At 50.2% G+C, this 143,746-nt stretch overlaps 3 protein-coding genes across 8 annotated transcripts in view; 2 read left to right on the forward strand and 1 right to left on the reverse strand.

Annotated features, from left to right (window-relative positions):
• The window catches only part of MSN (moesin), a 53,622-nt gene extending 31,740 nt beyond the window's left edge, over window positions 1-21,882 (forward strand). For 3 of the 4 annotated variants that reach the window (XM_075573557.1, XM_075573556.1, XM_075573558.1), the window contains exons 2-13: window positions 2,455-2,538; window positions 5,650-5,745; window positions 8,313-8,587; window positions 9,089-9,172; window positions 10,011-10,157; window positions 11,823-11,919; window positions 13,013-13,176; window positions 17,651-17,781; window positions 18,069-18,229; window positions 18,413-18,505; window positions 19,530-19,763; window positions 19,906-21,882. In XM_075573557.1, the coding sequence (XP_075429672.1) occupies window positions 2,455-2,538; window positions 5,650-5,745; window positions 8,313-8,587; window positions 9,089-9,172; window positions 10,011-10,157; window positions 11,823-11,919; window positions 13,013-13,176; window positions 17,651-17,781; window positions 18,069-18,229; window positions 18,413-18,505; window positions 19,530-19,763; window positions 19,906-20,070 (1,731 nt within the window). In that variant the 3' untranslated portion in view covers window positions 20,071-21,882. Of the gene's footprint in view, window positions 1-2,454; window positions 2,539-5,649; window positions 5,746-8,312; window positions 8,588-9,088; window positions 9,173-9,734; window positions 9,821-10,010; window positions 10,158-11,822; window positions 11,920-13,012; window positions 13,177-17,650; window positions 17,782-18,068; window positions 18,230-18,412; window positions 18,506-19,529; window positions 19,764-19,905 lie in introns of those variants that run through there. The other variant, XM_075573559.1, reaches the window with a different exon arrangement.
• Window positions 21,883-32,747: 10,865 nt separating this feature from the next.
• LOC142467629 (adrenodoxin-like) lies at window positions 32,748-41,920 on the forward strand. The gene is made up of 4 exons (XM_075573560.1): window positions 32,748-32,983; window positions 37,765-37,892; window positions 38,793-38,922; window positions 40,569-41,920. The coding sequence occupies exons 1-4, from the start codon at window positions 32,826-32,828 to the stop codon at window positions 40,687-40,689; spliced, it is 537 nt and encodes a 178-aa protein (XP_075429675.1). The 5' UTR covers window positions 32,748-32,825; the 3' UTR covers window positions 40,690-41,920.
• A 23,577-nt stretch (window positions 41,921-65,497) lies between these two features.
• Window positions 65,498-117,275, reverse strand: LOC142467630 (rho GTPase-activating protein 20-like). 3 transcript variants are annotated; one of them, XM_075573561.1, is made up of 15 exons: window positions 116,766-117,275; window positions 94,812-94,894; window positions 87,065-87,235; window positions 85,791-85,940; window positions 84,198-84,239; window positions 83,734-83,818; window positions 80,642-80,719; window positions 78,569-78,635; window positions 76,968-77,156; window positions 75,360-75,529; window positions 74,100-74,261; window positions 71,871-71,980; window positions 70,858-71,047; window positions 70,161-70,278; window positions 65,498-69,897 (listed from the first exon to the last, which is right to left on the reverse strand). In XM_075573561.1, exons 1-15 carry the CDS (start codon window positions 116,841-116,843, stop codon window positions 68,192-68,194), a joined length of 3,399 nt encoding a protein of 1,132 aa, XP_075429676.1. In that variant the 5' UTR covers window positions 116,844-117,275; the 3' UTR covers window positions 65,498-68,191. The 3 variants fall into 3 exon arrangements, with proteins under 3 accessions (XP_075429676.1, XP_075429678.1, XP_075429677.1); XM_075573563.1 differs by lacking the exon at window positions 94,812-94,894 and having other exon boundaries at window positions 116,766-117,273; XM_075573562.1 differs by lacking the exons at window positions 94,812-94,894; window positions 116,766-117,275 and adding an exon at window positions 90,032-90,163.
• Between the last annotated feature and the right edge of the window lie 26,471 nt (window positions 117,276-143,746).

Below are 143,746 nucleotides of genomic sequence, written 5' to 3' on the forward strand. Positions count from 1 at the left end.
CCGGTAAAGGATTGGGCGGCCTGTTCATTTTGTATTGATGCCTAATACAGACTTTTTTGCCTATACTGATCTGAGTGCAGTCTTCCTTTACCGGACGTGAGAATGGTAATGTTGTTATATATATATCTCTATATCTCCTACGGGACCTCCCCCTTTTTTGGGGAGGTTAAAGGGGAGATCTGGTATAGGCATAATTGATTTACCAGTTGCACCGTCTTGTTAACAAAATTAGCACTGATGAATGCGCTTTGGTAAATACTTATTCGGAGCATTACTGAGTCTTGCTTTTTGTGGGTATTGCCAGCAATACTGAATTATGCCATTCACTGCCTATCTCTGACAAACGTAACAATTTGTCTGAGTGTTTATTGAGAGGAATTTTTGGTGTAACGCTTCACTATCATTTGATTGACTTTTTAATTACTGTTACACTCACAATTGGTAATATATGTGTTAAGTATATACTATTAAAAGTTATATTTGACACTACTAGTGGTGTGAATTTCTCTGGGCACTCTGCCTTGTGTGTGCACCATTTTACTCATTCACTTTCACTTCAGTTTGCAGCCACTTATTATTATCTTTAATATTCATTTATTAGTAAGGTTTCTAGTTGATCACTTCCTATCACCACTCCTTTTTCTTCCATTTTAAAATTTATTTATTTATTTATAAAATATTTTACCAGGAAGTAATACATTGAGAGTTACCTCTCGTTTTCAAGTATGTCCTGGGCACAGAGTAAAACAAATAATACATGGTTACAAATACAGTTACATAAATGAACAGGGTATACATTATATACAAGACATTGCATGCACAGTTAAAGAAAATGTATATTATGAGCGTATGAAACAGTTACAGACCAGATTAAAGTGTGAGACAGCCTTAGATTTGAAAGAACTTAAGCTGGTGGTGGATATGAGAGTCTCTGGTAGGTTGTTCCAGTTTTGGGGTGCACGGAAGGAGAAGGAGGAACGTCCGGATACTTTGTTGAGCCTTGGGACCATGAATAGTCTTTTGGAGTCTGATCTCAGGTGATAGGTGCTGCATGTGGTAGGGGTGAGGAGCTTGTTCAGGTAGCTGGGTAGCTTGCCCAGAAAGTATTTGAGGGTGAGACAGGAAAGGTGAACTTTGCGCCTAGACTCGAGTGATGACCAATCTAGTTCTTTGAGCATATCACAGTGATGTGTGTTGTAGTTGCATTGGCGAACAAAACGACAAATTGAATTGTAGAGGGTGTCAAGTTTGCTAAGGTGGGTTTGAGGAGCCGAGCCATATACTATGTCTCCATAGTCAATAATTGGCATTAGCATCTGCTGTGCAATACGCTTTCTGACCAGGAGACTTAGGGAGGATTTGTTCCTGTAAAGTACCCCTAGTTTGGCATAGGTCTTGGTTGTCAGGGTATCAATGTGCATCCCGAATGTTAAATGACCTCAAACTTGCAGGAAACCCTTTTAGGGGTGCCTGGGGAACCCTTTTAGGGGTGCCTGGGGAACCCTTTTAGGGGTGCCTGGGGAACCCTTTTAGGGGTGCCTGGGGAACCCCTGGTTGAAAAGCAGTGATGTAGAAACAAACTTTATTGGTGCTGTAGTTTGTGATCCCTTCAGAACAGGTTATTACTGGCCAATGATGACCAGGCTGGAAGAGCTGAAGGCCCGAGCCCAGTAACGCCTGGTTCAGAGGGAATTATTACTATTTTATGGCTAAATGTCGTTTTTTTCCCCCATAAATAATGTATAGTTATATTGATTTTTTTTTAAAATAAACCTGATTTCACCTTTTCTTGTGCTCTTACTGTACTTTTAAAAATAAAGATAAATTGTGAATACACTATTCTCAGTCGCTCACACACCCCGCTATATATATATATACACCCCTCACACACCCCGCTATATATACACACATCCCACACTCGGACCACCCTCACACTCGCTCATACACACCGCACACTCCAGCCCTACACACACTCTCTGCAGGGTGGGGGAGGAGTCAGTGACTGACTGGTGCCTCATCCAATCTGCTTCCCTGTCTGAGAGCTGCTCTCCCTCACTGTGACAAGTGGAAGCTGATTGGCTGGAAATAAAAACGTGGCAGGGTGCCAAATATTCTGGCCCATAACTGAATGGTTAAAAACCCAGGTATTATCCAATCAGAGATCAGGGATTTCAATAATGCCCAAAATGTCTACCATTCTGTAAATATACACGATTACCTTGTATCTTTCACTCGTAGACTTCAGGGATACAAATCAAGTTACTAATCGGACACATCCCTCTGGGGAAGGTGGCGTGGGGGGCAGGAACGGCGCCAATAAAGCCGTGTTCTGTGTGCAGTAGAAATGGCTGCCCATTATCACGTCACGTTATGGTGGAGGACTTCGCCCTGATGGCGGGAGTTGCCGTTGGCAGTGTTCTGTGTGCTAACGTGGCCCCTTTTCTTCTGCTTCAGATCAGCGTACGCGTGACCACGATGGATGCTGAGCTGGAGTTCGCTATCCAGCCCAACACCACGGGGAAACAGCTCTTCGACCAGGTGAGAGCTGGGATCCGGGGGGGGGGCTGCCTGCAGCAAACGGGGGTCACGTGAGCCTGGAATTCACCACGGGGCTCCCCGCCTAGATGATTTGAAAGGTCTGGCCCCACGTGGAGCATTGCGAGCTAATGGAAGGGATGCGTTATGGGTGCTGCGTCGTGCTGAATCGTGCTGAATCGTGCTGAATCGTGCAGCATGTGAATGGAAGCATTCATATTTGACGTTCTTTTCTATCTTGCTTTTTCTTGCCCCGTGAGACTGTAATCGGTTGCCTTTGCCAGGAGGTCTCGCTAGGAATAAAGCAACGCATCTGTACGATATGTTTCTACATTCGATATTCATGATTGCATGGTTTTAACTTCCATCCCCCATGAAAATTAATCTGTTGCAATGTATAATGATGCAGAGTATCTCTAGCCACTAACTTCCTTTTTTACATTTGTTTTAATGGCTTTAGGGTAGGCCACGTTTTCCTGGCCTCTCCACGCCTGGATGTTTTTTTTGCACATTGTCACAATGCCTGGGTTACTCTGTACCCCTTCTTCTGCTACCCCCCCTCCCCATACTTATACATTGTGTCTCTCAAACAAACCTGTTCCCATACATGTGACCCGTGTGCATACAGACTGACCAGCGTTACAGAGGCTCTTCCAGCAATGGAGGGGTTAAAATCCAATGTTTGACTGCAGAAGATAACTATGCCAACCCGTGCGGGGTAACCTCGGATCCCCCCATGAGATACGTTGGTTTCGGGGTTAGGATAGGCTGTGCTATCCCGAGCTGCTCTGCGCTCCCTTGTGTTGGAGTTAATGTGTGAGTACATATCCAGGCCAAACAGGAGCAGATGAGCAGAGCTGGGAGCCTTGGGCCTCACTAAGGAATGCAGCCTCGCTTCCACAGCTGTAATCCTGCAGGCTGCAGCCCTCAGAGGGAGAGAGGCAGAGCCCCTTACAGGGGCAGGCCGTGAAGGGACTGGGCGTTGGCTGCTGGCAGAGAGGATGAAGAATGGGACTTATTAACTGTTCTCTAAAGTAAATGTGTATCCAGACTGCCAAATCCCCCCAGTGCTGCTTGGCTAGTCTCTGGGTGTGGTGCTTTCAGGCTTTCTACATGTATTCATTTGGGGAGTTTAACATCTTCACTGCCAGAGAGGTCTGCATTGCATGTTACACTGCTAGCATGTTTTCTTGGCATGTTTGCTGCATTGCATGTTACACTGTTTAGCATGTTTTCTTGGCATGTTTGCTGCATTGCATGTTACACTGTTTAGCATGTTTTCTTGGCATGTTTGCTGCATTGCATGTTACACTGTTTAGCATGTTTTCTTGGCATGTTTGCTGCATTGCATGTTACACTGTTTAGCATGTTTTCTTGGCATGTTTGCTGCATTGCCGCCGCCTCTGGCAGCAAAGAGATTCAGTCAAAATTATGCGGAAACGGTTTTCTATGAGAGTTTCTGCTTCGGTAACTCTCAAACTGAAAGCGGGGGAAGATTGCGATCCACAGGCGCGCTGTATTGACACAGAGTTACTGAAACGCCATCTGTAAAGGGAACGGCATATTCCGCTAACCAAGCAGATCAATGGGTGATTTCCTGATAACCTGCGAGTGTGCGGTTATTGTGCTGCGTATTGTATCACGTTCCGTGAATACTGTATCCATAACGCGGAGAGCCGGATAAGGGGAACGCATTCTGTCCCAACACTGTGCAAACAAGATACAGGATCTGTAAACGAGATGGCAGGAGGTGTGGAGAAGTGTTAAGGTGTTGGTGTGTATGTTCGATACAAGCCTCTGGTACTTGCATTCACTGCATGACCTTGAGAAATGACCTTCGCCTTCAGGCGTTCTCCCCAGAGGAATTTCGCTCCTGTGTCTTGCTGCTGCATGTAGCAGGAACGTGTCGGAGGGACAGTCACAAGTGGGAAGGAGCAAGGGGTTAGGTTGGGGGTCAGTGACCTAAACGGGAGAATGAGTTGGCAAAAGTATGAAGGATAAAGACGATAAGGACCGTCAAAGAACAAAGATAAGACCGTGACAGCAAAGGGACGTGTGTGGGCAGCATGAGGAACAGTAGTGCTGTAGGGGTTAATAAACTTCTAGTGACGTCATGGTGTAATGGTGAGCAGCTGCTATCGGCTCTCACCGGCAGGCTTTTCCCGTGACCGCTCTTTTGGCCGTCCCTCTTCCCATATGGATACTGCTGCTCTGATAGAGCGCCGCTCTGTGTGCCGCGGGCCCCGGCTTCCGCTGTTTGTGCAGTGACAGCCAGCGCTGATATCGGCCGCAATCTCCGCCGCGCCTGTAACTTTCCGGTGGCGATACGGTTTGCAGCCCTGCATTGCGTGGTATCGCATGCAGTGTACTCACCTCCTGCCACTTACAATAGGTGTGCTGCACTGTATAGTGGCACCGAGCCTCTCTGCACCTCCTGCTCCTCCCTAGGGAAATGACGTTTGTTTTCCATACTTGGCTTATTTTACTTAGTTATTACATATAGTCACACAACTCTTCCGTTGTTTATACGTCATTACAAAATAATCCACGCGGTGATGTCACGTGACACGTGCTTATTTAAGGCTTGGCGTTACAGCCTAATCATGCAGGAACCTTGCGCCAACCATTTGTCATCCTTTGGCAGATTCTTTAACGCTGCGCTTATAGTGCCGGCGATGTCAGGCTACGGTCGCTGGAAAAATCAAAACTTCCAGCGATCACGACCATGCTGTCGCGCCACGCTACTGTAAGCGCACGCGACGGCGACAGCGACAATGCATTTGTTTTGACGCGACATCGCTGTCGCCGGCACTATAAGCGCAGCCTAAGGAGTCACCTTTTTATGGACCCATATGAGATTTCTTCATCGATTAAAATGACAGTTTGCAGGTGCGTATTTTTATTTATTAAAGCCATGTGCACTATCATTTAGTGTAGGAAGAACTTGTCTGTTCTATTAAGATGCACCACAATCTACACTTCTGCTCGGTCACTAGATTTTCTAACCGTGTCTTCGTGGTATAAAAGGTACCGTCCCTCTTAACCCGGTCTCTGTTCTAGGACCCCCCCTGGGAGGTGCCGGTTATAACGTGCCTCTGCTTCTCCCCCCTACAGGTTGTGAAAACCATCGGCCTTCGGGAAGTCTGGTTCTTTGGGCTGCAGTACCAGGACACCAAAGGCTTCTCCACGTGGCTGAAACTCAACAAAAAGGTGCTTCTTCTTAGCGCCACTTTCTCCGGGATTGTTAGCTGGGGATTTGCTAGATCAGGGGGGCTCAACTCCAGTCCCCAAGCCCCCCCCCCCCCCCCCCCCCAACGGGCCAGGTTTTCAGGCTATCCCTGCTGGATCACAGTGTTCTTAATACGACCGGAAGTAGTTTCAGAGTCTCACCGGCTCTGGGTCCCTTCTCGTGCACGCGACGTCTCCCGGCACGCTGCACGTGACGCCTCCCGGCACGCTGCACGCGACGCCTCCCGGCGCGCTGCACGCGACGTCTCCCGGCACGCTGCACGCGACGTCTCCCGGCACGCTGCACGCGACGTCTCCCGGCACGCTGCACGCGACGCCTCCCGGCACGCTGCACGCGACGTCTCCCGGCACGCTGCACGCGACGTCTCCCGGCACGCTGCACGCGACGTCTCCCGGCACGCTGCCCGCGACGCCTCCCGGCACGCTGCCCGCGACGCCTCCCGGCACGCTGCACGCGACGTCTCCCGGCACGCTGCACGCGACGCCTCCCGGCACGCTGCACGCGACGCCTCCCGGCACGCTGCACGCGACGCCTCCCGGCACGCTGCACGCGACGCCTCCCGGCACGCTGCACGCGACGCCTCCCGGCGCGCTGCACGCGACGTCTCCCGGCGCGCTGCACGCGACGTCTCCCGGCGCGCTGCACGCGACGTCTCCCGGCACGCTGCACGCGACGTCTCCCGGCACGCTGCACGCGACGTCTCCCGGCACGCTGCACGCGACGTCTCCCGGCACGCTGCACGCGACGCCTACCGGCACGCTGCACGCGACGCCTCCCGGCACGCTGCACGCGACGCCTCCCGGCACGCTGCACGCGACGCCTCCCGGCACGCTGCACGCGACGCCTCCCGGCGCGCTGCACGTGACGCCTCCCGGCGCGCTGCACGCGACGTCTCCCGGCGCGCTGCACGCGACGTCTCCCGGCGCGCTGCACGCGACGTCTCCCGGCACGCTGCACGCGACGTCTCCCGGCACGCTGCACGCGACGCCTCCCGGCACGCTGCACAGAACTGCTTTTCGGCTGGTTATGGCAGTGAAAAAAATGAAATGGCTTTTCATAGTTTTCAGGGCATACTAATAATCGGGGCTCGACAAACGTGGCCAAAACCCACTCTAAAAAAAAAAAAAATCACTCACCCCCGCCCCCCCATCACACCTGCCGCGGGGTCTGGTTGCGGGGTCCTGACAGCATTTCTCGGCCTTCAGCTGTCTTGTCGCCTTTAAAATAATGTTTTTCTCCTGCAGCACTATTCAAAATGGCCACGTGGTGTCACGCGACGCTGCGTTGCCATGACAATGGGACGCAGTGACATCACGCGGCGCTGCGTAACGTCACGATGTCACGCAGCATTCCATTGCCATGGCAATGCAGCGTCGTATGATGTCGCGCGGCCATTTTGAATAGTGCTGCAGGAGAAGAATATGATTTTAAAGATCAAGACGGAGAAGACCGGGAGACGCGGCCACGATGCAGTCGCCCCCGGGTGCCGCATTTGTCGAGCCCCTCTAATAATAATCCTCCAAACATTGGGCGCTGCCGGGATGTAGCATTGTCCTTAATAAAATTCCATTCGCCTCCTTTTTCTAAGTAAACCCCTTATTTCTTCTTGGCGTATAGAGAGACGCATTGTTTAGCGCAGCTCATAATGTGAATATTTACCCCTACATCACAAAGTGTAAGCCTGGTGAGAATATACCACACGCGCCCCAAACTGAACAAATGGGATTTACCTGAACTTGACCCAAAGGACAAAAGCATACAAGGAACGAGAGAACAGAAAATCATACTTTAAATGATAAGGAATCAACTTATCGCACTAAATGAAGGTTGGGTCAGAAGGTGGATCTCACCGACCTCATAGGGAAGCCCTTCCCATCTGTACCAATCCCTTGTTAATATATTGGTATATATATATATATATATATATATATATATATATATATATATATATATTATAATATAATATATATATATATATATATATATTATAATATACACCCTCTTTCCCTCGCTAGAGATATTTCCTTCCATCTCGCAATATACTCTGTTTTCCGAGTCTTGCTGATGATCCTGTTACTTACAATATATGCTCCATTCACCTACACCGAGATCCTGACCCAATTCTTCCTCCCACGCTTTAGTAAAACGTGGTTTTCTTGGACTTCTCCCACCTCGCTGAGCTGTATATATGGCTGATAGATTGTGGCTGGTTGAAGAAATACGGATGCAGGTGGCGTAGCTTCCCATCACGGCCATATACTTTATTGTTGGCTTGAGAAAAAGATGTCTAATTTGATTTATAATGCCATTTATACTTCTCTTTAAAATAATCGAAATCTCTCATTCTGTCCATAAATAAATAAAATATCCAATAACCTGCCCCCCCCCGCCCCCCCACTCCTTTTCCAGGTAGATTCACTGCTTTCTGCGATGCGCTCTTGTGATGTATACGCCCGGTCCCATATGGAGGTGGTGTGAGTGTGATGTAGGTGATATTAATGCCGGACCGCCTGTGTTTGTTGTCCAGGTGACTGCGCAGGATGTGCGGAAGGAGAGCCCGCTGCTCTTCAAATTCCGCGCCAAGTTCTACCCCGAGGACGTGTCCGAGGAGCTGATCCAGGACATCACCCAGCGGCTCTTCTTCCTGCAGGTGAAGGAGGGGATCCTAAATGACGACATCTACTGCCCCCCGGAGACGGCGGTGCTGCTGGCCTCCTATGCCGTGCAGGCTAAGTACGGAGATTTCAACAAGGACATGCAGAAGCCAGGGTACCTGGCAGGAGACAAGCTGCTCCCACAGAGGTGAGCGCCCCCGGGCGTATAGCACAAGAGCCATAGTCTTCTGCCCTAAAATACCTTCCAGCGCTGGAAGACATTACTACCCATTGGCTTCAGTGGTGTTTTATGACAAGATAGCTTAATACAGGGGAGGCCAACTGCAGTCCCCAAGGGTAACCAATAGGTCAGGGTTTCAGGATATCCCTGCTTCAGCACAGGTGGTTCAATCAGTGTCTGTCTTTGATTGAGCCACCTGTGCTGAAGCAGGGATATCCTGAAACCCTGACCTGTTGGTTGCCCTTGAGGGCTGGCGTTGTCCACCACTGGTTTAGTAAATCTGTCCCACAGTCGCATACCATCCTGCGACGGGTAGTTTTAGTTGTCTGGTCACGTACATGACATTTATCCGCCAACTTGCATTATTTGCGTTCATTCACCCACTTCTCTGGGGGCTGCCCCCATGGCGGGGTTAGTGGGGGTACGGGGTGAGGGGTTTCACAGCTGAATCTCTCCTTTCGGTTTTAGGGTTCTGGAGCAGCACAAACTCACCAAGGACCAGTGGGAGGACAGGATCCAGGTCTGGCACGAGGAACACCGCGGGATGCTCAGGTAGCTTGGGGTCTAAACCTTGTGCTGGGTACCCGAGACGGTGTGTGGCGCGTCGGTGTGTGGCGCGTCGGTGTGTGGCGCGTCGGTGTGTGGCGCGTCGGTGTGTGGCGCGTCGGTGTGTGGCGCGTCGGTGTGTGGCGCGTCGGTGTGTGGCGCGTCGGTGCATGTTTTAAGGCTTTCATTACCTTGCTTTTACCTATTTAAATATATTGTCATGGGTCCAATTTGGTCCAAACACCAATTATATTTACACACTTAAAATATAGCTTGGCGCGTTGCGCTGCAGTTCTCTTTGGCGTTGAAGGGGTTAATCTCCTCCAGTGGATGATATGCTGTCTGATACAGACATAGAAGGAATAGTTTGCAGCTTATCTGGATGGAAAATCTGTCTGCAGCTAAAGCAGTTTGACCAGAGATAAGCAAGCAGCTGCCACAAATTAGCATCACCCGCCCACTCGGTATACAAGCGCCCAATCATTGGTCGGGAGGCGGAGTGTGCCGCAGGTGATCCTGGGTTAGTGTGAAGTTTTGGGATTAACCCCTTGCGTGATCTTCGTAGCGTGACGTCTGCGCTTGGTTTCCTCTGCGTGTGACGCGTCACCCGTGACGTCACGGGACGTGAGGCGGGGCTTTAGCCCGAACCCAGAGGTATCCCCCTGCCTGGTAGAGTGGCGCCTGCGCGTAGCTTCCCTGCTCTGAGGCGCGTCACCCGTGTCGTCACGGGACCTGTCGCAGGGGCGGGGCCTAACGCAGATCCTCACGTGCGAAGGATTGTGTCCTGAATTCAGGGCTCCAGGGGGATTTGGGGTAATGTTTTCCGTTTCTTCTGTCTGCGCAGAGAAGATTCTATTCTGGAATACCTGAAAATCGCCCAGGACCTGGAGATGTACGGGGTTAACTACTTCAGTATTAAGAACAAGAAGGGCTCTGAGCTCTGGCTGGGGGTGGACGCGCTCGGACTGAATATCTATGAACAGAATGACAGGTAACGTTCCTCTGAGCATCAATCCATTCGTACAGTTAGAGGCCGACCGGCTAACTCCGGGATGCAGGTACTTGCTAATCGGAGACGGGTACTACTCTAGCTAGTACTCCATAAAGGGCACAGGTTAACCCATTCACTTCCAGCGGAGCCCGCGGCTCACTGAATCTGTACGCCATATGCCCACATATAGGGGTGAGTCTGTCGGCTGTACAACCGTCTCCCGGGGTATTAAAGTGAGAAATGGCAGGTTAGATCTGTCGCTAGTGAAACGGGCAGTTAGCGCAGTAACAAAAGGTGCGACTTTGGTTTCCGGCGGAATATGGGTTTTCGATCACCATGAAATGTTGGATCTTCTGCAAAATCTAACGGCTGTATTGCTGCCCTGAGGTGTGATTGGATGTGTATTCGATTGTTGGGTATGGGGGGGAAGGGTTAATTCCCTCCAATGTTTAATTATGGTTTTTGCGCTGAAATCTGCAGCCCAAGCTGCCGTGCTTTTTGTTTTTTTTTCACCTTTAATATGCGCATCAATACAATCCACACAATAAGTAATTAGCCAAGTTGCCGATCGATCCGTTCTCCTGTGATCGATCAGCGAAGGTTTGGCTCGGGGGTTCACTAAATGGCTGTCAGTGCAGCAGAAGAGGACCAAAGATGCAAAGTCCTGTGGGGAAGATCATGTGACCAGGCAGTCACTAGATACAATTGGTGCACTGCTAGAGAGAGGGCAGGGCTCAAAAAGGGGTTGTCAGAGCCTGTTTCAGAAGTGGATGTGACTTTGTAAATGGTTGCTATAGGAACAAAAAATGCTTGTTACATAATACATTAAAATGTAATTTAGAGTTGTTTAAAATAAAAATGCTACAAGTATTTTCTCATAGTACAGAACTGATTTATTTAAAAACAAACCACACATGTAGGAAATTGCCGGGTCTGCCGCTTTAAGCCCACATTGTAATATTCCTGGGCACACAAGTAGATGTACTAACGTGTTTTGTACACTAGAGGGCACTGCTGTGCTGTGGTCTTGTCGCAGTCGGAAGAATCACCCTGTCTGTAGCCGCTAGCGTTTCTGCGGTTTTGCCACTTTCTGCTTTAGCCGAACCCAGAGTCACGATTCACGATGTGCAAAACGGCAGCAAAAACTGCACTTTTAACTCTTGCTAAAAATAAATGATGAAATCCCCTTTCACAGCATTTTTTGGGCATTCCGAATTCCTTTTCCCCCTCTTGCTCCCTTTCCCCCTCTCGGGGAAACATTGCGGGATTATAAGACTCGCTCTCCTCTAGTAATGTTTAATTGTGATCACAATACACGTTATTTCATTAGTTGTGCGCATTCTATAACAAACATTAACGCTGATGGTAAGGACCGCTTACTGCCTGTCTCTCTCCGTGAGGGTCACGTTAAACACGGAATAAACCCCCTCCCATTGGCCTTGGATCTGTCCTCCAATCTGTTTAGCGTCCACTTTACAGTTTGACTTCATCAGTCCTACTAGGCAGTTCCTTGTATCTACTACTTATTCGGTTCTATGTATTTCGGTCGAAGAATATTGTTTCCCGTAAGTAACCTTTTTGATGATCTTGAGGTTTCCGAGTGTTTATTTCATGCGCCCTAATTACCTGGTCTCTAACCTCTCCGCTCTGTCTCTCGCTTTTAAGATTGACGCCAAAGATCGGATTCCCATGGAGCGAGATCAGGAATATTTCATTCAACGATAAGAAGTTTGTCATCAAACCCATTGACAAGAAGGCGCCAGTGAGTACTGTACATGCCACGTTATACATTGAAGCCCACGGAACGCGCGCCACGAGACGGCATTTACATAAAGCATTATCTGTGCAGAAGACTTTTTGCTCTGGCAAACGGTATCCACACTACGTGGTAACACCGAGACATGGTCTCGTGACCCATTGGTGACAGGACACATGGTGCCAACATCTTTGAACACCGTGACAATGACACACACACACACACACATATATACACGCACGCACACACGCACACACATTTATACACACGCACACATGCACACACACATATATATATACACACACACACACACATATATATACACACACACATATATACACACGCACACACACACATATATATACACACGCACACATGCACACACACATATATATATACACACGCACACACACATATATATACACGCACACATGCACACACATATATACACACGCACACACACACATATATATATATACACACGCACACATGCACACACACACACATATATATATATATATACACACGCACACATGCATATATATAGACACACGCACGCACACACATATATATACACACGCACACACACGGAATCCGTACATATCTCTCTCCATTCAACTGCAAAGTTAGAAAAGTCTTTCAGGAAAATGTGAGTCCAGAACGCCCGCGACTGCGCCTTCACACCCGCGACTGCGCCTTCACACCCGCGACTGCGCCTTCACACCTGCGCCTGCATGCCTTCACACCCGCGCCTGCGTGCCTTCACACCCGCGTCTGCGCGCCTTCACACCTGCGCCTTCACGCCTGCGCCTTCACGCCTGCGCCTTCACGCTCGCGACTGCACCTTCACGCCCACGACTGCGCCTTCACATGCGCGCCTTCACACCTGCGCCTTTGCGCCTTCACCTTTGCGCCTTCACACCCGCGCCTTTGCGCCTTCACCTTTGCGCCTTCACACCCGCGCCTTTGCGCCTTCACCTTTGCGCCTTCACACCCGCGCCTGCGCCTTCACACGCGCGACTGCGCCTTCACACCCGCGCCTGCGCCTTCACACGCGCGACTGCCCGTCCTTAGTGTGTGTGTGTTCCCTGTCCCTCAGGACTTTGTGTTCTACGCTCCGCGGTTACGGATTAACAAGCGGATCCTGGCGCTCTGCATGGGGAATCATGAGCTGTACATGCGCCGCAGGAAGCCGGACACCATCGAGGTGCAGCAGATGAAGGCGCAGGCACGAGAGGAGAAGCACCAGAAGCAGATGGAGAGGTGAGAAGAAGACCTCTGTGGCTCTCGCACCTGCATGTATCCCCACGTGACACGGTCTCCTTACTATCCTGCATCTTAAAGCCCCGTCCCACTTAGCCACGTCCCACGTAGCCCCGTGCCACTTAGCCACGTCCCACTTAGCCCCGTCCCACTTAGCCCCGTCCCACTTAGCCCCGTCCCACTTAGCCCCGTCCCACTTAGCCACGCGTATTGGGTTTGCCCAGAAAGCGCTCGGCCTGGCTGTGTTTGTGAGGATTTACAGTGTACGGAAGCTGAAGTCACTGTGCCTGTTACAGTGTACGGAAGCTGAAGTCACTGTGCCTGTTACAGTGTACGGAAGCTGAAGTCACTGCGCCTGTTACAGTGTACGGAAGCTGAAGTCACTGCGCCTGTTACAGTGTACGGAAGCTGAAGTCACTGTGCCTGTTACAGTGTACGGAAGCTGAAGTCACTGCGCCTGTTACAGTGTACGGAAGCTGAAGTCACTGTGCCTGTTACAGTGTACGGAAGCTGAAGTCACTGCGCCTGTTACAGTGTACGGAAGCTGAAGTCACTGCGCCTGTTACAGTGTACGGAAGCTGAAGTCACTGCGCCTGTTACAGTGTACGGAAGCTGAAGTCACTGCGCCTGTTACAGTGTACGGAAGCTGAAGTCACTGTGCCTGTTACAGTGTACGGAAGCTGAAGTCACTGCGCCTGTTACAGTGTACGGAAGCTGAAGTCACTGCGCCTGTTACAGTGTACGGAAGCTGAAGTCACTGCGCCTGTTACAGTGTACGGAAGCTGAAGTCACTGCGCCTGTTACAGTGTACGGAAGCTGAAGTCACTGCGCCTGTTACAGTGTACGGAAGCTGAAGTCACTACGCCTGTTACAGTGTACGGAAGCTGAAGTCACTGCGCCTGTTACAGTGTACGGAAGCTGAAGTCACTGCGCCTGTTACAGTGTACGGAAGCTGAAGTCACTGTGCCTGTTACAGTGTACGGAAGCTGAAGTCACTGCGCCTGTTACAGTGTACGGAAGCTGAAGTCACTGCGCCTGTTACAGTGTACGGAAGCTGAAGTCACTGCGCCTGTTACAGTGTACGGAAGCTGAAGTCACTGCGCCTGTTACAGTGTACGGAAGCTGAAGTCACTGCGCCTGTTACAGTGTACGGAAGCTGAAGTCACTGCGCCTGTTACAGTGTACGGAAGCTGAAGTCACTGCGCCTGTTACAGTGTACGGAAGCTGAAGTCACTGCGCCTGTTACAGTGTACGGAAGCTGAAGTCACTGTGCCTGTTACAGTGTACGGAAGCTGAAGTCACTGTGCCTGTTACAGTGTACGGAAGCTGAAGTCACTGCGCCTGTTACAGTGTACGGAAGCTGAAGTCACTGCGCCTGTTACAGTGTACGGAAGCTGAAGTCACTGCGCCTGTTACAGTGATTTTAAGTAGCGTGGAACTAGAAGGAATGACTGAGGAACAAAAGCACCTGGCATGGGGTTTCTATGCATGTTGTACGTGATCATACATGTTTACTTGAGATCATGCGTACAAAACTATGGAAATGTGTCTGTCTGTCTGTGTGTCTGTCTGTGTGTCTGTCTGTCTGTCTGTGTGTGTCTGTCTGTCTGTGTGTGTCTGTCTGTCTGTGTGTGTCTGTGTGTGTCTGTCTGTGTGTCATGTCTGTCTGTGTCTGTGTGTGTCTGTGTGTGTGTATGTCTGTGTGTATGTGTCTCTGTCTGTGTGTGTCTGTGTGTGTCTGTGTCTCTGTGTGTGTCTGTGTCTGTGTCTCTGTCTCTGTGTGTGTCTCTGTCTCTGTGTGTGTCTGTGTCTCTGTCTGTGTGTGTCTGTCTGTGTCTCTGTCTCTGTCTGTGTGTGTCTTGTCTGTGTCTCTGTCTCTGTCTGTGTGTGTCTGTCTGTGTCTCTGTCTCTGTCTGTGTGTGTCTGTCTGTGTCTCTGTCTCTGTCTGTGTGTGTCTTGTCTGTTTGTCTGTCTGTCTGTCTCATGTATTGGTCATAAACATACATATTGAAGAGGGAAATCCGATACCTATGTATACTAGGGAACCCAGTGAGTAAGATTAATCATAGTGACAATGAAATAAAATGACGCCCTTTTCCACACAACCCTCAAAGCAGAAACTGTCTTGGGAGTCTCTCCAAATGTTCCCTTCCCTGCGGGGGAGCGGGGGATCAGACGCAGAGCGCCGCGCAGAGTGAGTGCCGCGCAGAGTGAGTGCTGCACGGCTAGAGATGGCACGGATATGATGCACCATCCAGTGGTTCTACTCACGTTTTAATAATAAGCCTATCACAATCTGTAGTACAGATGTGCCGCCATCTTTAGCATTGCAGCACGATTCTGTGCTGGGTTCTGCCCCCCTCACTGCGATCCCTCGCTCCCCTGTGCTGGGTGCTGCCCCCCTCACTGCGATCCCTCGCTCCCCCTGCTGAGTTCTGCCCCCCTCACTGCGATCCCTCGCTCCCATGTGCTGGGTTCTGCCCCCCTCACTGCGATCCCTCGCTCCCCTGTGCTGGGTTCTGCCCCCCTCACTGCGATCCCTCGCTCCCCTGTGCTGGGTTCTGCCCCCCTCACTGCGATCCCTCGCTCCCCTGTGCTGGGTTCTGCCCCCCTCACTGCGATCCCTCGCTCCCCTGTGCTGGGTTCTGCCCCCCTCACTGCGATCCCTCGCTCCCCTGTGCTGGGTTCTGCCCCCCTCACTGCGATCCCTCGCTCCCCTGTGCTGGGTTCTGCCCCCCTCACTGCGATCCCTCGCTCCCCTGTGCTGGGTGCTGCCCCCCTCACTGCGATCCCTCGCTCCCCCTGCTGAGTTCTGCCCCCCTCACTGCGATCCCTCGCTCCCCTGTGCTGGGTTCTGCCCCCCTCACTGCGATCCCTCGCTCCCATGTGCTGGGTTCTGCCCCCCTCACTGCGATCCCTCGCTCCCATGTGCTGGGTTCTGCCCCCCTCACTGCGATCCCTCGCTCCCCTGTGCTGGGTTCTGCCCCCCTCACTGCGATCCCTCGCTCCCCTGTGCTGGGTTCTGCCCCCCTCACTGCGATCCCTCGCACCCCTGTGCTGGGTTCTGCCCCCTCACTGCGATCCCTCGCTCCCCGGTGCTGCCCCCCTCACTGCGACCCCTCGCTCCCCTGTGCTGGGTTCTGCCCCCCTCACTGCGACCCCTCGCTCCCCTGTGCTGGGTTCTGCCCCCCTCACTGCGATCCCTCCCTCCCCTGTGCTGGGTTCTGCCCCCCTCACTGCGATCCCTCGCTCCCCTGTGCTGGGTTCTGCCCCCCTCACTGCGATCCCTCGCTCCCCTGTGCTGGGTTCTGCCCCCCTCACTGCGACCCCTCGCTCCCCTGTGCTGGGAAACAGTGGCGCAGCGAGACATGCGCAGGCCCCCGGGCAAAAAAAGGTCAGGGCCCCATTAATATTAATTCTGACTGCAATTTATTTCTCCCTCCCCATCCTTTCTCCCCCTCCTCCTCTTCATCATCTCTCCCCCTCATCTCTCCCCCTCCATCATTCTCTCTCCCCCTCATCAAACCTCTTTCCCCCTTCCCAGTTTCTCTCTCCTCTCCCCCGAGCATGTATATCTCCACCCCCCAGCATTTCTCTCTCCCCCCCACCCCCCACCATGTCTTTCTCTTCTTACACTGCTCATCTCTTTGTTTTCTCCCTCTCATGATCTGTATCTCTTTTCTCCCCATTATACCTGTCTCCGTTTTCTACTCCTCGTGTCTCTCTCTCTTCTCCCCCTCATCTCTCTCTTCTTCCCCTCATGCCTCTCTCTTCTCCCCCTCATCTCTCTCTTCTCCCCCCCATGTCTTTCTTTTCCCTCTTTTGTATTGCTCTCATTTTCTTTGTCTCTTCCTTCCTGTATCCCTTCATGTCTGCTTTTGCCCCTGTGATTTAACCCCTTCCCAGCCTGTCTCAGGCTACAGCCCCGCCCCCTGACCGATGCCCCGCCCCTTCCCCTCCCTCTCACCTTTCCCAGCCTGTCTCTCAGGCTGCAGCCCCGCCCCCTGACCGATGCCCCGCCCCTTCCCCTCCCTCTCACCTTTCCCAGCCTGTCTCTCAGGCTGCAGCCCCGCCCCCTGACCGATGCCCCGCCTCTTCCCCTCCCTCTCACCTTTCCCAGCCTGTCTCTCAGGCTGCAGCCCCGCCCCTGACCGATGCCCCGCCCACCTATGGAGGCTGCAGAGGAAGTGATTTCTCCGCTGTCCTTCCTACTGTATCTCAGGGCCCCGCAATGTGCTGCTGGCAAGGAGGGGGGGAGGGGGGTGTGGAGTAGGGGAGAGAGCGGGCCCCCGGGAAGATAACAACATGCAATGGTAATTGTTACATAATATCCCAACATATTAAAGGCTTTATATCGTGCTCAGTGGCCATACGGTTGGAGTATTAATCTCTTGGCACTGCTTATAGCTGTGCTTTTGGGGATGGCAGCCCCCATGGGCAGGGTAACGTATTGTGCCTCACCTCTGCCCCTCAGGGCCCTGCTGGAGAACGAGAAGAAGAAGCGGGAACTGGCGGAGAAGGAGAAGGAGAAGATTGAGCAGGAGAAGGAGGAGCTGATGGACAGGCTGCGGCAGATTGAAGAGACGACCAAGAAAGCACAGGAAGGTAATAAGAGGAAGGTTCCCAAGGTCACAAGACCAAGGGGCTTCAAACCTGGCTCGCCCACGTCCAAATCAAAGGCACTCACATGATAAATTTAGGAGGAGGAGCCACTCAATGGTAATGCTGACGATGCCCCAGTGTGGTGGAGTTGGATGTTTGGAACTGGGTATGAAATCTGCGTTGTAATGTTAGGACTTGTGCTTCCATATACAAAGGGAACCAGCAACGAGAAGAAATGTATCGGTGACATGAACCACCCTGTCCATTCTCCCTCCCCCCCCCCCCCACAGAGCTGGAGGAGCAGACTCGGAAGGCCCTGGAGCTGGAGGATGAGCGGAGACGGGCTCAGGAGGAGGCAGAGAAGCTGGCCAAGGAGCGCTTGGCAGCTGAGGAGGCCAAAGAAGCTCTGCTGAAGCAGTCCCAGGACCAGATGAAGAACCAGGAGCACTTGGTGAGTGTCCATGTCCACTGGAATCATCACTAACTGCCTGCAAGGGTTATGATGAGCAGACAGGTGGGGTCCTATACCCAGGCAGATAATGGGGGACCTTTCTACCACAGTTCTCCTTACTGACTTGGAAGCCTGTTCCCCAGAGGGGGCTAACCTGGCATGTTTTGGTTTTCCCCTCCCCAGGCTTCGGAGCTGGCAGAGCTGACGTCTGCTATTGGCCAGCTGGAAATTGCCCGGCAGAAGAAGGAAAGTGAAGCATTTGAGTGGCAGGAAAAGGTAAGGGCGACACCAAGGCGTAGTACCATTTATAACTATATACAAATATATTCGGTGACAGTACAAGGAGCTTTCAAAAGAACTATTCATCCCACGGGCAGTACAAAGGACTCGGGGGCATCCCTTAAGGTTGGAGATTTCACCAGCAACAAAGGAAAGGGTTCTTTACAGTAAGGGCAGTTACTATGTGGGATTCATTACCCATGGAGACTGTGATGGCAGATACAATAGATTTGTTCAAAAAAAGGTTGGGCCTCTTTTTAGAAAGGAAAGGTATGCAGAGATATAACAAATAAGTAAACATGGGAAGGATGTTGATCCAGGGAGTAATCTGATTGCCAATTCTTGGAGGCAGGAAGGAATTTATTTTTCCCCTTATGAGATATCATTGGATCATATAACAGTGGGGTTTTTTGTTTGCCTTCCTCTGGATCAATAAGTAAGTATAGATATAGGATAAAGTATCTTATCTAAATTTAGTATAGGTTGAACTTGCTGGACGCACGTCTTCAACCTCCTCTACCATGTAACCATGTCAAATAACATCGACTTTTCCTTGCATGAGAAGAAATTAGTAGAAAGGTGTCGGGACGAGCTGACCTACTGAGGGTGAAAGGCGTAAGGCTCGGTAAAAAGTGAAGATGTACTTACAGGGTGATGGGTTAATGAAACTGCATCCCAGCAAAGGGGGTGGCGGTGTATACAGGAAAGGAATTCAATAATGCTTGGGATAGACACACACACATTTATCTTTGGTCCCAAATACTGAGTGCGATATTACAGCATTTTAGCGAAATGGGCCATTATCTGCTAAAAATGTTCATGATACTAAAAATGGCAACATTTTCTGCTATAAAATAAAGCTGGGTAGTTAAAGTACAGTACTTAATACCACAAGGAAGAGATCTTAAGAACATCAGGAGTTGGTGGCAGGAGTGGGATATGGTTAGTGAAGGACGCAGGGGAGTAACATGTTTGCATTGGATTGGGAATGGGATAAGTAAGCGCTTTGCATTGTCTGCAGGCTCAGACGGTGCAGGCTGACCTTGAGAAGACCAAGGAGGAGCTGAAGCTGGTGATGACCACTCCACATGTGCAGGAGCCCATGCAGTCTGAGAACGAACAAGACGATGAACAGGACGAGAACAACGCAGAGGCCAGTGCCGAACTGCTAGCGGACGCCAACATCAAGGACCGGAGCGAGGAAGATCGCACCACGGAAGCGGAGAAAAACGAGCGGGTCCAGAAACACCTGCAGGTAACGAGGGATAATGTCTTGTAGACCAACACGCTGACACATCATACACCGTGGCGTGTGGGCTACAAGTTGTGAGAACATAGCAGCAAATAGTACAAGCTGTGCGGCCATCCTCCTCATCCTCATTCTTCTCTCCTCCCAGATTTTAAGCTCTGAGCTGGCGAATGCCAGAGACGATACCAAGAAGACCGCAAACGATCTCCTTCACGCCGAGAACGTGCGCGCCGGGAGAGACAAGTACAAGACGCTCCGTCAGATCCGTCAGGGAAACACCAAGCAGCGTATAGATGAATTTGAATCCATGTAACACCCCTGTATCCCACCCACTTGTGTTCATTCCACACACCCATGTCCTGACGCTCAGGCGGGAACGACCACTGGGACGGGTCTGGATTTGATGCCGTACAATCATAAACCCTTATTCATTATGCCGTGAAGCGGTCTCCCTCGAGCGCAGAAAGATTTAACGCTTTGTCGGTTTGACTGGCTGAAATCTTCCGGAGTTGAGGGTGTGACCTCTTCACCGCATATTGAAAGTGGGGTCACAATGAGAAACTTCTTCACATCTCTCCAGCAGTTAAAGGGTTTACGCCAGGTGTCCCTAAACATTTCCTTCCAGCTGGGGCACATATTTTGTTTTAGGAGGGGGTGAGACCCCCTACATTTAAAAGCATCTGCATTATTCTTAATTTATCCCCAAAATCCAGCTTGTTTTAGAGTGTTCCGTCAGAATATTCTGAGACCAGCACTGCGTAAACGCCGCCTGCTTTTGGAATTGCGATTGGAAGGTTTTCTCCTGTGTCCGTTCCATTGTTTTATCCGTTCAGCAGAGTAATGGCAGCGGATATACTGGAATAATATCCGGCGTTCACAAGTTTCGCGGGCTGCCTCACCGCGTTTCAGAAGGTCAGCGTTTCCTTCGGTATTTATACCACGCCTGTTCTCACTTTAACATTCGTAAGGAGAAAAAAAAAAAAGAAATGTCTTTAATGTTGCAGGAATTTTCTGTAATTGGCCAAGAAAGTTCTGTAGACACTGCGCCTTTCTGAGGGCGAGGAGATGATGTCATAAGTCTCTCAGTCTGAGAGGGAAAGTGAAAAATATGACTTGCATAGATTATTATTTGTTTTTGTATTATTACGGAAACGCTGTCATACTCTCTTGTAATCCATGAGAGCAAGAAACCCATTGGCTCCCGCTCCAAGCGGCTGTGTGCAGTCATTACACTCTTATACCGGGGGCTCAATGCCAGTCCTCAAAACCCCATCTCCCCCCCACCCCCCGCAACAGGTCAGGTTTTCAGGATATCCCTGCTTCAGCACAGGGGATATAGTCTTGGACTGAGCCACCTGTGCTGAAGCATGGATATCCTGAAAACCTGACCTGTTGGTGGCCCTTGTGGACGAGTTGAGTACTACTGCCTAAGACGCCTGTTTTGACTTGTCTGCTATTTTTAAATGCCAATTAATTTCTGACATTCCCTCATTGTAAGGTTATTTAGTAACTTGCCGACAGTTAACCCCTTCGCTGCTGGAGAGTTTGTGCGAGTTCTCCGCCTCGTGGTTATAGTTCCATCCTGTGTATCCCCCCTCCCCCCCCCCCCTCTTCTCTACCAGTATTATATATTCCTGTGCTATCTAATATTATGATTTCAATGTCTTTTTCTAGCTATGCACCATTTAGTAAATCGTGCAGAAGAAGCGGCGAGCCTTCTTCGGGAAAACACAAAAAAACAAAAAAACTGTATACTGTATTATAAAAAGAGGTTATTTTGCAACCGATGGAATGTTCCGAGAGCTTTCAGTATTAAAGTCAAGAGATTTCTAGTATTTTTTATTTGACAAATTAATTTTTTTTTTGTTAACTCCGTCATACCTGGCTGCTGGCTGAGTGTATCCCAGCCAGGAGTGTTAATGCTGTTATTGCTGTAAGTTATGTTGGCGATGTTAGCAGCAGATGGGGCAGCGCTGGGGTTTTATTTTAATAAAACCAGTGTAGGTTCCCTGTTTAAAGACCCGTTCTTGGTTTATTTTTTATTCCCCCCCCCCCCCTTCCCCTCCTTGTTCTAAACGGAACTCGTTCTGTTCTTTCAGTGCCAATAAAGTTTAGACAAATTGAATTTGGGACGCCTCCTCCTTTATTCCACCCCTCCTCCCCCCACCCCCACGCTCCCCAGGTTGGGAATTGGATCTCATTGTGCGCACCGGATCACTGTGATAAATACTCTGCAGTCATGTTTAAAGTCTTATTTTGAGTTGCGCTTCCATGGAACTTGCTGCTTTATATTCCCGGCGACCTTGGGCAAGTCACTTTATCTCCCTGTGCCTCAGGCACCAAAAACATGGATTGTAAGCTCTGCGGGGCAGGGACTGCGTCTGTAAGGAACCCTACGTGCTGCGTAATGCGCGCTATACTGTAACTGACACACTGAGTCCCATTGGGAGAATGCGCTATATGAAATAGATTTTCTTTTAATAAGAAACTTTAGCATTAGACAGCATCAGGAACAAGGGACGACACACTGAGATGGGAGGCTGAGCGCCGGGGTGGATGGGAGGCTGGGCGCCAGGGGGGATGGGACGCTGAGCGCCGGGGGAGATGGGAGGCTGTGCGCCGGGAGGATGGGAGGCTGAGCGCCGGGGGGGATGGGAGGCTGAGCGCCGGGGGGGATGGGAGGCTGTGCGCCGGGAGGATGGGAGGCTGTGCGCCGGGAGGCTGAGCGCCAGGAGGATGGGAGGCTGTGCGCCGGAAGGATGGGAGGCTGAGCGCCGGGAGGCTGAGCGCCAGGAGGATGGGAGGCTGTGCGCCGGGGGGGATGGGGAGGCTGTGCGCCGAGGGGGATGGGAGGCTGAGCGCCGGGGAGGATGGGAGGCTGAGCGCCGGGGGGGGATGGGGAGGCTGAGCGCCGGGGGGGATGGGGAGGCTGAGCGCCGGGGAGGATGGGAGGCTGAGCGCCGGGGAGGATGGGAGGCTGAGCGCCGGGGAGGATGGGGAGGCTGAGCGCCGGGGAGGATGGGAGGCTGAGCGCCGGGGAGGATGGGAGGCTGAGCGCCGGAAGGATGGGAGGCTGAGCGCCGGGGGGGATGGGGAGGCTGAGCGCCGGGGAGGATGGGAGGCTGAGCGCCGGGGAGGATGGGAGGCTGAGCGCCGGAAGGATGGGAGGCTGAGCGCCGGGGGGGATGGGAGGCTGTGCGCCGGGGGGGATGGGAGGCTGTGCGCCGGGAGGCTGAGCGCCAGGAGGATGGGAGGCTGAGCGCCAGGAGGATGGGAGGCTGTGCGCCGGGGGGGATGGGGAGGCTGTGCGCCGGAAGGATGGGAGGCTGAGCGCCGGGGGGGATGGGAGGCTGTGCGCCGGGAGGCTGAGCGCCGGGGAGGATGGGAGGCTGAGCGCCAGGAGGATGGGAGGCTGTGCGCCGGGGGGGATGGGGAGGCTGTGCGCCGGAAGGATGGGAGGCTGAGCGCCGGGGGGGATGGGAGGCTGTGCGCCGGGAGGCTGAGCGCCAGGAGGATGGGAGGCTGTGCGCCGGGGGGGATGGGGAGGCTGAGCGCCGAGGGGGATGGAAGGCTGAGCGCCGGGGGGGATGGGAGGCTGAGCGCCGGGGGGGATGGGAGGCTGAGCGCCGGGGAGGATGGGAGGCTGAGAGCCGGAGGGGATGGGAGGCTGAGCGCCGGGGAGGATGGGGGGCTGAGCGCCGGGGAGGATGGGGGGCTGAGCGCCGGGGAGGATGGGGGGCTGAGCGCCGGGGGGGGTGGGGTGGGAGGCAGAGCGCCGGGGGGGGTGGGGTGGGAGGCTGAGCGCCGGGGAGGATGGATGTGGTTTTTTTTGTTTTTGTTTTTTTTAAAGGGGTGTAGATGCAGGGAACAGCTCCCGCCGTGGTGGTAATGCAATAAAGAATATCAAGAGTGCTTTGAATAGACCACACAATAGTTTCTTCTGGCGGAAGTTTAGTATCTGAGGCTTTACAGCACCTTAGAAAGTGGCGACTTATCGGCTTTCCGTTTCTGCCTCGAGATTTCTAAGAATAAATATTTCCGCGGCTGTATTTACCTTCTGTGTCATTTTATTTATATGGGGAAGACTTTCACCGACGTGGAAAACGGGAGTAATTCTGGCTTTGTCTTCCAACCGAACCTGCAGCCGCTGGGATCTGTACCCCTCGAATCCCAGGTGTTCCTCAGCATAGTGCTAGCAAATCTCAGAACCCCTCCCACCTCCTTCTCCAGCACTCTGCTGTCCTCGCCTTGAATCTTCAGGGACGGAGCCCTCCATATCCTGTGTCTGGTAAGAGAAAGACACTCGCTCACTCACTCTCTCACACACACACTCACACTCACACACACACACACTCTCACACACATTCTCACACACTCACACACACATTCTCACACACACATTCTCACACACACACTCTCACACACACACTCTCTCACACACACTCTCTCTCACTCTCACACACACTCTCACACACACTCTCACACACACACTCACACACACACTCACACACACACACACACACACTCTCATACACTCTCTCACACACTCTCACACACTCTCTCTCACACACACACACACACACACACACACACACACACACACACACACACACACACACACACACACTCTCTCTCACACTCACACTCTCTCTCACTCTCACACTCTCTCTCACACACATACACACACAGACACACACACACACACACACACACACACACACACACACACACACACACACACTGTTCTCCATGGGAAGCCACTGCTTTTGAGAACCGTATCTGGAAGCTGTTCGTGGAAAAGTACAGCTCCTCATTCAATGCCTCCGCCAGCCAAACACAACAAACCAGGGTTATCCTGCTATTCGGGGAGGGGGGGGGGGGGGTCCGGGACCTCCTAACCATCAGATTAGACAGCTAAAGCGATAAACAATCTCCACCCAGTGACAGGGGCACCTCCAGCCCCCCCTGCAAAGTGCCACTATTTGTAGAGTGGACACAAACATCTGAATTTAAAGCTGCACTCATCCTCAAACTCCTACAGGCCCATATTTGCTAAGCGGTGGTTAGCTTTAGCACAGGTAGCCAACTACAGTCATCAAGGGCCACCAACAGGTCAGGTTTTAAGGCTCAGTGCTTCAGCACAGGTGGTTGTCATTGACGGAGTCTCAGACTCTGAGCCACTTGTGCTGAAGCAGGGATATCCTGAAAACCTGACCTGCTGGTGCCCCATGAGGCCTGGAGTTGGCGACTCCTGCTTTAGCTCATCCTTGTTCCAATGTATGTGATTAGGAGTTGTATGTGAGCACCGTTAGCGAACATGGCCCATTTTCTTCATCTCCAGCTTCTGAAGTTACCATGGTAACCTTTACACTGGGCTCTGGGGAGAGCTCCATTTTAACCTCAGACGCTCAATATTTAAAATGCTTTTATCTCCTGAACGAGGCCGCCACGTTCAAAAAGTCAAGAAGAAAGGGGGGGAAAATGCAAAATAAAAGATCAGTGCGGCTGGAGCTCAAATTTACTAATCTTTTATTTTAAAATTTTACTTTTGGATTCTCATCTTTAAAAAGTGCATATCCTGAGAACCTATATATATATATTTTTTAAATTCTGTTTTTGAGAAGTAAGTCCATAGAGACTCCAACCGTGCGGAGACGTGCTGAGGCTGAGGGAAAGCAGGTGCTTTCCCTGGCCGTAGTTCGCGCGCCGTCGGGGGGGGCAGGCCAGTGACGTCACTGAGCTGGTTCGCCCTCATGCGAACCGCTCCCGTGACCGGCCCTGCGCTCCCGTGAGCGCCAAAACGAAAAAAAATTTAAATGCCAAACCTCCGCACGCCTGCGGAAGTGTGCGCGAGCCCCTGCTAAAGCCGCTCTCATTGCGGCTGCAGGGGCTCACTGACGAGCGTCAGCGCGCCTAAGCGCTGACCATGGACTCGGCCTAATAGTGGAGGTTTGTAAATAAAAGGAAGTTGCTGTACTTTGTACCTCCTAATATAACACAGATGCGCCCCTTCTTGTAGGGATGTAGACTTTATTCATACGGCAATCTCACGGCTGGATTGATCATCCACATGGACGCGCGTTACTTATCAGGGATTCCTACAAACATATCGGAGGAAAAAAGAGATTTCAGCATTAAAGACTCCGCCAGCTGTCCCAGAGGAGAAGCGGGAGAATAGAATTGGGAGCACGGAGAGAATCATCTTTCCTAGAGGAGAAGCGGGAGAATAGAATTGGGAGCACGGAGAGAATCGTCTTTCCTAGAGGAGAAGCGGGAGAATAGAATTGGGAGCACGGAGAGAATCATCTTTCCTAGAGGAGAAGCGGGATAATAGAATTGGGAGCACAGAGAGAATCATCTTTCCTAGAGGAGAAGCGGGAGAATAGAATTGGGAGCAGGGAGAGAATCATCTTTCCCAGAGGAGAAGCGGGAGAATAGAATTGGGAGCACGGAGAGAATCATCTTTCCTAGAGGAGAAGCGGGAGAATAGAATTGGGAGCACGGAGAGAATCGTCTTTCCTAGAGGAGAAGCGGGAGAATAGAATTGGGAGCACGGAGAGAATCATCTTTCCTAGAGGAGAAGCGGGATAATAGAATTGGGAGCAGGGAGAGAATCATCTTTCCTAGAGGAGAAGCGGGAGAATAGAATTGGGAGCAGGGAGAGAATCATCTTTCCCAGAGGAGAAGCGGGAGAATAGAATTGGGAGCACGGAGAGAATCATCTTTCCCAGAGGAGAAGCGGGATAATAGAATTGGGAGTACGGAGAGAATCATCTTTCCTAGAGGAGAAGCGGGAGAATAGAATTGGGAGCAGGGAGAGAATCATCTTTCCTAGAGGAGAAGCGGGAGAATAGAATTGGGAGCACGGAGAGAATCATCTTTCCCAAAGGAGAAGCGGGAGAATAGAATTGGGAGCACGGAGAGAATCATCTTTCCTAGAGGAGAAGTGGGAGAATAGAATTGGGAGCACGGAGAGAATCATCTTTCCTAGAGGAGAAGCGGGAGAATAGAATTGGGAGCAGGGAGAGAATCATCTTTCCTAGAGGAGAAGCGGGAGAATAGAATTGGGAGCACGGAGAGAATCGTCTTTCCTAGAGGAGAAGCGGGAGAATAGAATTGGGAGCACGGAGAGAATCATCTTTCCTAGAGGAGAAGCGGGATAATAGAATTGGGAGCAGGGAGAGAATCATCTTTCCTAGAGGAGAAGCGGGAGAATAGAATTGGGAGCAGGGAGAGAATCATCTTTCCTAGAGGAGAAGCGGGAGAATAGAATTGGGAGCACGGAGAGAATCGTCTTTCCTAGAGGAGAAGCGGGAGAATAGAATTGGGAGCACGGAGAGAATCATCTTTCCTAGAGGAGAAGCGGGATAATAGAATTGGGAGCAGGGAGAGAATCATCTTTCCTAGAGGAGAAGCGGGAGAATAGAATTGGGAGCAGGGAGAGAATCATCTTTCCCAGAGGAGAAGCGGGAGAATAGAATTGGGAGCACGGAGAGAATCATCTTTCCCAGAGGAGAAGCGGGATAATAGAATTGGGAGTACGGAGAGAATCATCTTTCCTAGAGGAGAAGCGGGAGAATAGAATTGGGAGCAGGGAGAGAATCATCTTTCCTAGAGGAGAAGCGGGAGAATAGAATTGGGAGCACGGAGAGAATCATCTTTCCCAAAGGAGAAGCGGGAGAATAGAATTGGGAGCACGGAGAGAATCATCTTTCCTAGAGGAGAAGCGGGAGAATAGAATTGGGAGCACGGAGAGAATCATCTTTCCTAGAGGAGAAGCGGGAGAATAGAATTGGGAGCAGGGAGAGAATCATCTTTCCTGGAGGAGAAGCGGATAATAGAATTGGGAGCACGGAGAGAATCATCTTTCCTAGAGGAGAAGCGGGAGAATAGAATTGGGAGCACGGAGAGAATCATCTTTCCTAGAGGAGAAGCGGGATAATAGAATTGGGAGCAGGGAGAGAATCATCTTTCCTAGAGGAGAAGCGGGATAATAGAATTGGGAGCAGGGAGAGAATCATCTTTCCTAGAGGAGAAGCGGATAATAGAATTGGGAGCACGGAGAGAATCATCTTTCCTAGAGGAGAAGCGAATAATAGAATTGGGAGCAGGGAGAGAATCATCTTTCCTAGAGGAGAAGCGGGAGAATAGAATTGGGAGCATGGAGAGAATCATCTTTCCTAGAGGAGAAGCGGATAATAGAATTGGGAGCAGGGAGAGAATCATCTTTCCTAGAGGAGAAGCGGATAATAGAATTGGGAGCAGGGAGAGAATCATCTTTCCTAGAGGAGAAGCGGATAATAGAATTGGGAGCAGGGAGAGAATCATCTTTCCTAGAGGAGAAGCGGGAGAATAGAATTGGGAGCATGGAGAGAATCATCTTTCCTAGAGGAGAAGCGGATAATAGAATTGGGAGCAGGGAGAGAATCATCTTTCTTAGAGGAGAAGCGGGAGAATAGAATTGGGAGCACGGAGAGAATCATCTTTCCTAGAGGAGAAGCGGGAGAATAGAATTGGGAGCAGGGAGAGAATCATCTTTCCTGGAGGAGAAGCGGATAATAGAATTGGGAGCACGGAGAGAATCATCTTTCCTAGAGGAGAAGCGGGAGAATAGAATTGGGAGCACGGAGAGAATCATCTTTCCTAGAGGAGAAGCGGGATAATAGAATTGGGAGCACGGAGAGAATCATCTTTCCTAGAGGAGAAGCGGATAATAGAATTGGGAGCAGGGAGAGAATCATCTTTCCTAGAGGAGAAGCGGGAGAATAGAATTGGGAGCATGGAGAGAATCATCTTTCCTAGAGGAGAAGCGGATAATAGAATTGGGAGCAGGGAGAGAATCATCTTTCCTAGAGGAGAAGCGGATAATAGAATTGGGAGCAGGGAGAGAATCATCTTTCCTAGAGGAGAAGCGGGAGAATAGAATTGGGAGCAGGGAGAGAATCATCTTTCCTAGAGGAGAAGCGGGAGAATAGAATTGGGAGCAGGGAGAGAATCATCTTTCCTGGAGGAGTCTCTCTCATTTCTTTCCATTAGATCAGGAGCGGCCAACTCCAGTCCTCAAGGGCCACCAACAGGTCAGGTTTTAAGGATATCCCTGCTTCAGCACAGGTGGCTTAGTCAATGACTGAGCCACGGATTGAGCCACCTGTGCTGAAGCAGGGATATCCTTAAAACCTGACTGGTTGGTGACCCTTGATGGCTGGAGTTGGCCGCTCCTGTATTAGAGGATTATTTCGGGCGCAGAACAATGTGAATTTGAGTGCATGCACCTGCCTGACCGTCGGCCTTGGGCCTTGGACACACCGGCGGTGCTGATCTGAGCAGTGAATTGATTGGAGTTGGGTCCCTGAGAACTGCTGATAAGTTCCAGGAATTTGGTCTGATCCGCAGTTGTCTCCTAGGGCTCTGAGCCCAGATCTTAACGCATGCAATCTCTCCGCAGCCAGCGGGACCGGCTTAACGCAGCCAGCGGGACCGGCTTAACGCAGCCAGCGGGACCGGCTTAACGCAGCCAGCGGGACCGGCTTAACGCAGCCAGCGGGACCGGCTTAACGCAGCCAGCGGGACCGGCTTTACGCAGCCAGCGGGACCGGCTTTAGGGACCGGCTTTACGCAGCCAGCGGGACCGGCTTTAGGGACCGGCTTTACGCAGCCAGCGGGACCGGCTTTAGGGACCGGCTTTACGCAGCCAGCGGGACCGGCTTTAGGGACCGGCTTTACGCAGCTAGCGGGACCGGCTTTACGCAGCCAGCGGGACCGGCTTTAGGGACCGGCTTTACGCAGCCAGCGGGACCGGCTTTAGGGACCGGCTTTACGCAGCCAGCGGGACCGGCTTTAGGGACCGGCTTTACGCAGCCAGCGGGACCGGCTTTAGGGACCGGCTTTACGCAGCCAGCGGGACCGGCTTTACGCAGCTAGCGGGACCGGCTTTACGCAGCCAGGGGGACCGGCTTTAGGGACCGGTCTTTACGCAGCTAGCGGGACCGGCTTTATGCGTTTCGGCAACTGCTAAAGTTTGTAAAGAAAGAGGTCTTAGTTACAGCTCAATGCAGTAAGTGAGAACGCGTACCAGATATTACTCTGGGTGTTCTTAAAAAGGGTCAATCGCACCCAAAATGAGCTTTGAGCTTTCCTTCCTATAGTTGCCATATTATTCTATCCCGGCAGAAGGGATATTTTTTTCCAGCCCTATTTTCCTACTTGGGATACCCTGGAATGATTTGGGGGGTTCTGCAGGAGTGTGTGTGTGTGTCTTCACCTCACACCAGTGACACTTCACGCCGAGGTCTCAATATACGGACAATGTGCTGGAATAGTTTCATCCAATTTGCGTCCTGTTCCTGCCTCCAATTAATTCCTGTTTCTTTGCTGTTTTGTGTATTAGCCCTCTTACCCCCACCCTAAGTGAGATTGGGGTGGGTAGGTGTATCTGACTGCTTCTCAGTGTGGAGCTGTACCTGTTTGGCAACTAGGAGGGCTGAGCTTCCGCCACGGGGAACCTGGGGTATATACTTACACTCGGTGCAGCGCCTCCACCGACAAGGGATCCCAGCGTAGTGGGAGGAGCCGGAACTCATATACACAGTAATCACGCTCAGTTATATTATAACCATGTTTACTGAACACATAACTTATTGCCTTTACATAACATGGGCCTGATAGGCCTATCCCAACCATAACACCTCCAGGGTGAACCCACAGAATACGTGAGTGCCTGAGCACGTAACCCTGTGATGTCCCAAGTAAGTCCCTTACTCAAAGAGTGTGTCTCAGTCCGGACCAGGACACTTATTAGAACTCCTTGGATCAGCGCCGGGGATCCGCGTCGCAACCTGCGGCTCCTCTCCTGGATGACTCCTCAGGCCGATGCCTCTGGAGGGGCTCCCCCGTCGGATTGTACCCCTTTAAATGAGTCTCGGATACTGTCCTTAATTGACAGGCTGCACTTCCCATCAGGTGATGTCCTGCAGCATGTCTCACACGCATCTCTGGTAGTGAGGAGCCATATTACTTCACAGGCCTCAGGTCACACACCAGCTGCAACATCCTGCAGCTAATATCCCTTTCTGTATACTGCTGGGGAAAGGTCCCTATCTCCAGCCTTCCCTGCTGTACCCCTCTCAGGGGATCTATCTAGGACCTAGGAGGAAACTCTCTGGCCTAGTCCCAGGGACACACTCCCTGGACCCTACCTCCCCCCCCTGTGTCCTGATCCCAACTCCCTGACCTGTCCTCATCTTCACATCCCTGACTTGTCCCTTTCTCTCCAATCCTCTCACTGTCTCTATTCAAAAATATCTCACCTGCCACTCACATCTCACAGCCTCACTGGTTGCTTAGCAACATGTTAACTCAGCCTCCGACGCTGAGCTATACTTACTGCTCTTATTCAAAACTGCCAGCGCCAGCTCCCTATTCTATTACTGTAGCTGCCCCATTGGCTGATCCGCGCCGCGTCAGTACTGCCCTAGAGGCTCATGGGACTTGTAGTTCCAGTACAGAGCCTTCCCTGTAATGGCCGCCACACCTGCACTACTCTTGCGCTTGCGCAAAGCTCCCTAATGGCCGCTGCGCATGCTATCCGTTCTGCGCATTTTCGAGCCCTGCGAGTTTGTGCGCGCATAACAAACATGGCGGCGCCCTGCAGAGGGAGCCACCGGCGAGCCCGTCGCCCTCCCTGCAACACAGGAGGTAAGGGGGGGGGGGGAAACGGGAGCCCCGGGGGACCGGAGGGTACCTGGCTACATGTAATTAAGCAGAAAGCAAAGCGCAGTTGTGTGATGAGACCGCACCATTATAAAGCCACGATTCCCCCTCCCGTGGCCCCTCAGACTCGCGGGGATGCCTTGGGATTCTGCTGTTGGGTTTGAGGTCGTGATGTAACATTGACCTGACTTGCGTCTCGTGCGGCAGAGAGGAAGGTTGGAGTCGCAATAACAGGGCGTCCTTGGGCGGACGGGCTGCCTGTTTCATATCTTTTCCCTGTCACACTCCAAGGCCCCGGGCAGAGACGCACAGAGACGCACACAGACGCTCTGAGCTCCAGGAATCCTCCCGGTGCTGCTGTGAACACCATCTCTTTGTTTTTTAACCCATTCTCTGCCATGCGGCTTGCAGAGTTTATTTTTAAGCACAATTAAAACCCAGTAACCAAAATAAATCATTTGTAGCTGATGTGTTCATTAAGAACCAATATCCACTTCTTTCCCTGTAATAAACGGCTTCTATTTCTCATATTTTCATCCTAATCACATATTTCCTACAGAGGAGAAACCAATGGAAAATCCTTCCCCCCCCCCCGCCCCCCCTGGTACCTATTAACCCCTTGCATGCAATGTTTCGCTGCCTCTCTGGCACTGAGCTAGTTAAACTTGGCTCTTTCCCAGGACATTCCTTATTACGAGTGGCTGGCGCGTTTCGCTTTCTATCTGGTCCTTAGATTAGTAGCTGTGAGAGCAGAGCAGCATGTGTGTGTGTGTGTGTGTGTGTGTGTTGTGTATTTCCAGCTGTGGGGCATAGTATTTTTGAGTTAAGCTCTTGTTAAATCTATTGGTTATTTATGTGTCTGACCCAGTTTGTGCCGTAACCAGAGAATATCTACGCGTAAGTTGTACGGCATTGCGTCCCGCACACTCGTGTGCCCTGTTCCCATAATCTTTATTTTGCAAAATTGCCAATAAAAGGTTTGTTTAAAAAGTATGAGAGAAATGGTCACCCATCCGAGCGCCTGCCGTTTACTGCACATTCAATGTGATATGTTGCTCTTCTTACATCTGTGTATAAGGCTGAGCTGTGCGGTGTAACCGGGTGAGATAAATGACAGGTATACTGTTCCCTGCAGACTTTGTGCCCTGTTGGATTCTCAGTGGTGATTGTAATGTCTGTGCAGATACAGCCTCCTGTGGGGGGGGGGGGGGTGACATGCTGAGTACACCCACAGTGGGACGTGACATGCAGAGTACACCCACAGTGGGACGTCCCAGCCAGGATACCTTTTAGCTCTCCTTATATCTCAGATCCCATCCTGCTGCAGACACATCCCCAGCCACTCTCTCCTTCTCCGACATGGCTCGCTGTGCCCCACGACTCCTCAGGACGTTACTCGGCGGTCTTCAAGTGAGCAGGGCCCCCCAGAGCTGTGCTGTGGGTCAGGCTATGTCCAGCTGCCAATGGAGAGGCATTACTTCCAGTGCCCGGTGCCAGGAGTCCCAATCCAGCTCTGGGTAAGACTGAACGTGGGCAGAGATTGGGTGCAGACCATGGAGAGCGTTGTGGGGCATGTTTTCTAAGCGATGCTATAAGACCCCTTTTGGTGCTGGAAGACATAGTACGGTCCCATTTACTGGAACGTGGTTTCCGGCGCAAAAAGGGGTCATGGATTAGCTAAGGTTAGTACATAAGGCGCTATATGTGCCGCACGCCCCTATGGCAGCGAAAGGCTTAAACAGAATTATTTTGTCTCCGCAAGCTTCTTAATTGTTGGGTAAAAAATCATTTTTATTACTCATATTAAAATATCTGCACCTTTACTCCCCGTAAAATGCAAATACGTTGCTGAGTTCGCCTTTTATTTCTTCCGTAAAGTTTCAGGGCAACACACAGAAAAATGAACCACCCTGAAAAAGAAAGGGTCTTTAAAAAGTAGCGATACTTTGCTGGATTTCAATAAATCGTGAGCCTGTTAATTGCTCTCTGCCCCTCATTGTACAAAGGCGTATTCTGCTCTAAAATAAACATCACAATTTATTTCAAATGAAAGCGGATATTTCTACGGTTTAAAGTAAAAGTGGAGCTTCGGGTTTATAAATAAAATAGACTGGTTATTAATAAAAGTTTGTAACTAGAAAAGCACATACAGTACAGGGTGATCATACTTCTTTGTGAGAAACAATAAAATAAGCATTTAGGGCCATATTTACTAAATAACGCTACACCACAAGACACCTTACAGGCCGTCCACTTGCATAAGGTGCCCTGTGGCAGAGCAGCACTTAGTAAATAGGAGCCTTAATCTCACAATGAAGCGACATTATAAGAAGGAAAGAATCCCTGCGGGCAGCATTAAACCCTTGTGAACGTGTGTCTGTAACGCGGGGCTTCCTGCAGTGAAGCTGCAGAGATCTCTGCTGGGAACTTCTCAGCCTCTCGCTGCTAAACACTCTTCCTGGGAGAGATACTTTATTTCCTGACCCCTTGACACGAACATTTGATCTTATCGCACACCCCCAATCAAATGATTTCACCGTGACCTCCGTTAGCCAACATGGTAACACATCTCCCGCAGCTCTTACTTATCTCGTCTGTCAGTGACCTCACTAAAGGTTTGGGCCGCCCAGGGTTACAGTAACAAGTCAGGGTCATGTCCTGTGTCACTATGTGTGTGTGTGTGTGTCACCGCGTGTGTCACAAGCACACGCCTCGATACAAGCAGATTGAAGGTCTCTCAGGAGCTGATGGCAATGATCAGTATGTAACCTTCCAGCAGCAGAGCGCCAGCGTTCACACGCCCAGCATTGGAAAGTCCTCCTCAGAAGTGACATATTATATGGGCGCTGATGCTTAGTGTTCATTAGACACACAATTGCTTCTTCTCTGAGACCTGGAAAGTGTATTGTCTTCCTTGTCTGGAAGGGATGTGACACTCACAGCACACTAAGGCTGAGTCCATGCGCCATGCTTGCTCGCTGAGGCGCGCTGAGGCTCAGGGAAAGCGGGTGCTTTCCCTGGCCTTGCGGTTGCTTACCGCACGCGCAGGGGGTGGGCCGGGGACGGGCGCGTCACTGGCCGGGGGCGGGCCAGTGATGTCACGGAGCTGGTTCGCCCTCATTGGGCGAACCGCTCACGTGACTGGCCTGTCGTGCCGGCAAGCGGGGGAATTTTAACTTCCCATAAGACCTGCGCTTCCGCAAGCGCGCAGAAGCGCAGGTGAGCCCCTACTAAAGCCGCTCTAATTGCAGCTGTAGGGGCTCAGTGCTGAGCGGGAGTGTGCGTCAGCGCGCTTCCACAAGCAAGCAGTAAACATGGCCGAGGCCTTATTCCTGAGTAGGGGTGCCATGCGGCTTCTCCAAAAACACTGGGCACTATGGTGAAAGGTGCGATGCTCCCGAGACACACACCCGCCTCTCCACTCCATGCTGTTTCCTCTTCTCCATGGACCCCAGGCTCCTGACGCCACCACCTGATTGGCTGCATTACCCAGCAGAAGCCATTGAGGATGGGGGAAGCTGCCCAGCCTCCCTAGCAGCAGCTGAGCTATCTCTCTGCTCAGGGAAATCCTGCAGCCCCCCCAAGCCGGTCAGGTCACTATGTCCAGAGTGGTAATACCGGTATACACATACACGCCCAGAGAGGTAATACCGGTATACACATACATGTCCAGAGAGGTAATACCGGTATACACATACACCCCCAGAGAGGTAATACCGGTATATACATACACGCCCAGAGAGGTAATACCGGTATACACATACACGCCCAGAGAGGTAATACCGGTATACACATACACGCCCAGAGAGATAATACCGGTATACACATACACGCCCAGAGAGGTAATACCGGTATACACATACACGCCCAGAGAGGTAATACCGGTATACACATACATGCCCGGAGAGGTAATACCGGTATACACATACACGCCCAGAGAGGTAATACCGGTATACACATACACGCCCAGAGAGGTAATACCGGTATACACATACACGCCCAGAGAGGTAATACCGGTATACACATACATGCCCGGAGAGGTAATACCGGTATACACATACACGCCCCGAGAGAGGTAATACCGGTATACACATACACACCCAGAGAGGTAATACCGGTATACACATACACGCCCAGAGAGGTAATACCGGTATACACATACACGCCCAGAGAGGTAATACCGGTATACACATACACGCCCGGAGAGGTAATACCGGTATACACATACACGCCCAGAGAGGTAATACCGGTATACACATACACGCCCAGAGAGGTAATACCGGTATACACATACACACCCAGAGAGGTAATACCGGCATACACATACACGCCCAGAGAGGTCATACCGGTAAACACATACACGCCCAGAGAGGTAATACCGGTATACACATACACGCCCAGAGAGGTAATACCGGTATACACATACACGCCCCGAGAGAGGTAATACCGGTATACACATACACCCCCAGAGAGGTAATACCGATATACACATACACGCCCAGAGAGGTAATACCGGTATACACATACACGCCCCGAGAGGTAATACCGGTATACACATACACGCCCAGAGAGGTAATACCGGTATACACATACACGCCCAGAGAGGTAATACCGCTATACACATACACGCCCAGAGAGGTAATACCGGTATACACATACACACCCAGAGAGGTAATACCGCTATACACATACACGCCCAGAGAGGTAATACCGGTATACACATACACGCCCAGAGAGGTAATACCGGTATACACATACACGCCCAGAGAGGTAATACCGGTATATACATACACGCCCAGAGAGGTAATACCGGTATACACATACACGCCCAGAGAGGTAATACCGGTATACACATACACGCCCAGAGAGGTAATACCGGTATACACATACACGCCCAGAGAGGTAATACCGGTATACACATACACCCCCAGAGATGTAATACCGGTATACACATACACTCCCAGAGAATTAATACCGGTATACACATACACGCCCACAGAGGTAATACCGGTATACACATACACGCACAGAGAATTAATACCGGTATACACATACACTCCCAGAGAATTAATACCGGTATACACATACACGCCCAGAGAGGTAATACCGGTATACACATACACGCACAGAGAATTAATACCGGTATACACATACACTCCCAGAGAGGTAATACCGGTATACACATAGACGCACAGAGAGGTAATACCGGTATACACATACACACCCAGAGAATTAATACCGGTATACACATACACCCCCAGAGAGGTAATACCGGTATACACATACACGCCCAGAGAGGTAATACCGGTATACACATAGACGCACAGAGAGGTAATACCGGTATACACATACACGCCCAGAGAGGTAATACCGGTATACACATACACGCCCAGAGAGGTAATATCGGAATACACATACTCACCCAGAGAGGTAATACCGGTATATACATACACGCCCAGAGAGGTAATACCGGTATACACATACACGCCCAGAGAGGTAATACCGGTATACACATACACACCCAGAGAGGTAATACCGGTATACACATACACGCCCAGAGAGGTAATACCGGTATACACACATACACGCCCAGAGAGGTAATACCGGTATATATACACACACACACACACACACACACACACACACACACACACACACACACACACGTAATACCGGTATACACATACACGCCCAGAGAGGTAATACCGGTATACACATACACGCCCAGAGAGGTAATACCGGTATACACATACACGCCCAGAGAGGTAATACCTGTATACACATACACGCCCAGAGAGGTAATACCGGTATACACATACACGCCCAGAGAGGTAATACCGGTATACACATACACGCCCAGAGAGGTAATACCGGTATACACATACACGCCCAGAGAGGTAATACCGGTATACACATACACGCCCAGAGAGGTAATACCGGTATACACATACACGCCCAGAGAGGTAATACCGGTATACACATACACGCCCAGTATTACCTCTCATTATTTACTGGACAGTGTCTGAATACAGGACAGTCCGGTTCCATACTGGACACCTGGCACCCTAGTCCTGAGACTGAATATATGTTTGCTGTGCTCTTGCATGAGATGAGACGTCGGATTTTTCCGTCGCGCGTAAACAATATCAGATATTCATAGACCCTTATTCCAGAAACTGCAATAGTGCCGATCCAGCGCGATCCCGGAGAACGTGGCACTGACTTTAGCGCTCCTTCGCGCTTACTATATCCGTGTTAATGTGTTAAACAAAGCAGCGGCCTTTCTTCTCTCATACAGAGGCTCAGGAGACAACCTGACTGTGAATTTCATCAACCGCGACGGAGAGAAGCTGACGGCCACAGCCAAGGAGGGAGACAGTTTGCTGGACGTGGTCATCAGGGAGCATCTGAGCATCGACGGCTTCGGTAAGAGGGGGTTTGCTGGAAGGATACTTTCTCGGGAGTTTCTAGTTAAAGGTGCAGTGATGCACAATTAAAACATTCTCTCTTCTCTCTCCTCCTTCCTCCTTGTGGGACTCAATCACAGTACAGCGTGCGGTACGCAGCACATAGGAATGTTACAGACGCAGTCCCTGCCCCGCAGAGCTTACAATGTATGATTTTGGTGCCTGAGGCACAGGGAGATAAAGTGACTTGCCCAAGGTCACAAGGAGCCGACACCAGGAATTGAACCAGGTTCCCCTGCTTCACACTCTGTGTTATTATCAGAGTCAGCGTCTTTTCTCACTGAGCCGCTCCTTCTCCCTGGTGATATCAGTAGCCAGCAGGGTTGCCACCACTCCAGGTTTGACCCGGAGACTCCGGGTTTCGGTTAGGTACCTCCGGGCTTCGGGTTGAGATATGAAACCTCTGGGTTACTGCGGGGCCGGCTGGGCTATTTTGTGCGGTGCTTCGGCTCTTACCTTCTCCGGTGGTGGAGTCTCACCCTGCATGGTCCCGTCAAGATGGTGTGCCATGACAACAGGACCTCACGTGACAGTGCGGTGCCATGCGACGTCACAGTGTCATGGCAAAGTGACGCCATTTGACGGTGCGGAACTATCTTAACTGGACCATCCATAGGGAGACGCCGCCGGAGACGGTCAGAGAGTTAAATATCTAAATAAAAACCTGCAAAAAAGTCTCCAGGTTCTAATTCATCAGAAGGTGGTAACCCTGGTAACAGCAAAAATCAATGCTTGAAAAAAGAAAAAATATAGAGCTAAGATTGGGGAATACGGCAGCGGCATAATCGGCTGAAAATCTATGTCTGCTTAGGGGTGAGATATAACTGTCCGTTCCCTTTGTCCCTTTGCTGCCCCCCAGGTGCCTGTGAGGGGACGCTAGCATGTTCCACCTGTCATCTCATCTTTGATCAGAAAGTCTTCGACCAGCTGGAGCCCATCGCCGATGAGGAAATGGACATGCTGGATTTGGCATTTGGACTGACTGACATGTGCGTATCACCCGTCTACTCCCCCTAGAAGTCCCCCAATATGTGTTTGTTCTGGAGAAACACTGACGCAAACTCATTTCCAAAAGAACCTTTAAAAATGGCGTCCATTGGGATGTCTCAGAACTCTTTATAACTCGACTGTCTCTGGTGTCCCGTTAATGGTTGAGCATTCTGGTTTTTTTATGGACCTCTTAAAAGTGATTGTGTGTGTGGTTTGCCAGCGCTGCTTTATACATCAGGACTGATCACTGCTCTCTCCCGCACTCTCTGTTATATCTCCTCCGTTGGTTCCGAGTTCTTAAAGAAAGCAGCTTAGATTATGGATGTGGAGTGTAACTGCAGCGCTCCCTAAGTTACAATTTATTGACTGATATATTTAAATGTATCATATCAATTGATTGAAAATTCGTTACATTAACTGGATTGAAAAGCTATACATAGAAAACCAGATAACAGTATTATATCGGCCCCTTGAGAGATCTGCTTCTCAGCCTGGAAAGGGTCCTCCCTTGATCCTCATAATCTAGTAGAAGTGGAGTTGTGGTGACCGCAAGGTGAAGTATAAAGATATATGTAGAAAACATTCAATTAGGGATAGTGTAAGACAATAACATAGAGTTCTGGTGGGGGTGAAGATAAGCGGGTAAATATAATAACAGCTGTACTCACACGGCCAGGTGTGAGATCTTCACATCAGAGTTTCTTTGTGTTCGGGTTGTCTCCCCTCAGGATCGATCCATAGGTTCCTGGATATCTGTACTGGTGGACAGCCTGAGTCCTTGCAGTAGTCCCAGAAAGGATGACAATCGTGAAAGTATACAATAACTTACATATAAAGAAAGCACTTCTAGCACTGGTAGCCGCGTATAGTTCCTCGATGTGGTTTCCTCCTGCGTCCGGTCAACAGGACCTACGTCTGAGCACTCGCGGGGGCTACGGCAGCCTTCAGTGACCACAATAGCTACACACACCGACGGGGAACTACGCGTTTCGCAAAATGTCTTTGCTTCCCCAGGAAACAAGTGCTGGAAGTGCTTTTTTTAATGCAAGTTATTGTATACTTTCACTTGTTTTCAATACATTTCATTTGTGTCTACGATTGTCATTGTTTCTGGGACTACTGCAAGGACTCAGGCTGTCCACCAGTACAGATATCCAGGAACCTATGGATCGATCCTGAGGGGAGACAACCCGAACACAAAGAAACTCTGATGTGAAGATCTCACACCTGGCCGTGTGAGTACAGCTGTTATTATATTTACCCGCTTATCTTCACCCCCACCAGAACTCTGTTATTATTTTATTGTCTTGTGTAGTATTACACGATCACTAATTTAGTGTTTTCTATATATAATTTTATACTTCACCTTGCGCTCACCACAACTCCACTTCTACTAAATGATGGATGTATAGGCCAACAAGTCCATGCTCCAAACAGGACCAGTTAACTTGCAAAGGGGTCAAAGAACTTGGGAGGTATTTCAAACATTGTACATCTGTTTCTATTAGTAGATAGAGTTAACTGGTGTGATTGGAAGACGTCACTTAACGTCCATCTGTTCTTGAATGCCCCCTTGCTGTCCAGCACAGGTTGTGAAAGACCCATGTTATCTCGAGTTCTATATGCCGCTCTCTGTTCTGCGCAGGTCTCGCCTCGGATGCCAGGTTTGCATGAAGAAGGCCATTGATGGGTTGACCGTACGAGTCCCAGTGGATGTGTCCGATGCCAGGAGAGATACAGAAGTTGGGAAGCAAAGCAAGCAGTGACCAGCCAGGACAACCAGCTGTTGATGTCTGATGTGCTAGAAATGTACACACGAGGCTGGGGGAGAGAACTTGACTCCTTATGTGGTCTCCACAATGTAGAGGAAAAGAAGCCACCAAATGGACAATGTCATTGTCACAGCAATGTCCTGAAGACTCATCACATGTGCAGTGTGGAACTTATCTCATACCTTAGGTGGGATTGTTACAATATAGTTATAGCTGGGGAAACCAGCATTTAGTTGGGTTTCTGTCAGGTGACCCCTGCTTCATACTATGTGATAGTAACTCAGCGGACCCGCTAGGCTTATAGTTACATAAGTGCCTTATTGCAGCAAACCTAGAATGTAAGGAAAGACATGTCCTGATTCATGTGGCCCTTAAGATGTTTCATCCTAAATCCAACGTTGTCCTTTTTCTTTCCCTGCTCATTGTATGGTGTCCACTTCCTCTTCTAGTGCCCACCCGGTCTCCCTCTACAGCGGGGTGGCCAACTCCAGTCCTCACGGGCTACCAACAGGTCAGGTTTTCCGAATATCCCTGCTTCAGCACAGGTGGCTCAATCAGTGGTTCAGATTGAGCCACATGCTGAAGCAAAGACTGATTAATCCACCTGTGCTGAAGCAAGGACTAATTGAGACACCTGTGCTGAAGCAGGGATATCCTGAAAACCTGACCTATTGGTAGCCCTTGAGGACTGGAGTTGGCCACCGATGCTCTACAGTATGACCTACTGGCAGCGGCATAACAGATTCACAACACAATGCTGGTATACATGGCTCTAGCAAGCCTTAAACGGCTCTCGTAGGATTTCTATGGTGATATGAATGGCTTTACTGGGGAAATAGCTAAACAATGTTCGGCTATAATAAACTTCCTCTCCTGGGTCTCTTTGCTGTCTCTGGGGACTGCTGGTAGATTGCTGGTCTCTGACAGAGACACTATGAAAGGGTTTGTCACTTCTAGGTGTACGCTGAACATTTCGCCGTGCTGGCGCGCTGACGTACAGGAGGAGAAAGGACGCCCCCCGCTCCCTGGCGGATCTGTTGGAAATATGAATGTTTATTGCTGTTATCTGCAGGGACCTTTGTACGTGCTGACTCGGCCGATACTGGCCCATGCTGCAGTTTAGGGATATTTGTGCAACGAGCGGGAAGAAGCGAAGTAAATATATAATGTCTGCAGAGTGTGTCGGATAATGTAATAAAGTGAGAGCGCTCACCAATGTAGCACAGATGAAGTTTTGTTTTATTAACCCCTTTTGTTTCACAGCCGACAGCAAAATGAATCAGAGGACTCTATTTCTGAATGTTGTGTGTTCTGTCTAGTTTCCCCTGAAAAAGTTCCCTCCACTCTCAATGAATGTCAGTGAAAGATTAGGCGATCCCCATATTTGTATTTCTACACCCAGTTACAGTATTTACTTCCCTTAACTCTTCCTCCTCACATTACAAATACACGGATACCAAGAGATGCAGGATTAAAAGGCCGCCAACAGCCTCATTATAACACAATTATCCCCCGAAATAGGCAAATTGCGCATAATTCCCTAAAGATCTGAAGACTGTTTATCAGATCATCTTGCTGCTAAATAAATATTTATCAAAGATAATAAATCCTGTTAATCCCTGAATAGTTTTAGTCTTTTAATAAAGCAAGTGGTTGCACCAGTCCAGGAAACCGCCAGCCTGTCCCTGCACTTTGTGACGCTGTGTTTGTAATGGGTGGCACCATGTATAATGTGATATTTTATAACACACCATAGACCCGGGGAGCGCAAACTGGGGGGGGGGGGCATGGTGGTTTAAGGCATTAAATGTGCAACACAGATAATAAGCGCAAACCCAAATCACCTAGTGTTATACAAACAAACAAATAAATGAATTTATATCACCAATGGGGAGATGCAGCTGGTATGAGGGTGTTTCTCAACACCCTTAGATAAGGCAACAAGAACACTCCCAAACGCAACAACTCCCCTCAGGCACGTAAAAAAGGGAAAAAGAACAACATAGTGCAAATGTGTCATTTAAACACCTAAATACAGGTAACGCTACAAAGTGCCCACTCACGGGGTAACTGATTAAGTCAGGCGTTTCCAGATTACTGATCTGGAGCAGTATTGAGGCAGGAAATTCCAGATAATTAAACGGCCGACTTTTAACTGGACAGACAAAGTATTGGAATACCATTGTAGACGCGCGTTCTTTTGAGCTGATGACGCTTTGATTGCGAACCACAAGGCGTCTCTTGAGAAGCTGGATTTGTCTATTAATGATTTAAAAATTAAGCCCGAGCCCTTTGAACACACAAGTGATTTCAAAGAAAAAGATAACATTTTGCCATCAAGAATAAACAAACTACAAGATACAGTTATCTTTGCGCTTGGGGGTGTTCTTGTTGATTTAAATTAAATGCAGGGGGGATCGCGTAAGGCCTCTGCAACTTCCCTTGTTTTCGGCGATGCTTTGCCATGGCAACATGTCACGTGACCCCGCGGCATCATTTCACGCTGGAGACAAGGTAAGGAGGGGGGGCGCGAGCAGGCAGGGGGCGCAGGGGGAAAAGTTTGCACACCGCTGCCATAGATCATTGGTGGGCAACAGGCAACCCTCGGACAATTGACCTGCGGACCCCCACCTCTGCCCCAGGGGTGGTGGATCGTAGCTTCCCGCCACTCGGTCAGCTGTTTAGTAACAGTGCGCTGATACATACTGCCCGCTGATGCACGCTGCCCGCTGATGCACGCTGCACGCTGCCCGCTGCCCGCTGATGCACGCTGCACGCTGCCCGCTGATACATACTGCCCGCTGATGCACGCTGCACGCTGCCCGCTGATGCACGCTGCCCGCTGATGCACGCTGCCCGCTGATGCACGCTGCCCGCTGATGCACGCTGCCCGCTGCCGTCCTGAGCTGATCACTCAGTCCCAGTGTAAGGAGAGGAGACGCACCGTATTCCCCAGCGCGCCTGCATTCCGCAGCTGCCCAGAGCGGGGAGAAGCTCCGACGCACGGCGGCAACGCCCCCTCTGCCTGACACATAGTGTCCCTCCTGTTGCCTGCGACTGCCACTGAGTCTGGCCCAGCGTTCTGCCTGGTGGAGCGGCAGCTAAGGGCAGTATGAGCAATCCTTATCAATGACAATAATCCTTTAATCCATGCCCCAAATCCTGGGTATGGGGTACAACTCTTTGGCTGTAATCTTTCCGACCCCAGAGCTGGGGATGAGAGGCACTTTGTAACATTTGCTGTCCCACAATGCTGCTCAGAGAGTTAGAGAGAGAGTGTGTGAGAGTGTGTGAGAGTGTGTGAGAGTGTGTGAGAGTGTGTGAGAGTGTGTGAGAGTGTGTGAGAGTGTGTGAGAGTGGTGTGTGTGTGTGTGTGTGTGTGTGTGTATATACACATTATAGATTTATATTTCTGAACGGGGTTGTGTGTGATGATATGAGGGAATACTGATTATCTACAAACTTGCCACTCAGGGCAGATTAAACATCTGGTTAATAATAAATCCACACAATGGCATTTTATAGTATATATATATATATATATATATATATATATATATTTACAGTGTTCGACAAATCACCCCAAAATCTACTCGCCCATACAAAAAATCTACTTGTCACCTAGTCCCGCCCCCAACCCTAGTCCTGCCCCCAATCCTGCTTTAAAATAAAATACATTTAATACATTCCTAGTCAGAACATTCATTTTTGACATAAATGTATTTATTGTATCACATTATACTACAATTAGTCATGTGTGTGTGTGTGTGTGTGTGTGTGTGTGTGTGTATATGTCGGATCTAGAAATAAAAGCCAGATGTGAATGACTAGTTTCCTGAACCCCTTAACCAGTGTCTGGAAGTCCCCGCTTCACAATATCTAAAGCAGCAATCCCGCCTGGGATCTTACCTGATCCGCAGTCCCTCAATGTCCAGGTACCCTCATTCCCGCAATGTTATACATTGGAGGGGAGGTGTTCCCTACCTGTCTTCTGGGTTAGGGGGGGTTCCGATGTCTTCCATGTGAAGCTTGAGTCAGATCTGGAAGAAAGCAGTATAGGTTATTTCTGTGTGGGTATAGGGCAGTTAAGATATATAGGGTAAATAAGAGATCCAGATCGAGAGTGAGAGAGAGTGTGAGAGATAGAGTGTGAGAGAGAGTGTGGGAGAAAGGGAGAGAGAGAGAGTGTGGGAGAAAGGGAGAGAGAGAGAGAGTGTGGGAGAAAGGGAGAGAGAGAGAGAGTGTGGGAGAGAGAGATAGTGTGTGAGAGAGAGAGAGAGAGAGAGATAGTGTGGGAGAGAGAGAGAGAGAGTGTGTGTGGGAGAGAGAGAGTGTGTGGGAGAGAGAGAGTGTGTGGGAGAGAGAGAGTGTGTGGGAGAGAGAGAGTGTGGGAGAGAGAGAGGGTGTGTGGGAGAGAGAGAGTGTGTGGGAGAGAGAGAGTGAGTGTGGGAGAGAGAGAGAGAGAGAGAGAGAGAGAGTGTGGGAGAGAGAGAGAGAGAGAAAGTGTGGGAGAGAGCGAGAAAGTGTGGGAGAGAGAGAGTGTGGGAGAGAGAGAGAGAAAGTGTGGGAGAGGGAGAGAGAGAAAGTGTGGGAGAGAGAGAGTGTGGGAGAGAGAGAGAGTGGGAGAGAGAGAGTGTGGGAGAGAGAGAGTGTGGGAGAGAGAGAGTGTGGAGAGAGTGGGAGAGAGAGAGAGTGGGAGAGAGAGAGAGTGGGAGAGAGAGAGAGTGGGAGAGAGAGAGTGTGGGAGAGAGAGTGTGGGGGAGAGAGAGAGAGAGAGAGAGAGAGAGTGTGGGGGGAGAGAGAGAGAGAGAGTGGGAGAGAGAGAGTGTGGGAGAGAGAGAGAGTGTGGGAGAGACACAGAGGGGAGAGACACAGAGGGGAGAGAGGGTGGGTGACACACACACAGAGGGTGGGTGATACACAGAGAGAGAGAGAGGGTGGGTGACTGACTGGGTGGGTGGCTGACTAACGGTGAGTGACTGACGGTGAGTGAGTGAGTGACGGGGTGAGTGACTGACTGGGTTACTGAGTGACTGACTGGGTTACTGAGTGACTGACTGGGTTACTGAGTGACTGACTGGGTTACTGAGTGACTGACTGGGTTACTGAGTGACTGACTGGGTTACTGAGTGACTGACTGGGTTACTGAGTGACTGACTGGGTTACTGAGTGACTGACTGGGTTACTGAGTGACTGACTGGGTTACTGGGTGACTGACTGGGGTGGGTGACTAACTGGGTGTAGAATGGGACAAATACATTAGTAATAATTGTTGACAGCATAAAAAATTGTTACGGCAGGGTGGGGGGGAGGCACACTCTCCCATGCACACACACACACACACACACACCCATGCGCGCGCACACACACACACACCCATACATAAATACACACACACACACCCATACACACACACACTACACAGGGGGAAGAAGAGGAAAGGCCGCGTGACCGAGCACCATCTCCAGATCGGCTGGAAGCCACTACCATCTCCTGCCCCGCGCGGGGATCGGCGGGAAGCCGGGACAGGGAGAGAAGGGGGGACACCCCACTACCATCTGAGCAAGCCAGGGACACAGCGCACAGGGGTGCTGTCACAGCTCTGCTCGACGGCCGTTTCACCAAAAAGCCGCGAAACGGCCTTCGAGCAGAGCTGTGACAGCACCCCTACCTCCTCCTGACCCGTGTGCTGCATTGCAAACACCCAAGATTCCTTTCTGTGACACCGCTGATGCCCGAACCAGGGACGCTGGTCTGTATTGTAGGATTTCCCTACTGCCCTGTTCCATACTCATTGGCAGTGCGCTGTGTCCCTGGCTTGCTTAACCCTGACCCCTGCTTATCCTCAGCATGATTTCACTACTTGGGGACTTACGATGAGTACTATTAGTACACCATTTGGACTTCCTCCCTTCGTTATTCATTTCATGTGTCTAGTATAGCACTGGCATCAGTCCAATTATTCTGTTTGCAGCTCATTTCAGGGTCAATTGTATGTTTACCTGAGTGGCTTTGTTTACATTATATGATTCCTTTCTCAGCCAGCTAGGTATATTTGCTGTGTGTTTTACTATGTTCATTATTACACTTATGTACCATGCCTGTTGTGCTCATGTCATTCTATGCAGTATTTGAAGTAGATATTTCTCTCTCTGCTGCTTTACTAGCAGGTATTTGAGGTTAAACTATTTTTTTCATGTGGTCTGGTTTGTTCAATTATTTTTTCTTAGATCGGCCGATCTCATTTGCACCACTGGAGGAATAATTCTTTTCCCCCTGGTTCTGCTATGCCTAAATTTGAACCCCTATGTTTTTGGTTCTGCCAGACCTTTGTGTGATTAGGTGTAGAATTTATTACAGTTTTTATGCACAGCAATTTATTATGTGGTATTTGTTTGGGTCTGTCTTGTGTGTTCTTTTTATTACTCATTGCTAATAAAGTACATTTTTTCTATTTCTTCAATATGGATTGTTTGAGTGCACCTTTTGACCCTCCTTTTTCTCTCTTCTTACAATATATATATATACACTAGCTGAGAGACCCGGCGTTGCCCGGGATGTAAATGCGTAATAGGTAGTATTATTTATAAATGGTGGAACAATAGGTTGAGTATTTGTTGGAAAGGTTGGATAATAATGTTGAAAAGAAAGATGGAAGAAAATGTAATACGATGTTGTATAAAAATGGTTTATTGTAAACACACCACAGTACAATTTATATTTTGGTGACATAAGTGATGTGAAAATGTGAGGCGTGTGTCCTGCTAGGGTGTGAGCGTGTGTGAGGCGGCGGGTGGGTAGTGAGTGCTGGCTGTGGGTCGGGGTCCTGCTAGGGTGTGAGGCGGCGGGTGTGTGGCGAGTGCGGGTGACAGCTGGTCAGTGATATTGTTGCGTAGGGGCAGGATGCGGCAGGATGCGGCAGGTGTGTGGGGTGGGTGAGAGGCGGCGGGTGTGTGTCGAGTGTGGCGGGTGTCTGTTGAGTGCGTGCGGCGGCTGTGTGGCGCAGGGGTGTGAGCGGTGGGCGGGCGAAAGGCAGAGGCAGGAGGGCGGACGAAAGGCATTGAAGGAGGGGAGGTGAGGTCGGAGGGGTGGGTGAGGGGAGGTGAAGGGGGGCGGAGGGGAGTTCGGAGGGGAGGTGAGGAGGATGGGTGGTGAGGGGGGGGGGTGTTGGGGGATGGTGAGGGGAGGTGAAGGGGGGGCGGAGGGAGGTGAAGGGGGGGCGGAGGGGAGGTGAAGGGGGGGCGGAGAAGGGGGGGCGGAGAGGAGGTGAAGGGGGGCGGAGGGGAGGTGAAGGGGGAGGGGAGGTGAAGGGGGGGCGGAGGGGAGGTGAAGGGTGGGGGGCGGAGGGGGTAGGTGGGAAGGGTGGAGGTGGGGGGCTGGGGGGGAGGTGAAGGGGGGGGAGGGTAGATGAAGGGGGGGCGGTAAGGGGGGGGGAGGTGGTGGGAAGGGGGGGTGGTGGGAAGGTGGGAAGGGGGGAGGTGGTGGGAAGGGGGGAGGTGGTGGGAAGGGGGGGAGGTGGTAGGAAGGTGGGAAGGGGGGGGAGGTGGTAGGAAGGGGGGGGAGGTGGTGGGGAGGTGGGAAGGTGGGAGGTTGTAAGGGGGGAGTGAAGGGAAGGTGAAGGGGGGTGAAGGTGGGGGTGAAGGGGGCGGTGAATGTGAAGGTGGGGGGGGGTGAAGGGGAGGTGAAGGTAGGGGTGTGAAGGTGGGGGGGGTGAAGGGGAGGTGAAGGTAGGGGTGGAGGGGAGGTGAAGCGGGGGTGAAGGGGGTGGAGGAGGGGAGGTGAAGGGGGGGGGGGTGGGAGGGGAGGTGAGAGGGGAGGGGTGGAGGAGAGGTGAAGGGGAGGGAGGGGTGGAGGTGAGGGGAGGGGTGGAGGTGAAGGGGAGGGGTGGAGGGGAGGTGAAGGGGAGGGGTGGAGGGGAGGTGAAGGGGAGGGGTGGAGGGGAGGTGAAGGGGGGGTGGAGGGGAGGTGAAGGGGGGTGGAGGGGAGGTGAAGGGGGGGTGAGGGGAGGTGAAGGGGGGGTGGAGGGGAGGTGAAGGGGGGGGGTGAAGGGGGGGGGGTGAAGGGGGGGAGGGGAGGTGAAGGGGGGGAGGGGAGGTGAAGGGGGGGAGGGGAGGTGAAGGGGGGGGAGGGGAGGTGAAGGGGGGGGGAGGGGAGGTGAAGGGGGGGGGAGGGGAGGTGAAGGGGGGGGGGAGGGGAGGTGAAGGGGGGGGGGGAGGGGAGGTGAAGGGGGAGGGAGGTGAAGGGGGGAGGGGAGGTGAAGGGGGGGAGGGAGTGAAGGGGGGGGAGGGGAGGTGAAGGGGGGGAGGGGAGGTGAAGGGGGGGAGGGGAGGTGAAGGGGGGGGGAGGGGAGGTGAAGGGGGGGGAGGGGAGGTGAAGGGGGGGGGGGGAGGTGAAGGGGGGGGGAGGTGAAGGGGGGGGAGGTGAAGGGGGGGAGGGGGGAGGTGAAGGGGTGGGAGGGGAGGTGAAGGGGTGGAGGGGAGGTTGAAGGGGTGGGGGTGGAGGGGAGGTGAAGGGGTGGGGGTGGAGGGGAGGTGAAGGGGGGGGGTGGAGGGGAGGTGAAGGGGGGGGGGGTGGAGGGGAGGTGAAGGGGGGGGGTGGAGGGGAGGTGAAGGGGGGGGGTGGAGGGGAGGTGAAGGGGGGGGGGTGGAGGGGAGGTGAAGGGGGGGGGTGGAGGGAGGTGAAGGGGGGGGGGTGGAGGGGAGGTGAAGGGGGGGGTGGAGGGGAGGTGAAGGGGGGGGGGGTGGAGGGGAGGTGAAGGGGGGGGGGGGTGGAGGGGAGGTGAAGGGGGGGGGGGTGGAGGGGAGGTGAAGGGGGGGGGTGGGAGGGGAGGTGAAGGGGGGTGTGTGGAGGTGAAGGGGGGGGTGGAGGGGAGGTGAAGGGGGGGAGGTGAAGGCGGGGTGAAGGGGGGAGGTGAAGGCGGGGTGAAGGGGGGGCGAAGGGGAGGTTAAGGGGGGGGTGGAGGGGAGGTTATGGGGGGGGTGGAGGGGAGGTGGAGGGGAGGTTAAGGGGGGGGGGGTGGAGGGGAGGTTAAGGGGGGTGGAGGGGAGGTTAAGGGGGGGTGGAGGGGAGGTTAAGGGGGGGTTTGGAGGGGAGGTGAAGGTGGGGTGAAGTGGAGGTGAAGGGGAGTGGAGGGGAGGTGAAGGAGTGGAGGGGAGGTGAAGGGGGGGAGTGGAGGGAGGTGAAGGGGGGGAGGGAGGTGAAGGGGGGGAGGGGATGTGGAAGGGAGGGGAAGTGGAAGTGAGGGGTGGGTGAGGGGAGGTGAAGGCCGTTCCCTCACCCGTCCGGCAGGTCCCATGTGGATCTGAGGCGGGAGGGCAGCGTGTTGTGGCCGCTCCCCCGCTGACTGTAGCGGCGCCGGGGGGGGTGGAGGGGAAGTGAGTGAGGGAAGGTGAAGGGGGGTGAGGGAGGTGAAGGCCGCTCACTCACCCGTCCGGCAGCTCCCTCACCCGTCGGCAGCTCCCTCACCCGTCGGCAGCTCCCTCACCCGTCCGGCCGCTCCCTCACCCATCCGGCAGCTCCCACGTGGAGGGGGGGGGGGGGGTGAAAGCGCGGGAAACAGGGAGAGGCGGAGGAAGAGGCGGAGCCTCCGGGGACGGTGGGGAAGAGAGCGGGAGATGTGCTGCTAACACTGTGAGCCCCGCTAATGTATGTAACACTGTTGGTGTGTGTGTGTGTGTGTGTGGTGTGTGTGTGTGTGTGTGTGTGTGTGTGTGTATAGTGATGTGTGTGTGTGTGTGTGTGTGTGTATAGTGATGTGTGTGTATAGTGATGTGTGTGTATAGTGATGTGTGTGTATAGTGATGTGTGTGTGTGTGTGTATAGTGATGTGTGTGTGTGTGTGTGTGTATAGTGATGTGTGTGTGTGTATAGTGATGTGTGTGTGTGTATAGTGATGTGTGTGTGTGTATAGTGATGTGTGTGTGTGTATAGTGATGTGTGTGTGTGTATAGTGATGTGTGTGTATAGTGATGTGTGTGTGTGTGTGTGTGTGTGTATAGTGATGTGTGTGTGTGTGTGTGGGGGGGGGGGTTGTGTGTGTGTGTGTGTGTATAGTAATGTGTGTGTGTGTATAGTGATGTGTGTGTGTATAGTGATGTGTGTGTGTGTGTATAGTGGTGTGTGTGTGTGTGTGTGTGTGTATAGTGATGTGTGTGTGTGTGTATAGTGATGTGTGTGTATAGTGATGTGTGTGTGTGTGTGTGTGTGTGTATAGTGATGTGTGTGTGTGTATAGTGATGTGTGTGTGTGTGTATAGTGATGTGTGTGTGTATAGTGATGTGTGTGTATAGTGATGTGTGTGTGTGCCCTTCACTCCGCCTCAGGCCAATGAGAGTGTGTGCGGGGGGCGGGCAGCCCAAGGGAGCAATCTCATTGGCCTGGCCCAAGGTCCAATGAGATTGCCGCTAGGGACACGGGGAGGGACACAGGGAGACACATACAGACCCGGACACATAGGACACTTTCAGAAATATATAGTAGATATATATACATATATATATATACATATATATATATACATATATATATATATATATATATATATATATATATATATATATACATATATATATATATATATATATACACATATATATACACATACATATATATATATATATATATATATATATATATATATATATATATATATATATATATATATATATATACCACTAGCTGAGAGACCCGGCGTTGCCCGGGATGTAATTTTGGGGGGGGGCGTACGACAGGTTAGGCTCCCCCCCCTTGACAGCTAGGTGGGTGACTGAGTTGACTGAGTGTGTGGGTGACTGTGTGGGTGGGTGGGTGACACTTGACTGAGTGGGTGGGTTGGTGACTGAGTGGGTGACTGGGTGGGTGACTTTGGGTCGGTTGACTTTGGGTCGGTGGGTGGGTGACTTTGGGTCGGTGGGTGGGTGACTTTGGGTCGGTGGGTGGGTGACTTTGGGTCGGTGGGTGGGTGACTTTGGGTCGGTGGGTGGGTGACTTTGGGTCGGTGGGTGTGTGACTTTGGGTCGGTGGGTGGGTGACTTTGGGTCGGTGGGTGACTTTGGGTCGGTGGGTGGGTGGGTGGGTGACTTTGGGTTGGTGGGTGGGTGACTTTGGGTCGGTGGGTGGGTGACTTTGGGTCGGTTTGACTTTGGGTCGGTGGGTGGGTGACTTTGGGTCGGTGGGTGACTTTGGGTCGGTGGTTGGGTGGGTGAGTTGGGTCGGTGGGTGGGTGAGTTGGGTTGGGGGTGGATGACTTTGGGTCGGTGGGTGGATGACTTTGGGTCGGTGGGTGGATGACTTTGGGTCGGTGGGTGGGTGACTTTGGGTCGGTGGGTGGGTGGGTGACTTTGGGTGGGTGGGTGACTTTGGGTCGGTGGGTGACTTTGGGTCGGTGGGTGACTTTGGGTCGGTGGTTGGGTGGGTGAGTTGGGTCGGTGGGTGGGTGAGTTGGGTTGGGGGTGGATGACTTTGGGTCGGTGGGTGGATGACTTTGGGTCGGTGGGTGGATGACTTTGGGTCGGTGGGTGGGTGACTTTGGGTCGGTGGGTGGGTGGGTGACTTTGGGTGGGTGGGTGACTTTGGGTCGGTGGGTGACTTTGGGTCGGTGGGTGGGTCGGTGACTGGGTGACTTTTTCAGGGTCGGTGACTGGGTGGGTCAGTGACTGGGGTCGGTGAGTGGGTGGGTCAGTGAGTGGGTAGGTGGGGTCGGTGAGTGGGTGGGTGGGGTCGGTGAGTGGGTGGGTGGGGTCGGTGAGTGGGTGGGTGGTTTTGGTGAGACTGGGTGGGTGAGTGTGAGACTGAATGGGTGGGGTGAGTGTGAGACTGAATGGGTGGGTGAGTGTGAGACTGAATGGGTGGGTGAGTGTGAGACTGAATGGGTGGGTGAGTGGGAGACTGAATGGGTGGGTGAGTGGAAACTGAATGGGTGGATGAGTGGAAACTGAATGGGTGGATGAGTGGGAAACTGAATGGGTGGGTGAGTGGGAAACTGAATGGGTGGGTGGGAGACTGAGTGGGAGACTGACTGGGTGGGAGACTGACTGGGTGGGAGACTGACTGGGTGGGAGACTGACTGGGTGGGTGAGTGGGAGACTGACTGGGTGGGTGAGTGGGAGACTGACTGGGTGGGTGAGTGGGAGACTGACTGGGTGGGTGAGTGGGAGACTGACTGGGTGGGTGAGTGGAGACTGATTGGGTTGGTGAGTGGGCGACTGACTGGGTGGGTGAGTGGGTGGGTGGGTGGGTGAGTGGGTGGGTGGTTGGGTGAGTGGGTGGGTGACTGAGTGAGTGGGTGGGTGACTGGGTGAAAGTGACTGGGTGGGTGACTGAGTGGGTGGGTGGGTGACTGAGTGGTGGGTGGGTGACTGAGTGGGTGGGTGACTGGGTGAAAGTGACTGGGTGGGTGACAGTGCGTGGGTGGAGACGGTGGGTGACTTACCTTGACCCCGTGGCATCTGGCTGGGGCAGGAGGTGGGTGACTGGTGGGTGGGTGACTGGGTGGGTGGGTGAGTGGGTGGGTGGTTGGGTGAGTGGGTGGGTGACTAAGTGAGTTTTTGGGTGACTAAGTGAGTGGGTGGGTTACTGGGTGGGTGACTGAGTGAGTGGGTGACTGAGTGGGTGGGTGGGTGACTGAGTGAGTGGGTGGGTGACTGGGTGAAAGTGACTGGGTGGGGTGACTGAGTGGGTGGGTGACTGAGTGGGTGGGTGACTGAGTGGGTGGGTGACTGGGTGAAAGTGACTGGGTGGGTGACAGTGCGTGGGTGGGAGACGGTGGGTGACTTACCTTGACCCGTGGCATCTGGCTGGGGCAGGAGGTGAGTTCGGGAAGCTGGGGGGGGGGGGGGCAAGAGTGGCAGGAGACCCGCGCCGCGCTTCCCCTCCGTCCGGGAGCCGGCGCACGTGATGGGGAGTCTCGCGCCACGCTTCCCCTCTCCGGTAGCGGCGCACGTGAGGGGGAGTCCCGCGCTGCGCTTCCCCTCTCCGGTAGCGGCGCACGTGAGGGGGAGTCCCGCGCCGCGCTTCCCCTCTCCGGTAGCGGCGCACGTGAGGGGGAGTCCCGCGCCGCGCTTCACCTCTCCGGTAGCGGCGCACGTGAGGGGGGAGAGCAGGAGGCCCGGGCCGCGCCGCGAGGGGGGAGGAGCCTGGAGTTTGCTGCTGAGCAGGAGGGCCGCGGCGCACGGTGAGGGTGCGGCTGGGGATGTTGCAGAGCGTGGGGATTTGGGTGAGGTGGGGGGAGAGAGTGAGGGGCACCGGGAGAGGAGGGGGGGGGTGTGTGGAAGGTGAGCTGCGGTCCAACTGACGGGGGAGAGTGAGGGTGTGTGTGTGTGTGTGTGAGGGGGGGGGTGTGTGTGTGAGGGTGTGTGTGTGTGTGTGAGGGGAGTGTGTGTGTGTGAGGGTGGTGTGTGTGTGTGTGTGTGTTTTTGCCCGTCACTCTGCCTCAGGCCAATGAGAGGTGTGCGGGGGCGGGCGGGCCAAGGGACCAATGAGATTGCCGCTAGGGACGCAGACATACAGTGCTTTCAGAAATATATAGTAGATAGGATTTTTACAGTGGTAGACTGAAGCGGGATCAGAGGGATACAAGTAACTAGCAATCATTATACAAAATGTATGTTGGAATAAAATGTTACTGATTAGACTGAATGTAAAGATTTGTATACAAGGATAAGTATCGTCTAAATGTAGCAAACAACCTCATCTGCCGTGTAACGTATCTGCAACAGAATATTGGGGCCCATACTTACTAAATAGTGCTATGCCACAGAACACCTTCCTGTGCTGGAAGGCCCATCCCCATGACGTTTTCCCGCAGGTGTCCTGTAGGAAAGTGCCACTTAGGACAATATCTCCTACATGTGCTGTATATATCACGTTGCACTTTAGCCTCGATCCGTAATAGAAACGGCCGTTTACGGGTGTTAAGTTTATGGTTCTAATAACCTCTCCTCCAGCCTCAGTGAGCGGGAGGACGTGTAAGGCGCATTTACTAACATACGTGGTAAAAAGCGGGCCAATTTATTCCTATTTTTTCAGTTTGCTTCAGAACGCCTCAATCTTTATCCAGCCGCTGGCGATCCCCAATCTCTTTGCAAAGTCCGGCTGCAGCAACTTGCATTTCTTTTTAATGTTGCTCAGTGATCTAAAAAAGGCAAATAAAGCGCCGCTTTCAGCAATAGCTACTCGCTGTTATCACAGTTCAGATGTAAAGTAGTTTTAAAAAAAATCACAATGTGAGCACAGCAATAAAAAGCATTAAAATCAATATTTATACAAAAAGGGGGAAATGGCGAAAATGTATCTATTATATATTTCTGAAAGCACTGTGGGGCTTATGCAGAGAGGAACGTTATTTAATGTGAAAACGGCAGGAAAATAGCCACAGAATTGGAGCAAGTTATGGTCGTATGCTGAAAGCTGCGTTACCTCATTTTTCTGATGAGATTCAAAATTGCCAAGTTTTTCTGGCTAGATTGAACTCGCTATAATATAGGGCAGAATGGCGAGTTGCAGTGCATCTATGCTACCTGCATACCACCCTATTTTAACATGGCGAATTTACCAATCTCGCCACGTGTTTGGCAATTTTTAAAGTAAAGAAACCTGCTGTGGCGAATTTTATGAATCTCTCCATGTTCTCTGCAGGAGAAGCTTCTCTGGGAAGTATTTTCGCCAAAAGATGGCGATATTTCCCTTCTCTATCCTCTCTGCATAAGCCCCTGTATGTTTGTCTGCATGGCCTGTGTCCATAGGGCCAATCTTATTGCACCTTTGGCCTGTCATTCCGCCTCAGGCCATGCCCGCCCCCACACACCTCTCATTGGCCTGCGGCCAACACCACTGCCACACTGTCTCACCCCTCACTGACTCTCATCCTCACTGCTCTGGGCACGCTTCCCAGCACCTAACCCTCACTGCTCTGGGCACGCTTCCCAGCACCTAACCCTCACTGCTCTGGGCACGCTTCCCAGCACCTAACCCTCACTGCTCTGGGCACGCTTCCCAGCACCTAACCCTCACTGCTCTGGGCACGCTTCCCAGCACCTAACCCTCACTGCTCTGGGCACGCTTCCCAGCACCTAACCCTCACTGCTCTGGGCACGCTTCCCAGCACCTAACCCTCACTGCTCTGGGCACGCTTCCCAGCACCTAACCCTCACTGCTCTGGGCACGCTTCAAAGCAACGAACCCTCACTGCTCTGGGCACGCTTCCCAGCACCTAACCCTCACTGCTCTGGGCACGCTTCACAGCACCTAACCCTCACTGCTCTGGGGCCACGCTTCACAGCTCTCAACCCACAAAACCCTCACCGCCTGCTACCACAGAACTGCGTAATCAGGTACAGAATCTGAACTATATAAACATTGCTTTCAGCACTCCAACATTACACACGCTCACACAACACCGCACGATCACCTCCACACACCGCTCGAACACGCAGCGCATACCGACGGACACTGCCTCTTCAAAACACCCCCTCGACCCCCACCCCCTCCCACACTAATGCACCCACGACCGCACGCCACAGCTCTCCCGCTACCGCAGCCCCTCATCCCCCTCCCACCCAAACAGCCAACGCACACAGCTCCTCCTGAGGCCGCAAAACCACACACACACCATTAACCTCTCCCCCCCCCTCCCGAGACCACTATCATACTTACATACTCACCGGAGGCCGCAAAACCATAACATTCACATGACATTACAAGTTTCAAATACAACATTTACACATACTTATTCACACTTCACATCCCGGGCAACGCCGGGTCTGTCAGCTAGTGAGGACTGAAACAAATCTAAAATCAAAATTTGTAAGAGAAAATTATTTGAATCACGAGAGAGTGTGAGTGAGTGAGAGAGTGAGTGAGAGAGAGAGTGAGAGAGTGAGAGAGAGAGTGAGAGTGTGAGAGAGAGTGAGAGTGAGAGAGAGTGTGAGTCAGTGAGTGAGTGTGAGAGAGAGAGTGTGAGTGAGTGAGAGAGAGAGTGTGAGTGAGTGAGTGTGTGTGTCATTGTTCACTGAGCATTGCCCACGTCGCACCATATTGCATAAGGCTGCGGCCACGCTGCCGCTGACTACGCTCATGCTTGAGAGCGGTGACATCACTAACTCTCCAAACATGAGCGCTCGGCTGTCCTGCATATTTTTTCCCCCCGAGCGGTTGAGGGGGGCGGGGCAGGGCGTGGCCAAGCAGTGACTGGCGCTGATTGGTTCAGGAAGTCATGTGGCCCTTCAGCGCGCCTGGAAGACAATTTCATCTGTCTCGGCGAGCGTACGGGCGTGCCGCGTGAGCATGACTGGACACATTCGCATTCATTGTACCCGACGTGCCAAGCGCGGTCAGCGGCAGCGTGGACGCAGCCAGAGTCGTTAGAATTGATAGCTAAAGACGCTGACTGACAGCACCCTGTCATTCTCTTGCTCCCCAGCAGGTGGCGCTTCCTGACCACACACGGGACTGCGTCTGCGGATTATTTATCACACATTAAATTGTGGTGGGTAAAAAAGTGAGAAAAAACCTCCACCCTAAAGCAAATAAAAATATCACTTCGCGTCAGACAGACCTGCAGCCCTGCCATTCCCCATTATCTCTTCGCGTCAGACAGACCTGCAGCCCTGCCATTCCCCATTATCTCTTCGCGTCAGACAGACCTGCAGCCCTGCCATTCCCCATTATCTCTTCGCGTCAGACAGACCTGCAGCCCTGCCATTCCCCATTATCTCTTAGCACAGCGGTGCGCAAACTGGGGGGCGCAAGATTGTTTAGGGGGGGCGCAGGAAGCAGCGGCGATTTTGCCAGGAGCAGAGGGAAAAAAGCCGTCTGCAGCTGCAATTTTTCTTTTGGCCATTAGGTGGCGCTGTGCTGCGCTGTGCTACAGTACACAGCAGCATCTCGTTGCTTCCTGCTTCCTGCGTGTGTGACATGGGGAGAGGGGGTGAGTGAGACTGGGACATGGGGGGGGGTGAGTGAGACTGGGACATGGGGGGGGGTGAGTGAGACTGGGACATGGGGGGGGGGGGTGAGTGAGACTGGGACATGGGGGGGGGGGGGGGTGAGTGAGACTGGGACATGGGGGGGGGGGGGGGTGAGTGAGACTGGGACATGGGGGGGGGGGGGTGAGTGAGACTGGGACATGGGGGGGGGGGTGAGTGAGACTGGGACATGGGGGGGGGGGTGAGTGAGACTGGGACATGGGGGGGGGGGTGAGTGAGACTGGGACATGGGGGGGGGGGGTGAGTGAGACTGGGACATGGGGGGGGGGGGGGTGAGTGAGACTGGGACATGGGGGGGGGGGGGTGAGTGAGACTGGGACATGGGGGGGGGGGGGTGAGTGAGACTGGGACATGGGGGGGGGGGGTGAGTGAGACTGGGACATGGGGGGGGGGGGGGTGAGTGAGACTGGGACATGGTTATGTAATTTGTGCTATAAATACTTTTTTTGTAGAGAGAGAGTGAGAGTGAGAGAGAGAGTGAGAGTGTGAGAGAGAGTGAGAGTGAGAGAGAGTGTGAGTCAGTGAGTGAGTGTGAGAGAGAGAGTGTGAGTGAGTGAGAGAGAGAGTGTGAGTGAGTGAGTGTGTGTGTCATTGTTCACTGAGCATTGCCCACGTCGCACCATATTGCATAAGGCTGCGGCCACGCTGCCGCTGACTACGCTCATGCTTGAGAGCGGTGACATCACTAACTCTCCAAACATGAGCGCTCGGCTGTCCTGCATATTTTTTCCCCCCGAGCGGTTGAGGGGGGCGGGGCAGGGCGTGGCCAAGCAGTGACTGGCGCTGATTGGTTCAGGAAGTCATGTGGCCCTTCAGCGCGCCTGGAAGACAATTTCATCTGTCTCGGCGAGCGTACGGGCGTGCCGCGTGAGCATGACTGGACACATTCGCATTCATTGTACCCGACGTGCCAAGCGCGGTCAGCGGCAGCGTGGACGCAGCCAGAGTCGTTAGAATTGATAGCTAAAGACGCTGACTGACAGCACCCTGTCATTCTCTTGCTCCCCAGCAGGTGGCGCTTCCTGACCACACACGGGACTGCGTCTGCGGATTATTTATCACACATTAAATTGTGGTGGGTAAAAAAGTGAGAAAAAACCTCCACCCTAAAGCAAATAAAAATATCACTTCGCGTCAGACAGACCTGCAGCCCTGCCATTCCCCATTATCTCTTCGCGTCAGACAGACCTGCAGCCCTGCCATTCCCCATTATCTCTTCGCGTCAGACAGACCTGCAGCCCTGCCATTCCCCATTATCTCTTCGCGTCAGACAGACCTGCAGCCCTGCCATTCCCCATTATCTCTTAGCACAGCGGTGCGCAAACTGGGGGGCGCAAGATTGTTTAGGGGGGGCGCAGGAAGCAGCGGCGATTTTGCCAGGAGCAGAGGGAAAAAAGCCGTCTGCAGCTGCAATTTTTCTTTTGGCCATTAGGTGGCGCTGTGCTGCGCTGTGCTACAGTACACAGCAGCATCTCGTTGCTTCCTGCTTCCTGCGTGTGTGACATGGGGAGAGGGGGTGAGTGAGACTGGGACATGGGGGGGGGTGAGTGAGACTGGGACATGGGGGGGGGTGAGTGAGACTGGGACATGGGGGGGGGGGGTGAGTGAGACTGGGACATGGGGGGGGGGGTGGGGGTGAGTGAGACTGGGACATGGGGGGGGGGGGGGGTGAGTGAGACTGGGACATGGGGGGGGGGGGGGGGTGAGTGAGACTGGGACATGGGGGGGGGGGGGTGAGTGAGACTGGGACATGGGGGGGGGGGTGAGTGAGACTGGGACATGGGGGGGGGGGTGAGTGAGACTGGGACATGGGGGGGGGGGGGGTGAGTGAGACTGGGACATGGGGGGGGGGGGGGGTGAGTGAGACTGGGACATGGGGGGGGGGGGGGGTGAGTGAGACTGGGACATGGGGGGGGGGGGTGAGTGAGACTGGGACATGGGGGGGGGGGGGTGAGTGAGACTGGGACATGGGGGGGGGGGGTGAGTGAGACTGGGACATGGGGGGGGGGGGGTGAGTGAGACTGGGACATGGGGGGGGGGGGGTGAGTGAGACTGGGACATGGGGGGGGGGGGTGAGTGAGACTGGGACATGGGGGGGGGGGGTGAGTGAGACTGGGACATGGGGGGGGGGGGGTGAGTGAGACTGGGACATGGGGGGGGGGGGGTGAGTGAGACTGGGACATGGGGGGGGGGGTGAGTGAGACTGGGACATGGGGGGGGGGGTGAGTGAGACTGGGACATGGGGGGGGGGGTGAGTGAGACTGGGACATGGGGGGGGGGGTGAGTGAGTGAGACTGGGACATGGGGGGGGGGGTGAGTGAGTGAGACTGGGACATGGGGGGGGGGGTGAGTGAGTGAGACTGGGACATGGGGGGGGGGTGAGTGAGTGAGACTGGGACATGGGGGGGGGGGGTGAGTGAGACTGGGACATGGGGGGGGGGGTGAGTGAGACTGGGACATGGGGGGGGGGGGGGGTGAGTGAGACTGGGACATGGGGGGGGGGGGTGAGTGAGACTGGGACATGGGGGGGGGGGTGAGTGAGACTGGGACATGGGGGGGGGGGGTGAGTGAGACTGGGACATGGGGGGGGGGGGTGAGTGAGACTGGGACATGGGGGGGGGGGGTGAGTGAGACTGGGACATGGGGGGGGGGTGAGTGAGACTGGGACATGGGGGGGGGGTGAGTGAGACTGGGACATGGGGGGGGGGTGAGTGAGACTGGGACATGGGGGGGGGGGTGAGTGAGACTGGGACATGGGGGGGGGGGGTGAGTGAGACTGGGACATGGGGGGGGGGTGAGTGAGACTGGGACATGGGGGGGGGGTGAGTGAGACTGGGACATGGGGGGGGGGTGAGTGAGACTGGGACATGGGGGGGGGGTGAGTGAGACTGGGACATGGGGGGGGGGTGAGTGAGACTGGGACATGGGGGGGGGGTGAGTGAGACTGGGACATGGGGGGGGGGTGAGTGAGACTGGGACATGGGGGGGGGGGGTGAGTGAGACTGGGACATGGGGGGGGGTGAGTGAGACTGGGACATGGGGGGGGTGAGTGAGACTGGGACATGGGGGGGGGTGAGTGAGACTGGGACATGGGGGGGGGGTGAGTGAGACTGGGACATGGGGGGGGGGGGTGAGTGAGACTGGGACATGGGGGGGGGGGGTGAGTGAGACTGGGACATGTGGGGGGGGTGAGTGAGACTGGGACATGGGGGGGGGGTGAGTGAGACTGGGACATGGGGGGGGGGGGTGAGTGAGACTGGGACATGGGGGGGGGGGTGAGTGAGACTGGGACATGGGGGGGGGGTGAGTGAGACTGGGACATGGGGGGGGGGGTGAGTGAGACTGGGACATGGGGGGGGGGGTGAGTGAGACTGGGACATGGGGGGGGGGTGAGTGAGACTGGGACATGGGGGGGGGGTGAGTGAGACTGGGACATGGGGGGGGGTGAGTGAGACTGGGACATGGGGGGGGGGGTGAGTGAGACTGGGACATGGGGGGGGGGGTGAGTGAGACTGGGACATGGGGGGGGGTGAGTGAGACTGGGACATGGGGGGGGTGACTGGGACATGGGGGGGGGGTGACTGGGACATGGGGGGGGGGTGAGTGAGACTGGGACATGGGGGGGGTGACTGGGACATGGGGGGGGGTGACTGGGACATGGGGGGGGGGTGAGTGAGACTGGGACATGGGGGGGGGGTGAGTGAGACTGGGACATGGGGGGGGGGTGAGTGAGACTGGGACATGGGGGGGGGGTGAGTGAGACTGGGACATGGGGGGGGTGAGTGAGACTGGGACATGGGGGGGGGGGTGAGTGAGACTGGGACATGGGGGGGGTGAGTGAGACTGGGACATGGGGGGGGGGGGTGTGAGACTGGGACATGGGGGGGGGGTGAGTGAGACTGGGACATGGGGGGGGGGGTGAGTGAGACTGGGACATGGGGGGGGGGGGTGAGTGAGACTGGGACATGGGGGGGGTGAGTTAACTGGGACATGGGGGGGGTGAGTGAGACTGGAACATGGGGGGGGGTGAGTGAGACTGGGACATGGGGGGGGGGGTGAGTGAGACTGGGACATGGGGGGGGGGGTGAGTGAGACTGGGACATGGGGGGGGGGGTGAGTGAGACTGGGACATGGGGGGGGGGTGAGTGAGACTGGGACATGGGGGGGGGGTGAGTGAGACTGGGACATGGGGGGGGGTGAGTGAGACTGGGACATGGGGGGGGGGGTGAGTGAGACTGGGACATGGGGGAGTGGGAGAGTGAGACTGGGACATGGGGGAGTGAGTGTGAGACTGGGACATGGGGGAGTGAGTGTGAGACTGAGGCATGGGGAGGGTGTGAGTGACATGAGGGGGGTGAGAGTGTGAGATGGGGAGGGGGGTGAGAGTGAGTGTGACATGGGGAGGGGGGGTGAAAGAGCTACATGGGGATGGGGATGAGAGAGACATTGGTGGGAGGGAGGGAGACACTGGCAGGAGGGAGAGAGACACACAATGGCTGGAGGGAGAGTGTGAGAGAGACACCGGGTGGAGGGAGAAACAATAGCTGGTTGGAGAGTGCAAGAGAGACACTGGGGGGAAGGAGAGGCAATGGCTGGAAGGAGAGTGAGAGACAATGGAGGGAGGGGGACACTAGGGGGAGGGAGAAAGAAAGAGAGACACACAGGGGGAGGGAAAGAGAGTGGGGGGAGACACTGAGGGGAGGGATAGAGAGGGACTGGAGGGGGAGTGAGAAATACAGGGAGTTGGAGAGACTGGAAGAGGAGTGTGAGACTGGAAGAGGGGAGAGAGTGAGAGACAATGGGGGGAGGGAGAGAGTGAGAGACAATGGGGGGAGGGAGAAAGAGACACACACTGGGGGGAGGGAAAGAGAGTGGGGGGGGGAGGGGGAGACACTGAGGGGAGGAATAGAGAGGGACTGGAGGGGGAGTGAGAAATACAGGGAGAGACTGGAAGAGGTTAGAGAGGTCCTGAGGTGTTCTAATGTGGCGGGAAGAGAGAGATTAATAATACAGCAGAAATGGGACCGCTATTAGACAAATATTATAATATTTATTTTTAAGTTATGTAATTTGTGCTATAAATACTTTTTTTGTAGACGCGTGGCGGGGGCGTTACAAAGCTGGTTCGCCCTCAATGGCTGAACCAGCTCACGTGCGCTGACGTCATGTGATTTTGATTACATCAGGCAGGGGGGGCCCGAGAAATTTCATGGATGAAAAGGGGGGCTCGGCATAAAAAGTTTGCTCACCCCTGTCTTAGCATACAATACTGCCACTGCAGCCAGGTTTGCCGCCCCTCTGGGTTTGACCCGGAGAATCCGCGTTTCGGGCACTTACCTCTGCGCTACGGGTTTAGCCTGTGAATCTCCGGGTGGCGGCGGCGTCTCCGGCAATTCCCCCTCCAACTGCAGTGAACATGGCTGTGTGGCGTCAAGCCCCCCAATACATATAAAATTACCCCCAAGCCCCCAATATATATAAAAATACCCCCAAGCCCCCCAATACATATAAAATTACCCCCAAGCCCCCAATATATATAAAAATACTCCCAAGCCCCCCAATACATATAAAATTACCCCCAAGCCCCCAATATATATAAAAATACCCCCAAGCCCCCAATAAGTATAAAAATACCCCCAAGCCCCCAATACATATAAAAATACCCCCAAGCCCCCAATACATATAAAATTACCCCCAAGCCCCCAATATATATAAAAATACTCCCAAGCCCCCCAATACATATAAAATTACCCCCAATATATATAAAAATACCCCCAAGCCCCCAATAAGTATAAAAATACCCCCAAGCCCCCAATACATATAAAAATACCCCCAAGCCCCCAATACATATAAAATTACCCCCAAGCCCCCAATACATATACAAATACCCCCAAGCCCCCAATACATATAAAAATACCCCCAAGCCCCTCAATACATAAAATTACCCCCAAGCCCCCCAATAAAAATAAAAATACCCCCAAGCCCCCAATACATATAAAATTACCCCCAAGCCCCCCAATACATATAAAATTATGCCCCAGCCCCCAATACATATAAAATTACCCCCAAGCCCCCCAATACATATAAAAATACCCCCAAACCCCCCAATACATATAAAAATCCCCCCAATCCCCCCAATACATATAAAATTACCCCCCAGCCCCCAATACATATAAAATTACCCCCAAGCCCCCCAATACATATAAAAATACCCCCAAACCTCCCAATACATATAAAAATACCCCCAATACATATAAAATTACCTCCAAGCCCCCCAATACATATAAAATTACCCCCCAGCCCCCAATACATATAAAAATACCCCCAAACCCCCCAATACATATAAAAATCCCCCCAATACATATAAAATTACCCCCAAGCCCCCCAATACATATAAAAATACCCCCAAGCCCCCCAATACATATAAAAATACCCCCAAGCCCCCCAATACATATAAAAATACCCCCAAGCCCCCAATACATATAAAAATACCCCCAAGCCCCCAATACATATACAAATACAGACTTACCTTGGGTCAGACCAGACGCGGTGTCTGCGGGGGTCCGCTGGCTGATGGGGGCCCGGCCGGCGCTACAAATTTCCCTTGACCTCTGGCCAGGCCCTGCTGCCGGTCACTGCTGGGCCCCGGCTCTCAGCTGCACGCAGGACCTTTCCTCTCTGTTCCACGCCGCCGAGCTTCCACTGGCGCGCGACGAGGCTCTCCGACGTCAGTGCGCAGCACGCCGGATGCTGGGCCAAGCTTACCTCCAGCGCGCTGATGCCAGCGTGGGATAGAGAGGAAAGGCCCTGCTGGCAGCTGTGAGCCGGGGCCGGGAAGCAGGGCCTGGTCAGAGGTCGGGGGAAATTTGCAGCACTGGCCAGGCTCCCCCCAGCCAGCGGGCCCGGGACACCAGCCCGGACAGACCCCCCCTGTTGGCGGCCCTGGCCTTCCTATGCGAACCTGTACTGCTATTTCCCTTTAGCAGTGTCCGTGCCGGAGGCGTCTGTGATAGAGGCACAGTCCCAAAGGAAAGCATTTAGGGAATATTTATTAAAGATGCAAAGCTGGGGTCACAAAACCGCAGCCGATTTCTCAAAGACCAAACTATTCATCATCTTCAATTAGGATTTCTTTCTTTCTTTCAGAAATCCGGGCCTGTTTTATTGCGACAGCTTTTAAACTCAGATTGTTGCTCCAATAAATTGCTTGAAGCAGCAGTCCAAGCTGCATTTCCCCCCCTTTAATATGCGCATCCATGCAATTCACACAATGATAAGTAATTAGCTAAGTTGCCAATCGAGCCGTTCTCCAGTGATCGATCAGTGAAGATTCGCTCGGGGGTTCACTAAATGGCTGTCAGTGCAGCAGAAGAGGATCAAAGATGCAAAGTTCTGTGAGGAAGATCATGTGACCAGGCAGTCACTAGATACAATTGGTGCACTGCTAGAGAGAGGGCAGGGCTCAAAAAGGTGTGTGCCAGAGCCTGTTTCAGATGAGGAAGGGGATGTGACTTTGTAAATGGTTGCTATAGAAACAAAACATGATTGTTACATTATAATGCATTAAAAATGTCATTCAGGAGTTGTTTTATTTTTATTTTTAAAGCTACAAGTATTTTCTCATAGTACAGAACTGATTTATTAAAAGAAAAAACACACACATGTAGGATATTGCTGGGTCTGCAGCTTTAAGACACAACAATGTTACTTCCCTCAATACTTTGTGCTCTGTGTATTATGATTGTATCAACGACACAGCCTGGCAATGTTACAATATGTAATAGGCTGTATGTAAATCAGAGAACAATCGGAGGCATTACTCGGGTGCGTTCATTTTGGCTTTATTGGAATAGTTACAGCCATACTGTGGCAGCGAGGATGGAGACACCGTGTGAAGGCAAAAAGAGAACATTATCATTAGGAATAATACAGCTATATACACATTGGGAAGGAACGTGAGCCCGGAGACAAGCTCTGGGTGGGAAGCTCCCCTCAGAAACTTTTGTAGGAAGAATGCTATAGTCCAGGAGCCAACCCCAGTCCTCAAGGGCCACCAACAGGTCAGGTTTTCAGGATATAACTGCTTCAGCACAGGTGGCTCAATCAGTGGCTCAGTCAAAGACTTGTGCTGAAGCAGGGATATCCTTAAACCCTGATCTGTTGGCTTTTGTGGACTGGAGTTGGCCAGTCTATTACTGACCCACTGATTGAGCCACCTGTGCTGAAGCAGGGATAGCCTGAAAACCTGACCTGTTGGTGGCTCTTGAGGACTGGGGTTGCCCACCCCTGCTGTATGTTAAGTTGAACAGATTATCCAAAGACACCCCTGGAAGTGGAGACCCAGACGGCTGAATACAAGTCGCTCAATTTGATAAATGTCTCCGGGCGATAATAATAAACGCGGTGAAGGTTTTTTTGCGCCAATTATGAGCGAGAAGACTTTGATGACAGAGCTCCCCTCCCCCTAATGGCTCCGGTTCAGCTTTTCCTTTGTTCTTTCAGGAGCATTTATCTTTTCCTTGTAAATGTACAAATAATTCAGACACAGTTTTATTTTGGGTCTGTAGTTCAAATGCAGCCTAACGGCCTTTGTAAACTGGCCTCAAACTGTTACTTTACCTGCGAATACATTACACCTGTCCCTACATCTTCTTCACCTGTTCATAGTTTGCTATTTACACTGCGGCTTCTCACCTGTCACTCAAAACCCTGTGCAAACTTCTGTCTTGGTAAACTTATTGAACGTGTGCCTACAAGGCACATAACGCTTCATTTAATACCAAACCTAGGGGCCTATGCAGAGAGCAGCGAATTTTAAAATTGGCGAGTTTAATAAAAAGTAGCTTTTTTGGAGAGTTTTATTCTCCATATGCAGAAATGTGCGAATTCTGCTATGTTTAACATGAATGCGTGTGGCGAGTTTAAATTGGCGAGATGCGCGCTGCAGAAATGTGTTAAAAAAAATTCGCGCCTTTTTTTTCCCTTTCCTATGGCCGCGAGCGGCAGCTTCTTGCCAACTTTTCCTGGCGAGGCAAAAAGGAGACAATCGCGCCATTTTATTGGCGCGAACAGCCGCTAGATGCCGTTCGCGCCTCTCTGCATTAGGATATTTTTAAAACTGGCGAGATGGAGGTTCTCGCCAGCCGCGAGGCGAGTTTTAGAAATAGGAAAAAAAAATTGGCGCGTTTTTCGTAACTCGCCATTTTCTGCTGTTTTCTGCGCGATTTTCTCCAAAAAATGGCGAGTTTTGAAATAGCGCTGCTCTCTGCATAGGCCCCCTAGTGTCTTATTCCCTAGTGTCTTATTCCTGATGTCCATTCTAAAATCTGCATAAATCACACTTCTATAAAAGAAACCTGTCCGAATCCACGGAGTGTCCGGCATCAGAAAACCCTTCATCTCGGACTATCGAACGTCCGTGCTCAATAATAACCTTCTCTACTCTTGCAACTTACCCGTCTCGCCATGTAAACACCTACACACACCTCTGGCTACTTGCATTGTCTTTATAATGACCGCTCATGCACAAATCTGCACTCTTTACCCAAGAAAACGGTCCCGTTGCTTTCAATTAGATTTCTTTTCATAACGGTTGGGCTGTTTTTCCACCAATTTTGCAGCATAGAGATTGTGATCAATATCAAACGATGTGGTTCTCTGCCCCAACAGGGCCACAGCAGCTTAATATGTGCCTCATGCGCCAGAGTTTATTGGCTGGAAGCTTTGAATGGACGTATTTGTGCTTTGAGTGATAATCACATTTCCACCGTCTTATTTCACCTAATCCAGAGCTTTACAAATGAACAACACCTAAAAAAAATGTATATCCAAGGATGGCTTCATTAGGTCAGTATATACACTTTAGATCTTCAATTAACCCCTACTACACTGCTGGACAGTCAGTGAAAGAGTTTAGTTATTTGGTTGTGTGTTGAATTATTTTTCACGTAGAAGAAATGTGTGGATATCTCTTTGGTATAAGAGGAGCCGGGGGGGGGGGGGGGGGGGGGGGGGCAATGTGGGAGAAATATGCACTTTATTTTACACTTGTAAGAAGAGTAAAAAAGCAAAAACGTGGAACACAGCCAACAGATTAAGGGAAAATTGTCATTCCACCCAGAACATGGAAGATTTCCAGGAGCACTTATTTGACTCAAATTTGTACAATCGATTCAACTCTTCACATCTTAGACTTTGCAGTAACAGAGCAGGGAGCGGGAGTAGGGGTGTGATACTTTTTATGGAACCAACAAGTAGTTGATACGTTACAAGCTTTCCAACCTCTCTGGGTCCTTCATCAGGTCCTACCCCGACCCCGAGAGGTTGGAAAGCTGGTAACAGATCAACTACCTGTTGGTCCAATAAAAGGCATCACAACCCTACCCCCTCTCCCTGCTCTGTTACTACGTGAAAGAAAAGGACCAGCACGGCTTCTACGCATCTTGGACATTACTTTCTCATTCAAACATTTATACATTTTATATAAAAGCCCCCAACAGATCTGCGTGTTACCCCTAAACAAATGACTCCTCCATAAAGCTGCCCTGATCCTTGGCGCCTCTGCCAGTGTCTGTGCCCTGCAGATTGCACCTCTCCATTCTGCTCCGGATCAGTTCCTTCTCTACAGCCTCCACATGGGGAGCGCTGGAAGGTTTCGGCTCGCTGTGCTTGAAGTACTCCTTCACTGTGTTCCTTACGGAGGCCGGCAGGATAATGCGGATGGTGTGACTGAAGGAGGCTATGGTCTTGCTATGGCTTTTATTAAGTGTTGACTCTTTGGAAGCCTCCTCTGTATAAGGTCCCTGTAAGCCGTGTTGCCTTTTTACCCCCTCATTGTCCACGGCTGCCATGGAACTGTCCCGAGTCGCTTTCGTGTGGTCACCTAGTGTTTCCTTAGCGGGAGACCTTCTCAGCACATGCTTCAGCTGGCTGTGCCATTCAGGTCTGGCCATGTCAGCGTGCTGCCTCCTGGAGACAGAGTGCAGAATCAGTGGGGTATTCTGGCCGTAGAACACGGTCTGGGGTATGTTGAGCTTCACCGTTGGACATTCTGGGTTATCTGGGTTCGTTTTTTGATCCTCCAGGTTTTTTGCAGGGATCACATGGGAGGACATATAGAAAGTTATTTTTGTGCGTTTCAGGCTCTCATCATTGGAAGACTCTGGTCTCCTGATCTCTATATGCTTCACAGAGGTCTCTCTGCGTATGCCCTGCCCATTCCCTGGGGCGGTGTTGGCTTCACATGTTGGCTCTAGCACAGTGCTCCGGAATCCCTTGGCTTGTCCAGAGTAATCAAAGCCATCTTGCTCTTTGCCCTCACGCTTCTTGTTGTGGGTGTTTCTGTGCACGGTGTCCTCTCTGGTGGCTTCACCATCGACCGCCCTGCTCCTCACACTGCTGCTCCCTTTATTTTCATCCTGCTCCTCGCTTGAGTCCAGATCAAAGGAGTTACCGGCAAAGAGTGTAGACAGGGGCACATGCCACTCCTTTAGTTTCTTTTTGGAGATCTCCGGGGACAGGGCGTGCAGCCTGGCTGAGGTCCCAAACATGAACGGCATGGAAGGGACATCATTGGGGCTGAACACAGAGGACTCTGAGCAGTAGGAGAAAGCACTGTCCAGAGAGCTCAGGGAGGAAGCTGAAGGGGACGTGGTGGAAGAAAGGCTTGAAATGCTTGACCTGTTGGAAGGGCTCATCTTCTGTGGACTCAGCCGCTTCATTCTCATGCTGGACTGAGGAGACCTCACAAAGGTGTGTCTGGTCATGTTTACGTTGGGGTCAGGGCCTTCATCCAGCAGCTTCTGGTTCTCTAGCCGCAGCTGCTTCAGTTGATTGATGTAATCGATGTGATTGTGCATGATGGTGGCGTCACAGCTGGACTGACGGGCAACCGGCTCGTGGTCCTGAGCAGGAAGCCTGGAAATGAGGCAAACGCTTGGCTCTGAGGAGCATCTGTCCCGGGAAGGACTGAGGGAGCATGCAGAATCCATGCAGTTGAATGGGTCTGTGCTGGAACTTTCCAAGTGGTTCACTCTGGATTTGCTCTGGTAACAGGCAGCTATTTCGCTGAACAAGTCCCAATCTTCTCTCTCCTCTATCAGCAAAGAATCATCGAAAATCCCATCCCCATCGTTCAGCGGGTGCAGATCAGATTTCTCCTGGTCCGAAGCTGCAAACTCAAGTTCGTCGGAGGAATCCTGCCTGTGAATCGGGTGTATGCCTGAAAAAAGTTCAAAATAAAAAGAGGTTTTCACGAGAAATTGTTGTAGTTCAAAGATCTAGCGGAGAAGTGTAAAGTAATTATTGGTTGTAACACTCTTTAATGGACCAGCATGAAAGTTCTTTTTAGATAAAATTACAGTGTACAGAGCTTTCCAAACCTCATAAGTCTCTTCTTCATGTGTATTTAGGAGAATGAGGAAAAAGTGAAGTTATTGGTGTGTTCAATGCCAGATCTCCTGGTGTAAATCTGTCCCAACGTACCTGCTAAATCTTCGGTGCTTGCTGAGCGCTCCTTCTCGGATTTTTGGAACAGTGATTCTGTGTCCGGTCCAAAGATGAGCTCGTAATTCTCAATTAGAAACTGCACCAGCTGGGCCACCTAATGATGAACCAATGAAAGAGAGATGTGGGCGAGTGGTCAGCATCACACATCACTATGTATACTCGTGTCCTAACTGGGAGGGGGGGAAAGGGAGTGGAACTGATCCAAGGCGGGGAGGGAGGAAACTGATCCGAAATTTCCCGGCTGCAAACATCAGGGTCAGATTTACAGCGTGGAAAGATCTTGTTGCCTGTAATTCGTGTTTTTTATTCTTAGCTATTTCAGGTGTTGCTCTTGTACCAGTTTTGCAGCTGGGAGAATCTGACAAAGTGCGCAGACTTGCTAACAATTGGGGACATTCGGAGGTGGACATGAGCCTAATGAGGCAGGAATCATGGGTAATTGAAGGATTTATATATTCATATCTGTGTCATATATGGTCGCTGGTCATTTATGTTTCCATATTAAGTAACAAAATATTTTTATGATCACGGTGTTTGCAATGTTGGATAATGGAGATACAATTCAGGGTCACAAAGTAACCTCAGATATTAGTAAATCGCTGTCCTGAACAGCTTACAATCTAATCGTGCTGTGTGCAACGAATCCGACCCGGAGCTGCAGTATTGGGGTTACCTTTCTGGTGGACCTGCTCTCCTCCTCGGGGTCCCCCGGGTTAGGGAGCCACAGCATGTTTGGGGCTATGCAGAGAGCCAAGTTGAAAGCGGTCATCTGATTCTCTTCAGAGTTCTCCTCAATGTGCCGCAGGACCGCAAACAAATGCTGCAGCAAAATGGAATGGGTCCCTGGAAGCTGTTCCACCAGCCTGAGGGACAACCAGAAGCATGGACATGGTCACTCAGCCCTTCCCAGAGACGCAGAAGGAGGATTCAGGAAGAACCTCCCTCCTGAGTTCTATCAGCCTTCATACAGTAACACATTCAACCACTACACGCGGTAACCCATCTTCTGTACTATTATATTACCACAATAATCAAACACACTTGACACTGGGCCCTACTAGTCAAAAAGTTTTTATGTGTTGCCTATCACACTTTGGTATGTAACTGTATTTGTAACCATGTATTATTTGTCATATTAACTATGTCCAGGCCATTAATAACTCTCAATGTATTACTTCCTGGTAAAACATTTTTATCAATAAAATAAATAAATATCATGTTTTGCAATTATGTTGCTGTATTTGCCCCTGCAGCCACTGCTGGGATTCCATTTCATGCATCCACTACTCTTTTTACAAAAAGGTTCCATATTTACCAAGCCTCTATAACCCCCCCCCCCTTAATATATTGTTCTTTACCCCTTGCTCCTTAGAATAAAATGATCTCTAAACCTCGCTTTTTAGAATATGATCCCCATAGTACAGCAAATAAAAATATCACGTGTGAGCACATTCACACGTCTCAGACAGGTCGGTGGCCCCCTGCCTCTCCCCATTATCTCATAGCATACAGCGCTGCCAGGGATTCTGGGTAATGGCATGCAAATGAGAACACAGTGTCATCCCTAGAGTAGGAACTCCCCAGATTTCAGTGAACATATCCCACAGTTTTAAATAGAATAACTGGAATGATTTGGGGACGGTGGGAGTCTGTTATTCTACATTGTTCCCAGGGAGATACACTGACCCTTTAATAGCTTCAATCTTATATTCATGCTGTTCCATATCTGTAGCGTCCATCCACAGTCCGTACATGTCTGAGGATAGAATACTGTCAGGTATATTGCGCAGAAAGTCCTGAATCAAATATACACGTATAGTAGGATGGTCAGTTCACCGGGAAACAGAGAGACAAACACAGACATACAGTATATAATGACAATGTGAGCACTTTCTACATATAAACACAATGCACGTTATTTAGGGATATATAGATAAATATAGATGCATACAGATATTTGGATGTTGCTTCAGTGCCAATATATACAAGTACTTTGCCCCATCTGCATCAGCTTGTGGATAAGATGCAGTGGGGCGTATATCGGGGTGTATCACATTCGGAATTGCTATTACTTTGATTCATTTCTTCACCTGTTAACTAGTTTCTAAAACGTGTCCCGGGCCTGAAGTAGAACAAACGTCCTGTATCCGGCCCAAAATAAACCCAGCAAAGTGCAAAACTAACATTACTTTGCGCTGGTACTGAGGGTCCAGCGCAGGGGCGGCCAACTGCAGTCCTCAAGGGCTACGACCAGGTCAGGGCTTATGGATATCCCTGCTTCAGCGCAGGTGGCTCAATCAGTGGCTCAGTCTTCAACCTGTGCTGAAGCAGGGATATCCTGAAAACCTCACCTGTTGATGGCCCTTGATGACTGGAGTTGGCCACCCATGATCTAGGGTTTATCTCCTGGCTGAAAACCTGTCCTGTTGAATAACATTCGCCCTCTTATTAGTGTTGAAGAATATTAATGATCTTTTCCTCAGCCGGGAGCCTTTTAGAAACCGCTCCTTATAATTTGGCATATAATATACAGTTAGGTGCAGGGCGCAATTACTAGGCGCAATAGAATGTTTAAGTTGTGTTAGACATGTATAATCTGCCTTCCAGGGACGGTGCAGCTAGAGTTGGAAAGCCCTGTCCCAGCACATAAAGATACAATATATAGCTTATACTGTCAGGAGGTGGCTCTCTGGCAGATGTATAAAAGGAGAATCTATTGTATTCATAGACAGCGGCGCATGTAACATGTCTGGGGCTCACAGACGCTCAAGAGAAGCGTTGCTCCCCTCCCAAAAGAATGATTTAAAGCTGAAACCCCGCTGTACTTTGATTATTTTTAATTGAATCTCCTGAAGTATCAGTGTCGCGGCACAGGTCCCTGGGGAATGGCGATATTATCTATATGGCAAAAATTCAAAGTAGCATCGCGGCCGGAATGGTTTCCAAATAGACGCGCACTCTGTGTTTTTTATTATTAAATCAGAGCAAAACAAGCACTACGTTTCTGAGGGACACACCGCCCTTCACCAGATGCGTATTATCTAATAAACCCCGCCGTTTTCGCGCATTTCTACACATTGCTGGCGTGCGGCTACTTTGAATTTGTAAGTAGAGACTGCACGGGGAGAGAAAATGGAGTCTCGCATATACTTTCAGCAAGGTAGAGGCTTATACGAATGACTGTGGATATTACCCATGTCAGGGTTTGTTCTGATCAGCAAGCCAAACAGTAACCGTGACATCATCAGAATGCGCCAGATTCTGATGACCTCATGGCTGGTTTGCTGGACCTTTCTTTTTTCCAACCTTCCAAAAAACAGAGAACATAAAAAAAAAAGGATGTGTGTGTTTTTGCTCCAATGACTGCGGTGTCTGAATATCAGACATACTGTATTTGGGACAGTTCTGGGACAAGAATCCCTATACCAGATGCATCAAACAAAGCCATCACATTGAATTAAAGAAGATTATTTTCTTTGAAACATCTGAAAATTGTGTTGTCTTGATTAATAAAACTCGATCCGTGTATAATATAAAGATCGGGATCAGCACACAGCTACCAGGGGAGCAACGTCTTCCGTTTATCTTTCTACCCCAAACAATATCACAGAAAGACACGATAATATGTACCAGGTGACACCAAGTATTGGATGCAAACCCAAACAGGTGACAAGGACGCGTTTCGCAGCGTTACCGTGGTTACTGCGGAATACGGCCCACATCCACAAAACGGTGCTAAGCGTTAGCACATCTACTCCAATTCCTATTTCTCCCTTTTGTGGCTCTGCGCCTTAGTTTTATCCCCGCATTGTACCCGAATCCCCCTGTACAGTGCTATGTGCATCAAATAATACTATCAATAAAGATAATAATAATACTAATAGTAATGGGGGTTTCCCCTCCTAAGGCAGGTACCGTTATAACTGCCGCGGCCACAAGCACAGACTCTCCGTCCATCCGAACCTCATCCCCGCAGTTGAGCTTCTCTTTCAGCTCTTTGCAGGTCTTTGCATTGGCCGAGCGTCTGAAAATGCCCCGGGTGTTCGGACCTTCCTCGTACAGCAGCAGCAGCATGTCCTGGGGAGGAGGGTCAGCAGGACAGTAAGAAGTGATGTCCACTTTAGTACCAGAGGCGTCTGCCTCCTACTAGATATTCTCTATGGGGTTATTCACTGAAGCAGGGGCGGCCAACTCCAGTCCTCAAGCGCCACCAACAGGTTTTCCCGATGTCCCTGCTTCAGCACAGGTGGCTCAATGAGTGGCTCAGTCAAAGACTGAGCCACCTGTGCTGAAGCAGGGATATCCGTAAACCCCGATCTGTTGGTGGCCCTTGAGGACTGGAGTCGGCCAGCCAACACCTGACCAACTGACTGAGTCACCTGTGCTGAAGCAGGGATATCCTGAAAACCTGACCGTTGGTGGCCCTTGAGGACTGGAGTTGGCCGCGCCTGTGCTAAAGTCTCCTTTGTTAAAACCGGGGCAAAAAAATTGCACAAGATTTAGCAAAGGGACAAGTTCTGTTGCTTGTATTTGCATTGTTTTTTATTTATTTGAATGGTTTGCAGTGATAGCTAATTTGACACAGTGCTAATGATGCACATTTTCTAAGCACAACATCAGATACTACAGAATATATTGTTACAATTTGGGTTTCAGTCCAAGTACTTGGATGACATTTTCTAACACGCCATTTCCTTTTCCTTAATGGGGACAGGACGTTACTTCAGTTGGTTCATGGAAGAATATTACACATCTGGATGCGCATGACGATGATGACGATGATATGCAACCAATTGTATTAATTAGGGGGAGCTTATTGCACACACACTGTACATTCAAGTGCAGCTGGGTGGTGACCATGTGAATGTACACATTAAGATTAAGAGGTGAACATATTTATACCCTAACTTTTGTAATCATTCTACAGCCTCCGCACCACCGGCACGGCATAACTGGAGATAATCCTAACCGTTGGCATCTCCAAAAAGTACAAAGTCAATAAATGTCTCATCTTCTGTAAAGTTCTGTTGCCTTTAATGCATTTCTTTCCTTAACGGGCGCTGGTTTTTGCGCTGCTTGTGGCCTAGCTCTGGCGTTAGGAGAGTTTAGTATACAGATCCCGTAGAGAGGTTGGCTACTATGGCCCCTAAGTATGTGAGGGTCTCCGCCTCTTACCATGATGGGTTTGGGGAGGTTCCCATTGTGGCAGACTGAGGTCAGGGAGAGACCAAAGAGTTTCCGTGGGGTGGGAGGCGAGTGGGAGGCGGGGCTGCTCAGGGGGGTACTCCCGCTGCGTCGGAGCGCCCAGTCTATCAGCGACTTCTTCCTCCTGGAGTGTTTCTGCGCTGGTTTTGCAGGAGAGAGGTTTTCGTTATTATAGTAACATGCCATTATTTTGTGGTGCACAGCAGGAGTACACCAAGGGACCTGCTCATCACAGCTGCCAGTCTGGGGCAAGAAAACTGCACTAAATGTATTCAGCATTTTATTTTCCATTCAATACAACGGGAGCTTTTCCTTTCCTTTGATAAACCTGGGGCAGTGTTACAGTTTGGACACTGGCACAAACCCCCAAGGAAGCTCTTTATCAAAATCGCCTAATGCAGGGGCTCCCAATTCCAGTCCTCAAGACCCCCCAACACCCTGCCTCAGCACAGGTGGCTCAATCAGTGGCTCAGTTGAAGAGCCTGCTTCAGCAAAGGCGGCTCAATCAGTGGCTCAGTTGAAGAGCCTGCTGAAGCAGGGACTGATTGAGCCATCTGTGCTGAAGCAGGGATATCCTGAAAACCTGACCTGTTGGGGTCTTGAGGACTGGAGTTGAGAACCTTTGTCCTAATGCAATAACAGTGCAAATAACCCAGATTTTCGTCCTAGTTTTGCAGCTGAAGGACTTCTATATAAACCCACATAATGAATTATCCGTTATGAAGGAATGAAATATTACCACATTCAGTGGTGTTTTAATGGGTACTCTGGTGCTGTTTTTGTAGCGGTTTTGTGTATAGTGGGCATTCTAAAACATATAGGGAACGATTAAATGAAATCAGCGTGTACAGACGGGGGAGAGGGGGGAGAGAGGGATATCACAGAGTCTTATAAATGCATTAAAAGCGTCAGTAATGCACAGGCTTCACATCATTCTCAGAAAAAGAGGAACGCAAAGTAAGTTATAGTGAGTAAAAACGTGGCAAAAATCCAACACTATCCACCGTCCAGAAAAGATAAAAATACCCATTGCACGTCTCAGACAGTCCCACGCCCTGCCTTTCCCCATTATCTGTTAGCATATACAGTAGTGCTTTCACTGCAGCAAGGGATTCTGGGTAATGCCATGCAAATGAATACACAGTGTCACCTTTTGCATCGTATCTATTTTAACAAGGAGCCCTATAACTTTATGCCTGCCGCATCACACAGCGTATACAGCACAGCCCGGGGTACAGAAGTTGCATGGAAACACTGTATGTTGGGCGGGTATGGGATACGTTTTGTGGACCTGTATGAGACGTGAATGTGCTAGAACATGACGTCTTGTTCTGAATGCGAACGATGGGAGACGCAGGGAACCGTGAGGAAGTCATGCTTTCCTGAAAGAGTAGTGGTCACACGGAACAGACTCCCAGCACAGGTGGTGAAGCTCAATACACTAAAGGGGTCCAGAACCACTTGGGATAGACACAGTGGTCCTCTTTACATGGGAGGGAAGTCAGAGTGGGAAAGTGTGGGTGAAACGTCGTTATCCACGGTCAGTCTCTATGTTATAGGGCCTGGCAGGGCTGTTACCTCTCCTCAGCTGCAGGGGGACCTGTGGCCGCAGTTTGAGGATGAATTGGCACTGCCTGTCCCTGGGCAGCTGCTGCAGGGGCACCGTCTCCGACCCCTGGTCCAAGAAGAGGTTGTTGTTGCTCCCTCGGGGCAGCTCCAGGGAGCCTCGGAGACAGTTCAGGGTGATACTGTAGGGGAACTCATGGCCTGGTGGGACAGAAACACTGATTACTGGCTGTCCAACCGGGAGACAACTTCTAATAGGCGGTTATGTGAAGGTCACGTGGCAGTCACGAGGTCACGTGGCAGTCACGAGAAGGTCACGTGGCAGTCACGAGAAGGTCACGTGGCAGTGGTAATGACAGGTTACAAAATGAAAGGGGGATTCCATCTTTTGTTGTGATTTTAAGGTTTAAGCAAAGTAAGAATTGGGAGGAAGGGCTACTGGATCTTTATTATTATTAACCCTTTCAGTACAGGGCTACTGGATCTTTATTATTATTAACCCTTTCAGTACAGGGCTACTGGATCTTTATTATTATTAACCCTTTCAGTACAGGGCTACTGGATCTTTATTATTATTAACCCTTTCAGCACAGGGCTACTGGATCTTTATTATTATTAACCCTTTCAGTACAGGGCTACTGGATCTTTATTATTATTAACCCTTTCAGTACAGGGCTACTGGATCTTTATTATTATTAACCCTTTCAGTACAGGGCTACTGGATCTTTATTATTATTAACCCTTTCAGTACAGGGCTACTGGATCTTTATTATTATTAACCCTTTCAGCACAGGGCTACTGGATCTTTATTATTATTAACCCTTTCAGTACAGGGCTACTGGATCTTTATTATTATTAACCCTTTCAGTATAGGGCTACTGGATCTTTATTATTATTAACCCTTACAGTACAGGGCTACTGGATCTTTATTATTATTAACCCTTTCAGCACAGGGCTACTGGATCTTTATTATTATTAACCCTTTCAGTACAGGGCTACTGGATCTTTATTATTATTAACCCTTTCAGTATAGGGCTACTGGATCGTTATTATTATTAACCCTTTCAGTACAGGGCTATTGGATCTTTATTATTATTAACCCTTTCAGTACAGGGCTACTGGATCTTTATTATTATTAACCCTTTCAGTACAGGGCTACTGGATCTTTATTATTATTAACCCTTTCAGTACAGGGCTACTGGATCTTTATTATTATTAACCCTTTCAGTACAGGGCTACTGGATCTTTATTATTAACCCTTTTAGTACTGGAGAGGCCAGCAACGCAGTACCCACAGAAGCAGCAAAGGTAATGCGCCAATATAACTGGGAGACAATGCCACGCCCTGACAGCCCTCCCGCGGCCCAGGTAGTTGAGCGGGGGTAGGGGGTCCTGTATACCTGTCAGCGGCCGGGTAAGGGGTTGCCCTAGTGGGTGATAATAGAAGCTGTGCCCGATTTACAGCTGGGTGCAGCTTCCTGGTTGGTCCCACCGGGCCCCCCCTACACCGCCAGGACCAGAACAGCTGTGCCCCCCCTCCGGTCAGCGGCCCGAGTCAGAGCATGCGGCATCCAATCCTCCCCCCCTGTACGGTCATACGATGCGGCTCTCACCAATCAGCGGGTATGGAGGCTCATCCTTCCCAGACATCACCCACAGGTGGTAGTCACCCGATCTGCCCTGCAGAAGGAACGCAGCGAGAGAGGAGAGTAGTGGGTATTACTGCAGAAAAGAGAATGGTGCTACAACCTGACCGTATGTAACAAGAATGCAGCAGAGGTGTCCAAATACATTACGTTATTAAATGCAGTTTTAGGATTTTGTTTGTTTACCCCCAAATTCCACCAGTTTGGCCCTAAGGCATTAATAATAGGGACGATGTATCATGGTGATTATGCAGTATAAAAAGGAGATTTTTTTTTATCCTGCATCAATTTATTGAGGAGCAGGTAGCAGTAGTAGGAGGAGCAGGTAGCATTAGTAGGAGGAGCAGGTAGCAGTAGAAGGAGGAGCAGGTAGCATTAGTAGGAGGAGCAGGTAGCAGTAGTAGGAGGAGCAGGGAGCAGTAGTAGGAGGAGCAGGTAGCAGTAGTAGGAGGAGCAGGTAGCATTAGTAGGAGGAGCAGGTAGCAGTAGTAGGAGGAGCAGGTAGCATTAGTAGGAGGAGCAGGTAGCAGTAGTAGGAGGAGCAGGTAGCAGTAGTAGAAGGAGCAGGTAGCAGTAGTAGGAAGAGCAGGTAGCATTAGTAGGAGGAGCAGGTAGCAGTAGAAGGAGGAGCAGGTAGCATTAGTAGGAGGAGCAGGTAGCATTAGTAGGAGGAGCAGGTAGCATTAGTAGGAGGAGCAGGGAGCATTAGTAGGAGGAGCAGGGAGCATTAGTAGGAGGAGCAGGGAGCAGTAGTAGGAGGAGCAGGGAGCAGTAGTAGGAGGAGCAGGGAGCAGTAGTAGGAGGAGCAGGTAGCAGTAGTAGGAGGAGCAGGTAGCATTAGTAGGAGGAGCAGGTAGCAGTAGTAGGAGGAGCAGGTAGCATTAGTAGGAGGAGCAGGTAGCAGTAGTAGAAGGAGCAGGTAGCAGTAGTAGGAGGAACAGGTAGCAGTAGTAGGAGGAGCAGGTAGCATTAGTAGGAGGAGCAGGTAGCATTAGTAGGAGGAGCAGGTAGCATTAGTAGGAGGAGCAGGTAGCAGTAGTAGGAGGAGCAGGTAGCAGTAGTAGGAGGAGCAGGGAGCAGTAGTAGGAGGAGCAGGTAGCATTAGTAGGAGGAGCAGGTAGCAGTAGTAGGAGGAGCAGGTAGCATTAGTAGGAGGAGCAGGTAGCATTAGTAGGAGGAGCAGGTAGCAGTAGTAGGAGGAGCAGGGAGCAGTAGTAGGAGGAGCAGGGAGCAGTAGTAGGAGGAGCAGGGAGCAGTAGGAGGAGGAGCAGGTAGCATTAGTAGGAGGAGCAGGTAGCAGTAGTAGGAGGAGCAGGTAGCATTAGTAGGAGGAGCAGGTAGCATTAGAAGGAGGAGCAGGTAGCATTAGTAGGAGGAGCAGGTAGCAGTAGTAGGAGGAGCAGGTAGCATTAGTAGGAGGAGCAGGTAGCAGTAGTAGGAGGAGCAGGTAGCATTAGTAGGAGGAACAGGTAGCATTAGTAGGAGGAGCAGGTAGCAGTAGTAGGAGGAGCAGGTAGCAGTAGTAGGAGGAGCAGGTAGCAGTAGTAGGAGGAGCAGGTAGCAGTAGTAGGAGGAGCAGGTAGCATTAGTAGGAGGAGCAGGTAGCAGTAGTAGGAGGAGCAGGTAGCAGTAGTAGGAGGAGCAGGTAGCATTAGTAGGAGGAGCAGGGAGCAGAGTTATAAGGTCGCTCCTCTCACTCTGCATTAACAAATCCAGCAAGCTTAAGGTGGTTTAATTTTCTGGGGTTTATATCTCAAAGTCTCCGCGCTGCAAAACTAGCACGAAAGAAATGGATCAGGTTTAATAAAATAAAATAACCCGCTGCTTTCTTTGGGATTTGTTTGATAAATATGGGGCTGCTTTTTGAGCTGACAAATCGGCACCAAACGTATAAACGTTTTCTTATATTTCATGCACCGAAAAATGGAGCAACGCATGAAAACACTGTGTACTCTGCCTGGATACACAGGCCAGGAAGGTTCTGCTCACAGACTGTGCGAGGTCCAGTTAAGGAGTGGCAGCGCTGTATGTTGGACTTACTGGGATTCCAAGCTGCTGGGAGACCAGCTTAATCACGTGATCTGCGGGGTCCGTGTTGGACACGCTGACGGTGACACTCTAGAGAGAGAGGCAAAATGACTGAAGCCAGCAAAATATACATAGAAGGGACCTGCAACAGGTCTGAAGCAATAACAAATGGTGCCCAACTCTGCCTACCTAATTATCACCGAGGCGCCATGTTCGTTAGCGTAATTATCTATCACAAGTTGCATTCACCACGTTCTGGTTACACAGAATGGATATGCGCCGTTCTGTCATCAGTGCGAATTAATACATTTATATTTACATTCATGTTTGTTCTTTCCTACTTGTTATTATTTACGGTATCTGGATATTATCGGAATAATATATTTTCACATATTAGGGGGTTATTTACTAAAGCCGGAAGTGGAATCCCGTGGGGGAAGCGATCACCGCTGCACTGCGGGGGAAAAATAATGGCGGCTAGATCGCTGAAAGTTGGTAAAAATATTCATTGGGCCATCGGAAACATGTTAAAGAAAGGGAAACCGCGTCAGAGCTTCTCGCGCAGGTGTGCGCTTTCTACCTCCTGCATAGGACTGCACACGGGAAGCTACCTTTGGAGACCCAGCATGGTCGTGCGGAAACTGGAAGAGATTCTATTACTGATAAAAGACATTGCTCAAATCTAACTCCGGGAGATATTAACCTTTGTGTCGTGAGGGGTTTGATGTTCCCTACTCTGGGGTGGTCTGTGGACATCCCCGCTGGGTGCAATTATTAAGGTTATTCTTCAATCTAGGAGAACTAAAGACTTTTTCACACATATAAAACTCCACATCCCCTTTTGGATACTCTGCAATTATAAATGTTATGATGGCATATTTTTTATATATGTCCTATGTGAAATGAAAATTATGGGACATTAATCTGTCTCCGTGTCTCCCCTGCTGAAATCCCTCTCCTGGCTTCCAATTGAATCCCACATCTCGCTCTCAATTCTCCTCCTCACATTTAAAGCTTTACACTCTTCTGCTCCTCCTTACATCTCAGCCCTAATTTCTCGCTATGCACCATCCCGACTCTTGCGTTCTGCTCAAGGATGTCTTCTCTATACCCCCTCTGTACCTAAAGCCCTCTCACGCCTTAAACCTTTCTCACTTTCTGCCCCGCACCTCTGGAATGCCCTTAGCCTCAGTACCCGACTAGCACCCTCTCTATCCACCTTTAAGACCCACTTTAAGACACACCTGCTTAAGGAAGCATATGAATAGCACTGTGGATAATACTATACACATGATACATAAAGCTCTGCCCCCTGCAGACGCACTTACCAGAACGCCCTCCCACTGTCTCTGTACATTCTTCCTACCTACCAATTAGATTGTAAGCTCCTCGGAGCAGGGACTCCTCTTCCTAAATGTTACTTTTGTCTGAAGCTCTTATTTCCATGATCTATTATTTATATTATTTATTTATATGATTGTCATGTATATTACTGTGAAGCGCTGTGTACATTAATGGCGCTATAGAAATAAAGATATACAATACTCTAGAGAACGCATATCCGAACTGCGGTTCCTTCTTTTTCTATTTACTAAAGTCTCCTGGCTGCAGAACTGGGCCAGAACCAGTGCAAAAACAACACCATTTTCATGCCCCACAAGGTGGGGCTGTGATAAAGCTGATTCTCTTGCACTGGACGTGTCCTGGTATTGCCGGCGGATTGCAGAATTACATGTCAGAGACGTCCCAATGAGCCACAGTGACATTTCACCAATATAAAGCAGCAGAACAGGAAGCTTTGCGTTTAAAGTTATTATTATTTTTAATTACAGGATTGAAACAGGGGGTCTCTAGAGATGAACTGTGTTAATTTCCGCTGTGGGGACCCTCTGCTTCCAGAGACACTTACCTCCGTAGCGGTGTCGGTATCTCTGTGATGTTTAAATGTCCCGGTCACCCTGGCCAATAGGAAGTCACACTGGATGATGTCACGGCTTCTTATTGGCCCGCGGGACAATTAAAAGCTGCCATTATGTTAGGCACACAGTTTCCTGGCTGCATAGACACCGACACCGGTAAGTAGGTAAGTATCTCTGGAAGCAGGGGGTCCCGGAGCTAAAATTAACACAGTTCAGCTCAGGAGACCCCCTGCTTCAATCAAGAATGAAAAAATAAGAATAATTTTAAATGCAAATGTCGCCTGTTCTGCTGCTCTCAGCCTCGGCAGCCAACGGGGCAAGAAACACAAACCTATCGATATTTGCCCAGGAATGTGTTGTAGACACCATTGGCACCGAAGAGGTTAATGACCAGGGTCTGCATTCAGCGCCGGTTGCTAACAGATGTGTCAGCGTCTCTTACATACCACGCCAGATGTGACCTGATGTCGCGGTTTGTTAGGGAAGTGATCCCACTGATCGGGTTTAGCTTGTGCTCAGCAAGTTTAACAAAAACACACAACACATTGTAACAAGGAAAACACCCATTAAACATGCATCCCCCACTATTTCCTATTCTAGAATACAACACACACATCACACGTATTATTGTAACCAACCAACAATGCTTTTTTTATGCAGCCTACTGTTCTAGCTCCTGTGGGATATCGGCTTATACACTGAAAAGGATTTTATCCACCTATAAACTGGAATTAACAGGGATGTTTTCGGTGTCCGTCATTTTCCTGGGAATTCCAATGAGAATTGGGCCGAATAAAGAATAGCTAATTTTTACAGCGCTTTGATTTTCTTAATTTCTCCAATTATTTCATTAGAGTACGTTCTGCACCTCCGATGCCCTGAGAGCTCCGATTACGGCTCATACAGGGGTCGTGTTTTAAAGAAAGGGTTAATGATCTTTGCCAGCTTATTTTCCCGTGGGTCCCGAAGCCCTAAATAGAGCTGCCCATGAATCCGGCCGCTGACCAGGGGTTAGCTGGCAGAGATTGTGCACAGTTCTTCAATGGGAACTGGAATAGTCCCAACGAGCTGAATGAAGGCATCCAACGTGCGTACCAGTGGCGCAGAGAAAGAGAGACGGATAGAATTAGACTCCCAACCCCCATGCGATGAATCGATGGGAACCAAGAGGGCGGTGCCACTTACTGAAGTAAATTCACCTGGATCCAGGTACAGGACACTGATGGAGACTTTCCGAGGGTACTCCTCCTTCTTCACCTCATTCATGTGCCTGGGAATAAAGCAGGGAGGGGAGGGTCTGTGTAAACTGTTAACTGCCAGGGAGGGGCTGCAACTCACAGCAAAACAGCGCAGGGGGTTATATCAGAGATGGGCAACTCCAGTCCTCAAGGGCCACCAACAGGTCAGGTTTCCAGGATATCCCTGCTTCAGCAGAGGTGACTCAATCAGTGGCTCAGTCTTCAACTGCTGAAGCAGGGATATCCTGACAACCTGACCTGTTGGTGGCCCTTGAGCACTGGAGTTGGCCACCCCTGGGTTATATCTTTATCATCGGAGAGAGGATTCAAATCCAGGTTGAAAAAAAAAATCCCTGTATTTCATAGACGTCTGTGAAGGGGTTAAACAAAGTTACATAAATCATATCTTACCAGCACAGAGCTGAGAGCCACTTCTGCTTTGTCTCTGAGGAACTAGAGCAGAAAGGAAGAAGTGGGGAGAAGTGAGTAACATTCACTCTGTATTAGCTGCAGATTACACCTCCTTCCTGAGATGCACCGCACAAGCAAACGGCCCTTCCTGCTTCTATTTTAACACCTAAACTGTGCCCAGCCTGGATTTCCTGCCTCTGAATGACATCTCGCCAAGTGTTCCTCTCTATTCACATGGACACGATGTTTTCATTCATAGAGTCACAGGGACTGTACGGGCCATTCTCTAGCACCCCTGTGCATCAATGTATCAAGGGCAGGGGCTCAAACTTTGCTCCATGTAAATGCCAGTTTGCCTGTGATTTGGGAAGTGGGAGTATGAGGCGTTAGGGATGAGTTACCGACGCACGCACGCACGCACACATTGTATTAATATACAATTCCGTGCAATATTTTTCCTGGAAAAAAAAAAAAAAAAAAAAAAAACTCCCCGATATTTCTGGCTAAGTATCGGGGTCACATATGAGAACCATGCGAATGTTTGTATACTGGTGCAGTACTGTACATCAAAGCAACGTTCTTCTTGTACTGACGCGAGAAACCCCACAGATCACAAAATGCTGACTGGCTCCTAAAAGCAAAGCTTGAAATCTGCACTTTAGGGGAAATGGATCAGGGCAACAAGGCTGCAGAACCAGCACCAGATGTATCGGAGACAAAATGCCCTGTTTTTTATTTGCCAATTCTCTCAGCTGCAAAACAAAACTATACAGTACCTATAAAGCAAATAATCCCAAGCGCCCGGAGCTCTGTCTCTGATAAAGCTGCTGCACTTCCTTTGTTTTGGGTTTGTCTCCGTTTTGCAGCCGGGGAGACCCCACATTTTGCAGCCGGGGAGACCCCACATTTGGCAGCCGGGAGACCCCACATTTGGCAGCCAGGAGACCCCACATTTTGCAGCCGGGAGACCCCACGTTTGGCAGCCCGGGAGACCCCACGTTTGGCAGCCCGGGAGACCCCACATTTGGCAGCTGGGAGACCCCACGCTTGGCAGCCGGGAGACCCCACGTTTGGCAGCCCGGGAGACCCCACGTTTGGCAGCCCGGGAGACCCCACGTTTGGCAGCCCGGGAGACCCCACATTTGGCAGCCCGGGAGATCCCACGTTTGGCAGCCAGGAGACACCACGCTTGGCAGCCGGGAGACCCCACGCTTTTCTCTTTAATAAGTGTGGTGCTATTTCAGCATCAGTTTTGTCCTCGGTTTTGCTGCACAGAATCTTGGCTGAAATTAGCCCCATAACTGTAACAATTCACAGGTTTTGTTTTTAGAAAACGACATCATTAATTCTAATGAGTTTGAGGTTTGTGACACTGAGCCACGCACCATGGAAGCACCCTTCGGTATTCCCGTCCTGCCCAACCTCCTCCGCTCCAGTTTCTTGCTTGGTGACGGACAGAACCAGCAGAGACATTGTTAGGATAGCAGGAGCGGTTTTTAATGCATTGCTGAGAAGGGACCGGCAGCCCGGTGAGTGGTCACAGAACACACTGCTGCCCCTCGGGGGGAGTTCTGGGGACAGGTGTGTACATACCTGAAGGTCACAATGTAGTTGGTAGTGGGCCACCCGATGACGAAGGAGTGGTCAGTGCTGAGTTTTTTGTCGGACACCTCACTGAGGCCGGAGGATACCCAAACCTCGCTGAGACGCACCTGCTTTTTCAGCTTCAGGCTGGATGAGGACCTGAGGGGAGGGAAACATCGGTTAGGCCGCGCTTATAGTGACGGCGACAGCGATGTGACGGCGACAGCGATGTGACGTCGCGTCAAAACAAATGCATTGCCGCCGTCGCGTGCGCTTATAGTAAGCGTGACGCGATGGCTTGGTCGTGATCGCTGGAAGTCATCTCTATTTGATTTTTCCAGCGACCGCGGCCTGACGTCACCGTCACCGGCGCTATAAGCGCAGCCTAAATCTGATCTGCCGGTGTGTAGAACAAGGGTTGGCGCAGTGACGTTGGGAAATCCTGCATCTACTCATAGAATTATTACTATCCGGATCTCATTGTTATTAGGGAACGCGCAGCCTCACTTCTGATATACAGCCCCCGACACCGGGGCCACACATCCGCAGCTCGCAAACTAGTGATCCAGTTAGGAGTGAGCTTTCACATGTACAAAAGTGGAATCCCATTGAACTGTGTGTGTCGGGTGCAAGTGTGAACTGGACTCAAGGTTGGGTTCTATGTACCAAGGCAATAACCGGAGCATTTCCGCCTGCACCTACAGTATGAAAGCATTTTGCTCCAATTTTGCCTCGTCTGCCGCAGCTTGCACCTTGGGGAGAGTCAGTAGGAGGAGTTGGGGGGAGTTACATGGGGCACAGATTATAATGAGATATATCACATTCTGCGTCTTTGTGCCACTCTTTTTGCCTTATATTTGACCCAAAACATCCTCCACACCTGAAGGGCGTAAATCTGCTCCAAAAAAAACAGAGCAATGCATCCAAACACACTTTTCTCTACATTGTTACATAGAGGCCTTTGATTGTAACTTCCTTTGTAACCGGCTGACATGGGCATCGCTAAGTGTTAAACTGAAGCAAAAAGCCAGTCACATAGTGCCTGTGACAGTGTGCATCGGTCATTGCAACTTGTTAATGGCCTTTCCTGTGACTTGTGCAGTGCCCAGCCTCAGCACGTGTTACAAAGTATTCATTCCCCTCCTGACTGCAAAATACAATAACATATCCTACAGATTCTCATGTTCTGTGACCTAGTTGATACTTTGTAGCGGCCGGGAGACTAATATAGAGAACGTGTGGAGGATGGAAGGGATCCTTCTCACCGGGGAAGCGGTTCTTACTTTGACTTTGCAATGATGAGCGTGTCACTGAACAGGAACAGTTGTCTCTCCTGCGTCTGCCACCCACTCGTCAGCTGCACCCGCTCTTTCAGGACAAACACGGAGCTGGGGCTGCAGAAAGCCCCCATCAAAATCCCATTCCCGGAGTGTGCGGGGAACACCGTGATCTCCCTGGGAACACAGTCGGGAAATGGTGCAAAGTGTCATTTTGCTGGAAAAACTGAAGCCGACAAGACAATAACATCGTCGTGTCAATATATCACAGCAGCAATTCAGCCCAAATCATATATTTGTTGCTTTAATAAATCAGTTGTATATTATCAGATAATACCACATACACACATGCACACGCGCGCACACACACACACACACGCACGCGCGCGCGCACACACACACACACGCACACACTTGTTTTTTTCTAATGAGTTTTAATATACTGTAGTAACCTTTCTTGACCTTGGGTTGTTATAACACAGTTTTGGAAGTCGCACCACTCCCCCTTTTAAAACAGGCGGCCATATTGCATGCCCTGGGAAGCGAGCTTATTGCCATTCCATTGGCAGCTTAGATAACTGCAGCATGTATGAAAATAAAACCAAAAACATGTGAGGAAATGCTGCTTTCAGGTGCGTACTTTGTACCTACCTGTTCCCCTGAGAATCGCGTGCGATTGTGGCGTCAGTGAGAGGATTAAAGCCGGAATCCAAGCAGCCGTTTTATTTCTGTTTGTTTACATTTTTATATAGGGTTGACGCAGAGAGTCCCCAGAACTGAACCCCATTTCAGCTCCGGGAAACCCCCCCCCCCTTCCCGAGATACTTACCTCAGTAGGAATTGGCGATATCTCAGTGGGCTTTAGAGCCCCCGGTCACGTGGGCCAATAGGAAGCTGCGTCGGATGATGTCACGGCGTCCTATTGGCCCGCAGGACGTGGGAGCTTGGAAAAGCCGCCATTACACGAACCACATAGCCGGAGCTGCTGCGCCCTGACAGAGGTCTGTAGCTCCGGAAGCAGGGGGTCCCTGGAACTGAAATGAATGGGGGTTGGCTCCGGAGACCCCCTGCTTCAATCCTGTGTAAAAATATATTTTTTTAAATAGGGGGAACAAAGTCAGCTTGGATTGATGCTTTAAGAGGCGTCTGTATCAAATATTAGCTTCCTAATGTGTCACTAAACTGCTTGCCAACTGTGACAAACCGGGTACTCAGCACCCAGATACATTGTTGCTAAGAGACTCAGGATAGAAATCTGTCCCATAAAGCAGAGACTTGTGGGGTGTGGAAATCTTAGTACCCTACAACTTCATCCATGAAGAACTGTAATGTTTGTTCCATAAAATATGTTTTCAGCCGCAAAACGTAGATAACCCCCTCAGCATCAGTTACCCCACGTCTTTCCACTTAGATCTAGCCCCCGGGGGAACACACACACACACACACACACACACACACACACACACACACACACACACACACACACACACACACACACACACACACACACACACACACACACACACACACACACACACACACACAGTGACACACACACACACAAAGACACACACAGACACAGATACACACACAGTTACACACACACACACACACACAGACACACACACAGACACACACACACATCCCATTTCAATGAGAAGCCTAGTTAAATGCTCCAGCACGGCATCTGTTTTGAGGGGTTCTATAACCTCCAGGGGATATTCTGTGCTCATTTGTTCCCTTTGCAGAAATAAACATCTCCAGAAACGAACAGCCGTGAAAAATAAGGAAAAATAGATACAGAATCAGAACAAAAGGTCTCAATTTCAAAGGGATTCGCAGGAAAGGTACATTTAGGTTTCCAAGCAAAGACGTGGGCAAAGAAAGGGACAATGCTGAAGCAGTGTTTTCAGTAGCGGGCGCCCTGGGGACCTGGCATTATTTATGTTTTTGTGGCTAAAACCAGAGTTGGCATAAACACAGTGGAGAAATATTATTAGGAAGAATTATCCTAGAACAGAGGAATCCTACAGGAAACCCAACAGGAAGCCTGGGATAATGTATCCTACGGAGTGTGGTCCCAAACAAACGGAAAAAAGTAGCTCCTTATAAAATGTAAACCTCCTGTCCCACCATCACGCCTCCCTCCTTTCCCACCATCACGCCTCCCTCCTGACCTTGAGCTGTCCTTCATGGAAAAGAACACTCGGTAACTACTGTAACTGCGGCCGGAGTCTGCAACGTAATGTCATCCCGCTCCCGCTTCCCTTCCCCCAGAGAGGCAGAGAGTCCGCATTCTGCGCTATTCCTTCATTCTCGTTAGAAATACAGTAGAATTTATGCCAAAAGTTCTCGGCAACAGCGCGGCTCGAATACAATGTTGTGAAGCACCGTAATAACGGGATACCCAGCGCGGCAACGCAGCTCGTCAGTCTCCCGATGGGTGACATTCACTGCGCTGTGTATTGTATGTCTTTATTTATATAGCGCCATTAATGTACATAGCGCTTCACAGCTCTGTTAAAGGCGGCTCATAACGGGACGTTACCTGGAACCTGGACGGACGGTCCCAGAGATTAACGCGTATCCTCGGAGCTAATTATATGCCCCAAACATTGGGCGCTCTCTCGTTAGCATAGGGTTAGTGGCACAATCTGAATGGGAGTAAAGCCAAGCCTGGGGTTGGCTTAACGAACGTAGTGTTAGGTGTTCGCATTAACCTTAACGGACTTTAGCAGATACGCAAACATAGAAAGTGACAGGAGAGGGGAACCATCTGCCCCCCCTTCCCGTGTCTGCCCCCCCTTCCCATGTCTGCCCCCCCCCCCTTCCCGTGTCTCAAAGCGTGGCTGCCCATTCTATCTGAGGTAGAACCTCAGACCACGTTTGATCCCTGGCGCTCTCTCTTATATTTAGGATAACCTTACATCCGTCCCAAGTGTGTTTGAATTCCCTTACTCTATTTGCCCCTACCTCCTGTGCTGGGAGGCTGCTCTACGAGTCCACCACCCGTTCCATGAAGAAACGCTTCCTCACGTTTCCCCTTAGCGGCCACTCTCCAGCTTCAGAGAACAACCTCGTGCTCTAGTTCTTCTCTCTCTCTGAGATATGCTTCTCTCCTGTACTTTGCTGAAACCCTTTATGTATGTGACATTTTTAGCTCATCCCGCCCCCTGTAAGTTGTACAAAGCAATGTTCTGACAACGCGTCGGTGGCACATCGTTAGAACCAGGCTCTTGTTTGGTTAAAGCCGTGCTGTTTATGGGCGAGAACGTGGCCTAACCGGGTGTTATTGTCCTCTGAGGATACGCGGTTAGTGTAACGTGACGTTACGTATCAGAGATTCGCGGCTCCGCGCCTCAGTGTGTCAGGGAATAGATCTGTGTCTCGGGCCACAAGACGAGCGGTGACACGGTGACACAGTGACACGGTGACATGACATCTTGTTTCTTGTCTATTTGTTCACAAAACTGTTTGAAAAACCCTTAAACCGGGATAAACACCCAGCAGAACTGTTTGCAGGAGAGCAGAGACGGATAAACAGTATGAAACAGCATTGGGTTATTGGGTTATTGGGTAATTGGGTTATTGGGTTATTGGGTTTCTGTTCCCCCCTCACTGTTATTGTTTAGGGCGGAAAATTATTCTCTGATTTCAGATGAAACCAGTAAGAGTCCCTATTAACCCCTTGATTGCCAGGGGAGGCCGCAAAACATCCCCAGCATCAGGAATAATGATGCATTGCTGCATTATTCCGGGCTCTTGTGGGACTCCCTCACTCAGTGACACCCTCTCTCCCTCACTCAGTGACACCCTCTCTCCCTCACTCAGTGACACCCTCTCTCCCTCACTCAGTGACACCCTCTCTCCCACACTCAGTGACACCCTCTCACACTCAGTGACACCCTCTCACACTCAGTGACACCCTCTCTCCCTCACTCAGTGACACCTTCTCTCCCTCACTCAGTAACACCCTCTCTCCCTCACTCAGTGACACCCTCTCTCCCTCACTCAGTGACACCCTCTCTCCCTCACTCAGTGACACCCTCTCCCCCTCACTCAGTGACACCCTCTCTCCCTCACTCAGTGACACCCTCTCTCCCTCACTCAGTGACACCCTCTCTCCCTCACTCAGTGACACCCTCTCTCCCTCACACTCAGTGACACCCTCTCTCCCTCACACTCAGTGACACCCTCTCTCCCTCACTCAGTAACACCCTCTCTCTCTCTCACACTCAGTAACACACTCTCTCCCTCACACTCAGTGACACCCTCTCTCCCTCACTCAGAAACACCCTCTCTCTCTCTCTCTCTCTCTCTCTCTCACACTCAGTGACACCCTCTCTCCCTCACACTCAGTGACACCCTCTCTCACTCACACTCAGTAACACCCTCTCTCCCTCACCCTCAGTAACACCCTCTCTCCCTCACCCTCAGTAACACCCTCTCTCCCTCACCCTCAGTAACACCCTCTCTCCCTCACTCAGTAACACCCTCTCTCCCTCACTCAGTAACACCCTCTCTCCCTCACTCAGTAACACCCTCTCTCCCTCACTCAGTAACATCCTCTCTCCCTCACTCAGTAACACCCTCTCCCCCCCCACACTCAGTAACACCCTCTCTCCCTCACTCAGTAACACCCTCTCTCCCTCACTCAGTAACACCCTCTCTCCCTTACTCAGTAACACCCTCTCCCCCCCACACTCAGTAACCCCCTCTCTCCCTCACACTCAGTAACACCCTCTCTCCCTCACACTCAGTAACACCCTCTCTCCCTCACACTCAGTAACACCCTCTCTCCCTCACACTCAGTAACACCCTCTCTCCCTCACACTCAGTAACACCCTCTCTCCCTCACACTCAGTAACACCCTCTCTCCCTTACACTCAGTAACACCCTCTCTCCCTCACACTCAGTAACACCCTCTCTCCCTCACACTCAGTAACACCCTCTCTCCCTCACACTCAGTAACACCCTCTCTCCCTCACACTCAGTAACACCCTCTCTCCCTCACTCCGTGACACCCTCTCTCCCTCACACTCAGTAACACCCTCTCTCCCTCACTCAGTAACACCCTCTCTCCCTCACACTCAGTAACACCCTCTCTCCCTCACACTCAGTAACACCCTCTCTCCCTCACTCAGTAACACCCTCTCTCCCTCACACTCAGTAACACCCTCTCTCCCTCACACTCAGTAACACCCTCTCACTCAGTAACACCCTCTCTCCCTCACTCAGTAACAGCCACTCTCCCTCACACTCAGTAACACCCTCTCTCCCTCACACTCAGTAACACCCTCTCTCCCTCACTCAGTAACACCCTCTCTCCCTCACACTCAGTAACACCCTCCCTCACTCAGTAACACCCTCTCTCCCTCACACCTTCTCTCCCTCACACTCAGTAACACCCCCTCCCTCATACTCAGTAATACCCTCCCTCGCACTCAGTAACACCCTCTCTCCCTCACACTCAGTAACACCCTCTCTCCCTCACACTCAGTAACACCCTCTCTCCCCCACACTTAGTAACACCCTCTCTGCCACCTTTAATACAAACCTTACAACTCACCTCTTAAATTAAGTGTTTAGCCTGGACTCATGGCTACTGTCCCACACCCACAGTCACTCCTTCAAACCAACAAGGCCAAGCACTGCCATCTGCTGCACTTACCCACCATCAAGGCCGGGCACTGCCATCTACTGCACTTATCCACCATCATGGCCAGGCACTGCCATCTACTGCACTTACCCACCATCAAGGCCGGGCACTGCCATCTACTGCACTTACCCACCATCAAGGCCGGGCACTGCCATCTACTGCACTTATGCACCATCAAGGCCGGGCACTGCCATCTACTGCACTTACCCACCATCAACTGCATGTACCCACCATCAAGGCCAGGCACTGCCATCTACTGCACTTATTCCCTCACCTACTGTCTCTGTAACTCTCCCATCATACCCCTTAGATTGTAAGCTCTCCGGGGCAGGGATTTCCTTTCCTATTGTCTGATTGTTTTGATGCACTTATTGTATTATAATTCACTGTACCGTAGTGTCTCTTTTGTAAAGCGCTGAGGCCTCTGTGGGCGCTATATAGATAGATATACATACTGAGAGAGGAGGCGAAACTAATGCAAAAATAAAAATGGAAGATCTGCTTTTAAAAACACTCATGTCCCTACTGTATAAATCGGCGAAAATCGAAAACGCGCCCGTGCTACAGACCGCGACACAGACACGGTACATACTGAAAAAATGATGTGCTCATGAAGCGAACCTTCAGCAATGGACAGGTACCAGGTGTAGCATGTTCTTTTCGCTGTGGACAGGTACCAGGTGTAGCATGTTCTCTTCGCTATGGACAGGTACCAGGTGTAGCATGTTCTCTTCGCTGTGGACAGGTACCAGGTGTAGCATGTTCTCTTCGCTGTGGACAGGTACCAGGTGTAGCATGTTCTCTTCGCTATGGACAGGTACCAGGTGTAGCATGTTCTCTTCGCTGTGGACAGGTACCAGGTGTAGCATGTTCTCTTCGCTGTAGACAGGTACCAGGTGTAGCATGTTCTCTTCGCAATGGACAGGTACCAGGTGTAGCTTGTTCTCTTCGCAATGGACAGGTACCAGGTGTAGCATGTTCTCTTCGCTGTGGACAGGTACCAGGTGTAGCATGTTCTCTTCGCAATGGACAGGTACTAGGTGTAGCATGTTCTCTTCGCTGTGGACAGGTACCAGGTGTAGCATGTTCTCTTCGCTGTGGACAGGTACCAGGTGTAGCATGTTCTCTTCGCTGTGGACAGGTTCCAGGTGTAGCATGTTCTCTTCGCTGTGGACAGGTACCAGGTGTAGCATGTTCTCTTCGCTGTGGACAGGTACCAGGTGTAGCATGTTCTCTTCGCTGTGGACAGGTACCAGGTGTAGCATGTTCTCTTCGCTGTGGACAGGTACCAGGTGTAGCATGTTCTTTTCGCTGTGGACAGGTACTAGGTGTAGCATGTTCTCTTCGCTGTGGACAGGTACCAGGTGTAGCATGTTCTCTTTGCTGTGGACAGGTACCAGGTGTAGCATGTTCTCTTCGCTGTGGACAGGTACCAGGTGTAGCATGTTCTCTTCGCTGTGGACAGGTACCAGGTGTAGCATGTTCTCTTCGCTGTGGACAGGTACCAGGTGTAGCATGTTCTCTTCGCTGTGGATGTCCGGAAGTAACACTCTGTTCTTTTCTCCATTCCTCATGTATAAATCTACCTCTATGAATCGTTTCTAAATATTGTATGGATATGGTCTTTGATTATGTATTATTATCATCAATTATTCGTAAGCGCCAACATATGTATTCTATGGGGTACGGAGTTACATGTCAAAAAAGGACAAACAAGCGCAAACAGATACAGAAGTAATGAGCTCCCTGATCCGGAGAGCTCACACTCTGAAGTCACACTACTTTTTAATCCCACTTTAATAACCAGCCCAGGGCTCTAAACTCCAGTCCTCAAGAACCCCCCCCACAACAGGTCAGGTTTTAAAGGAAATCCCAGCTTCAGCACAGGTGGTGCAATCTTCAACTGAGCCACCTGTGCTGAAGCAGGGATATCCTTACAAGCCGTTAGGGGAGGGATGAGGGAGGGGGGAGTCTTGAAGACTGGAATTGAGAGCCCCTGCACAAGCCTTAACCCCTTCATATTCATAAGGGTCTCTGGCCCTTGCGGGGGTAACTAAGTTGCAGTATCGATGCCCCTCTCCAATCCTCCCTTACCTGGAGTGGGACTTGGTCTTGCCCAGGGCTTTGGTGATGGCGGATGGAGTAGAGCGTCTTCTCTGCACCGAGGACCTCATCTTCTGCGGGAGGAAAGATGTGAGAGATATAGTCAGGTGACACTCGCGTTGTGAGGAGGTGTATCCGTTTCCGTGGGCCTTGCCCTTGTGGATCCCCGGTTTTCCCGTCAGGTAAAACAGATTGGTAAACTTTGCTCCAAAATATACTGTTGTTTTTACAATAAACTTTATGTTTTTTTATTGTTTTACAGTTCTTTCACCTGAAGAAGAGGTATAGGAAGAATTATAGTTGTTTAAACGTGGTAAGGATTCTCATATACATTCACTCGACTTACAACACACAGAAAATGTGTTTTTATTAATACTTAAGTGCTTTTTCTCAATGTGGGTCACACTCGCAGACTTTGGATTCTTCAAATTCCTGAGCTTGGGCTGAAAATGTTAGTAGCCTATTAAACAGCAGTGCTACTTTCCAACGCTTCTTCTTCTGTTATTATTATTTGTATATGTAAAGCGTGTGATAATGTATCATTCTCCATTCTTACCTAAACTGACAATCGTTTGGCGCACTTGTTATAAATCCTGATTGTGTGCCTAACTTAATGGCAGCTTCAGTCAGTGTAAGGCTGGTGAGGTGGGATAAAACCTGCTACAGAAATTAAAGGATGCTTTAAAACTCGTTAAAAATTGCCTCAACAGCTGAATAAAAAATAATATATATATTAGTCACTATTATTTAATACTACAGCACTGATTTATATATAAAGAAAAACATAAGATTTCACATGTGGATGGGCTCTCCGAGGAAACTTCCCTCGCTCATAAAAGAAATCCATTAAATCTCTAAACTGGGCCCTTTGTGAGGGACAAAATCATATAAGATTCCCATCGGTTCAGCCAGGTAGGTATATGGCATGTGGTATGGTAGGTATATGGCATGTGGTATGGTAGGTATATGGCATGTGGTAAGGTAGGTATATGGCATGTGGTATGGTAGGTATATGGCATGTGGTATGGTAGGTATATGGCATGTGGTATGGTAGGTATATGGCATGTGGTAAGGTAGGTATATGGTATGTGCTGTGGTAGGTATATGGCATGTGGAATGGTAGGTATATGGTATGTGCTATGGTAGGTATATGGCATGTGGTATGGTAGGTATATGGCATGTGGTATGGTAGGTATATGGCATGTGGTATGGTAGGTATATGGCATGTGGTATGGTAGGTATATGGCATGTGGTATGGTAGGTATATGGCATGTGGTATGGTAGGTATATGGCATGTGGTGTGGTAGGTATATGGTATGTGGTATTATAGGTATATGGCATGTGGTAAGGTAGGTATATGGTATGTTTTCACCATTCCAGGGGTGGCCATCTGCAGTCCTCAAGAGCCACCAACAGGTCAGGTTCTAAGTATATATCTACTTCAGCACAGGGGGCGCAATCAGTGGCTAAGTCAAAATGACAGCCACTTTTGCTGCAGGGATACCCCCATACCTGTTCTGTCGGTGGCCCTTGAGGACTGGAGTTGGCCGCCCGTGCTCTATTCCATATAATTATTATTATTATTTTGTTGTTCTCTGAAGAGGATCAGAGTTATTGAATATTTTTCCTTTTGAGCATTTGGAATTGCTGTGGACGCTCCTAAAGGTTTTGAAGCAGTTAGATGCATCATGTTCCATAAGAGTAACTGTAATGGGTTATCTTTGAGACGTTTAGGAATACAATGTCCAGCCTGTAGGTGCATAAATGTGTGTTGGGAATGTTACATTTGTCTTTGGGAAATGGAAAGGAATGAATCTCTCCTGTGAAGGTATTTATCTCATGTTTGATAGTTCTGATGTCCCTATGTCCCCAAATCTGCCGGCATGGACCTGCTTTGCCGTTCTGAAGGTCCGGCTTGCCTCAAAAAAAGGTGAATGAATAGATTTGAAGGAATGTGCGGGAATAATACGCTGCGATTGTTTTCACACGTGTTCAGGCAGCAAAATCATAGATTGCAAGCTCTGCGGGGCAGGGAACTGTGCAGCGTGTGCGCTATACTGCAACTCGCAGAGAGTCCCATTAGGAGAAAAGCGCCATATGAAATAAAGCTGCTGTTATTATTATTGTTAGAGTAACCGGGACACATTACAACACGAGTTCCATTCCAGACACCCAGAATTCATTATCACCTCAACAACACTAAAGATTTCTTCTGTTTCATATAGCAGGGGAGCGCACACTTTTTTCCCTGTGCACCCCTGCCGGCAGTTCTCCACTCTCCACACCCCCTCCTTACCTCGGCTCCAGCGTCATGACGTCACATGACCATGCGGCGTCATTTGATGCCGCATTGCCATGGCGGTGCGTCTAAGAAGCCACCGAAGCCAAGGTAAGTGCAGCTCACAGAGGCCTTTACCGCTTCCCCAGCACTTAATTTAAGTGCCTTCGGGAACCGCGGGGCCTCTGTACACCCCACAGACAATCTCGCGCCCCCCAGTTTGTGCTCCCCTGTAATATAGAATACATCCCAACGGGCAAATAAATCCTGTAAAAAACAAACACAAAAGGACTGCACCTTGAAGATGTGATCTGTCTCAGACATCTGCTGTTCTTAAACTAGAGACAATTTGTTTTATTTGAGTTGTATTCAGATATTTTACCAGGAAAGGCACCGAGATACACAGGTGAACACCGCAGCGGTGGAAATAATGCTGTAAAGGTGCCGTTCCACCATGTGGCAACTAACAATACCCTTACCCTGGCAGGACTTTCATTTATAAAGGAAGCAAAACTACACAAGCCTCCCCCCATGCTCTGCCAAACCCCCCATTAAACACAGCACAGATATATAGACTGGGCAGTGACCATACCAACCCCCCCTCCATAGCACAACAGCCATTGTTCAGCCACAACACTAAATGTAAACACTGAGTACCAGTCACATGGTCTCTTTTGGTATTAAAAGCATCTCATTTAAAACGTGTCTCCCTTAACCCATTGATTGCTAGAGAGACCGTTAAGCGTTACCCAGTACACACGAAAGGGGGACCCCTTTTATTTTTCATCATATCTTATATATTTCCCGATCAATCGTCATGAAAATGTGCAGAATTGTAGGCCTGTTATGTAGATTGTCTACATTGCGCCCGTGGACGAGAACGGCGCTGTCTGATTGCATAAATCGATACCGCGCTGATCCAGCTGCTCTCAGTCCTGAATGATGCATTGTTTTACTAATTCGTTTTTTCAGTCCTCCTAGCGACGTCTTTATCAGGGCACATTTTATGCCGCGTTTTGGACCAGTATTCTTGTTCCGTCTCAAGCACTTTATAACGCGCTAACCTTCTTCGCTAAACACTATGCGGCAACTACGCGCGTGATGAGGTCATCACGCCGTCACCAATTCCAAAGAATATTTATTAGATTATTATCAAATACTTTTTAAATGTACTGTAATAACCTACTGTGACAGACCTGTAATTGCTTGAATTTATGAAAATGTCATGATTTTTCTGAATCCTGTTTTTTCTGAACGCAGCGTATGAAGGGGTTAATGTATCAGACTTGCACGAGGAAGCATACAAGATGAGGAAATACCAGCATGGTGGACACGGAGTGGAGATACTGCGAGTACATATCGTATGCACACCACGCACACACACCGCGCACACACACCGCACACACACACCGCGCACACACACCGCGCACACACACCGCGCACACACACACCGCGAACACACACACCGCACACACACACATCGCACACACACACACACCGCACACACACACACCGCACACACACCGCGCACACACACACCACACACACACACCGCGCACACACACACCGTCAGTTCTCTGTTGGGAAGAATTAGGTGGGGAATGAAGGATATCGCTCTCTAATCCTGCAACTTCCATTGAGCGGAAGGATATTTTATTAGGAAGGCAGGAAAACTATTTTCATCTTTTGAGCATATAGCCCCAGAGCAGCTTGTGTGAGTGATACACCGTATACAGGTGTACATTACTGGCACAGACAGCACCTGTGCTGAAGAACTTACAATCAAGGTCAGCCCAGGTCAGAAGGAGCTGGCACCGTTATTTCAGCCGCCCCAAGTGCTGTAGTACAAATGGTCTTCAACAAAGCTACCTACGTACAGCAGCTACGTCTGCAAAAGTGGGCGAGTAGTGAGCGATACTGTTGCAGTGATGGTCTCCCAACATCAGCCCTATATATCATACACACATCGCTTTGCTTCACAGCTTTCAAACTCCATACAAAGCAATCCCAGGCTGGGAGCTGCTCCCTCCAATGAGGCCATATTGGGTAAGGGCCGCTGGTTCTGACTGGGCTTCGGTTTTAAACCTGTCACCCGGACAGCTTCATCAACAACTCCCTCCCTGTGTTATGTTTCCAGGGTAACACCGCGGAGTTTACCCGCCCGGGCACGCAGTGCCTGAGATTGCAGCGTGTGCTGTAACTGTGCAATATCCATCAGTGAGCTGCCAGCTTCACTTCTGTCATTTCTGGCGTGCAAAGCTCTAATATTGTACATTTAAACCCATTTATGGTTTAAAGCAGCGTGAGGTTTTCTTGTTTTCATTGTAGTTGGGAGTTTATGGTTGAAGAAATTGGATACAGTGGGCTCTATGTATTGAAGTGAAAATATAAGTCCAAAATCATAATTCTGTTGCCATTCCCACTGATAAATACCGGTGACAGGCTGTGTCTTTGTATTCATCTTAGTTACGCGTTTTTTTGGTATGTCTGCGACAAGATGAGGGACTATGGAGCATGCTGGAGGCGCTCAGGGCGGAGTTACATGGGAAAGGCGTTACAAGGTCTATGTATTAAGAAATGTGCAGATTGTGTTACTTCTCTTAAAGTATTTCTGCGTTGGTTTTCTTCGTCACCTTAAAAAAGTGATAGTGTTTTAGCGCAGAATACTAGCGCACCGTGAGACAAATTCTGTTACATGGGCCTGGTCTTACAAAACATATTCAAATAATGGGACATAAAATCCCTGCTGACCCCTTCAGAGTCATCTTGACATCTTCACATATCTCATGAAAAATAACAAAAAACAAGCAGTAATGTTCGATTCCATTTCCCACTGCATTTTTTAACTAGATATCATATTTCTGCAAGTTTCTGGAGGAGGAAAAGGGACATTTTTTCCTTCCGGATGAAGCAGAATACACAGCGGGTCAGAACCACAATCGGACTCATAACGTGATGTTACTTACAGCAACGGACATCGTGTTAAAGCAGCAGCAAGGGTTAACTTGGAAATAATAGAGATGTATTTCTTTATTACAGGATTGAAGCGGGGGGGTGGGGGGTCTCCGGAGATTAACTGCACCTCTGGGGACCCCCAGCTTCCAGATACACAGACACCACCCATGGAGGTAAGTATCGCAGCGGAGTTTAAAGCTCCAGTCACGTGGAGCCAATAGGAAGCCGCGCTGGATGATGTCACAGCTTCCTATTGGCCCGCAGGATGTGCGACATTTAAAACGCTGATAGATTAGGCTCACTGTTTCTCGGCCTGCAGGGATACCGGCACCCCCTGTGGAGGTAAGTATCTCTGGAAGCAGGGGGTTCCCGGAGCTGAAATTACAACAGTAATCCTGTAATAATAAAAAAAAATATATTTTTTTTTTACAAAGTTAACCCATATTGCTGCTTTAAAGAAGGTTCTGCAATATCTGACGTGTGTTTTCTCTAGTATTAGATAATGGTTAGTACCTTTTTTTTTGTTATTCAACTCAATGCCATTTTTAATGAGCTTTAATATACTGAGCATCCTTTGATTTCTTTAGCAAGCTTTAACCCACCTCCCAAGCAGTGCAAGATCTCTGTAACACTTTCCTGTTTGTGATCATTTGTTGCCAATATTCCCAGCAGTTTGAGCTGCAAACTGTAACAATAGATAATGTTACATTAGTAATAATAGAATACATTGTAGCTGCTGAGTTACACTGACTGCAGGATTGATTGAAACGGAAAGCCAGCCATTTAGTGAACCCCGGGAAGCAGGATATTTCCTAATTATTACTTTTTTTTTTAAAGTGCCATTTGGACTGCCTCTTTAATGAGGTTAATGCGTATTGTATGCAAAAATAATGTCCAAATGATATCCCATTAGCATAGGCTGAATGTCACTTTCTTGTAGCATAATGTTATTTTCCAATAATGTGACGTTGTGTCATTCTTTGTGTCACTCCTATCCAGACCCTGAAATTGGGCTTTCGGTCAACTGGGAAGAGAGAGAAAAGGAAAATAACCCGGTTATTTAAATTCTGCTGAACTGCGCCGTTACTGCCGCCCAGACACCGCAAAAGCCCCATCGCACGGAAGTGACGGCACGTTTAGGTATGACCTAACTAACGCGCGTTACGTCCTCGTGTTTACCTTACAGACGTCAGTGGATATCCCGTGATATGATGAAAGTCCCACGTGCTTCTCATTATCACTAACACCCATTAACATGGTTCTTTTCCTTCCACAAATCTGGTGCTGTTTTAGCATCGGGAATGTAAGGTGCAAAGAATTGTCCTGTTTACTTCTGAACTCCCTTCGCTCTTCAGACAGTGAAAGGGTTAACACATCAGTAAGCAACAGAACAATCGTTTCTTTCTGCGTTTCTGTTACTATGTTAATATTTTGGCTGGAATGAGCGCGAATTCAATGGAGAACTATCCAGGATAACACAGAAACAAGAAACAAATATCATTCCACATTCTCATCCGCTGTGAACAATATCTTCCTTTAGTAGGTGGAAAAAGACCTCAGGATTGGGACATTGTCCCGGTATTTATAGCGGAGGTAAAAATAACAGCAGCAACAGATCAAAATGTAAGCAGTGGGTTAACCTCATCATTGCTGGAGGGGAATGCTCTGCTATACATAGCACAAAAAGGTGTTTGATGACTCCTTACTCGGGCCCCTCAATCTCGTGCAAGAGAATAGGAGATGTGGAAATCTCGTTTCCCCACCCAAAGTGATCTACTTATTAACGTCTCCTGTGTCAACAAAACTGCAGCAAGTTAACCAAGGAAAAATATTTCCAATGACACAAACAGCAAGATCTTCCTCGCCAAACGTGATGCCCCCGGGTTGCAGTCTGGGGACCCCTTTTGGTGCACATGTTGATCAGTATGATACAGTAATACTACTTTTAACAATGCTTCCACAATAGACAATACCGGTCTGCGCATTACTCAGTACGGTTCTTTTTCTTTCGTCACATCTCCTTGGTAATGCGGCCCAAGGCGCAGTGAGCGTTAACGCAGTCAAACGCTTTCCAACCACATTGAACGGTTTCAAAAGGCAGAATCGGGGAGCTAATCACCTGCACACTGGCCTCGTGCCCTGAACCGACACTGCACTAATTCTTCCAGGCAACAGACCGTCCTCCCCAGCACAGAGCTCACCCCCAGACTCCTGGTATGTTGGTGCCAAGCTTTGCCCAATGTTGTCCCAGTTGAGGAGTTTCAGAGGTTTGTGGTTGAGCATCCAGCCATGTGGGGTGTACATGGGTACCACTGGCAGTAAGGCAGCGTCTCACTTTGGCTATGGGCAACTGGGTTTGAAAGGAAGCCAGTAAAACCGAGGGGAGAGCGGCACAACCCGTCTCTAAAGAAAACAATCACCTTATTATCCATAGCAAGGTTTTGGTGTATTGTTACACCTCCATCAGTTTATTTGCACTGTGGCACGGCCCATTCATAGTTTTACTGTATACGTCAGGGGGCGGGTAAATCCAGCCCTCAAGGGCCACAAACAGGTCAGGTTTTCAGGATATCCCTGCATCAGCACAGGTGACTCAATCAGTGGCTCAGTTGTTTAAAGATCCGTTCTTGGTTTATTTTTTATTCTCCCCCCCCCCCCCCTTCTCCTCCTGGTTCTAAACTCGTTCTGTTCTTTCAGTGCCAATAAAGTTTAGAGAAATTGAATTTGGGATGGCTCCTACTTTATTCCACAAATGCTACCCGTCGCAGCTTCCTATTGCACGGTCATTTAAAACCCTGCATGGAACCACGGAGTGACGCTGGTACCTTTACCGGTAAGTATCTCGGGAACCTGGGGTGCTGGAAAGAACGCGGTTTCCATCCTGGGGAATGCTGCCTTAAATCTAATGTCTGGACCAAAAGGTTCGGGATTCACCCCAATATAATACAGACACCCTCTAGAGTGAGGAGCAGGCTCGTGGTTCGTGTGTCCTGTTATCCAAGGACTGTCTGGTTTGCATTACTGCTGGTTTGCCTCCTCTCTTTGCTGTTCCCTGATGTTGCTAGTTTACTGATACATTATAGCTTATTGCATCTAGTCTTTCCTTGAATATATCTATACAAAAGTTAAATTGTGGATTTATTTTGTCAATTAGTCTAGGGATATTAGATGTGTATTTAATTAGAACATTACTCAGAAACTGTGGAGGGTCTTCTATTGTTTTTATTTTGGGTCAGTCCTATTACTGTGGATTCTGGGGCTAGGGAAGTACCCTCTTGTCCCCTTGGCACTGAGGGGAACGGGCCTGACTAAGGGACAAGTCCCAAAACGTTGCCCCCCTATACTCCCCCGTTGTGACCCACTGTTTTGTTTTCTTTGTTTCCCTTCCCCCATTCACCTCACCTTCCCTTCGTTGTCCCATCCTATTTTTCCTTTATCCCTTATCCCCCTGTACATCCCACGTATGTGCCGTTGTCAGTTGTTTGATTTATTTCTGCACTGATTACATTTTCAATTTGGTTATATACCAGTGACTTTGTATCTATTATTAGGGTGTGCTGGATTTTCTTCAGTACTTTATTGTGTTTGAGAGGGATTGGGCCCTCTCTAGTCCGTGGCACCCCGCTTTGTGTATATTTATCTACTTTGTGTGAGTGCTGTCTATTACTCTTGTCTATAATACAGGGCTCAGTTCCAGGTTTGCTGCTATTCAAGTCACCAGGATTATGGGATTGAGCGGCGATGCCCGTATCGGAGATTAGGGAATCTACTTTAAATATTTGTACTTTTCCAGCATTTGCTTAATTTCCCACTTCCAGGGGAGCTGCAAAGACCCCAATAGCAGCTCTGAGGTGATTATAAACAAATTCACTCTCCTTGTATTGTGTGCTGCTTCTAGTGTCATCTCAATATGTCCTATTCACCAAAGTGTCTAGCTCAAAATGTAGCATTAGACTAATCAGAGATCAGTGAGCAAGGAGATGATTGTAGGATAGCTGTGACAATGATTGGGTATGTGAGATAGCTGTTACGATGATGGGGTGTGTGGGATAGCTGTTACGATGATGGGGTGTGTGGGATAGCTGTGACGATGATGATGGGATATGTGGGATAGCTGTGACGATGATGATGGGGTATGTGGGATAGCTGTGACGATGATGATGGGGTATGTGGGATAGCTGTGATGATGATGGGGTATGTGGGATAGCTGTGATGATGATGGGGTATGTGGGATAGCTGTGATGATGATGGGGTATGTGGGATAGCTGTGATGATGATGGGGTGTATGGGATAGCTATGATGATGATGGGGTATGTGGATAGCGGTGATGATGATGGGGTATGTGGGATAGCTGTGACGATGATGGGGTATGTGGGAAAGCTGTGATGATGATGGGGTATGTGGGATAGCTGTGACGATGATGGGGTATGTGGGATAGCTGTGATGATGATGGGGTATGTGGGATAGCTGTGATGATGATGGGTATGTGAGATAGCAGTGATGATGGGGTATGTGGGATAGCTGTGACGATGATGATGGGGTATGTGGGATAGCTGTGACGATGATGATGGGGTATGTGGGATAGCTGTGACGATGATGGGGTATGTGGGATAGCTATGACGTTGATGATGGGGTATGTGGGATAGCTGTGATGATGATGGGGTATGTGGGATAGCTATGATGATGATGGGGTATGTGGGATAGCGGTGATGATGATGGGGTATGTGGGATAGCTGTGATGATGATGGGGTATGTGGGATAGCTGTGACGATGATGGGGTATGTGGGATAGCTATGACGATGATGGGGTATGTGGGATAGCTATGATGATGATGGGGTATGTGGGATAGCTATGATGATGATGGGGTATGTGGGATAGCTGTGGCGATGATGGGGGTATGTGGGATAGCTATGACGATGATGGGGTATGTGGGATAGCTGTGATGATGATGGGGTATGTGGGATAGCTGTGATGATGATGGGGTATGTGGGATAGCTGTGATGATGATGGGGTATGTGGGATAGCTGTGACGATGATGGGGTATGTGGGATAGCGGTGACTATGATGGAGTATGTGAGATAGCGGTGACGATGATGGGGTGTGTGGGAGGGATGCTGCTGGGAGACTTTGATAAATGAACTCTCCGGTAGGTCTGCAGTTTGCTTGGGTTCGCCTCGGTCAGTAAGCGTCGTCTCACAGACCTTGCCGGTCACTGAGATGTGGGGAACATGTTTTCAGTGCAGTAAGTTCTGGGTAATGGGTCCTCCACAAGGCAGCTTCCTGACATGGATACATCCCTTCCTACAACAGCGGGGTTTGCATAGATCCCATCTATCCACTTCTGCCCCTGAGTCTGCCTTACACGCCATATTCTGCTCTGTACCCTGCGGACACTCACCGGTTACCCGGGAATGTTCCTTTCATTTCTTTATATCTCAAGAACCAGAAGAAAAGAAAAAGCAACTCATTTCAGAATTGATCCCTGCAACCTTGGAATCGCTCTCTCCCTTCAAACATATGCTCTAATTCAATAATAGTAATATTTCAATCACTTACGCAGAATATTCCTAGATTTAGATATGGGTGTCTCTGTCTATCTTTCTATACATACACAAATATGTACACACACACACACACACACACACACACACGTTTGTGGTATAATGTCTTGTGTTGTTCATAATAAAACTTTTGTTTCTATATCTGTAAGGCTTTTTAACAGAATACATTGTTCTATGAAAATGAACGTGATGCACAAACTGAAGTTCAGGGCTATATATATTCTATATGCTATATAATGGGGCTGCTCCCGCAGTTAGTGAGCTGCAGGCTATCTTGCTTCTATCACACGTAATATATCTAATCTCTCGCCTCAGCTCTCAGCAGCCAAATATAATAATGCTCCACGTCGAGCTCCCTGCTCCTCCGTTCTGCGCTGCCAGATTGCAACATACGCAGCAATAACATTGTAACAGCTGGAAACTGCCTCCAAACTCTGGCTCCCGGTCAAGTGTCAGGTTGGCCGCTGCTGAAAAGTTAGAGAGAATGGAGTGATCCAGGTAGCAAGATCTTCCACTGAGCCACTGATTGAGCCACCTGTGCTGAAGCAGGGATATCCTGAAAACTTGACCTGCTGGTAGCCCTTGAGGACTGAAGTTGGCCACCCCGGGACTAAAGGGTTCCATCGGAGGGGGCCCCCAAATGTTACAATGCATTAGTGACCCCTCCAGAACAGAAAGGGTTAAAAAAAAAAACGGTTACTTTTTTGTGTGAAAAACTTGACATTGCATCAACAGTGACGGAAAAATAGTAATTTTACCATAAGAAGCTTAAGATAACATTGTATCAGTGTTTAAAATTGTTATCAGAACGTGGCGCACCTCATTTAATCATAGCAAGAATGAGCGAAGATAACTGGTATAATCAGGGGAACAGGTTTGTGTTAACACCGTGGCTGCGGTTTGACCGCTGCTTATCGGGAGGATGGTGTTTACGGGAACGTAATCCGATTGTTAGCAGCTTGGCGCTGGGAGACAGGCCCTAAATAAATACAGCTCCCAGCGTCTGGACTTCATTATACGGGGCTGCTGAAGTCTTTACCTCTCGGGAGCATCACCGCGGTGGAACTGATCCGGCACATCGAGCATTCCCGACAACGCTCGGAAACAAGAGCTCATTCATTACGTAAAGAGCGTAGCTCAAGAGACGGCAAGACTTCGAGAATACGGCTACAAAACAGCTGCAGATTGAGCCCAATCCCATGGTTTCTGATGCTTACTTTTCCTTTGATAAATCTGGTGCTGTGTTTGTTTGCATCGGCTTCTGCAGCTGGGAGACTTTGGGAATGAGCCAGAGAGCTGGGTGTCACATTCAAATGTCCCTTCAAATCAGACTCGGAGTCCTCCTCCTGTTATCAGATGGAGCAGTGAACACAGTCTCCCATCGTAAGCAAGGAAAAGGGCCCCAGCCTTACTGAACACGTAGTAGTTGTGTCATAGGGCACCCTTCGAGTTAAAACAATATCCCTTTATTTAGGAAGTGCACAGGATTCCCCTTATGGAATCACAGCCTCTCCCTGCGGGCGTCTTGGCACGAGGTCCGAATGCTGCAGCTGGAACTCATACACCATTATTCTTGGTAATAAATGGCTCACAGACTTTGCCTACGGAACATTTTTGCTTTGACAACTCTGGTGCAATGTGGTTACTCTAGGTTTGCAGACGGGCACTTTGATGCACAACCGCCATGCTTCTTGGATTCTCCAGTATGTCCCTCCTTATCTACAGGAACGGGTTGTACTGGGATACATTGTAAGTATGCACGCAACGTCTAAATAATCTACTAGATCAAGGGTGCACACACCTTTCAGTCTGCGCCTCCCTGCCTGCTCTCCCCTGCTCTCCCCCCTCCTGTAAGTTGCAGAGGCCTCACGTGATCCCCCGTCATTGAATTTAAATGCCCTGGGGGAGAGCGCGGGGCCTCTGCAACTGCTGCGCCCCCCCTGGAAAATCTTGTGCCCCCCTCAGTTTGTGCCCCCTGCACTAGATCTACAGTTTGGGTGTCTTTTCCCCGTACACCTGGCCAGACAATGGTAAATCAGTGAATAAAGGAAGATGCATTTGGATTTAGAAGAAATGTGAGCACTTTTATCTTGCATTATTTTGGACCACGCTTTTCCAAGGATGCTACAAAGCCCAAAAGACAGAACCACAGGAAGGGGAAAGTGCCCCAATTTCTTCCAATGCAGAGTGCAGTTCCCTTCATTCACCGTATATTGTCTCCCACATCGTATGGTATATTTTTGGTGTCGATAGTGGTGAATAATAATAATAATATGATGATGATGATGATGAAGAGCATTATCCAGGAGTAATAATAGGCACACAGAGTCTGAGTTCTGTACAGGTACTAATTGGTATTAGTAGGAAGTATGGAAAGTAGGTATCAGAGACCCAGTACTCACCATGAACTGCCCTCTTGGGTTTAACTCCTTTGGTGCCAGGGAGGCCTAGAACCTGTGTGATCAACGTGGATGGCTCACACACACACACACACACACACACACACACACACACACACACACACACACACACACACACACACACACACACACACACACACACACACACACACACACGTATATTTTTATACAGGTCATCTTGTCGATCCACTGCTGGATGAAGCCCCCCAATGATCAACCATGAACTAGGGTTCCAGCCTCTTCTCCATGTTGCTCAAAATTTTTCTTATCTCACCCCCCCACCCCCCCATCTTACTTTTGGGCATCATCTTGGTCTTTTAATTTCGCTTGGAATCCAGTGGAGTATCATCTTTGTCCAACGTTGCTAAATTCTTCATGTGATATGTCCGTCCCACCACCATTTTAATTTCTTCACCCGTGATGATGTCACAGACTTTTGTTTGGTTTCGAAACCATTCATTCTTTTTTCTGTCTCCGGGTAATACCCAGCATGCATCTCTCCATACTGCAAGTTATCTGAAGCTTCGGAATTATCTTCAAATTGAGTGTCGAGGTTTCACATCCACATGTGCGCACGGGCAGGAAATACTGCGTACAAACGTGCGCACGGGCAGGATATACTGCGTACAAACGTGCGCACGGGCAGGATATCCTGCTTACACACGTGCGCACGGGCAGGATATACTGCGTACAAACGTGCGCAGGGGCAGGATATACTGCGTACAAACGTGCGCACGGGCAGGATATACTGCTTACAAACGTTCTGTTGAAGGATTTTCTGGTTTCTTCAATCCCAGCATCAGTCTCCGGTCGATTTCATTTGAAAGGTTCCCACCCATTGATCCTCGCAGGGGAAGGTAGGCAGAGTGTTGTGATTCTTCTACTTCTGTTCCATGTATTTTGATCTTTGTAGAGTTGACACGTTTGTTGGACAGCCTTTTTGATCTTGCTGAGCTTCATATGGAGCCCACATTCTTACTTGATTTGTTGCTGGAGATCTTCTGGACGTGTGCGAGTGTGTATATATATATATATATATATATATATATATATATATATATATATATACATCACGATTTTGCACATGGACTGGATAGCATTGCTTGCAGATTATGTCACATGATATCATAATTACAGTAAATCATGACAAAAGCCGTAATGTTCCCCCAACTAACCAGGGGTTTCTCAGATAATTACCAGTGAAATCCTATTTTATTTCCCGCCGAGGGAGATTTAAACCCAGATTTTGGGAACCAGGGGTTCCTCCAACCAGAATATAGCTCAGGTCAGCCCCGGGGGACCCCATTCTGTAAAACAAAAACGGGGTGTAAAAACGAGCAGGAGGATAGAGATATATTCCCTGTAGCCATGACGATGTGCATTTCCACATCACGGGTGGTTAGTTTAGAGCACTTTCTGCGTGCCAATAAAAACTTCCAAGTCAGAGTTGCTATAAACGCGCGTGACTAGGACACTTGCAGGAAATATGATGTAGGCGCTACGCTGTAGGATCTAAACATTCTCCATTGATATTCTCTTGGGCTTTACCAGTCATCTGTGTTTAACTGTATCTGGGGACCTTTTCAGAGAGATCTCTACAGAGTTCCTGTGAACTCACAGTGATACAGTTTGTCAATATAGCACCGTACATACAGTAGCCTTGTGTCCCCTCAATGAGTTACCGGATTATTTTCTACCCATTTTGCTCATCCTCCCAGCACCGAAGTGGTTGAAAATCACACAAATTCAAATTACAAAGAGAAGTCCTGTAGGGATTCCAGCCTGGGGTGCAGCCTCACCCTCTGCCCCTGTGTGCTCCCTAACCCACCCTGCCCCCCCGTATTCTCCCTCACCCACCCATGTTCCCCCTCACTAGTGGTGTAATAACACCATAAGGGCCCCCCGGGGACATAATTAAGCGGGCCCTTCCCATTCCATTTAATTCTGTTAAGCAGCAGCAGAGCGGCGCCCCAAGGGACCCGGAAATGGAACAAACAAACCCACATGCAGTTCCGGGGGGGAAAGGCGGCAGAGCTGGCGCTCTCTCTCACACTTCTCTCGGGAACGCAATCGGCTGTAAGAGAGAACGCACCAGCTCTGCCGAATTTCCTCCCCTAAACCACATCCGGGTCCCGGCGGTCTCGTGTCATACCCCCGCGTCCCCTGACCTTGGGGCCCCTAGACATGCCCGGGCAGTCGTTACGCCACTGTCCCTCACCCACCCGCGTGTGCTCCTCCATACATACACACGTGGGTGAGATTGCCTCACAGCACTGCTGCACGTGTGTGCCTTGCCCAGGCTCGGAGTACACAGGAGCGCATTCATCCCGGGGATGCCATGGATAAAACCGGAGGTTATTTTTAGCCCGGAAATAGTCGGAGGCAGAAACAAGCTCACGTTAATGAATATGTACTTTCTTACATGCATAATTCACATTTCTGATGCCCGGTTGGGCTTCTTATTCTCTATACAGCCTGGTAAATGCTACAAATATGTGCTGTTCTCCAAAATATATGGTACTAGCCAACTGTGGACCCCAGACAGGACGGAACCCCTCCTATTTAACCCCGGAGTTATGACTATTGCTGAGGCCTGAGTCCCTTTCGATAACTTAATGGGCCACGCGTGGCCTGTGGTCAGATGGCGGGAAGAATGCAGACAGTATACAGATGGTACAGCAGGGTTTACTGTACCATTGAAAACTAGGCAAGCTGTGGTCCCCAGCGAGGATCACCACACACCACAATAATACAGTTCCCAATAACACTGCGCGGGCGTGAGTCAGAGTCAGGGGTGCGTGAGTCACCCAATCTTGGGTACGTTGGCTTTGTGATGGTGCCAGCACCCTGTGGGAGCTCGTTGTATACTAACTGTTGCAGGTCTGTACTTTGCAACGGGTGCCTCGGTACCACTGTGCTCTATAGCCGTTAAGGGTCCCCTCTGACAGCGCTTGACCTCTCAATGGCGTCCTGACTGAAACCGGCTCTCCTGCTGCCACGTGCACACTCTGAAATCCTCCACCGGACGTGACAGCATTCAGGTCCTCACAGATCTGCCCTCAACATGGCCGCCCCCTTGTTAAAGGTTCCTCTTCCTCATAGTCCCGCCTCTCGAACAGACGTTATTATTGGCTGCTATCATGTGCATCACAGTCACATGTCCAGAACACATTGGAGAGGAACCTGCCAGGGGGCAGTGTGAGTGAGAGCTCCTCACACAGGGGGCAGTGTGAGTGTGAGCTCCTCACACAGGTGGCAGTGTGAGTGTGTGTGTGTGTGAGCTCCTCACACAGGGGGCAGTGTGAGTGTGTGTGTGTGAGCTCCTCACACAGGGGGCATTGTGAGTGTGTGTGAGCTCCTCACACGGTGCAGTGTGAGTATGTGTGTATGTGTGTGAGCTCCTCATACAGGGTGCAGTGTGAGTGTGTGTGAGCTCCTCACACGGGGGCAGTGTGAGTGTGTGGCTGAGCTCCTCACACAGTGGGCGGAGTGAGTGTGTGTGAGCTCCTCACACATGGGGCAGTGTGAGTGTGTGTGAGCGCCTCAAACAGGGGCAGTGTGAGTGTGTGTGAACTCCTCACACATGGGGCAGTGTGAGTGTGTGTGAACTCCTCACACATGGGGCAGTGTGAGTGTGTGTGAACTCCTCACACATCGGGCAGTGTCAGTGTGTGTGAGCGCCTCAAACAGGGGCAGTGTGAGTGTGTGTGAACTCCTCACACAGGGGGCAGTGTGAGGGTGTGATCCTCACACAGGGGGCAGTGTGAGTGTGTGTGAGCTCCTCACACAGGGGGCAGTGTGAGGGTGTGATCCTCACACAGGGGGCAGTGTGAGTGTGTGTGTGAGCTCCTCACACAGGGGGCAGTGTGAGTGTGTGTGTGAGCTCCTCACACAGGGGGCAGTGTGAGTGTGTGTGAGCTCCTCACACAAGGGGCAGTGTGAGTGTGTGTGTGAGCTCCTCACACGGGGCAGTGTGAGGGTGTGATCCTCACACAGGGGGCAGTGTGAGTGTGTGTGTGAGCTCCTCACACAGGGGGCAGTGTGAGTGTGTGTGAACTCCTCACACAGGGGGGGGCAGTGCGAGTGTGTGTGTGAGCTCCTCACACGGGGCAGTGTGAGGGTGTGATCCTCACACAGGGGGCAGTGTGAGTGTGTGTGTGAGCTCCTCACACGGGGCAGTGTGAGGGTGTGATCCTCACACAGGGGGCAGTGTGAGGGTGTGATCCTCACACAGGGGGCAGTGTGAGGGTGTGATCCTCACACAGGGGGCAGTGTGAGTGTGTGTGAGCTCCTCACACAGGGGACAGTGTGAGTGTGTGTGTGAGCTCCTCACACAGGGGGCAGTGTGAGTGTATGTGAGCTCCTCACACAGGGGGCAGTGTGAGTGTGTGTGTGAGAGCTCCTCACACAGGGGGCAGTGTGAGTGTGTGTGTGAGCTCCTCACACAGGGGGCAGTGTGAGTGTGTGTGTGAGCTCCTCACACGGGGGGGAGTGTGTGTGTGAGCTCCTCACATGAGGCAGTGTGAGTGTGTGTGAGCTACTCACATGGGGCAGTGAGTGTGTGTGTGTGAGCTCCTCACACAGGGGGCAGTGTGAGTGTGTGTGAGCTACTCACATGGGGCAGTGAGTGTGTGTGTGTGAGCGCCTCACGCAGGGGGTTACATCCACACACACAAACATAAATCTTGCTATGTACGCAACACTTTATATACAATTTTAAATACAACACAACTCAGATACAATGCAGGCAAAGAGCCAGGCAACTAGTAAACACAAGCAAAAGCAGGGGTGGGAAACTCCAGTCCTCAAGGGCCACCAACAATTCTGGTTTTCAGGATATCCCTGCTTCAGCACAGTTGGTACAGTCGAAGACTGAGCCACCTGTATTGAAGCAGGGATATACTGAAAACCTGACCTGTTGGTGGCCCTTGAGGACTGGAGTTGCCCACCCCTGAGCAAAAAGGGATCTGTCCCTAAGAGCTTACCATCTAATTGTTAAAATCTCCCCTGGAGTAGGCACTTCCTAAGAGCCCTATCCCCAAACCATACATTCCCAGCGCGGACCAGATTTGAAACCCTCTGCCTAAAAGGGGAATATCAGAGAGGATTAATCTCCGAAATCTATAGAACAATAGAGGCGTCCCATCCCCCCTCGCATACGTATATGCAAAAATGGAGCGCCGACTTAAACATACAAATTGATCTGGAAGACTGGGGGGATATCTGGGAATCTGCCTCCAAAACATCAATCTGCTCTATCACCAAAGAAAATATATATAAAATCCTATTCTAATGGTTCCTAACCCAAAGTAGACTGAGCCAGATCTTCCGAGGCACAACAGACTTGTGCTGGAGAGGATGTGGTCAAAGGGGGGACATGCCCCATATTTGGTGGGCGTGCCCGGAGATCCAGAGGTTCTAGACCAGGATCCAGAGACTCTTGATTGAAACCCTAGGACTGGAGGTCCCCCTGGACCCTCTGACGTACGTGCTGGGAAAACCAATTGAAGACCTCCCCGCCCCAATGGCCAGATTGACCTCGGCGATTCTAACGGCCGCTGGATGCTGTGTCGCGGCGGCCTGCAAACAAATGAAGGCCCCCTCCAGGAGAACGGTAATAAAGAGAATAGACATGGTCATGAACATGGAGAGACTGACAGCCATGCTGAAGCAGAGAATGCACCACTTCTATAAAACCTGGGAACCCAGGCCAGGCTCAGGTGCTCCGTCTCTAATACAAGCCCTGGTCCAGCTATGACACCCCCTGGACTAAAGGGGCCGAGAGACCCACCCAGCCCATTCCTCGCTCTCTCTCCCCCCCCCCTCTTCATCTCCGTGTCGTTCCCAACTATCCACCCGACCGACCCCTGTCGTTCCCCATCTTATTTCCACAAAAAAGGAAAAAAAAAAAAGGTTTATTGAGTGTCTCGATGTACGTCGCAGTCATGTGCCTATGACTCAAAATCATCTCCCCAGCTGTGACTGTTACTCTTACCTGTATGTACCTTGCAAGATACCAATAATGAAAAAAAAAGATTTTAAACTAAAATAAATCTCCCGTGGAGCAGAAGCCAAGCAGGACCACGCTACTATGCAAAACATTTACCGTGAAATCAGGACTGGCAAAAAAGTTGTCAAATTTTAGAATCTTTGTCATAACCAGTCAACTGCGAATGCCTAACTCCAAGAGTGCCTTTAAACCCCACTTTTACAAACACTTGTGGAATTTGGCAAAATTCTGCTACTTTTTCCATATACTTCAATTCACCAAATGAAACATTGAACATCTGTACTTTGTAGAATACCTCAGGATTCTTTGTGTAGTAAAAGAGATGTAATTGGTTTTATTAGTTGTATAAATCTCAGAGACAAAACGAAATGAATATTTGGCTAATAAAGTCCATAATTATTGGGGCCCCCTGGCAGGTTTGGGGTATTTGCAGAGCAGCTCGGGCCGGAACCGGTCCCAGCACAGTTACAAAAAGCTATTCAGGAGTGAAATGCAGAAAGAAAGCGCCGTATGGAAAAGGAAACCCGAGTGGCACTTCCTTTACAATGCGGGGCAAACGTTCCTTATACAGAGGGCACAGTGTTATAACCAGAACAAGGAGGAATTGTGATGAGACGTTAAGGTCCGTTTTCTCATACTTTTTGGTCTAGTATCAATGCAAAGGTGCTGCAGTTCTGGGGTAAAACAATTGCACATATAGTATGTATCAAAGAGAAAAGTCCTAGTTATTGCAGTGGGATTTTCCTTGCTCCAGTATCGAGGCAAATCTGAGGCAGAATTGCTGCATATTGTGTTATTTTCATGTTGTGTCTCTTTGTGTCAGTGTGTCAAGGTTTTGTGTCACCTTGCGATTCGGGGGGGTGACAGAGGGTGGAGTTACGCACAGATTATAATGAGATGCAGCAAACTCTGCGTCTCCGCGCGTCACTTTTGTATCTTGTATTTGAGTCAAAAAATCCGCCGGGTCCGAGGTGTCGGAAACTTTTCTGGCCGACGATTTGCGCCAGAAACCGCGTCCTACATTTCCCGCAAATACCGTACGAGCAGAAAATGGCGCAAAACACGAAAATAAAGTTCTATTTGCACTATTTGCGTTCAGATATCTCCCCCTAGACCTCTATAGGTTTAATCTCTTTGCAATACAATTCTGTGCAGCTCCCGGCAGGGAGAGAGTCAAACTCAGACATATTAGCAATGGGTCACATTTAAGATGGCGACGCTCAGTGACTAATACTCCTGGTGTTCAACTTACTGGACATCTCTAACTATTGTTTTATCCTGGATATCTGTTGAGTACTTCAGATACACTAGTCTTAGAGTCTGCGTATTAAAGTGTCCTGGCTGGAAAATTAGGGCAAAATAAATACGTTTTATTAACCCGTCTCTGGGGATCATCGTGGAATATCCACTAAGCCGAATGTATGGGACGTGGTCGCATCGGACGTGGTCGCATCGGACGGCGTGTGTGCCCGGTACCACTTGATTTTATTTACGATGCTAAACATCAACTTCTTCCTTAAAACCACCTCCAGTGTGACCTACAAAGCCGTGCGCTTTACTCTGCGCCCAAGCGCAGTATCACTGCTTTTACTAAGACCATTGCTTCTCTGCTTCTGGGAAAAGATGAGTGACGGGCGCCACAGCGCAGAGCAAGCAACCGCGGAGTGTGCAGCTGCGGAGCGAGCAACCGCGGAGTGTGCAGCTGCGGAGCGAGCAACCGCGGAGTGTGCAGCTGCGGAGCGAGCAACCGCGGAGTGTGCAGCTGCGGAGCGAGCAACCGTGGAGCATGTAGCCGCGGAGCGAGCAGGTGCGGAGCGTGCAACCGCGGAGCGTGCAGCCGCAGAGCGTGCAATCGCAGAGCGTGCAACCGCGGAGTGTGCGGAATATGGTATAAAGTTCACTGAAGTAAATAGATGTCACAAAATGAAAGTGTGATGGAAGATCTGGGCGATATAGTACGTGATGGTAACCCAACTCCTTAATGTATTTATAATCAAGGGTGGAATCTCTTTACATGACATATTAAGTACAGTCTGTATAATTATAAGGCGCAGCTCCAAAGTCCTTTATCTCTTTGCAGGTATCACATATTTAACCTCTTAAGCACCATGGAGCCTGCAACTGACTAGAACAGGTAGGTGGGGGGGGGGGCACTCCAGTCCTCAAGGGCCACAAACAGGTCAGGTTTTAAGGATGTCCTTGCTTCAGCACAGATGGTTCAATCAGTAGCTCAGTCGAAGACTGCGCCACCTGTGCTGAAGCTGGGATATCCTGAAAACCTGACCTGTTGGTAGCCCTTAAGAACTGCAGTTGGCCACCCATGGACCAGAGCATCATCCCCAGAGACTAACGCGACAAGGCGCATGTTAGCGGACAGTGCATGCGTGTCATGGCGTGGCTCAGACAGTGCATGCATGTCATGGCGTGGCTCAGACAGTGCATGCATCTCATGGCGTGGCTCAGACAGTGCATGCGTGTCATGGCGTGGCTCAGACAGTGCATGCGTGTCATGGCGTGGCTCAGACAGTGCATGCATGTCATGGCGTGGCTCAGACAGTGCATGCATGTCATGGCGTGGCTCAGACAGTGCATGCGTGTCATGGCGTGGCTCAGACAGTGCTTGCATTACATACAGATGTTGTTGCGTTCACACTACGAGACATGAACACAACCTGTGTGATGCACAGAGCCCCCCACATCCCCTCTACCTGCAGGACTCACCTTTCCACCTTCCTGGATCCGCGCTCCCAGGGCAGTGCTAGGTCCTTTCTGCAGATTGGCCTTCTGCTGAGGGGTCATTTTCACCCTGCACTCCCCCTGCCAAGTGCATTACTCTCACTGAGCCTCACATGTTCGTCCTCAGGCGCACACAGGAAAGGGTCTGTGAGGATCCAGTGCTCCCACCCAGAGGAAACAAAGCGGGATGTGGGGGGAATAAAAAGCTTTCCTTTGCAGGTTAAATCCCGGCTCTCAGAGAGGCTGCGTGGACAGGGGGCAGTGGGAGAGTAACAGGGACTTGGGGCAGTGGGAGAGTAACATGGACTTGTGTGGGACTTTTCCCTGAGCAGAGGGAATGCAGAGAAAGTACTCCACCTCAGAGGCGGACTAAATAAGGGCATTCACATAGGGGGCTGTGCTGCCTGCCTCACTAACATCTCCAATCTCACAGAGCTGCTCCTGCACCAAGCAGCTCCTCAGCTAACGGGATACAGGGGGGCTGTGCTGCCTCCCTAACATCTCCAATCTCACAGAGCTGCTCCTACACCAAGCAGCCCCTCAGCTAACGGGATACAGGGGGGCTGTGCTGCATGCCAAGGGGGTATCTGGCAGAAATAAGGGGGTTCTCGCCCTTTGTGCCCGCTTCGAGAGAACCTTCTTCAGGGAGAAATGATATTTTAGTTTATCAGAACCAGTATAACTAACTGCTTCTAACCCGCACTTAACCCCTCTGCTGCCTGCCGCTCCAGCACAGTCTGAAGGGGTTTGCTTTATACCACGGGGTACCCTTACAATTCAGATTAGTTACTATCGCTCACAGCATTGCCAACTCCAATCCTCAACACCCCCCAACAGGCCAGGTTTTCAGGATATCCTGGCTCCAGCACAGGTGGTGCAGTCTTCGACTGAGCCACCTATTGAGCCACCTGTGCTGAAGCAGGGATATCCTGAAAATCTGACTTGTTTGGGGGGTCTTGAGGACTGGCGTTGAGCCCCCCTGCTGGGCACCACTAAAGGCGTTAACAGTATTTGTGTTGAAATGACATTCTGGAATAATTGTGAACTGAATGGAGCCCTCACTTTAATAGCACCTGCCCCTCCCACCCGAGGCACACGGAATAAACACGTGCTGGAAAGGTCAGGTCCCCAGTGCTACGTGGAATCGGGGCCCGGTCAGAAATGTCCCCCAAATAAGGATTATGCTGAAGCGGAGAGAGAACAGGAGATGGAAATAGAACTTTAAATGATATGTAACCGTGGCGTTACACCCACCCAGAGCCGGCAAACCCCCCGATCTCAGGGTCTGGAGGGGGGCAATGCCAAGTTTGGGTGTAACTTAAATAACGTGAAGGTCCCTCGATAATCTTCCTTAACCCTTTACCTGCCAGAGCGCCTCGCCGTGCGCTGCATGCACAAAGATCCGGAGCTCACAGAAGTGAATTAGGTGTGCTGGGCTTTGTCATTTACACCACAAGAGGACCTTGGGGGTCATTTATCAAAGTCACTGGCTGCAAAACGAGAGCAAAAATATTGCCCCAAATGCATCATTGTTTCCTATGGGGCCTGAGCGTGCTGTATTAATTCATGTCTGAATCTTGGTTGTGGATATATATATATATATATACTATCGGTATATGTAGGAAAAAACAGGGTTATACTATTAAAAGTATATATATGTGTATACTTTTAATAGTATAACCCTGTTTTTTCCTACATATACCGATAGTAATGAGCACCTTGTAGACACATTATGCAGCCCTGTATGAACTCTTGGACCGTTATTGTCCCCGTAATGAGCTGAGAAGTCAAGTGCAGCAGATTCAGGCCGAAGGAAAGAACACGTGGAGCTCTCTGGCCGCCGAACTCATTCATTTCATGCGTTTTCCACTCGGAATCTCGCTTTTATTCCTGGACGTCTGGCACGGGGGCGGCTCTCAGCTCCAGTTTCCTTCTCTCCAACACCGGCTCAGAGCCGTGATGGGGACCACACCCAGTCAGCCGGGCCAGGGGATGGGAAGCCGCCAAACCCCAACATTTATGGGTTTCTGTAATAGGAACAAGCACGTGACACGCTGGTATCTATCAAAATCTCCCCGCTGCAATGCTTTCCCTGGGATTGTTGCACGGGATGAATCTGGTGCTGTTTTTTTCTTGTTGCTCCATTGGCAGTTTTGCAGCTGGAAGACTTTGAGGGTTATTTATCAAAGTCTTCCGGCTGCAAAACTGGGGCAAAAAACGGCAACACATTTATTAGGCAAAGATATTCCCATTGAAATCAATGGCATTTTCTTGATGAATGAATCTGGTGTTGTTTTTGCAGCCGGGAGACTTTGAAACATGATCTCGTTTGGGCGCGGTGAGCCTGGATATAGAATAAGCCCCTAAGGATGTGATTCCACTGAATTGATGGCTACGGATACACAATATGTACAGTATGTGAGCCCACGTTGCAATGAGTGGCTGCAGGAAAGTCAGACGGCCGTCCCCAATGAGTGGAACTGGCATCCAATAGCTGACACTGTTTTCCAGAGAGTAAAATAGCCTTCCAATGAGTGACACAGCATACTTAGTGTGGCCAGGTGGCCAGAATTGAGCCAGAGTGTCCTGTATTTGGACACTCTGCCCAATAAAAAATTAGAGGTAATACTGGACATGTATGTGTATACCGGTATTACCTCTCTGGGCGTGTATGTGTATTCCGGTATTACCTCTCTGGGCGTGTATGTGTATACCGGTATTACCTCTCTGGGCGTGTATGTGTATACCGGTATTACCTCTCTGGGCGTGTATGTGTATTCCGGTATTACCTCTCTGGGGGTGTATGTGTATACCGGTATTACCTCTCTGGGCGTGTATGTGTATACAGGTGTTACCTCTCTGGGCGTGTATGTGTATACAGGTGTTACCTCTCTGGGCGTGTATGTGTATACAGGTGTTACCTCTCTGGGCGTGTATGTGTATACCGGTATTACCTCTCTGGGCGTGTATGTGTATACCGGTATTACCTCTCTGTGCATGTATGTGTATACCAGTATTACCTCTCTGGGCGTGTATGTGTATACCGGTATTACCTCTCTGGGCATGTATGTGCATACCGGTATTACCACTCGGGGCGTGTATGTGTATACCGGTATTACCTCTCTGGGCGTGTATGTGTATACCAGTATTACCTCTCTGGGCGTGTATGTATATACCGGTATTACCTCTCTGGGCATGTATGTGTATACCGGTATTACCTCTCTGGGCGTGTATGTGAATACCGGTATTAATTCTCTGGGCGTGTATGTGTATACCGGTATTACATCTCTGGGCGTGTATGTGTATTCCGGTATTACCTCTCTCGGGGCGTGTATGTGTATACCGGTATTACCTCTCTGGGCGTGTATGTGTATACCGGTATTACCTCTCTGGGTGTGTGTGTGTATACCGGTATTACCTCTCTGGGCGTGTATGTATATACCGGTATTACATCTCTGGGCGTGTACGTGTATACCGGTATTACCTCTCTGGGCCTGTATGTGTATACCGGTATTACCTCTCTGGGCGTGTATGTGTATACCGGTATTACCTCTCTGGGCGTGTATGTGTATACCGGTATTACCTCTCTGGGTGTGTATGTGTATACCGGTATTACCTCTCTGGGTGTGTATGTGTATACCGGTATTACCTCTCTGGACATGTATGGGTATACGAGTATTACCTCTCTGGGCGTGTATGTGTATACCGGTATTACCTCTCTGGGTGTGTATGTGTATACCGGTATTACCTCTCTGGACATGTATGGGTATACGAGTATTACCTCTCTGGGCGTGTATGTGTATACCTGTATTACCTCTCTGGACATGTTTGTGACCGGTATTACCTCTCTGGACGTGTTTGTGACCGGTATTACCTCTCTGGACGTGTATGTGTATACCGGTATTACCTCTCTGGGCATTTATGTGTATACCGGTATTACCTCTCTGGGCGTGTATGTGTATACCGGTATTACCTCTCTGGGCGTGTATGTGTATACCGGTATTACCTCTCTGGGCGTGTATGTGTATACCGGTATTACCTCTCTGGGTGTGTATGTGTATACCGGTATTACCTCTCTGGACGTGTATGTGTATACCGGTATTACCTCTCTGGGTGTGTATGTGTATACCGGTATTACCTCTCTGGGCGTGTATGTGTATACCGGTATTACCTCTCTGGGTGTGTATGTGTATACCGGTATTACCTCTCTGGACGTGTATGTGTATACCGGTATTACCTCTCTGGGCGTGTATGTGTATACCGGTATTATCTCTCTGGGTGTGTATGTGTATACCGGTATTACCTCTCTGGGCGTGTATGTGTATACTGGTATTACCTCTCTGGGCATGTATGTGTATACCGGTATTACCTCTCTGGGTGTGTATGTGTATACCGGTATTACCTCTCTGGGTGTGTATGTGTATACGGGTATTACCTCTCTGGACGTGTATGTGTATACCAGTATTACCTCTCTGGGTGTGTATGTGTATACGGGTATTACCTCTCTGGACGTGTATGTGTATACCGGTATTACCTCTCTGGGTGTGTATGTGTATACCGGTATTACCTCTCTGGGTGTGTATGTGTATACGGGTATTACCTCTCTGGACGTGTATGTGTATACCGGTATTACCTCTCTGGACATAGTGACCTATGGGGATTTCCCCAAGCAGGTAAAGAGCTGAGCTGTTTCTAAGGGTCTGGGCAGCATCCTCCATTTTGTTTGGCTGCATCTGGATAAAGCAGCCAATCAGAAGGATGTGTCTGGAGCCTGGGGGAGGGGCCAAGGAAAGGAGGAAACAGCATGGAGAGGTGAGAGAGGTGTGTGTATGTCTTGAGTGTCTCACACCTTTCCCATTGTGTCCAGTATTTTTTGGAGAAGCCGCCTGGCAACCCTAAGCATACTAATGAGTGAGACTTCCTTCCATGAGTGTAACTGGCCTCCTGTAGGTGACACTGTGAGATGGCCTCCCAATGAGTGTAACTGGCCTCCTGCAGGTGACACTGAGAGACGGCCTCCCAATGAGTGTAACTGGCCTCCTGTAGGGGACACTGAGAGACGGCCTCCCAACGAGTGTAACTGGCCTCCTGTAGGTGACACTGAGAGATGGCCTCCCAATGAGTGTAACTGGCCTCCTGTAGGTGACACTGAGAGACGGCCTCCCAATGAGTGTAACTGGCCTCCTGTAGGTGACACTGAGAGACGGCCTCCCAATGAGTGTAACTGGTCTCCTGTAGGGGACACTGAGAGACGGCCTATAAATGAGTGTAACTGGTCTCCTGTAGGGGACACTGAGAGACGGCCTATAAATGAGTGTAACTGGTCTCCTGTAGGGGACACTGAGAGACGGCCTATAAATGAGTGTAACTGGTCTCCTGTAGGTGACACTGTGAGACGGCCTCCCAATGAGTGTAACTGGCCATCTGTAGGTGACACTGAGAGACGGCCTCCCAATGAGTGTAACTGGCCTCCTGTAGGTGACACTGAGAGACGGCCTCCCAATGAGTGTAACTGGTCTCCTGTAGGTGACACTGAGAGACGGCCTATAAATGAGTGTAACTGGTCTCCTGTAGGGGACACTGAGAGACGGCCTCCCAATGAGTGTAACTGGCCATCTGTAGGTGACACGGTGAGACGGCCTCCAATGAGTGTAACTGGTCTCCTGTAGGTGACACTGTGAGACGGCCTCCCAATGAGTGTAACTGGCCATCTGTAGGTGACACGGTGAGACGGCCTCCAATGAGTGTAACTGGCCATCTGTAGGTGACAGTGAGACGGCCTCCCAATGAGTGTAACTGGCCTCCTGCAGGTGACACTGAGAGACGGCCTCCCAATGAGTATAACTGGCCTCCTGTAGGTGACACTGTGAGACGGCCTCCCAATGAGTGTAACTGGCCTCCTGTAGGGGACACTGTGAGATGGCCTCCCAATGAGTGTAACTGGCCTCCTGTAGGGGACACTGTGAGATGGCCTCCCAATGAGTGTAACTGGCCTCCTGTAGGTGACACTGAGAGACGGCCTATAAATGAGTGTAACTGGCCTCCTGTAGGTGACACTGTGAGACGGCCTCCAATGAGTGTAACTGGCCTCCTGTAGGTGACACTGTGAGACGGCCTCCCAATGAGTGTAACTGGCCTCCTGTAGGGGACACTGTGAGATGGCCTCCCAATGAGTGTAACTGGCCTCCTGTTGGGGACACTGAGAGACGGCCTCCCAATGAGTGTAACTGGCCTCCTGTAGGGGACACTGTGAGACGGCCTCCAATGAGTGTAACTGGCCTCCTGTAGGTGACACTGTGAGACGGCCTCCCAATGAGTGTAACTGGCCTCCTGTAGGGGACACTGTGAGATGGCCTCCCAATGAGTGTAACTGGCCTCCTGTAGGTGACACTGTGAGACGGCCTCCCAATGAGTGTAACTGGCCTCCTGTAGGGGACACTGAGAGACGGCCTCCCAATGAGTGTAACTGGCCTCCTGTAGGGGACACTGTGAGATGGCCTCCCAATGAGTGTAACTGGCCTCCTGTAGGGGACACTGCGAGACGGCCTCCCAATGAGTGTAACTGGCCTCCTGTAGGGGACACTGTGAGATGGCCTCCCAATGAGTGTAACTGGCCTCCTGTAGGTGACACTGCGAGACGGCCTCCCAATGAGTGTAACTGGCCTCCTGTAGGTGACAGTTTTCCAGTGATAGAGAGTGCCTTTCAATGAGTGACACAGCATACTAATGAGTGAGACTTTTTCTCAGAGACACAGCTTCCCAATAAATCAGACTGCTCTCCAACGAGTGAGACTCGCGCCGGAGTGTTGCCTGCCCCCTGCAGGTTACGGTGTGCTGCCTGCCCCTGCAGGTTACGAAGTGCTGCCTGCCCCCCGCAGGTTATGGAGTGCTGCCTGCCCCCTGCAGGTTACGGAGTGCTGCCTGCCCCCTGCAGGTTACGGAGTGCTGCCTGCCCCCTGCAGGTTACGGAGTGCTGCCTGCCCCCTGCAGGTTACGGTGTGCTGCCTGCCCCCTGCAGGTGACAGAGTGCTACCTGCCCCCTGCAGGTTACGGAGTGCTGCCTGCCCCCTACAGGTTACGGAGTGCTGCCTGCCCCCTGCAGGTTACGGAGTGCTGCCTGCCCCTTGTAGGTTACGGAGTGTTGCCTGCCCCCTGCAGGTTACGGAGTGCTGCCTGCCCCCTGCAGGTTACGGAGTGCTGCCTGCCCCCTGCAGGTTACGGAGTGCTGCCTGCCCCCCGCAGGTTACGGAGTGTTGCCTGCCCCCCGCAGGTTACGGAGTGCTGCCTGCCCCCTGCAGGTTACGGAGTGTTGCCTGCCCCCCGCAGGTTACGGAGTGTTGCCTGCCCCCTGCAGGTTACGGAGTGTTGCCTGCCCCCTGCAGGTTACGGAGTGCTGCCTTCCCCCTGCAGGTTACGGAGTGTTGCCTGCCCCCTGCAGGTTACGGAGTGTTGCCTGCCCCCTGCAGGTTACGGAGTGTTGCCTGCCCCCTGCAGGTTACGGAGTGCTGCCTTCCCCCTGCAGGTTACGGAGTGTTGCCTGCCCCCTGCAGGTTACGGAGTGTTGCCTGCCCCTTGCAGGTTACGGAGTGCTGCCTGCCACCTGCAGGTTACGGAGTGCTGCCTGCCCCCTGTAGGTTACGGAGTGCTGCCTGCCCCCAGCAGGTTACGGGGTGTTGCCTGCCCCCTGCAGGTTACGGAGTGCTGCCTGCCCCCTGCAGGTTACGGAGTGTTGCCTGCCCCCTGCAGGTTACGGAGTGTTGCCTGCCCCCTGTAGGTTACGGAGTGCTGCCTGCCCCCTGCAGGTTACGGAGTGCTGCCTGCCCCCTGCAGGTTACGGAGTGCTGCCTGCCCCCTGCAGGTTACGGAGTGTTGCCTGCCCCCTGCAGGTTACGGAGTGTTGCCTGCCCCCTGCAGGTTACGGAGTGCTGCCTGCCCCCTGCAGGTTACGGAGTGCTGCCTGCCCCCTGCAGGTTACGGAGTGCTGCCTGCCCCCTGCAGGTTACGGAGTGCTGCCTGCCCCCTGCAGGTTACGGAGTGTTGCCTGCCCCCTGCAGGTTACGGAGTGCTGCCTGCCCCCTGCAGGTTACGGAGTGCTGCCTGCCCCCTGCAGGTTACGGAGTGTTGCCTGCCCCCTGTAGGTTACGGAGTGTTGCCTGCCCCCTGCAGGTTACGGGTGTTGCCTGCCCCCTGCAGGTTACGGAGTGCTGCCTGCCCCCTGCAGGTTACGGAGTGCTGCCTGCCCCCTGCAGGTTACGGAGTGCTGCCTGCCCCCCGCAGGTTACGGAGTGTTGCCTGCCCCCCGCAGGTTACGGAGTGTTGCCTGCCCCCTGCAGGTTACGGAGTGCTGCCTGCCCCCTGCAGGTTACGGAGTGTTGCCTGCCCCCTGCAGGTTACGGAGTGTTGCCTGCCCCCTGCAGGTTACGGGTGTTGCCTGCCCCCTGCAGGTTACGGAGTGCTGCCTGCCCCCTGCAGGTTACGGAGTGCTGCCTGCCCCCTGCAGGTTACGGAGTGCTGCCTGCCCCCCGCAGGTTACGGAGTGTTGCCTGCCCCCCGCAGGTTACGGAGTGTTGCCTGCCCCCTGCAGGTTACGGAGTGCTGCCTGCCCCCTGCAGGTTACGGAGTGTTGCCTGCCCCCTGCAGGTTACGGAGTGTTGCCTGCCCCCTGCAGGTTACGGAGTGTTGCCTGCCCCCCGCAGGTTACGGAGTGTTGCCTGCCCCCTGCAGGTTACTCAGACTCCCTGCTTTATATGGGACCCCACCTCCCCTCTCTGGTTCTTTAGGTTTGTATGCGTGAGGTTATTTTTGGCACTCTCCGAAAAGAACTTGGCTGAAACGAGTCCCACATGGGACAGGACCAAGAAAAACAAGCTTGACTGAGGTCTCCCTGGACATTAGATCACCAGCTATCTAAATTATGCAGGGCCTTTAAAGAAATGTACAGCATGCGTCAAAGGTATTCTGTTCCCACAGGCGCAGTATGGGAGAGAGATATGAGTGAGAGAATCGAGTGACCTCCTTCCCAGGGGTTCCTGGGACCTCTGTACTAAGATCATATTTATATATTTTGTGCCTTAAAATGTCAGTGCTAAAAAGTCAGTGTGAACCTTCACAAACTGCGCGTCCTAAGGTTGCCACATTGCGTCATGCTGAACACCCGATTGATACAATTTAAATTAAAACAGAATTATGTTTATTTTGTGTATTAGTTAGTAAATATAAATGATCAGCATAATTTTATCTATAATGGCCGCAATGTGAAAATTAATACATTTTATTAACATATATAAATGAACATCTGCGCTGTGTCAAATCCATTGCTGATGATGGAGAATGCCAACGCACATTTCTTCATACGCGCTGTCTCCTCGCCTGCGCAAATGTCACTCCACCTATATCTCTACTTACTCCATAAATCCCTAATATCATACAGATCAAGCCGGTCATACCAGAAAAGGCGCACCGACGAATAATACATCAACGCGAGGTATATTGCAGCGCTATTTGCAACAAAAGAAGCACTTTGAGCTAATATTTAGGGCTGGATACATAGATCTCAGTGTTAATGTGCATGTACTGTGTGTGCAGCAGTGTGTCTGTATGTATCTGTATGTGTGTTAGTGTGTCTGTACGTGTATCAATATGTGTTAGTGTGTCTGTATGTGTCTGCATGAGTGTGTGTTAGTGTGTCTGTATGAGTGTGTGTCTGTGTGTGTGTACTGTATTTGTTACATTACTATGTAACTATGTGTGTGTCAGTGTGTCTGTATGTGTATGAGTGTGTTAGTGTGTCTGTATGAGTGTGTGTTAGTGTACCTGTATGTGTATGAGTGTGGGAGTGTGCATGTATGAGTGTGTATGAGTGTGTGTTAGTGTGTCTGTATGTGTATGAGTGTGTTAGTGTGTCTGTATGAGTGTGTGTTAGTGGGCCTGTATGTGTATGAGTGTGGGAGTGTGCATGTATGAGTGTGTATGAGTGTGTGTTAGTGTGTCTGTATGTGTATGAGTGTGTTAGTGTGTCTGTATGAGTGTGTGTTAGTGTGCCTGTATGTGTATGAGTGTGGGAGTGTGCATGTATGAGTGTGTATGAGTGTGTGTTAGTGTGTCTGTATGTGTATGAGTGTGTTAGTGTGTCTGTATGAGTGTGTGTTAGTGGCCCTGTATGTGTATGAGTGTGGTAGTGTGCATGTATGAGTGTGTGGTAGTGTGTCTGTATGTGTATGAGTATGTGTTAGTGTGTGTGTTAGTGTGTCTGTATGTGTATGAGTGTGTTAGTGTGTCTGTATGAGTGTGTGTTAGTGCAGAGGGGTGCAACCTTTTTTCCCTGCGCCCCCCTGCCGGCAGTTCCCCTCTCTCTGCGTCCCACCCCCCACCTCACCTCCGGCGGCATGACGTCACATTGCTATAGCAATGTGACGTCACATTACCTCGTGGCGTCATTTGACGCTGCGTTGCCATGGTGACGTGTCTAAGAGCTGGAGCCAAGGTAAGTGCAATTTACAGAGGCCGTCGCCGCTCCCCAGCACTTCATTTTAGCGCCTTCGGGAAGCGCGTGGGCCTCTGTAACCCCCGCAGTCAGACTCGCGCCCCCCAGTTTGCGCACCGCTGTGTTAGTGTGTCTGTATGTGTATGTGTGTGTTAGTGTGTCTGTATGTGTATGAGTGTGTGTTAGTGTGTCTGTATGTGTATGTGTGTGTTAGTGTGTCTGTATGTGTATATGTGTGTGTTAGTGTGTCTGTATGTGTGTTAATGTGTCTGTATGTGTATGAGTGTGTTAGTGTGTCAATGTGTCTGCGTGTGTGTTAGTGAATTCGTACAGTGGAGTGTAAGAGCTTCAAGTGTGTGCTATTATTTTGCTCTGCATATTATTATTTTGCTCTGCAAGTTATTATTTTGCTCTGCAGGTTATTATTTTGCTCTGCCATTTATTATTTTGCTCTGCAAGTTATTATTTTGCTCTGCGGTTTATTATTTTGCTCTGCAAGTTATTATTTTGCTCTGTAGGTTATTTTGCTCTGCGGGTTATTATTTTGCTCTGCATATTATTATTTTGCTCTGCGGGTTATTATTTTGCTCTGCATATTCTTATTTTGCTCTGCGTGTTATTATTTTGCTCTGCAGGTTTTTATTTTGCTCTGCAAGTTATTATTTTGCTCTGCGGTTAATTATTTTGCCCTGCAAGTTATTATTTTGCTCTGCAAGTTATTATTTTGCTCTGCGGTTTATTATTTTGCTCTGCAAGTTATTATTTTGCTCTGCAAGTTATTATTTTGCTCTGCGGTTAATTATTTTGCCCTGCAAGTTATTATTTTGCTCTGCAAGTTATTATTTTGCTCTGCGGTTTATTATTTTGCTCTGCAAGTTATTATTTTGCTCTGCAAGTTATTATTTTGCTCTGCGGTTTATTATTTTGCTCTGCAGGTTATTATTTTGCTCTGCAGGTTATTTGCTCTGCGGGTTATTATTTTGCTCTGCATATTATTATTTTGCTCTGCAGGTTATTATTTTGCTCTGCGGTTTATTATTTTGCTCTGCAAGTTATTATTTTGCTCTGCAAGTTATTATTTTGCTCTGCGTGTTATTATGTTGCTCTGCAGGTTATTATTTTGCTCTGCGGTTTATTATTTTGCTCTGCAAGTTATTATTTTGCTCTGCAAGTTATTATTTTGCTCTGCGTGTTATTATGTTGCTCTGCAGGTAATTATTTTGCTCTGCGGTTTATTTTACTCTGCAAGTTATTATTTTGCTCTGCAGGTAATTATTTTGCTCTGCGGTTTATTTTACTCTGCAGGTTATTATTTTGCTCTGCAGGTTATTATTTTGCTCTGCAAGTTATTATTTTGCTCTGCGTGTTATTATGTTGCTCTGCAGGTAATTATTTTGCTCTGCGGTTTATTTTACTCTGCAAGTTATTATTTTGCTCTGCAGGTAATTATTTTGCTCTGCGGTTTATTTTACTCTGCAGGTTATTATTTTGCTCTGCAGGTTATTATTTTGCTCTGCAGGTTATTATTTTGCTCTGTACGTTATTATTTTGCTCTGCAAGTTATTATTTTGCTCTGCGGTTTATTTTACTCTGCAAGTTATTATTTTGCTCTGCAGGTAATTATTTTGCTCTGCGGTTTATTTTACTCTGCAGGTTATTATTTTGCTCTGCAGGTTATTATTTTGCTCTGCAAGTTATTATTTTGCTCTGCGTGTTATTATGTTGCTCTGCAGGTAATTATTTTGCTCTGCGGTTTATTTTACTCTGCAAGTTATTATTTTGCTCTGCAGGTAATTATTTTGCTCTGCGGTTTATTTTACTCTGCAGGTTATTATTTTGCTCTGCAGGTTATTATTTTGCTCTGCAGGTTATTATTTTGCTCTGCAGGTTATTATTTTGCTCTGCAGGTTATTATTTTGCTCTGTAGGTTATTATTTTGCTCTGCAAGTTATTATTTTGCTCTGCGGGTTATTATTTTGCTCTGTGGGTTATTATTTTGCTCTGCAGGTTATTATTTTGCTCTGCAGGTTATTATTTTGCTCTGCAGGTTATTATTTTGTATCTTATAGGAGCAATCCAAGCAACTTTGGAAAAATAGTGTTTTTACCTGCGGAGGTCGGTATCTCTGGACGCAAAGGGTCCCAGGAGCTGAAATTAATGGGGTTCACCTCCGGAGACCCCAATCCAGGGTAAAAAAAACATTTTTGACACACATACACACACAAAATATGGCTGCAGGATCACAAAAGGATCCCTGGAAGTCGGGGGACCCAGGAAGTCGGGGGACCCAGGAAGTCGGGGGACCCAGGAAGTCTGCGGACCCAGGAAGTCGGGGGACCCTGGAAGTCGGGGGACCCAGGAAGTCGGGGGACCCTGGAAGTCGGGGGACCCTGGAAGTCGGGGAACCCGGGTTCAGGTAAGCTAAAAATATTATTTGAGTGTAACATTTTTCCAAAGTAGGAGATGGCTGGGAGGGTTTTGCGGTGAAATGTGCTCAGGACGAGAGAGGAAAAGTAATTAAAACCCTTCCCCTTGTAATTAGAAAAATAGAAATAAAGATCTATTTTTTTCGACTGCGTGGTTAAAAAGCAGGATGCCATTTCCATACGCGCAGCGTGGCGCTGAGAGGCAGAGATAAACAGGAAGGCGTGAGCAGAGCTGATAAAATGTTTCATTTCACTGGTTCTCTATCAGAGAAATAACAGAAGCCCTGCTGTGACCTCACTCAGGCAAACAGGACATTCCCTGACAGACACAATGTATCTGCCGCGTCACATTATTCTACTCATGGAATCTTTGCACAATTAACCCTTTCCCATAAAGAATTAGAGAGCCCACTGGCATCGAAGGGGTTAAAGCTTCATTTACCCCCTAGTCTACGTCAAATCAAACTCTTCCGCTGAAATCCGTCCCCACCTTCCGTTTACAGCAATATACGGGCCATTTCTTTTACATAACTGCAGCTGGCGCCGTTCTGCCGCGTCCAAATGACAGCCGGCGCTTTGTCGCTGCCCACACTGCCGCTGGGACGTTTACCAAACTTGGTTGGATAAGGCAGGAAACAGGGTTTTTATTATAGGGCACTTCAAAATAAGTAAACTTCTGGCGACCAAAATCAGCGGAATTTGGAGGTTCCGGTAAAAAAAATCTGCATTTTTGTTTACCAGAAAAGTACTAATTTTGAGCAATGAAATTATGCTAAAAATGTGAGACTCCCAATGGATGAAACGCCCGGATAATCGCTGAAACGCCCGGATCATCGGTGAAACGCCCGGATAATCGCTGAAACGCCCAGATAATCAGTGAAATGCCCGGATAATCGGTGAAACGCCCGGATAATCGGTGAAACGCCCGGATCATCGGTGAAACGCCCGGATAATCAGTGAAACGCCCGGATAATCGGTGAAACGCCTTGATAATTGGTGAAACGCCTGGATAATCGGTGAAACACCCGAGAAGGTTTGTGTGACGGTGTAACATGACAGACTTGTGTAATAATGCACTTTGTTTTTTCTCTTAAATAACGTTCTTTTTCCTCTTAATTTTGTACGTTATTGGGAATTCCTCTGTTTTCTGCCAGCGGATACTTCAGCCAGCGGATACTTCTGCCAGTGGATACTTCTGCCAGCGGATACTTCTGCCAGCGGATACTTCCGCCAGCGGATACTTCTGCCAGCGGATACTTCTGCCATCGGATACTTTTTCAAGCGGATACTTCTGCCAGCGGATACTTCTGCCAGCGGATACTTCTGCCAGCGGATACTTCCGCCAGTGGATACTTCCGCCAGTGGATACTTCCGCCAGTGGATACTTTTGCCAGCGGATACTTCTGCCAGCGGATACTTCTGCCAGTGGATATACACTGATACTTGTAAGGAATTTGCTGGTCCAGTCTAGGATATTTGGTGGCAGCCGGTTTCCACAAACCAATCTCCGCCAACGTTTAGCCGTCACTCACCTCACCACCGGGACATCTCTCCGCCGGCCGGTTCACTGCCAAGGTAAGTCCCTACCCTTAACCTAAAAACTGTGAGTACTAAAATCTTACCCTTAAATCTTTAACCCCTCACCATAAGCCCTTACCATAAAGCCCCTTACCCTAAAAACCTTCACCCCCTACCCTAAAACCCCTTACCCTAATCCCCTACCCAAAAACCTAACCCCTTAACCTAAAACCCCTATCCTTAACCGCCACCCTAACCACTAAAACCCCTTAAATTTACTTATTGAGGAAGCGGCCGCAGCTGCATCCGTTGGCTGCGTCCAGCGGTGTAGGGTCCCTCAGAGGTCAAACGTCCAATTCCGTTGCTGGCCGAGCCTGGCACTGCAGGAGTTATACATACTAGTATCATTAAACAAATGCCACGGTACAGAAGGAGTATATGACTTTTACTTTGCAGTGACCTCAGTGGCGCCGCTTCCTTACACCGCGCACGCCCCCCCCCCCCGAGGTGTCTGAAAGCAGATCCTGCGCCCACCGTGATCTGTTGCATTGGGAATACAGACGAGCTGAGATGAAAGAGGAATTTGTATGAAGTGTTATTTACAGAGCTGCACCCCCCTGGGGCCAAGGCACGGGGGGGACCCGCGGACACACGATTCCCAAAAATGAGGACGCCCTGGCACGGCAGCTAAACAAACACCCTTGCGGAGACCTCTGCCCACGGGGCACCCTGCATAATGCAGTGTCCTAATGGTTATGTCACTACTGGAATATGGCCAACCCATCCTACAGAGGCGTAGGGCCATTAACCCCTTCAGTGCCGCACAGAGGACCACTTTAAATTCAAATTGAATAGTCATTTGCTTTTTCTTATGCAGCCGTGGAATGGAGGAGGGGCTGCGTGTTAAAGGGCCTGACCTGCAGAGCTTTCGATCTAAATTTGATGCCTGAGGCGCACAGGGGAGATAAAGTGACAGACCAGGTGACAAGGAGCCTGCACTGGGTTTGAAAGCACGTGCACCCACTTCAAAGACAGTAATATAACTCCTCCTATTACCCCATATAACCCCACCCTATAACTCCTCCTATTCCTCCATATAACCGCTCCCTATAACTCCTCCTATTACCCATATAACCGCTCCCTATTACTCCTCCTATTACCCCATATAACCCCTCCCTATAACTCCTCCAGGATGGGCTGCAGGTGAGCTCCTGCTGGGGAGCCAGGATGGCCTTAGACCCAGGGGTTGGTGGCTGTGAGTTGGAGATGGAAGTAGGAGAGGCCGCAGGCTGCAGCAGCAGTGTAGGCCTTGGTGAGGCTGAATGCAAGGTACAGGAGAGTTTGGAGAGAAAGGAAAGAGCAGAACAGAATCTGCATAAAAAAGAAGAGAAACGAGCTTTATTGAAGAAGTATAACAGGAAGGTAGAAGAATTGGAAATAGAAAATATTAAATTAAAGAGATGTCGTGGTCGTGAGATAGACGTGCGCAAGAAGCAAATAAATCATCTGCATGTTGAATTAACCCGGTTGGAGGTTGAGATTGCTAAAATAACAGGGGTTCCAGTCAAACAGAAACGTTCCCTTTTAAAAACTATTTAAATGCTAACCCACAGTGCCGAACAGGGTGCCGAACAGGGTGCAGAGCGGGGCGCAGAGCAAAATGCTGAGCAGGGTGCAGAGCAAAGTGCCGAACAGGGTGCAGAGCGGGGCGCAGAGCAAAATGCTGAGCAGGGTGCAGAGCAAAGTGCAGAACAAGGCGCAGATTCATATTGTGGAAATGGACGCCAAAACCCCATTAAATGCTCTCAAGAAAAGATAAGTTTGGTGATGCCTACAAGAAGTGGGAGAGAAACTAGATCCCAGAACAAGTCTGCAAAGTCTAAAAATAAAACAGAGAACTTATCCCAGGAAAATTCTGATTCAGATCCTGACCGTTTAATTCCACCAACTGCCAAGAAAACCCCAAAGGGTAAAGCTGCAAAAAAAAAAGAAAGCAAAGGACCGGAGGCTAAAGGTTTCCACAGGAGAAGGTAACAGCCCTGTAATAGGGTCCAAAGACTTCAGGGAACTGGACTCACCTCAGGGTGTATCAGACTGTGAGCAAGGATCTGTTCCAGAGCTTCCAGCATCCCAGGGGTTAATAGCAGAAGCAGCAGAAGATCTGATTAAAAGACCATTGCATGCAAAGAAAGCAGCAGACACCTGTGATGTGGGGTTATCTCAGACTCCCACGCTGGGAGAAGTTAAAGAAATTACAAAGAAATCTGGAGAGCAGCAAAGCAAGAACCTAGAAACTCTGAGAGGAGATCAGCTGGAAATTGAGTTTGTACCTGAGAGCAGTGAGCCAGAGAACCCATGCTCACCTGGACTTACAGAACCACCCCCTGCTTATTAGCAGGTCCTGTGACTCAGAACTCTGAGAGGGGAGAACAGCAAGTGGTAATTAGCAGCAATGGAGACAGCATTAACCCTGTAGTGCCTGGGAGTGAAATTAAGGTTGTAGAGACTGAAAGTGCTGCTCCTATCCAAACAGTTCCTGATAATAGAGTGCCCCAATCAGAAGATGGGGTAAAGCAAAGTAATGGCATTAAGGTAACCCCAATTCACACAGCACCCCCTTTAGCCTGGAGTGGGAGATCCTTTGTGAGCGCTGTGACCAGAAATGCACAACCTTTAAAAAGGAGGAATGTGGTAAAGTTGAGGTATAAAGGCAGTGAGGAGATGAAGCCTGACAGGATTTTTGTAGGGAAACATCTATTGAAAGAATTTTTGGGCTTCAGAGCAGATTACATTTATGCACTTATCCATGTTCCAGGTTCATGCGAAAACGATGTCAGCTTTAAGAGGCCTCAGGCTCTGGACTATTTCTGGACAAAATATGAGAGTCTTAAAAATTCAGAATTATGGAAGTCCTTTGCTGCTATTCCTGTGTCCAAACCGGAAACAAAGTCGGTAACAATTCTCTTCAGACACGAATCAGTCCCAATATCAGATATTCTGATATGGCTTGGCAGACAATGCGAAGTACTGGCTCCACCTACAAGAATTATGGACGCGGAAGAAATTTGGATTGGAGGTTGGAAAGTGCAAGTCAGACTTTAGCGACATGGCAATGTTACAAAGCATCTGCCCAACTCCTTTTTCATAGGAAGAGAAAAAGGAAATTGTTTTTACTATGGTCAGCCAACCTTGTGCCATAGATGTGGTTCAGCCAGACATTTAAGCATGTCTTGTGATGTTCTAAAATGCAACTTGTGCCAGTCCTTGGGCCACGAGAGGGCAAGTTGTACAAACATCAGATGTAATTTATGCGATAAATTTGGACATTCATATACGAATTATGCAGAAGCCTGGCATAATATTTCAAAAGTATGGGAGCAGGAAGTGGACTTTGAAGACAATGAAGCACTTTATAACCGGGCCCTGAAAGTTGCAGACAGAATATGTCCGGATCCGCCTGCAGATGGGGTTGGTCTGGTTCGGCCTAGGGATGGCGCTTGCTTAGATCCTCCTGGGGACGGAGCTTGTCCTGGACCGCCTGTGGATGCAGTTTGCCCAGATACACTTACAGAAGAAACAATTATTGAGAGTGTAAACAGGGCCCAGGAAATGTCAGAAGACCCCTTAAAAGGAACCTCCTCAAATCTACTCCCAGCAGGGGAACAATCTGGGGAATCAGATGATCCTACTATGATGGAAACCCAAGTGATGGGAAATAATAATAAAGAAAAAGAAAGTGAGCAGCTTTGGGCCCAGGGAAAAAAGAAAAGGAAGAAGAGAATGGTAAAAAAAACTTGGAGGGACTCTTCGACGTTCCTCAGGTAACTATAAAAAAACGTTTTTCTGCTCTTAGGAAGGATTGGGGGTCAAGAGCTGAGGACTCCGACGATGTAGGGGAACTTTCCTTATCCGAAGAGGAACATAATATGGATGTTTCCAGAGAGACAGATTCGGACATGATCCCACCTTCAGTGACCATTAAGAGGTTTGGGTCATTGGGGGATAATGTGGGGAAAAAGAAAAAATAATACGGTGTGGTTTTTTTGGGGGGGGGGGGGTGTGGCTTAAAATGTTTGTTCATTAATTAATCCTTTAAAGGTAGCAGCTATTAATGCTATAGTTAAGGCTTTTATTTAGTTTCAATTAAAATGTGTATAAAAGGAATGGGAAGTTGCTGTTGAGGAGAAAGGTTGGCACAAATGCTGAGTTAATATTGATATAATATAAGTTTGTACATAATGTGCAGTTTTTGTTTGAAATGTTTTTCTATGAAATGTAATGTTGGAAATTTTTTTCAATAAAAAGAGTTCCTCCTATTACCCCATATAACCCCTCCCTATAACTCCTCCTATTACCCCATATAACTGTGCCCTATAACTCCTCCTATTACCCCATATAATTTCTCCCTATAACTCCTCCTATTACCCCATATAACTCCTCCTATTGCCCCATATAACTGCTCCCTATAACTCCTATTGCCCCCCACTGAGACACTGGCATTAAAATTGGCAAAAAATAATGGCTTAATGGATACAATTCTAACTTGCATTAGTAGTGAAACTTTATTGAACTTGTAGCTGCCTGGTAAATAGAAGTGAGAATGAATGTACCAATGTGAGTTGACAGTACAGTTAGGACAGATAACCCTTAATTAGGGTGACCACCCGTCCCCCTTTTGCCGGTACAGTCCCGGTTTTTCGGGAGCTGTACCGGTTTTCTGTGTGTACCGGAAATGTCCCGGATTTTCCTCAATGTGTCCCCGTTTTTTTTTTTTGTCGCCGGCGGTGCGCGAGTAATTAGCTGCGGTGCGCTGTGCGCTGTGCGCGAGTCTGCGGCGGCGCGGAGGAGGAGACTGCAGCAGCCCGGCTGGTAAGGATTTTTTTTTAATGCCAACCCCCCCCCCCCCGGCAGTTTCCTACCTTGTTGGCCAATCCCCAGGGTCCCGGCATTAAGCCCCGCCCCCCGGCATCATCCTTCACCAAGGCCCGGCATGTGGGAATGGATGGAAGGAAGGAAGGAAGGGTGCCCGGGGGGGGGGGGGGCGCAGGGCCAGCGTGCCTGGGGGCGGGGCTTCCGCTTCCTGCGGCAGAGCACACGTGGTGTGTGTCTGCCCGCTCCTGGCTCTTGCGCGGTGTCTCCCCCCCTCTGCCCGCTGGGGGGATAGGAGGTGGGTTTTTCTTCCTTTGCCTCCTGTCCTGGCACTCTCTTCCCCTACGGTCCCCTTGGTTCGGGAGATGGGCGCGGGGGCGGGAAGTGGTGGCTGCGCGGTGTCCCCCCATTCTGCCCCGGGAACCCGTGGCTGCCCAAGGGGGGAGGGTGGGCGGCAGTTTGTACCTTTCGTCCCGGCGCTCCTATCCACCCCCCCCCCCCCCCCATCTTGGTTCGGGAGATGGGCGCGGGGGTGGGTGCAGGGGGAGGCGGGGAGCCGCCTGCTCGTGGCTCCCTCTGTCTGTACTCCAGTGTGTGTGTGTGTGTGTGTGTGTGTGTACCTGTGTGTGTGTCTGTGTGTGTGTGTACCAGTGTCTGTGTGTGTACCAGTGTCTGTGTGTGTGTGTGTGTGTGTGTGTACCAGTGTCTGTGTGTGTGTACCAGTGTCTGTGTGTGTACCAGTGTCTGTGTGTGTGTGTGTGTGTGTGTGTGTGTACCAGTGTCTGTGTGTGTGTGTACCAGTGTGTGTGTGTGTACCAGTGTGTGTGTACCAGTGTGTGTGTGTGTGTGTACCAGTGTCTGTGTGTGTGTGTCTGTGTGTGTACCAGTGTCTGTGTGTGTACCAGTGCCTGTGTGTGTGTGTGTGTGTGTGTGTGTGTACCAGTGTCTGTGTGTGTGTGTACCAGTGTGTGTGTGTGTACCAGTGTGTGTGTACCAGTGTGTGTGTGTGTGTGTGTACCAGTGTCTGTGTGTGTACCAGTGTCTGTGTGTGTACCAGTGTCTGTGTGTGTGTGTGTGTGTGTGTGTACCAGTGTCTGTGTGTGTGTGTGTGTACCTGTGTGTGTGTGTGTACCAGTGTTTGTGTGTGTGTACCAGTGTCTGTGTGTGTGTGTACCAGTGTGTGTGTGTGTGTGTGTGTGTGTGTGTGTGTGTGTGTGTGTGTGTGTGTGTGTGTGTGTTTGTGTACCAGTGTCTGTGTGTGTGTGTGTGTGTACCAGTGTCTCTGTGTGTGTGTGTGTACCAGTGTCTGTGTGTGTGTGTACCAGTGTCTGTCTGTCTGTGTGTGTGTGTGTGTACCAGTGTGTGTGTGTGTGTGTGTGTGTGTGTGTGTGTGTGTGTACGTGTGTGTGTTTGTGTACCAGTGTGTGTGTGTACGTGTGTGTGTTTGTGTACCAGTGTGTGTGTATGTGTGTGTGTGTGTGTGTGTGTGTGTGTACCAGTGTCTGTGTGTGTGTGTGTGTGTGTGTGTGTGTGTGTGTGTGTGTGTACCTGTGTCTGTGTGTGTGTGTACCAGTGTCTGTGTGTGTACCAGTGTCTGTGTGTGTGTGTGTGTGTGTGTGTGTGTGTACCAGTGTCTGTGTGTGTGTGTACCAGTGTGTGTGTGTGTACCAGTGTGTGTGTACCAGTGTGTGTGTGTGTGTGTGTGTACCAGTGTCTGTGTGTGTACCAGTGTCTGTGTGTGTGTGTGTGTGTGTACCAGTATGTACCAGAGTGTGTGTGTGTGTACCAATGTCTCTGTGTGTGTACCAGTGTCTGTGTGTGTGTGTGTACCAGTGTCTGTGTGTGTGTGTGTACCAGTGTCTGTCTGTGTGTGTGTACCAGTGTCTGTCTGTGTGTGTGTGTGTGTGTGTGTGTACCAGTGTCTGTGTGTGTGTGTGTGTGTGTGTGTGTGTGTACCAGTGTCTGTTTCTGTGTGTGTGTGTGTGTGTGTGTGTGTGTGTGTACCAGTGTCTGTGTGTGTGTGTGTGTGTGTGTACCAGTGTCTGTGTGTGTGTGTGTGTGTGTGTGTGTGTGTGTGTCTGTGTGTGCGTACCAGTGTCTGTGTGTGTGTACCAGTGTGTGTGTGTGTGTGTGTGTGTGTGTGTGTGTGTGTGTGTGTGTGTGTGTGTACCAGTGTGTGTGTACCAGTGTGTGTGTACCAGTGTGTGTGTGTGTACCAGTGTGTGTGTGTGTGTGTGTGTGTGTGTGTGTGTGTGTGTGTGTGTGTGTGTGTGTGTGTACCAGTGTGTGTGTGTGTGTGTGTGTGTGTGTGTGTGTGTGTGTGTGTGTGTGTGTGTGTGTGTGTGTGTACCAGTGTGTGTGTGTGTGTGTGTGTGTGTGTGTGTGTGTACCTGTGTGTGTGTGTACCAGTGTCTGTGTGTGTGTGTGTACCAGTGTGTGTGTGTACCAGTGTCTGTTTGTGTGTGTACCAGTGTCTGTGTGTGTGTGTACCAGTGTCTGTCTGTGTGTGTGTGTGTACCAGTGTCTGTCTGTGTGTGTGTGTGTGTACCAGTAACTGTCTGTGTGTCTGTGTACCAGTGTCTGTGTGTGTGTGTGTGTGTACCAGTGTATGTGTGTACCAGTGTGTGTGTGTACCAGTGTTTGTGTGTGTGTGTACCGTTGTGTGTGTGTACCGTTGTGTGTGTGTGTACCAGTGTCTGTGTGTGTGTGTGTGTGTGTGTACCAGTGTCTGTGTGTGTGTGTGTGTACCTGTGTGTGTATGTGTACCAGTGTTTGTGTGTGTGTACCAGTGTGTGTACCAGTGTCTGTGTGTGTGTGTACCAGTGTGTGTGTGTGTGTGTGTGTGTACCAGTGTGTGTGTGTGTGTGTGTGTGTGTGTGTGTGTGTGTACCAGTGTGTGTGTGTGTGTGTGTGTGTGTGTACCAGTGTGTGTGTGTGTGTACCAGTGTGTGTGTGTGTGTACCAGTGTGTGTGTGTGTGTGTGTGTGTACCAGTGTGTGTGTGTGTGTACCAGTGTGTGTGTGTGTACCAGTGTGTGTGTACGTGTGTGTACCCATGTGTGTGTGTACCCGTGTGTGTATCCCTCCCTCTCTCTCCCTCACCCTCTCTCTCCCTCACCCGCTCTCTCCCTCACCCGCTCTCTGTCTCTCTGTCTCTCTCTGTCTCTGTCTCTCTCCGTCTCCGTCTCTCTCTCTCTCACCCTCTCTCTCTCTCTGTCTCTCTCACCCTCTCTCTCTCTGTCTCTCTCACCCTCTCTCACCCTCTCTCTCTCACCCTCTCTCACCCTCTCTCTCTCACCCTCTCTCTCTCACCCTCTCTCTCACCCTCTATCACCCTCTCTCTCACCCTCTCTCTCACCCTCTCTCTCACCCTCTCTCTCTCACCCTCTCTCTCTTTGTCTCTCTCTCTGTCTCTGTCTTTCTCTCTGTCTTTCTCTCAGTCTCTGTCTCTCTCCGTCTCCGTCTCTCTCTCTCTCTCTCTCTCTCACCCTCTCTCACCATCTCTCTCACCCTCTCTCTCACCCTCTCTCTCTCAGTCTCTCTCACCCTCTCTCTCTCAGTCTCTCTCACCCTCTCTCTCTCAGTCTAAATACAGAAAAAGGGCCTCTCAGAAATGAAACTGCCAGACATCGCTGAAGAGGAAAAGCACCACACAGATCTTGTCACGAAAATAAATAACCTAATTGCAACTGGACAATTTGGGAGACTTTTTGCTGTGGTCTATTTTGCACGTAGACAATGGAAAGTAACCAGCGAAGACCTCACCCTCTCTCTCTCTGTCTCTCTCACCCTCTCTCTCTGTCTCTCTCTCTCTGTCTCTCTCTCAGTCTCTCTCACCCTCTCTCTCTGTCTCTCTCCCCCCCCTTTCTCTCTGTCTCTCTCACCCTCTCTCTCTCTCTCTCTCTCTCTCACCCTCTCTCTCTGTCTCTCTCACCCTCTCTCTGTCTCTCTCACCCTCTCTCTCTCTGTCTCTCTCACCCTCTCCCTCTCTCAGTCTCTCTCACCCTCTCTCTCTGTCTCTCTCCCCCCTCTCTCTCTCTCTCTCTCTCTCTCTGTCTCACCCTCTCTCTCTCTCTCTCAACCTCTCTCTCTGTCTCTCTCACCCTCTCTCTGTCTCTCTCACCCTCTCTCTCTCTGTCTCTCTCACCCTCTCTCTGTCTCTCTCACCCTCTCTCTCTCTGTCTCTCTCACCCTCTCTCTCTCTCTGTCTCTCCGTCTCCGTCTCTCTCTCTCACCCTCTCTGTCTCTCTCACCCTCTCTCACCGTCTCTCTCTCAGTCTCTCTCACCCTCTCTCTCTCAGTCTCTCTCACCCTCTCTCTCTCTGTCTCTCTCACCCTCTCTCTCTGTCTCTCTCACCCTCTCTCTCTCAGTCTCTCTCACCCTCTCTCTCTCTGTCTCTCTCACCCTCTCTCTCTCTCTCTCACCCTCTCTCTCAGTCTCTCTCACCCTCTCTCTCTCTCTATCTCTCTCACCCTCTCTCTCTCTCTCTCTCTGTCTCTCTCACCCTCTCTCTCTCTCTCTCTCTGTCTCTCTCACCCTCTCTCTCTGTCTCTCTCTGTCTCTCTCACCCTCTCTCTCTGTCTCTCTCACCCTCTCTCTCTGTCTCTCTCACCCTCCCTGTCTGATCTTAACTGCCGTATACCTACACCGAAGTAACCTACCCTTCTTTCTTCAAGATCTGACTCAAGTTTCACACGGGAGACCTCGGAAGACAGGTAGGGAACACCTCCCCTCCAGTATAGTACCCTCCCCTCCAGTATAGTACCTGGGTTTTTTTTGTTCGATTAGTGAGGTCAACACACACACACAACTATGTAACAAGGACAAATGGTCGTAAGTATAAGTGTACTACAATAAATAAACTGTTATGTAAAAAAAAAAAATGTCCCGGTTTTTCATTTTCAAAATCTGGTCACCCTACCCTTAATGATTATTCCATTGGCAGTGGTCAGGAAAGAGAATTGTGTACAGTGGAGATTTGTCGGCTCTGAGTCACTTTCACGAGTCGAAGCCTTAAGCAAACTGGGGGGCGCAAGACTGCCTGCGGGGGGGGGGGGGGTTTGCGGTTTACAGAGGCCCCGCTAGCTTCCCGAAGGCACTTAAATTAAGTGCCGGGGGAGCTGCAGGGCCTCTGTAAACCTAACTTTACTGGGCTCCGGCGGTTGCTCACAGTGCGTCGCCATGGCAATGCGGCGTTATGTGACGTCACGTTGCTATGGCAACGTGACGTCATGATGCCGGAGCCAAGGTGAGGGGGGGTGGGACGCGGAGGTGAGGGAACCACCGGCAGGGGGGCGCAGGGAAAAAGTTTGCGTCCCCCTGTCTTAAGTGATAAGTAGAATTTGACCACGTGCAGAACTCGGGGGACCTGCATGTGACTAGTTACTGCTAAGTTTTATTACATGCTAAGGCTGGGATTATGGTCCCTGCGCAGCCGCGTGCGGTCCTGCAGCCAAGTTCACAGGAGCGCACGCAGCCGCGCAGGGACCATCAACTTGAAGATTGAAGAGTTGCGGGGGCGCTGCGGACGCGTCACGAAGCTGGTTCGCCCTCATTGGCTCAACCAGCTCACGCGCGCTGACCTCACGCGGGAGCCGCCTGAAAAGACAATATTTATTGTATTTTTAAAACGCTGCTGCGTCAACGCGCCTCTTCGCCGGCAGGCGCGCAGGCACTGGGGTGACTTGCATAACCCACTACAGAAGAGTGCTTGCCGGGGGCGCGCACAGAAGCGCACGCACGCAGCGACGCCGGCACCATAATCTCAGCCTAACAGTGAACCATTCTGAGTGTGAGGTGTGAGTCAGAGCAGGCCCAGGGAAGCGGGGAGGCGGGGAGGCGGGGAGACGGGGAGGCGGGGAGGCGGGGAGGCGGGGAGGCGGGGAGGCGGGGAAGCGGGGAGGCGGGGAGGCGGGGAAGCGGGGAGGCGGGGAGGCGGGGAGGCGGGGAGGCGGGGAGGCGGGGAGGCGGGGAAGCGGGGAGGCGGGGAGGCGGGGAGGCGGGGAAGCGGGGAAGCGGGGAGGCGGGGAAGCGGGGAGGCGGGGAGGGGGAGGCGGAGGCGGGGAGGCGGGGAGGCGGGGAAGCGGGGAGGCGGGGAGGGGGAGGCGGAGGCGGGGAGGCGGGGAGGCGGGGAGGCGGGGAGGCGGAGGTAAGGATGGAAACAGAGAACCAGCAACAATGTAATTACTCACAAATCCAAATATTCTGCATCCCATACCCATTCCTCATTTCTTCCTCTCATGGCCAAGAGTTTGCGTCACTTTACCGGAAAACCGCTTTCACCGTGCTCAGAGGCGCTGGACCAATTATTTTGGAAATAGCTACAATGTTGTAACAATTATTGTTTAAATGTCCGGAGCAGCTCGGGCTGTGAGATTTCACAGATCACTGATCACAGAGATTTAAAGATCACTGAGCGGGCGCGTTGCAGAGCAGACGCTAATGGCAATTAGTGACTATGGGAATATAGTGTATGGTTCAGCACCCCAAACTCACCTCCGCACACGATATTCTTTACAACTCAATATGCCTTATTGTCTTATTATGTCATTACAACAACCACCGTTGCGATAATTATCAGGACTGGCTTAACTATCACTTGAGTCCAGACACAATGTACATGTTTCCTGTATTACTTTTAAATTCTCTCTGGACAAGTTACCCAATAATGTGAGCAGGCTTCTCACCCCCCACTGTACCCAGCACCTGTCTCCTTACATCCGCCTCCAGAAACCTGCGTATAGTCCCAAGGTTCAGTAAAGAATCGGGGCGCTCTCCCTTCTCTTACCCAGCACCCCACTCTGGGACAATTTACCGGGGGGGGGGGGAGGGGTGCCTCTCTCCGGTTATTTAATATTTTAAACATGTTTGTAACTGTAATATATAATGTTGTCATCACATTTCTCTGCACCCAGAAGGACATACTTTAAAACGGGAGGAAACTCTGTGTATTTTGTCCTGGTAAAACATTATTTTTAAAACAGTATATATATATATATATATGTGATGTACATATGATGTGATGTGAATGTGCTCTCAGAACTGATGCTACTCTGACTTCTCACTCATGAATGTTTCTTTCCTAGCCAGGCCAATGAAAGGAGACTCTTTGCATTGAGTAGTGCCAGGAAATGCCTTAACATGAGAAGTATGCGAGGCCCCCTCACGTAACAGGCAGGGCTTCCTGACACATTCCGAGGGCTGGGCCGAACTCTGGCTCTTCAAGGCACCTCGTTCCACGGCTGTGACGCTCACTAAATTATATATCACACATCAGGAGGAGTCAGGAGACCACTGAGAGCGGCGGACTCCACCGGAATCCACGAATGTGACGAATGCGTGGCGCGCTTGGGAAGTGAGGCTGGGCAATCAATAAGGAAGTCAAGAAAATACCAGGCAAGATGCACTGATAGGCACAGGGGCCCCTCAGGACCTCGGGTGCGTTGTGTAGTGTACGCAGTGTATTATTGTCTATAAATCAATGCAAAGAGATACTCTTTGATACCTCAATGCCAAGATACACAGACGGAAGATACCTTAATTCCAGTGATTCCTAACAGGGGGAACGTGATGCGTCTCCAAGCGGGTCGCCAAAAAAATATGTCATTTTCGGCTCCTAGGCAGTATGGCGGGGTCATGAGCCTGTGGGGGGGACTTCTCACTTAGTAAGG

Source organism: Ascaphus truei, chromosome 16 (assembly GCF_040206685.1).
Source record: "Ascaphus truei isolate aAscTru1 chromosome 16, aAscTru1.hap1, whole genome shotgun sequence".
In the NCBI taxonomy this organism is placed as follows: Eukaryota; Metazoa; Chordata; class Amphibia; order Anura; family Ascaphidae; genus Ascaphus; species Ascaphus truei.

Coding starts and splice junctions, on each gene's coding strand:
- LOC142467629 (XM_075573560.1), top strand. CDS start 32,826: ATGGCTCGCTGTGCCCCACGACTCCTCAGGACGTTACTCGGCGGTCTT. Junction 32,984..37,764: donor GAGTCCCAATCCAGCTCTGG/GTAAGACTGAAC, acceptor TCTCTCATACAG/AGGCTCAGGAGACAACCTGA. Junction 38,923..40,568: donor GCATTTGGACTGACTGACAT/GTGCGTATCACC, acceptor TGTTCTGCGCAG/GTCTCGCCTCGGATGCCAGG.
- LOC142467630 (XM_075573561.1), bottom strand. CDS start 116,843: ATGACCCCTCAGCAGAAGGCCAATCTGCAGAAAGGACCTAGCACTGCC. Junction 78,636..80,641: donor CCCAGCAGCTTGGAATCCCA/GTAAGTCCAACA, acceptor TTCCTTCTGCAG/GGCAGATCGGGTGACTACCA. Junction 74,262..75,359: donor ACCTCCCCAAACCCATCATG/GTAAGAGGCGGA, acceptor CCTCCTCCCCAG/GACATGCTGCTGCTGCTGTA.